The 112,500-nt window shown below is 38.3% G+C and overlaps 2 protein-coding genes across 5 annotated transcripts; one reads left to right on the forward strand and one right to left on the reverse strand.

Moving 5' to 3' along the window:
- Positions 1 to 26,134: 26,134 nt before the first annotated feature.
- On the forward strand, positions 26,135 to 63,886 carry ppp2r5cb (protein phosphatase 2, regulatory subunit B', gamma b). 4 transcript variants are annotated; one of them, XM_067418299.1, is made up of 16 exons: positions 26,135 to 26,379; positions 26,946 to 27,005; positions 28,943 to 29,105; positions 41,646 to 41,845; positions 44,989 to 45,099; positions 47,225 to 47,317; positions 48,848 to 48,978; positions 49,124 to 49,201; positions 50,646 to 50,754; positions 51,414 to 51,467; positions 51,671 to 51,841; positions 53,459 to 53,586; positions 55,871 to 55,972; positions 56,054 to 56,126; positions 59,947 to 60,063; positions 61,997 to 63,886. In XM_067418299.1, the coding sequence occupies exons 1-16, from the start codon at positions 26,344 to 26,346 to the stop codon at positions 62,129 to 62,131; spliced, it is 1,761 nt and encodes a 586-aa protein (XP_067274400.1). In that variant the 5' UTR covers positions 26,135 to 26,343; the 3' UTR covers positions 62,132 to 63,886. The 4 variants fall into 4 exon arrangements, with proteins under 4 accessions (XP_067274400.1, XP_067274402.1, XP_067274403.1 ...); XM_067418301.1 differs by having other exon boundaries at positions 26,138 to 26,379; positions 49,142 to 49,201; XM_067418302.1 differs by lacking the exons at positions 26,135 to 26,379; positions 26,946 to 27,005; positions 28,943 to 29,105 and adding an exon at positions 34,022 to 34,269.
- A 42,557-nt stretch (positions 63,887 to 106,443) lies between these two features.
- On the reverse strand, positions 106,444 to 108,814 carry dio3b (iodothyronine deiodinase 3b). The gene has a single exon (XM_067418307.1). It carries the CDS (start codon positions 108,670 to 108,672, stop codon positions 107,839 to 107,841), a length of 834 nt encoding a protein of 277 aa, XP_067274408.1. The 5' UTR covers positions 108,673 to 108,814; the 3' UTR covers positions 106,444 to 107,838.
- Positions 108,815 to 112,500: the final 3,686 nt, after the last annotated feature.

Below are 112,500 nucleotides of genomic sequence, written 5' to 3' on the forward strand. Positions count from 1 at the left end.
TGTGATGTTTGTGAGTGTTGTGATGTTTGTGAGTGTTTGTGAGTGTTGTGAGTGTTGTGATGTTTGTGAGTGTTGTGATGTTTGTGAGTGTTGTGATGTTTGTGAGTGTTGTGATGTTTGTGAGTGTTGTGATGTTTGTGAATGTTGTGATGTTTGTGAGTGTTTTGATGTTTGTGAGTGTTGTGATGTTTGTGAGTGTTGTGATGTTTGTGAATGTTGTGATGTTTGTGAGTGTTTTGATGTTTGTGAGTGTTGTGATGTTTGTGAGTGTTGTGATGTTTGTGAGTGTTGTGATGTTTGTGAGTGTTGTGAGTGTTGTGATGTTTGTGAGTGTTGTGAGTGTTGTGATGTTTGTGAGTGTTGTGATGTTTGTGAGTGTTTGTGATGTTTGTGAGTGTTGTGATGTTTGTGATGTTTGTGAGTGTTGTGATGTTTGTGAGTGTTTGTGATGTTTGTGAGTGTTGTGATGTTTGTGATGTTTGTGAGTGTTGTGATGTTTGTGAGTGTTGTGATGTTTGTGATGTTTGTGAGTGTTGTGATGTTTGTGAGTGTTGTGATGTTTGTGAGTGTTGTGATGTTTGTGATGTTTGTGAGTGTTGTGATGTTTGTGAGTGTTGTGATGTTTGTGATGTTTGTGAGTGTTGTGATGTTTGTGAGTGTTGTGATGTTTGTGATGTTTGTGAGTGTTGTGATGTTTGTGAGTGTTGTGATGTTTGTGAGTGTTGTGATGTTTGTGAGTGTTGTGATGTTTGTGAGTGTTGTGATGTTTGTGATGTTTGTGAGTGTTTGTGATGTTTGTGAGTGTTGTGATGTTTGTGATGTTTGTGAGTGTTGTGATGTTTGTGAGTGTTGTGATGTTTGTGTGTTGTGATGTTTGTGAGTGTTGTGATGTTTGTGAGTGTTTGTGATGTTTGTGAGTGTTGTGATGTTTGTGAGTGTTGTGATGTTTGTGATGTTTGTGAGTGTTGTGATGTTTGTGAGTGTTTGTGATGTTTGTGAGTGTTGTGATGTTTGTGAGTGTTGTGATGTTTGTGAGTGTTGTGATGTTTTTGAGTGTTGTGATGTTTGTGAGTGTTGTGATGTTTGTGAGTGTTGTGATGTTTGTGATGTTTGTGAGTGTTTGTGATGTTTGTGAGTGTTGTGATGTTTGTGAGTGTTTGTGATGTTTGTGATGTTTGTGAGTGTTTGTGATGTTTGTGAGTGTTGTGATGTTTGTGAGTGTTGTGATGTTTGTGAGTGTTTGTGATGTTTGTGAGTGTTTGTGATGTTTGTGATGTTTGTGAGTGTTTGTGATGTTTGTGAGTGTTGTGATGTTTGTGAGTATTGTGATGTTTGTGAGTGTTTGTGATGTTTGTGATGTTTGTGAGTGTTTGTGATGTTTGTGAGTGTTGTGATGTTTGTGAGTGTTGTGATGTTTGTGAGTGTTGTGATGTTTGTGAGTGTTGTGATGTTTGTGATGTTTGTGAGTGTTTGTGATGTTTGTGAGTGTTGTGATGTTTGTGAGTGTTGTGATGTTTGTGAGTGTTTGTGAGTGTTGTGATGTTTGTGAGTGTTGTGAGTGTTGTGATGTTTGTGAGTGTTGTGATGTTTGTGAGTGTTGTGATGTTTGTGATGTTTGTGAGTGTTGTGATGTTTGTGAGTGTTGTGATGTTTGTGAGTGTTGTGATGTTTGTGAGTGTTGTGATGTTTGTGAGTGTTGTGATGTTTGTGAGTGTTGTGATGTTTGTGATGTTTGTGAGTGTTGTGATGTTTGTGATGTTTGTGAGTGTTTGTGATGTTTGTGAGTGTTTGTGATGTTTGTGAGTGTTTGTGATGTTTGTGAGTGTTGTGAGTGTTGTGATGTTTGTGAGTGTTGTGATGTTTGTGAGTGTTGTGATGTTTGTGAGTGTTGCGATGTTTGTGAGTGTTGTGAGTGTTGTGATGTTTGTGAGTGTTGTGATGTTTGTGAGTGTTGTGATGTTTGTGAGTGTTTGTGATGTTTGTGAGTGTTTGTGATGTTTGTGAGTGTTTGTGATGTTTGTGAGTGTTGTGATGTTTGTGAGTGTTTGTGATGTTTGTGAGTGTTGTGATTAGGCATGTGCCGATATCAATTTTTCATGTTGCGATTAATTGATGAAGTTTTATCACGATATACGATATTATCACGATATTAAATAAGTTGCAAAAAAAAATGTTGCCATAGCATAACAGCTTTAAGAACTATTTTTGTAAGAACAAAAATAACTGAATGTTTCAAATATAATAATGCACCAAAAATATATACAGCTCTGGAAAAAAATTAAGAGACCCCTCATTGAGAAATCAATGTTAAGTGGTCTTTTTATATTTTTCAGAGCTGTAAAAGTACAATTTTCAAACAGATTAAAGTGCAAAAGAATTAGGCTATAAAGAACAACAGGTAGGCTTACAAATTACAATAAGGTCTCATTAGTTAATGCATTAACTAAGATTGAGCAATAGCTACATTTGGTACAGAAAGTATAATGTTTTTATTAATGTTAGTTCAGAAATACTGATCATTGTTAGTTTTATCTTTGGTCCATTAAAAGTTATTTTGATTTTGATTTTAATGTTATTAAACAGTAACTAAGAAATGAACATAGAATGATTAATTCTTTATAAGTATTTTTCATTGTCAGTTTGGTAATAATGAATAAACATGTTAACTAATGAAGTCGTATGTCTCAAAGTTTTACTGAACAATAACAAATCATTAGAACAGTTCTAATCATTAGGGCATGTTGTAGTCCAGATTAAAACATAAAAATGTTTAAGTTTGAAAATAAATAGCCTATTAAGTCTTTAAGTATTAAGTATTTGGTGCTTTGATGAACAACATTGAGATTACAAAAACGAATGGATGTTTTAAAATCTACACGCGTTTTTTGTTTGTTTGCGGGGTTACCGGGGTAACAGCCGCATTCTGCAGTTCATCAGCGCCCTCTGCTGTCACTGAACGGCACTTCAGCAGCGCGTCTGGTTCAGTCATGTGCAAACGCACGTTGGGCTTGTTTATATCTGAGCGCGTGTCCCTTTGACGCAGAACAGGTGTTGAGCATTTATACGGTTGATGGGCAAAGTATTCTTGAATGCATTATAAAAAAAATTATAAATTGTTAATAAATTATTATTTACGATATTTTAAAGTGCCCACGGTAACAATATCGTGCATATTCATTATCGTGATAAATCGCATTATCGAAAATTGGCACATGTCTAGTTGTGATGTTTGTGAGTGTTGTGATGTTTGTGAGTGTTTGTGATGTTTGTGAGTGTTGTGATGTTTGTGAGTGTTGTGATGTTTGCGAGTGTTGTGATGTTTGTGAGTGTTGTGATGTTTGTGAATGTTGTGATGTTTGTGAGTGTTTGTGATGTTTGTGAGTGTTGTGATGTTTGTGATGTTTGTGAGTGTTGTGATGTTTGTGAGTGTTTGTGATGTTTGTGATGTTTGTGAGTGTTGTGATGTTTGTGAGTGTTTGTGAGTGTTGTGATGTTTGTGAGTGTTTGTGATGTTTGTGAGTGTTGTGATGTTTGTGAGTGTTGTGATGTTTGTGAGTGTTGTGATGTTTGTGATGTTTGTGAGTGTTGTGATGTTTGTGAGTGTTGTGATGTTTGTGATGTTTGTGAGTGTTGTGATGTTTGTGAGTGTTGTGATGTTTGTGAGTGTTTGTGATGTTTGTGAGTGTTGTGATGTTTGTGAGTGTTGTGATGTTTGTGAGTGTTGTGATGTTTGTGAGTGTTGTGATGTTTGTGAGTGTTGTGAGTGTTGTGATGTTTGTGAGTGTTTGTGATGTTTGTGAGTGTTGTGATGTTTGTGAGTGTTGTGATGTTTGTGAGTGTTGTGATGTTTGTGATGTTTGTGAGTGTTGTGATGTTTGTGAGTGTTGTGATGTTTGTGAGTGTTGTGATGTTTGTGAGTGTTGTGATGTTTGTGAGTGTTGTGGTGTTTGTGAGTGTTGTGATGTTTGTGAGTGTTGTGATGTTTGTGAGTGTTTGTGATGTTTGTGAGTGTTGTGATGTTTGTGAGTGTTGTGATGTTTGTGAGTGTTTGTGATGTTTGTGAGTGTTGTGATGTTTGTGAGTGTTGTGATGTTTGTGAGTGTTGTGATGTTTGTGATGTTTGTGAGTGTTGTGATGTTTGTGAGTGTTGTGATGTTTGTGAGTGTTGTGATGTTTGTGAGTGTTGTGGTGTTTGTGAGTGTTGTGATGTTTGTGAGTGTTTGTGATGTTTGTGAGTGTTGTGATGTTTGTGAGTGTTTGTGATGTTTGTGAGTGTTGTGATGTTTGTGAGTGTTGTGATGTTTGTGATGTTTGTGAGTGTTGTGATGTTTGTGAGTGTTGTGATGTTTGTGAGTGTTGTGATGTTTGTGAGTGTTGTGATGTTTGTGATGTTTGTGAGTGTTGTGATGTTTGTGAGTGTTGTGATGTTTGTGAGTGTTGTGATGTTTGTGAGTGTTGTGATGTTTGTGAGTGTTGTGATGTTTGTGAGTGTTTGTGATGTTTGTGAGTGTTGTGATGTTTGTGAGTGTTGTGATGTTTGTGAGTGTTGTGATGTTTGTGAGTGTTTGTGATGTTTGTGAGTGTTGTGATGTTTGTGAGTGTTGTGATGTTTGTGAGTGTTTGTGATGTTTGTGAGTGTTGTGATGTTTGTGAGTGTTGTGATGTTTGTGAGTGTTGTGATGTTTGTGATGTTTGTGAGTGTTGTGATGTTTGTGAGTGTTGTGATGTTTGTGAGTGTTGTGATGTTTGTGAGTGTTGTGATGTTTGTGAGTGTTGTGGTGTTTGTGAGTGTTGTGATGTTTGTGAGTGTTGTGATGTTTGTGAGTGTTTGTGATGTTTGTGAGTGTTGTGATGTTTGTGAGTGTTGTGATGTTTGTGAGTGTTGTGATGTTTGTGAGTGTTGTGAGTGTTGTGATGTTTGTGAGTGTTGTGATGTTTGTGAGTGTTGTGATGTTTGTGAGTGTTGTGAGTGTTGTGAGTGTTGTGATGTTTGTGAGTGTTGTGATGTTTGTGAGTGTTGTGATGTTTGTGAGTGTTGTGATGTTTGTGAGTGTTGTGATGTTTGTGAGTGTTGTGATGTTTGTGAGTGTTTGTGATGTTTGTGAGTGTTGTGATGTTTGTGATGTTTGTGAGTGTTGTGATGTTTGTGAGTGTTGTGATGTTTGTGATGTTTGTGAGTGTTGTGATGTTTGTGAGTGTTGTGATGTTTGTGAGTGTTGTGATGTTTGTGAGTGTTGTGGTGTTTGTGAGTGTTGTGATGTTTGTGAGTGTTGTGATGTTTGTGAGTGTTTGTGATGTTTGTGAGTGTTGTGATGTTTGTGAGTGTTGTGATGTTTGTGAGTGTTTGTGATGTTTGTGAGTGTTGTGAGTGTTGTGATGTTTGTGAGTGTTGTGATGTTTGTGAGTGTTGTGATGTTTGTGAGTGTTGTGAGTGTTGTGAGTGTTGTGATGTTTGTGAGTGTTGTGATGTTTGTGAGTGTTGTGAGGTTTGTGAGTGTTGTGATGTTTGTGAGTGTTGTGATGTTTGTGAGTGTTGTGATGTTTGTGAGTGTTGTGATGTTTGTGAGTGTTGTGATGTTTGTGAGTGTTGTGATGTTTGTGAGTGTTTGTGATGTTTGTGAGTGTTGTGATGTTTGTGATGTTTGTGAGTGTTGTGATGTTTGTGAGTGTTGTGATGTTTGTGAGTGTTGTGATGTTTGTGAGTGTTGTGATGTTTGTGAGTGTTTGTGATGTTTGTGAGTGTTGTGATGTTTGTGATGTTTGTGAGTGTTGTGATGTTTGTGAGTGTTGTGATGTTTGTGAGTCTTGTGATGTTTGTGAGTCTTGTGATGTTTGTGAGTGTTGTGATGTTTGTGAGTCTTGTGATGTTTGTGAGTGTTGTGATGTTTGTGAGTGTTGTGATGTTTGTGAGTGTTGATAGTGTGCGGATCTCCTTTTGTTTGTTTAGTGATGTTTCTGGATCCGGGTCTCCTTCTCTCAGCTACAGGTAATGCTGCACTAACTGTATTTATTAAAATAGCTTACAATCTGAAAACAATTAAAAGTATTCAGTTCAAAAGTATGAAGATGGTTAAAATATGGCGAGCTGTGCAACAGTTAATTATGAATATAGTTTATTACTGTATACTGTATACGGCGCGCACAAATATTAAATAATATAGCCATTTTTTTTATTAAACTGCACTATTTTTAAAGCATATATTTTTTTACTTTATTTATTGGATGTTTGCCCATCATCTTGAATGAAGTTTGTCAGTGAGCTGACTGCAGTGCATTCTGGGATTGTGTGAAGGATTTCTGCCAGAAGAAGGGATCCTAAACGAGTTTTGAGGCTTCCTCTGGGCCAGATTTAGACTAATAGTTCACTTAAAAACGAAAGCAGGACACTCGAAACATCTCTGATATAATGAGACGGAAACTTCAAGAGGGTCACCAGTGTTTACCTGACCAACACGAGACCTGAGAGTGAACTCACTGAGTCCACTGATAGTCTCTCTCTCTACACACACACACACACACACACACACACACACACACACACACACACACACACACACACACACACACACACACACACACACACACACTGCCCCTGCCCCTAAACCTACCCATCACAGGAAACATTCTGCATTTTTACTTTCTCAAAAACACATCATTTAGTATGTTTTTAAGGCCATTTGAATTATGAGGACATTTGATATGTCCTCATAAACCACATAAACAGGCTCACACACACACTAAACCTACCCATCACACACACACACACTGCCCCTAAACCTACCCATCACACACACACACACACACACACACACACACACACACACACACACACACACACACACACACACACACACACACACACTCACACACACACACACACACACACACACACACACACACACTGCCCCTACACCTACCCATCACACACACACACACACACACACACACACACACACACACACACACACACACACACACACACACACACACACACACACACACACACACACACACACACACACACACACACACACACACACACACACACACACTGCCCCTGCCCCTAAACCTACCCATCACAGGAAACATTCTGCATTTTTACTTTCTCAAAAACACATCATTTAGTATGTTTTTAAGGCCATTTGAATTATGAGGACATTTGATATGTCCTCATAAACCACATAAACAGGCTCACACACACACTAAACCTACCCATCACACACACACACACTGCCCCTAAACCTACCCATCACACACACACACACACACACACACACACACACACACACACACACACACACACACACACACACACACACACACTGCCCCTAAACCTACCCATCACACACACACACACACACACACACACACACACACACACACACACACACACACACTGCCCCTACACCTACCCATCACAGGAAACATTCTGCATTTTTACTTTCTCAAAAAAACTCCTTCTGTGTGATTTATAAGATGTTTTCCTCAAATTACCTAAAAATGTCCCCACAAGGACAAGGATTTCAGATATTGCCATCTTTGTGGGGACATTTTGTCCCCATAACGTAGTGTGACAAAGTCCCGAGCCTCAATCAGCGTCGCCCTGGAAACGGACCGGATACACCTGCACCTGCTCATCACGGGCTGAGCGGTCACAGCGGCTCGTCCTCCGGCACCCGCTTCATTAGCGGCAGAGGCAAGGGGAGAGATGTCTCCAGAAGACTCGGCTAACTCCTTTCTACTGTCAGCCGCAGAGAGCAGCGTGTGACCACCAGCCCATCACCGCAAGAGGTGACCACGGACCCACACTGCCCTGCACCCGGAACACAGCACGAGGAGCGGCCAGCCGAGCACCAGCGCCGTTACCACTTTTCCACCACATCACTCAATAAAATCCAGCCTTCGGGGAACTCACCTGCACTATCGTGTCGTGTGCTTCTTCACCTCGTCACAGTAGGGATTACCAGCCCACACACACACACACGTTAGACAATGTAAATGAAACACTGGCCAATATAATGGTGGAGATTTCATATACACCAATCAGGCATAACATAATGACCACTGACAGGTGAATACCACTGATGATCTCTTCATCACCTGTTAGTGGGTGGGATATATTAGGCAGCAAGTGAACATTTAGTCCTCAGAGTTGATGTGTGTGAAGCAGGAGAAATGGGCAAGCGTAAGGATTTGAGCGAGTTTGGCCAGATTGTGACGGCTAGACCAGTGGTTCTCAAACCTGTCCTGGGGACCCCTCACCACTGCACATTTTGCATGTCTCCCTCATCAGACACACCCAATTCAAATCTTAGAGTCTCTACTAATGAGCTGATGATTCGAATCAGGTGTGTTTGATGAGGGAGACATGCAAAATGTGTACTGGTTGGGGGTCCACAGGACAGGTTTGAGAACCAGGGGCGTGGGACTGGGGGGATAAAGGGTACTGAGTAACCAGGGCCCAAGGCAGGGAAGTCCGTTTTCTATACATACACATACATGGTACGGGGGCCCAGCAAGATGGTTTGTACCCAGGGCCCAAAATTTGGTGCTACGCCCCTGTTGAGAACCACTGGGCTAGACGACTGGGTCAGAGCATCTCCAAAACTGCAGCTCTTGTTGGCTGTTCCCGGTCTGCAGTGGTCAGTATCTATCAAAAGTGCTCCAAGCTCTGGCCAGTGAAGCGCATTTCACGTTATATCTAACGGGGCTACGTTGAACCCCGTGGCAAGCGCAGCGCATTCCGCGTTCGGTGTGAAAGGCCCATAATGTCTCGTGATTTCAGCAGTTTGACACGCGATCTGAATCATGACTCAATTCGCTGATTCATAACCATTTGAATCTTTATTTGAGGATTGAACACAAACCCGGAAGAGAAGACAATGCTGAATAAAGTCGTAGTTTTTGTTATTTTTGGACCCAAATGTATTTTGGATGCTTCAAGAGACTCTAATTAACCCACTGATGTCTCATATGGACTACTGTGATGATGTTTTTATTCCCTTTCTGGACATGGACAGTATAGTGTGCATACACTTGCATACGCTCTCGGACTAAATATAAAATATCTTAAACTGTGTGTGAAGATGAACGGAGGTCTTACGGGTGTGGAGCGACATTAGGGGGAGGAGTTAAAGGGGGGGTGAAATGCTGTTTCATGCATACTGAGCTTTTTACACCTTTAAAGACTTGGATTCACATCCTAAACATAGACAAAGTTTCAAAAACTAATGTTGGACGTTTGATGGAGTATTTCTGTGTTAAAAATACTCCTTCCGGTTTCTCACAAGTTTCGGCGAGTTTTTTTCGAGTATGGGTCTACTTGACGTTAAATAGAGCGGAAGGTCCTTGTATGGGCCGTACGGGCTCTTCTCCCGGTAGGGTGCGCGCGCACGTGACTAGAGCGAGAGAGGAAATGCACGCTGTAAATATACTCTCAGCTGCAGATCCAGTCGTCCGTGAACACTTCTGTCGCGCCGCGCTCCACTTTATTCCTATGGGTGACGTCGAGCGACTTCAACGCTTCAGCACAGCATTCTGGGAAGGCAGCGCTGCATTTGAACCGATTTGAACGCAGAAATGACGAGAAGCTTCAAGGCATCGCTTCAGTCGCGTCGCAAAGTGGATCTCCACGGTCACTGCTGTCACAGGACTTCACCAAATCATACCAAAGAAGTGTGTTTTTGACGGAGCGGTCCTGCTTTGGAAGATGCCGGTGAGTAAACATCAGTAAACGACACGATCGCGTGCTTCGTCATTCAAATGCGCTAACGGTTACTCCATTGTTGTTCTGTATAACGTTACACTAGTCTGACGTGCAAAACCGTTTTGCTTGCTACCTCTAAGGTCTAGTCGCATACAATAGTCCATAAACCGAATCATGTCCTCATAAACTGCGAGTAAACACACACAAATGTTGATAGGACACTAAATACAGTCCATACCACAGAGACGGACATCCTGCTGTTGCTGTTTCTCCTGTTCAGTTTATTTCAGCCTCAGATTTGATTCTGGATCATTATCTGTATTAGCTGAGATAGCGATGGGTTCCTCCACGCTTGAGGACGTCACCGCTTTGCGCTCGTCATTCTTTAGCTCCGCCCACACGATACGCCTCCAGGCGCTCGGTTTTTTCCGGAAAGACTCGGTACAGCCCATATTTCTTTTATAAATATGATAAAACTAAAGACTTTTCGGAGATATGAAGGATGCAATACTACTCTATAGGTACTCAAGATTGACATGAGATTGACTGAAACTGAGTGTTTCACCCCCCCTTTAATGACAGACATTTCATTTTTGGGTGAACTGACCCTTTAAGGGAACCAGTTTACTTATTTTTTTGAGTTAAATCAACAATATTTTTTTACCTTGTAGTGTTCTCAAAAACATCATTCATGGAATGGCGATTGTGTTGCTTTAGCTAATTGTAAGCAATTTGAACAAGCAGTATAAATCACTTTTTCAGTCCAGTATATATTAGTGTGTTAGTTTAGTGTGGACGGTCACGTGTTTTCTGCTGTGATGCAGAGGTCACATCCATCATGGCTTATCATTCTGAGTAAACAGCGACTACAACACAGACGAGAGCCAAAGATCAGCCTCAGCGGTACTCCGTTAATGATTTGGAAATACTAGACTTGACCTGCGTGTGACTGACTCGAGTCTTTCTCCAAAAGAACGTCTTGAGCATCGCAAAAAACCTCAAGAACATCAAAACCAAACACAATCACATCCATACACTGTAAAAATTGTTGTTTTTTGTTGGTTTAACTTAAAAAAGTAAGTAACCTGGTTGCCTTAAAATTTTGAGTTTATTGAAATAAAAAATTTGAGAGAATACAATGAAGGAACTTTGCTTAATAAACAGAAACTCAAAATATTATTGTATCTGAACCACATAAACAATGTGATAAATCATGAAAATAGCACAATTTGGCTGCGTCATCAGAAATAAAACACACACAATTACCCAATATGCTTACAAAATCTTTTAATAATATTTTAATAAAGGTTGTCGAATCTCTAAAAATGTTCACTCAAAATTTTAAGGCAACCAGGTAACTTTTTTTTCTAAATATTTTTTTACAGTGTACAGTACATTGTCCGTTGTTGTTTTTTACAGAGCCTGCAACTGTTGTTAAAGCAGCCGGCCGTACACAGGAACTGGGGCAGAAAGAAGGGAGTGTGTGTGTTGGTGTGGGCTCCGCTCTATCAGCCTTTACTGTTATCATAATGTTATGCTGACTGAAGGACACATCTGACCTCAGGCCGATAGAAGGAGTCTCGCCAGCTACAAACACTTTCTCTTTTAATGTCCAATATCTCCTAACTGTATGATGTTGCGTTCACAAATGTAGTTTGTTAAAATGTCTTTTTTTTAAATCAAATGTGACCATGGACCACAAAACTAATCAGAAGTGTAATTTTTATTTATTTATTGAGAGGAAGCTGAAGGATAAGCTTTACTCAGCACCCATAATTTGTAAGAAACAACTACAATTATGATGCAGGGTGGTGGAATCAGCATTTGCATACAATAAAAAACAACGCAAATCCAAATTAAATCTCGTCATTTATCAATGTGTCTCTTGGTCTGTCTTTCTTTTTAAAGGGATACTTCACAGTGTTTCATATTAAACTATGTTATTCCCTTAAAGGAGTACTTCAGCGCTGGGCAGATGAATCTGTATTTAAACTGGGTCATTAATGCAGTAGAAATGTGAAATGATTTTTGAATTTGGTGACTTCTAGACTGTGAAAATGTATTTTTGTCTCATGGGGATGAAAGACTACAATTCCCAGAATGCTTCGCTGCCCTGTGAGGCCACTCCCAAAGCCACCGCTACTGGATTACTGTGACTGAGTTAGAGAAGACACTTCAGTTAAAAACTGAACGTGTGTGTTCAATATAATGATCGAGTCGCCGCGTGAGTCTCACAGCACTAACTCAGATTAGGAGTCAGATTACATTTAACGTCATAAATGAGCTGATGAGCTCTCGTGATGATTGAGCTGAGGAAATCGCGACTACACAGGGTTGACAACTTTTATGTTCAGTTTGGAGTGAGGTTTTTTTTTTTTTGGGGGGGGGGTTGTCTATTTCGAACTTAATTTAATATCAATTCATATGTAGTATAGCTTACTGTACATAATAAGGAAAAAAATGTTTGTCTTAGCACTATTTTAAACGTTTCTTGGGTTAAATGTTAAATTAAATGTGCTCGCATTCATTAATATTCACTTGTGTGTGCTTATAAGTATCATTATTCATTAAAAATATTAGGATACTAAGTCCTAATATGATGCATAAGTTATTAACGTTTTAAAATTTCACATTTAAAGGGGGGGTGAAACACTCAGTTTCAGTCAGTGTCATGTCAATCTTGAGTACCTATAGAGTAGCATTGCATCCTGCATATCTCCGAAAAGTCTTTATTTTTTTAATAATTATATAAGAAAGATGCGCTGTTCCGAGTCTTTCCGAAAAAAGCCGAGCGGGTGGGGGCGTATCGTGTGAGCGGAGCTAAATAATGACGTGTGCAGCAGCGCGCTGCTATTGTGTTGAGTCGAGTCCGTCATCCCTAACAGCGGGAAAAAAACTTTATTCAAAATAAAAATATGGCTTTTAATCAGATACAGCCATACATCTATGATCCGGAATCAGACCCAGAGGCTGCAGTTGAACAGGAGCAGCAGCAAAAACGACTAGAGCAGGACGTCTCTATGTGGTACAAGTTATACACTAACTATATAATATGCTTAGCGGCTTGTGTTATTTACATATTTATACTTGAATTATATCGTCGTATTTTTGTCTTTGAAGGTGTACATGTGGGAAGTGCAGTTGTGCACGTGTGTGTGTGTGTTTACGCGTGGTTTGTGTAGACAGTAAGCGGACTGGTTTTGCACGGCAGGCTAGTGTTTACATAGAAAGACACGGAATAGTAGCGCATTTGAATGAAGAAGCGCGCTTATTTAGTTCAACATATTTCCCCACTCTTTGTGTATTGTTGTTTGGAGTGCTTTTACAATACACAAACATAAAGTTACACATATAGTGGCCAGCTAAACAAATGTACACGCACTACACATCGCATGCTCCATTGATCAATTAACTATACGTGATCATGTTTGGGCTACTTGATGAGCATAGACACAGACATTTGAAGCAGTCTAACTCACCGCCTGCGGTTCTAACGTTGGGACCTTTATCGTTGGGACTGCTCCATCCTTCAGCATTAGGCGATCGGAAAATCCGGCGTCGAGCTGGGCCTTGTTTATGAAACAGTCGGCACCGAAATGCAGCGAACAGATATAAACATTCGCGCAACTCAGTTGCTGATCCGGAAAAGCAAATTACATCCACTGTTGCCTTACCGCGGGGTTTTGGGGAATCTGTGCAGGACTGTCTTGGTCTGGCAACCAAAAACGCACTTTTTGATGTCATTGTTATGTGCACATCACAGTGCAGTGCAGCCTACGAGCCAGCGCTTTGATGGGCGTAGCCTGTTGCTTTCGCTCTCTCCCTCTCTCCCTCTCTCTCTCTCCCTCTCTCCCTCTCTCTCTCTCTCTCTCACGCTCTTCCGGTAGAATTGTCCGTAAGGCCCATACAAGGAAATTCCGAAACTTTAACGTCAAGTGGACCCATGATCGAAAAAAACTTGCCGAAACTTATGACTAACCGGAAGTAGTATTTTTGACAAAGAAATACTCCCATCAAACGTCCACCTTAACTTTTGAAACTTTGTCTATGTTTAGTATGGGATTCCAAGTCTTTAACAGTGTAAAAAGATCAGTATGCATGAAACAGCATTTCACCCCCCCCTTAAAAAAATCTAGTGTTTGATCATATCTAAATATGTATTCAAATGGAACACTTTTTTTGAGCAACATTAGATACATGTATATTTATTAAAGAGCCATAAGGCACCTACTGGGTAATGGCATTACAAATTAACATTATTATTTTTTAAGCAACAAAATGACTCTAATTTACCTCTTTGAATTGGAATTCTCTATTTTAACCTTACAAATTGAAATATAAATAATAAAAATATTAGAAGAAATATATTTTAAGTGGTCATTAATTGACAATAATTATTGCACAAATAGTATTTTAGTAGCCTACCAAAAGATCTTCAAAATATCCAATAAACATTATTGAACTAAAATATGGAACACTTATTTAATTGAAAAATAGTTCTATTGATTCGATTCTTATTCCACATGTGATAAAAACCGCTTGCGTCACCGGCTGGGGGCGGCGTTACCGTGATCAACAAGATGATCAAGATAATCAAGCTAACAGCTGCATGATTGTAATCTCCGCCTATACAAATCATGGAGAGCTGGACGAATGCGTTGGATTCGCTGCGTTTTGATGCCGATGTAGGATCATAAAGCCATTGAGGGAAGGCTCGCTCCAGATGCATCAGCGCTGTGCAGACCGATCGCGTATGACATCAAAGTACAGCGAGCGCAAACGACTCCTTATGCTTTTGAATCGCTCACGCGGTATTTTGATATCATACGCGGATCGGTCTGAGCAGCACCGACGCATCTCGTATTTCCCGCTGCCTCGCTAGCATTGCTAGAACACTAGCGAGAAAGATGAGACGTATACCGTGACGTACGACCTATAGCTCTGTGGTGGCTCTCTTACATGTGGAAAGCCAAACAGGTTCTTAAAGGCTCTCAAGTCGAACCAACTTAGAACTGACACTAGCACTGGCTCTGAACTAGCACTCGGTTCATTCTGGTGGAAAAGGGGTAACAGGGGCTTAACAGGTTCTGTATATGATAACGGTGCTATATAGCACTCCAGTCATCCCAAAGAACTGGTGAAGAACCGATGAAGAACCACTGAATTACCAAGATTTGGCACTTAAAGTGGTTCCCCTTACAAGCCAAAGAACCACTTTTAGTACTATATAGCACCGTTTTTTTTAAGAGTGTACTTGATCGTTCAGCTATTGGTGTAACTGTATTTAAATAGGGAAAACGTGGAGGTGTTTGGTCGCTTGTAACTTGATCTCTGTTTGGTACCATAGTGATTGAACTTAGTGGGCTAAGCTAAATGCTATCAGATCGTCACCGCGCGTCAGAGAGTTTAAGAGCACACACTGAGACGAGAGAGGTGTGTGTCAACCATAGACTGTAAAAAAATATGGACGTAGTGTCCGTGGCATCACCCATAGGATTCAGATAAACCGTTCTGAAGCGTAGAGACAAGCTGGGCGTCACCATCTTGTGAGCGAGTCATCGCGTGTCACGCTGGATAACAGAAAATGGGCAAAAAGGTGGGATGTGGGCGGAGCTTAGGTGACGCAATGACTATAGACGGCGGATAAATGGATAATCCGTCTGTCACTCAAAGTATCCACGCCCTTAATTATGCAGAACTTTAAGGCTTTATATAATGTAAACGAATGAGTTATACAAAAATTCAGCCCCTCACAGTCGTCATGAAGGGCAAAATTAGTCGTATAGGCCAAAACCACAATTTGTCTCAGGCTGTAAACATGTTTTATTCTGCTGTAAAGTTGGCCATTTTAACATGAGGCTCAATGAGATTCTGCTCCTTCTGGAGCCGCTCTAGTGGCCAGTTGAGGAATTGCAGTTTATAGTACTTCCGTATTGGCTTCAAGAGAGATCGCGGGAGGTGACGCTTGGTATCAACTTATCTTAGTTAAGGGAATAACAGTTTAATATGAAAAAGCGGTGGAGTATCCCTTTAAGTGGTCCGTGGGGGTTTTGGGGTCCGTGACCTCTGCCCTGACCCCTGAGGCGCCTCTCTCAATCGGACCACCGGAGAAGAATGACACCCTAAACTCAACACACCAACTATATCTCCTGGTTTCCTCCTCTTTCGAGGGCCCTATGATTCTGTGATGCAGAAAACAGATAGAATCACATAATACAGTCATAAAAATGGAAGTTACTGCATAACGTGGGAAGTTTTAATAATAGAAGGGGCGAAATTTATTATTTTTCATGCATTAATCACTTTTTTTATTGCCAACGTATAAACAGCTTGTAATGAAACTTATAAAATGAGCCGTTCCCCGACTTCCTAGGTTGTCTTTAGACGCACATAGACTGATCTTTATGTGCAGTTCAGTTCATCTTCACTCAAAAAAAAATGCTGGGTTAAAAACAACCCAATCTGGGTTGGAAATGGACAAACCCAGATATTGGGTTGTTTGAATGGGTCCATTCACTGGGTTCAAACAACCCAATTTCTGGGTTTGTCCATTTTTAACCCAGCTTGGGTTGTTTTTAACCCAGCATTTTTTGGAGTGTTTATTCATTTCCTGAGGGCAGTTTGGTTGCAGCATACAAGGACAATCGCCATACAAGTCAATACCAACATATAAAACATAAGATCATCAAACAACCTTTTTCCTTACATTTAAAAATGTGACAGCTGAAGGGATAAATGAATATCTAAACCCATTTGTTTGTCTAATAGGAGTTATAAAACGAATACAGAAGGGTAGGAGGTGAAACTTATTGTTATTTTACAGGACTCATTTTTGCTGGGAAAACCAAAAGGATATGACGGTTACTCAGCTCCTCTCACATGAAACTTTGTGTTTAACATTATTGACAATGAATGCATACGGCATGCACGCATCATGCGATCTCAGAGATGCATATGTTGTCCTATAATGCATGCTTTAAAATGGCAATCTTACTTACAGTAATTTGCATTGAAAACTATGAAGACAGCTTAACCTACGGATATAATGGGAGACATGCAGCAAGACTAACAATTACATTAATCAGCTAAAATCATTGCAGCTCATCGTGTGCACCTTACAGTATATCGCCGAAAGTTTTGGGACGCCCACCTTTACACACACACGAGCTTCCCATTGTTAATCCGTCGGGTTTAATCTGGAGTCGGCCCACCCTCTCTAACAGCTCCAGCTCTTCTGGGAAGGCTTTCCTCAAGGTTTAGGAGTGTGTTTATGGGGATTTTTGCCCATTCTTCTAGAAGCTCATTTGTGAGGTCAGGCACTGATGTTGGACGAGAAGGCCTGGCTCTCAGTCTCCGCTCTAATTCATCCCAAAGCTGTTCTATCGGGTTGAGCTCAGGACTCTGTGCAGGCCAGTCCAGTTCCTCCACACCAAACTCCTCATCCATGTCTTTATGGACCGACGCTTTGTGCACTGGAGCGCAGTCATGCTGGGACAGGAAGGGGCCGTCCCCAAACTGTTCCCACAAATTTGGGAGCATGAAATTGTCCAAAATGTCTTGGTGAAGCATTAAGAGTTCCTTTCACTGGAACTAAGGGGCCAAGCCCTGAAAAACAACCCCATCCCATAATCCCCCCTCCACCAAACTTTACACTTGGCACAATGCAGTCAGGCAAGTCCCGTTCTCCTGGCGAAGGCCAAACCCAGACTCGTCAATGTGATTGTCAGACTGAAGCGTGATTGGTCGCTCAGAGAACACGTCTCACTGCTCTAGAGTCCAGTGGCGGCTGCTTTACTCCACTGCATCCCACGCTCTGCATTGCTCTTGCTGATGTAATGCTTGGATGAGCTGCTCAGCCATGGAAACCCATTCCATGAAGCTCTCTCCGCTGTTCTGGCTGAGTTGCTGTTGTTCCCAATGGCTTCCACTTTGTTATAATCCCACTAACAGTTGAGTGTGGTATATTTAGTAGTGAGGAAATGTCAGAAATGGACTTATTGCACAGCGTCTGATGCATGACACAGCATTTCTAAAAACACGGTGCTCAAGTTAAAATCAGTTTAAGGCTTTTTTTGCTTCAAGAGTTGAAAAATGTTCAACTCTGGGTAAAACCAAAGTTCCTTTAAGACAAGTTATTTCACTCGGCGGCCATATTTGAAATGCTCTCGGGTATGCAAGTACAGCTCCATTTCTTTGAATAGGCAAAACTGTTTGCTAAGCTTACAATTAAATTTCCTTTTTGAAAACCCAATAAACCCTGACAACAACTGTCATTAATTTTGTTTTTAAAGGCTCAAATCATGACAAAAACAGCATTTTTTTAGTCTGGGCTAACAGAAAAACGACCTGTTTCTGTAGGAACCGGAGCTTCTAACAGCAGCTGCAGTGGCGGTGACTTTACTAATCAACGATTGGCTCTTTAATTTAGAAGGCGGGCTTATTCGTCATATTGCATGTTGCTTTTTCTCCTATTCATAAGTAATCAGAGTGCACCTTCTTCCGATTCTTCCTTTAAAAAGGAAAAAATGGAATTTGGAAAGAATATATATTAAAATTAGATAGAAATTTGGCCCTAAAAATGCACAAGATTAATTAGACTTGCATTTTGATTACTACTATTCACTCTTAGAAGAAAAGGTTCTATCAGCGCTACGTATTTGGAACCCCTAAAAGTTTCTATATATACCCTTTTTAAGGGTTCTCTCTTGTCATTATAGAACAATAAAGCATAAAAAAGGATAGCATAAAATATAAAAGCATATCTATATAGAAACGTTTTGGGGTAGGGGTAGCGCTGATAGCACCTTTTCTTCTAAGAGTGTTTAGTTAAACATTACAATGTAATCCAGAAAAATAATTAAAAAAAGGAAATATGGATTTGGGGAAACCATATATTTTGTCATGAGATCTAAACTTCTGGTAACAAACCAAAAAAAAGTTTAGAGCTGAGTGTATTTTAAACACGTTTTTCACACTTCTATCGCTTTTAATGTGTAATATCTCATAATAAACGCATCTCTTCATCACGGGTGTTTGTATTTTGTGGCCCTCGTGTACTTGAGATTATCTGCGATCCTAGTCAAAGCTGTGCCTTTGCGTATTCTACACCGTCTCAAGGTGACGAGCAAAAGCCTCGTATCTCACGCAGAGATGCACATCGCCATCTCAGAAAACTGGGTCCTTATGCTAAGACCGATACAAAGTCAGAGATATCCATGTGAACTCCTTTCCTGATCTGAGCAGCTATCCACATTTATTTTAATGTGCTACACACTAAGGGGAGACCGGGGATGGTTGTAACACGGGTCAGGTGTATCAAGTCCAATCTGACCAATCAGAAACTAGTTAAAAATCACCTAATTCACTTCACACATGCTAATATTATCCTTATTCCACATGTGATAAAGATCCCTGTGATAGACACAGCAGATGTAAGAGTGAAAAAAACGATTTCTTGTACTTTGATTCATTTTGTTATGGGAATTTCTGCTTTGCAGTTAAACTCATTAAATGTAAATGATATTGTGTCTCTGTGTATATATTTTTCATGCAAGTTGTTAGTGCTAATGTTTAGCTGTTAGCTGTAAGGTGAGCTATAGTTTATGGCTACAAGACTTGGTTGTAACAATGAAAAATTATAAACTACCCCAAGAAAATGTTGCATTTATAAATATTTTATTTCAATTTTAGTATGCCTAGGTCTTGGGAGTTGTTATAATAGAAGTGATCAGGTGAATTTTCAATAGTATAGCACAGTGTAAAGAGGGTCTTCACTGATTTATTATCACTATGATTGAGAGTGACACACACACAGACACACACAGTTATATGGAAAAGTCAGTGTTGAATAAAATGCTTTCAAAATCTCTCTCTGTGTGTGTGTGTGTGTGTGTGTGTGTGTGTGTGTGTGTGTGTGTGTGTGTGTGTGTGTGTGTGTGTGTGTGTGTGTGTGTGTGTGTGTTCCTTGTTGCAAATTGTGAGGGCACAAATGTCCTCGTTTATATAAGTCTAGTAAAATATGAAAACAACTCACTAGTGAGGACATTTGACTGGTTAAAAGACTAGCTAAAAAGGCTTATAAATCGACCAAAACAAGTTTTTTTAATCTATTGTTTTGCACGTTTCTGGGATTGGTAGGTTTAGGGATAGGGGTTGGGCTAAGGGATTGAAAATGTAATTAACCTGATATAAAATCAATGAAAGTCTGTAATGTACTAACTAATATAGTGAAACAAACGTGTGTGTGTGTGTGTGTGTGTGTGTGTGTGTGTGTGTGTGTGTGTGTGTGTGTGTGTGTGTGTGTCATAATCCTTATTTCATAAGGTTAGCCTACATCTTACCCCAGGTTCTGTTACAACCATCCCTACTCTAAGACAACTATTGACTCAGTTTGGTCTGTTTTTAGTGCTTCTTTAAAGTATTTGACACAAAGTTGAGATGTCAATGACCAGCGTTATAAACATTTCCTCTGGTGACAGAAACGCATCTCTGATTGGAGGCCACACTGTCGGATCTGGAGTCCATCTGACAGACACATCTTTCAGGATGTTTCGGGATGACAGAATGTGTTTGTTTAGCACAGGAAAACTGTAGGATTTGGAAGAAAGTACGGACCCTATAGCGAGGGTGCAGACGGCATTTGGGGCTTTAGGTGGGGAGCGAACGACGCTTCCCAGAACCCCGCGGCTCTGCCAACACAAACCCCGGGACCGATGCCTGTCTGACCGGAGGAGGGACGCGGTGGCGCCACGCCGATCGCCAAGACAACTTATCTCCCTTTCAGTGATAATGCTGTCAAAATAACAGCCAGGATACGGCAGAGAGGAACTAGTTAGCAAACCTCATGCGTGTCCATTTTAGATGCTTACAGAGCCCCGCATATGGCATGCAGTAAAAAACTAATAGGCCTATAGGCTAATGCTGCCTTCGTGTGCTACGGAATTATCATACGAGTTTCCTAGGTAAAAATTACACATGAACGCCCTTTAGATTTTGAAACTTGAATGCAATGATTACGTAGGCTAATCATGACTTAAGAAGTCGGAATCATCAAATTTCCGATAACACGTGAAGGCAGCATAATTTTGATACCCAACTACCCGAGATGGGCGTGGCATAACCATTAAAAAATGGCGGATGGGAGACCAATATCTGCTGTGGCAGGTGTTTTATGAGTTTTTCCCCACAACAATTTAATTGTCTTGTCGTTAAAGTAGTAGGCTATATTTACATAAGTTAATAATCATTTGAAGCATATTGTGTGTTTTAAACACATCGAAAATCGCATCTTTGACTATCATTCCAGAATAGTGAGCAAGCTGACTATCTAAGTTAGATATAGTGTGGTGAAAGTAGCTATACAATAGGATCATGTATGGCTGAAAACTATTGCAATTTTAGTCTTTAAGTAGTCTTATCTTGTCTACATTAGCCTTTGTTGTGAATGTGATTATAAACAAAATGCTTTCGTGTTGTGCTGATATGTTTGCCAGTGATTGATTTTCTAGGATTTCGTTCCCTCGATTTGCTTAAAAATGCACACGATTTATAAATCAATGGGAACAAATTAGTAAATTGCGCGCATGATTTAGCCTATAGGCCTACTAGTTTTTATTTTATTTTTACTGCATATGTATGTGCGGGGCTCCGTAGATGCTCTCTGAGGGACAATATTTTCCCCATTCAACTAAAAATTCGTTTCTTTTTCTAATTTCTGGGACATTCTACTAATTATAAGTCACTATGTCAACTAATTTTCAGAGTATTAGCTGTGTTAGGGTTAGTGGAATATGTTGACACGAACTTGGAGACACTAATAGGCCTACTAATTAACGGTTGTTACTCAAAATGTAGGCCCCTATCTGTCTGATCTAATGAAGCAAAACAAGACAGTAATTTGATTTATTTCCATCTAAAATAATTTCACTGGCATATACACTCGCATAGCCTATAGGCTAAGTAAAAACAAGTAGGCCTAAAATAAAATAAATAACATGCCACTGGTGAAAATAATTTTTTACAATATATTATTCGCCATTAAAACTACTTTATTGTACCAATAATAGTACAATAGATCGCAAAACGATTGTATTGTGCTTTACACACTCTTGAACACTGGAAAACTTGCCTTTTCAAGGTAAGTGTGAGACAAGCGCACCCGATGCATTAACGCACAGCGACATCTACAGGAACGGAAGGGCATTACACACACACTTCTACAGGTTTATCTACACTGTAAAAAATGTAGGTTATTTTTTGTTGGTTTAACTTAAAAAAGTAAGTAACCTGGTTGCCTTAAAATTTTGAGTTTATTGAAATTAAAAATTTGAGTTGATGCAATGAAGGACATTTGTTTAATAAATAGAAACTCAAAATATTTTTGAATCTGAACCACATAAAAAATGTGATAAATCATGAAAATAGCACAATTTGGCATGTTTCACTGCATCATCAGAAATAAAACACACACAATTACCCAATATGCTTACAAAAACCTTTTAATAATATTTTAATAAAGGTTGTCGAATCTCGAAAAATGTTCATTGTATTAACTCAAAATTTCCATTTCAATGAACTCAAAATTTCACTTTCAGTGAACTCACAATTTTAAGGCAACCAGGTAACTTTTTTTCTAAATAATTTTTTACAGTCTATCTATCTATCTATCTATCTATCTATCTATCTATCTATCTATCTATCTATCTATCTATCTATCTATCTATCTATCTATCTATCTATCTATCTATCTATCTAAATAAAGTATGACTATTCCTCTTACTGTTTTACAGTGTGTCAAACTGATTTTCCATATTTCTGTATCTATAGCATTGGGGAGCAGAATAAAACCGTAACCGAGGGTAACGCAGATATGATGTCATCGACAGGCCACGCCCTCACACGTCCCGGTTCATTGGAATAAATTACAATTTCTCACGCTTTACAAATAGTTGGAAACATTTGGGATATTGTAAGAACTCCACTGAATAAAGTAGCCTATAACACAGGGCTAGAGGTTTTTGGATATTTTACTGAATATGTGTTATACATAAACATGAAAATGTTAAAAATGTACAAACCTATTTTGAAATATTGCCAACAAATATGTAAAAACAAAAACATGCATTTCTAAATTTCCGAATATTTCCAAATATTTTGCAGATTTTTTAATATATTTTTTTATTACAAATTTTTTTTTTAAATGTTTTAAAACGTACAACCTTAATGCAAATAGAAAATAAAAGTTTTAAATTATTAGAAATTTTTCAAACATACTGTAAATTGTTAGGCATACAAGAATGTTTTTAAAAAAAGTTTACATTAAAAACATGCAAATGTGAAACATGTAAAATATTACGAACAAAAATATAAAACAAAAATGCAAAAACCTTTTGAAAATATTTGAAAAGCTAAAAAAAATGCATTTACACATTTCCAAATCATTTTGTAGTTTAAAAAAGTAAAAAAAAAAAAAAAAAAAAATGTTTAAAAATGTATTGTAAATAGAAAAAAAGTCTTACATTAAAAAAAACAAAAGTACAAATACAAATAAATAAAAATATTTAAAACCAAATGCGTTTAAAAGTTTCCAAACATATTGCAAACTGGCATTAAAAACTACATAAAACAAAAGCATGTTTAAAAAATGTTTGAGTAATAAAAAAATAAAGAAATGTTACCAAAAAAAAAACTATGCAAAAACAAAAAAATGTCAAAACTTAAAAGATTTCAAAACAAAAATGTGTTTAAACATATCAATTAATCACAATTAATTTAAACCAAAAAGTTTCTAAATGTATAAATATTCTAATTATATTATAAATATTAATATAGGCGTATATTTATATATGTGTTGAATTTGTATGTGATGCTTTGTGATATTTTTGACAGACAAAACCATATTTTATAAAACAAAAACATAAACATTTAAAAACAAAATGTTTAAAAGTTTCCAAACGTACTGCATGGTGTTATAAAACAAAAGCAGGTTTTAAAAAAATGAAAATGCATTTTTAAAATGTCACCACAAAGGATAATGCAAAAACAAAAATGTTTAAATAAACAAAAAGATATATATATATATATATATATATATATATATATATATATATATATATATATACATTTTTGTTTTTGTGTTATGCTTTATGCGCGTGCACACGCACGCACGCACGCACGCACGCACACACACACACACACACACACACACACACACACACACACACACACACACACACACACACACGCACATGTCGTGTTTCCATGTTTTATGGGGACTTTCCATAGGCGTAATGGATTTCATACTGTACAAACTGTACATCCTATCCCCTTACACTGCCCCTAAACCTACCCATCACACACACACACACACACACACACACACACACACACACACACACACACACACACACACACACACACACACACACACACACACACACACACACACACACACACACACACACACACACACACACACACACACACACACACACACACTGCCCCTAAACCTACCCATCACAGGAAACATTCTGCATTTTTACTTTCTCAAAAAAACTCCTTCTGTGTGATTTATAGGATGTTTTCCTCATGGGGACCTAAAAATGTCCCCACAAGGACAAGGATTTCGGATATTGCCATCTTTGTGGGGACATTTTGTCCCCATAACGTAGGGATTACCAGGCCGCACACACGCGCACACACACATACACGGTTAATATGATCAAATATGGCTTAAAAAAATAATCTGCATTGTTTATCCTTTTGATCTTTAATTTAAAAAAATCACAAAAATCTAACCTTTCATTAAAAGTAAAATAATTGACAATGGAGGGTAAATCACATTATGAAATAAATGCTTTTCTCTAAAACATGTTGGACACAATTGAATTTTAAATGATTAAAATATCTCTGAAGTATATTTACATTAATATTTACATTTTTTAGCGCACCAAGGTGACAAGGAACATGAAATTGTCCAGCTATGATGTCTTGTTTCACAGGAGTATAAATATAAGGAGGGATAAAAGCCTAATTCCCTTAATCAGTTATCACAATGAGAGAAACCACAGAATATAGTTCTGATGTGCAGCAAAAGATTGTTGAGATTCACAAAATATAAAGAGGCTGTGGGAAAATAGCTAAAGCATTGAAAATCCCCATTTCCACCATCAGGACAATAATTAAGAAGCTCCATTTAACTAAAGATGTTACGAATCTGCCTGAAAGAGGACGTGTGTGTGTATATCGTCCTAATGCACGGCGAGGAGGAACGTCTGAGTGACCAAAGACTCTTCAGGGATCACAGATGGAGATCGCAGAGATTAGCTGAGTCTTGGGGTCAGAAAGCCTAAAAAAAAAAAAAAAAATCAAACAGCCCCTACATCACCACATGTTGTTTGTGAGGGCTTCAAGAAAAATCCTCCTCGCTCATGCTGAAACAAACTCTCCAGCACATTCAGTGGTCAGACACGACTGGGAAGTCAAAAGGGACCTGGTTCTGTGGTCAGATGAAACTATAAAATAGCTTTTTGGCAGCAAATCTACCAGATGGGTTTGGTGCAAACAGGGATAAAAAGGCCTATTTAATGTTGTGGGCCTATTTTTTTTGCTGGAGGTCCTGGACATCTTGTTTAGATACAGTGTATCATGGATTCTAGCAAATACCAAAAGATAAAAAAATCAAAACCTGATGGATTTTGCTAGAAAAACTATAATGGGCCGTGGTTGGATCTCCCATCAGGACAACAATCCAAAACAAACATCAAAATCAACACACACATGTGTTACTGAGAACAAAATGAAGCTTCTGCCATGACCATCCCAGTTTCCTGACCTGAACCCTATAGAAGATGAGTGGCTGAACGGAAGAGAAGAAGCACCAGCATGGATCTGGGAATCTGAAGGATCTGGAGGAACGGTCTCTGATCTCTGGTCAGGTGTTCTCCAAACTCATCAGACATTACAGAAGAAGACTCAGAGCTGTTATCTTGGGAAAAGGAGGTTGCAAAAAGCATTTAATAAAAGGGTACCAACAATTGTGATCAACGTGTTTTGGAGAAAAGCATTTATTTCATAATGTGATTTACCCCTCATTTTCAATTATTTTACTTTAATGAAAGGTTAGATTTTTGTGATTTTTTTTAAATAAAAGATCAAAAGGATAAACAATGCAGATTTATTTTTACAGCCATATTTGATCATATTTACCAGGGGTACCAACAATTTTGACCACGACTGTATATATATATATATTCCATATAGCCTAATATAACATAAAAGATTCTAAATACATAAATATTATAATCATATATTAATGTGTAGTACTGCGAGTGTCCGCCAGAGCGCAATAACTTTACAGCAGCGGCAACATTTCAAACGCTCGGCTCGACACACACACACACACACACACAAGCCCATAAACCAGCGAGAAAACATTAATAATACTGTGTTCATAAAGCACGTTATTTAATGCCAACACTGAATATCCAACGAGTTCATGATCTGTTCAGTTCTAGTTTAGCTCAGTTTGGTGAGGAAACCAAAGGAGTTTGAGTGTTTGATTCTAATTCTCTCTCTTACACACACACACACACACACACACTGTCCCTCTCTCTCTCAGTGACTGGAAACACACGCTCATGAGTGCAATGCCGAATAAAACCAAGAAAGACAAGGTGAGAGACAAATTCCCGGCTTCTCAATAGGAGGAAAAGCTGAGTAAACGGGAGAAAAATACGGATTTGTGGAGCAGTGTCAGATTAGTTTCCCTCAGCTCGAGACATTAGCATTTGTGCTAACTCCAGTTTCGCTCTTCATAAACTAGGTTTAATACGAGGGAGATAAAAAAACATCCTATATATTTACTTCCCCAAATGCCAAAGCACTTTAGATGTCTGTTTATGTGCAGTTTAGCTTTAATACACGCTCAGTTTGCGCAGCGAAGCTACTTTAGCATGCTAGCAGGATAATGGTGATGGTTTCTCGTTTGTATAAATATTGTTTTCATCAAATGCGTGATTAAATGTACAAAATGCGTGTCTATAAAAGATAAAGTCCGTGTATTTGTGATGTATTTGCTGAAGCTGTGGTTTGAACAAGGTTTGAACATGGATTGCTAATGTTAGCTGTCTGTCAGGAGCTGCTCGCTTTAAATCAATGCTATTAATTTCAAAATTTTCGAAAATTACTTCTTTCTTTTTTTTCTTTACGAACATTTCCATAATCTTTATTTTCTTTATAGGATTCAACAAAATCGGCAAAAGTGAGTAAAACAGGAGGACAGGAGAACTCAGAACATGAGGTAAATCTGACTAGTTTTGCGTGTATAGTAGGCTATATATATATATATATATATTGAAAAGAAAAATAAATATATATTATTTTATGTTTTTATTTTCATTTTAAAGTGTTAGTTTTAAAGTGTTCGTTTTATACATTTTAAAAATATTTATACATATATATTGTATACATTTTATATTATAATATTTATTAAAATGTTTATATATGTTTTAGAAATGTTTTTTTTTTTAATAATATTATTTATTTAATATAAATAATAATAATGACAAAGCAACGTGACGTCCAACAAAATTAGTAAAACTTGAAAATGAAAATATAAATATATACATTTCTGTAATAATAATAATTTTTAATAATTTTTATTTTATTAAATGTTTTTAATATTGTTTTAAATATATATATATATATATATATATATATATATATATATATATATATATATATATATAATGTTATATTTTATTTAAATTTATATATTTTTAAGATTCATATAATATTATTTATTTAATATAAATAAAAATGACTGAACAAAATGACAAGTGACAACACAACAAAATTACAAAAACTTATATACAAATTTTTAAAATTAAAATACATACAAATATTCAGTTTTTATTTAAAATATTTTTTTCTGTTTTTATTTAAATTTAATCATATTTAAATTTTAAAGTTTTGTAATTTTGTTGTTGTTTTTAATTGTATTAATATTTTCAAATATTAAAAAATATATTCTTATTTATAAAAAAAATGTTTTATCATTTTTAATTTAATGTATTTAAATGTATATTTTGAGTTATTTTTATTTATTTTGTTTTTAATTTTAGTTAATCATTTAGCACATTAAATTAAACTAAATGAGTGAGTGTTTTTTCTGCATGTTTTTAGCGTTAGTGAAGGATTATTGAGAACTGAACTGGATGATTTGATGATCTCGGCTCTTTATGGATACGCTCGGGTCAGATCTGGCCTCAGATGAAAGGTTTCCGCGCTGAAGTGCGTCATTATGCGAGCATTGATGTTTTATATTGAATTTATGAAAGAAAAGGGTGCCTGCGAAAAGTCGCCGTTGCATGACCTGAACACACTTTTTTATATATTCATGCACACATTGATTCAATGCCTTTATGAACTCTATTGATCTGTAATCAATCTGTCAGTATTTAGCCGCGTTTCCACCGCACCAAACTTTTGGCTGGTTCTCGGTGTGTTTCGACCGCAGGGTCTAAATGAAGTTCTGGGTAAATATTTCCCCCTCCAAACGGCCCTGCTCGTGAGGTCGCACCTTTTCAAAGTTCAGGAACTTTCGAGGGCGGGGCTTGGGCGCTGAACATGCTGATTGGTTAAAGGGTTAGTTTACCCAAAAATGAAAATTATGTCATTAATTACTCTCCCTCATGTCGTTGAACACCCGTCAGACCTTGAAGATATTTTAGTGTAAAGCTGAGAAAGGCTTCAGATAGGCCTCCATTGGCATTCAGTCCATTCCCACTCACAAGACCCATAAAGGCCCTAAACACATCGACACACAGCCCATCTCACTACAGCGGCTGGACAATAATGTTACAATGCCACGAGAATAGTTATTGTGCGCACAAAAATCAAAATAAAGACTTTATCCACCGAGTTATTGTCTTCCGTGTCGGTCTGCTCCTCCTCTTCTGGGTCATGGACGGCGGATCTGCGTCATATTCTCACACATGAGTCGAGTTCACGGCAATAACTTAGTGGATAAAGTCGTTATTTCGACTATTCTCGACGCATTGTCATCGAGAATGACTTCTCGAGTCATTTAGTCATTTAGTCAAGGAATGAACTATTCACTTTCTGTTGGTAAATAGTTTAGAAATTAAAAACTGCTATACTGTGAGCAATTAATGAAATAATTTTTGGGTGAACTAACCCTTTCATGTCGAGCCCTGATGATGATGTGTTCCTCAGGGGTCGAATAAGAAGGGTGGGAACAGCGTCCCTCCGACCACACAGCTGTTAAAAGGGAAGCAATCGGGATCCCAGGCGCCGCTGAAGAAAGAGAAACGGCCGAGCTCGTCCAGATTCAGCCTGAGCAACAACCGAGAGCTCCAGAAACTGCCTGCGTTCAAAGGTGAGACGCCGGTTATGCCTCATCGCATTTGTAGCGATTTGATTGGAGCATAAAAAGTGTCCGGCGATATTATTGGTGCATATCTTTAGCCCTGCCCACACAGCCTTGGTTACATCAGCAGTAAAGGAAAGTCGTTTCAGAGGTGGAGGAAAAAATGACGTTATTTTAGGTTTCAGTGATTTTGTGCTATTTTAGTATCATTGAGACGCCATTGTTTTTTATGGATATTGAAAAATATATATTGTTAATTATAATTAATTAAGTTTTATACATTTTGTTGTGTTTGCTATAGTTAATTGTATAGATTTAGTATAGAAGACAAATTTATATATATATATATATATATCTTTTTTATATATAGTTAATACTTTTTAGATTATATATATAATGTTTTATTAATATTTTACATTTTAAATGCATTTTTTAATTTTAAATTAAATTTTTTTTATTTCTTTATTTGTCTATTTTAGTTTTTTTTTTTAGCTCATAAAATTAAATTAAAGGAAAATGATAACGGTTTTATAAAACACGTTTACGCTTTTTAATATTTTTCCCCCCCAAAAAATAAAAAAATACATTTGTTTATATATTTGCATACAACCCTCTACAATTAGAGTAAAACATCACTCTGGGTGACTAAATAATATCGATCATTAGCCATTGGCTAATAAATGCTTAGATTTTACTCGCCAGTGTGTGTGTGTGTGTTAGAGGCTAGGAATAAGTTTAGCATAGATCTATTTTCACTAGCTGAACACTGAGAGAGGGAGAGAGAGAGAGAGAGAGAGAGAGAGAGAGAGAGAGAGAGAGAGAGAGAGAGAGAGAGAGAGAGAGAGAGAGAGGGAGGCTTAAATACCATGCAGAATCGACGCGCTACATGTTAACAATATTGTTTGTTGTATTTTCCTACCAGAATTCTTCAGCTTTTAAGATTAAGCAGAAGGTATGCCATTTTTCTGGTAGTTTCTGGTAGTGGGCGGGACTAATGCACAAATGGCAATCTGATTGGCTGGCGCTCATCTTTTCCTGTCCTTGTTTTGATTTCAGCCAATCAGTTCGAGCGAATGCTGTCAACGTGATTAATATTCATGAACTCATCAGCTCATCAATCCGTAGTGCATTGTATATTGTTATTATTATTAGTAGAATTAGTATTATCTTATTATTATATTACTATTGTCTATTTTTTACAGAAACACCAACAATATCTTAAGCACCACCAGTCCAAAGTTCAGTTAAATGACAAATATGCATTCAAACAACAATTTAATAGTGCTTGATTATCATAATATCATAACATAGTCTAACGCTTGATTGACTGATGGTAAGAGTGTACATTCAGATATTTAAAAAGCTGTGGCATTTTACAAAGATATTGCTCAATTGGGTATTTTAAAGCTCCACTGTGTGATATTTTCCCCCATCTAGCGGTGTAAAGGTATATGACCATCCAGTGAATATTAGCTTATTATTAGAATATTATTACCATCCTCTTCTGTTCCTCCATTCTGATTTCGTTTTAACTCCTACGGTGGCCGATTTAGTCCAAGATTAACATGGCTTCCAGTTCGACCTCGTCCATGAGTGCCATCGAGTGTTAAAACGCGAAAGGCAAAGCTTGAATTTACGGGTATGTCCCTCTTTGGCTGCTGTACTTTCAAGATGGAGGGGCAACATGGCGACCGGCATTCGAACCCCTCACCCGTATGTGTTTTCAACGGCATATTATAAACTTACCAGAATACTTTATTACTCGAAAGAAGTAAATATACATTAATGAGCACATATATTTTTGAAAGAACTAAGTGTTTTTAGCTAAGAATAAACTAAAAAAGTTACACAGTGTAGCTTTAATATAATTAAGATGCTATTATAGTTATTAATAGTAATTTTGTTGTGTGTTTTTGACATTTTTATATATATTTTTCAATGTCTTTATAATTATATAAAAATAAAGTATACAAATTGAAAGTATAAACACACAACAGAAAAAGAATCGACACACTGAATGAACAGAATTTCTGTCAAAATTATCCCTAAAAACATGAAATTTACTAATAAAATGAAACACGTCTTCCCCTTCAGATATTACATACTGTTACCCAGAACAGCCGAGATTCATGCTGAGATCATGTATAAAACATGTAAAACGACATGCAAATCAGTTCACAGGTTCAGTTTTATGGCAGACTCCTCCTTAAAATAAGTGGCTGAGATATGCGCATGATGGCGGCCAAGGCTCATTGATGCACGTGGGGAGCGAAGGCTGGCCCGTGGGGTCCGATCAAACAGACGAGCTACTGGAGCTCAAACTGCTCCAGAAGTTAATGCTGGTTCTGATAGAAAGCTGTCAGAATACACAGAGCAGCTCAGTTTGTTGCGTATGGACCAGTCAGGGTGACCTCTGACCCCTGACCCCGCCAAAAGCACCAACAGTGGCACGTGAGCATCAGAACTGGACCATGGAGCAATGGAAGAAGGTGGCTTCCTCCACACCAAACTCCTCATCCATGTCTTTATGGACCGGCGCTTTGTGCACTGGAGCGCAGTCATGCTGGGACAGGAAGGGGCCGTCCACAAACTGATCCCACAAAGTTGGAAGTATGAAATTGTCCAACATGTCTTGGTGAAGCATTAAGAGTTTTTTTCACTGGAACTAAGGGACCAAGCCCTGAAAAACAACCCTACCCCATAATCCCCCCCTCCACCAAACTTTACACTTGGCACAATGCAGTCAGGCAAGTCCCGTTCTCCTGGCGACCTCCAAACCCAGACTCGTCCATGGGATTGTCAGACTGAAGCGTGATTGGTCGCTCAGAGAACACGTCTCACTGCTCTAGAGTCCAGTGGCGGCTGCTTTACTCCACTGCATCCCACGCTTTGCATTGCTCTTGGTGATGTAAGGCTTGGATGAGCTGCTCGGCCATGGAAACCCATTCTATGAAGCTCTCTCCGCTGTTCTTGAGCTCATTTGAAGGCCACAGAAGTCTGGAGGTCTGGAGCTGTTGACTCTGCAGAAAGTTGGAGACTTCTGCACACTGTGACCCTCAGCATGCGCTGACCCCGCACTGGGATTTTACGTGGCCTTACACTTCGTGGCTGAGTTGCTGTTGTTCCCTATCGCTTCCACTTTATAATCACACTAACATACTCTACGTATGTTTTATATAGATTTTAATATATTGATTTAGTAGCATAATTATATCTGAAAAGTTCCTAAAGTGTCAGAATATAGTGTAAAATATAGACGGATGCTGATTTGCGTGTGTTTGTTCGTTTTCAGTGTAGCGTTCCCACAGATCAAGGCTTTATTCCTCTGAGCGTCGAGGCTCTTTAGCAGCTGCAGGTGTTGAAATGTGGTTTCCTGTCAGCGATTCGCTGCGGTCCGGCTTTATCCTGCATCTGAGAAGGGCTGTTGTCACAAACTGTTATGTCATCGCTTTTTCTTTATTTACCATCAGCAGGACGAGGCTTTTATTTCCGGCTCAAACCCTGCTCAGGTACAAAAGACTCAAAGCTTCTCGCAAAAGGATGTGTTTTAAGGAAGCGCCAGACTCACTGTAGTGACTGTAAAGGAGGCACATCTGAGCTTTGAGCTTCATGATGTCAGAGCGAGGTTAGGCAAAGGCTTTTAAACGTTTGTAAAAGATTAGTTAAAGTGTTACCCATTTTGATTATAAATAGGCATTAAATCTTACAAATCAGAATCCAGAAAATATTAAATTCTGTAAAAATAAAATGTATTTCATGCATTTATTTATGTTCATAATCCAGAACATAATTTCTGAAAAGGTCAGGGCACAAATATTGTTAAAATTGAACTAATAATTTGTTATAGTTTTATGAACTCCATTGATTAGACATAATTTTTGATTAGTACATTTTTTTTAAACTATTAAAATGGAATCCAGAAAAAATGACATTTTGATTTAATTTATTAATTAAAAAATGTATTATTGTTGTTAAATTTTAATGATGATAAATGATTAAATAGTTGTTTTGTATTATTAAAATTAAATTCAACCTTTAAAAATGGAATACAGAACATTTCTAAAAAACATAAAAACTATTTGTTGTTTTAAACGTCATGAGAAATTATTAAACTGTTATTTTTAAGAATTTAATTTGAGGTTATTACAATGTAATTAAATCATTAAAAACATAATACTGAAAAGTCAAACACATTTCATAGGGCACCAATGTTAAATTATTAAAGTTTTATGAACTTAATTGATTAAATCATTAAAAATGGAATCCAAAGAAAATTAACCAGAATATTTATGACAAAAATAAAACCCATTTCTTAGGCCTCCATTGTTGTTCAGATTGAATAATAAATAATTCGATTGTAAAAGTTTTATGCATTCATTTGATTAACACCTATTTTGATTATTAATGTGCATTAAATCATACAAAATAGAATCCAGAAAATATATAACGGACATAAAATAATAATAAAACATTTCATAGAAAACTAATTTTATTGTTTATTTAATTAAACCATTAAAAGTATAATCCAGAATTTTTTTAACAGAAAACAAGGAATTTTACTTTAAATAATTAATAAATTAAAGCAGTAAAAAATAAAACCCATTTCATAGGCCACTATTGTTGTTAAAATATAATAGTACATTCTTTTTTTAAAAATTATTATTATTTAAAAAAAAATTTAAAATAAGGAATTAAAATCTGAAAATCCCTTTTCCCAGAGTACCCGAGCCGTTATTGATCGGCTAAAGCAGAGGTGATGCAGATCTTCACCAGCTCTCTGCAAGGCTGGTTCCCAGTGTGAAACATCCCATAATCTCCATGTGGCCAATCAAATCCACATGTCCCGCCCTCTCCGGCTCCCTCCAGCCAATCAGCAGCCTCCTCAGAGGGCCCTCTGCTGGTTAAGATCACATGATCTCCTCCAGCCAATCGACGGCCTCCCTTTGACGGGTGACATCACTAACTAGCTGCTTCCCTCCAGCAGCGGAGCTTCATTTTCTGCTGAGAGTGTTTGTGCTAAAATGGAGGCTAACAGCTCAACTTAGCCGGCAGCCGCCTCGCGCCCGTTCGGACTGATAGATGTTGACATGCTCTAAAGACGAGGCCAGGATGGTTCTGGATGCTCCGAGTGCCAACGGGCCCTTTCAGCCGGTGGCCCTCATGCACTTTAGAGGTGAGACGCTTGTCTTATTGTGTCTGTGTAGGCAGAGAGCGACCAGGAGGGTTGCTATGCAATGATTTGTGGATTTTCAAAACGTCTCTCCTACACCATTTTGGTGTAAAATCCCAAATGTGTTCATGTGATTTATGGCGTCCCATCTTCTTTCGCAGCATTTTTGTGCATGCATTCGTGAGCCTTTTGATTCCTGAACAGCATTTTTGGGCAGGTTTTGACGGCACACAAAAAGGAAAACTCTGTTTACAATGCAATGCCGCTGGTTGAGGAGGAGGAGGGAGGAGGAGGGAGGAGGAGGAGGGGGGGCTGTTTAACTAGTCCCATCCCCCCCTCACCCAGACCACTGATGTCAGAGGAAGTGAGGTCACAGCTCAGGAAGAGTGCATGCATGCCTGTGTGCCGAAGCCACAGCGTTTGCGCTTGCAGTTCTTCATGCCGGGCGTTTAGCATGAACCGTGCATGTTTATTGCAGTGTGTTAAACACGCACCACTCCTGCAGAATATAGCATGCATACTTTGAGCGTTATGCACAGAATCATTGCTTAGTGCATTGTGGGATGCAGTGTTCAATGCATGCAGAACATTAAAGGGTCAGTTCACCCAAAAATGAAATGTCTGTCATTAACTCCTCTCCCTAATGTCGCTCCACACCCGTAAGACCTCCGTTCATCTTCACACACAGTTTAAGATATTTTATATTTAGTCCGAGAGCGTATGCAAGTGTATGCACACTATACTGTCCATGTCCAGAAAGGGAATAAAAACATCATCACAGTAGTCCATATGAGACATCAGTGGGTTAATTAGAGTCTCTTGAAGCATCCAAAATACATTTGGGTCCAAAAATAACAAAAACTACGACTTTATTCAGCATTGGCTTCTCTTCCGGGTCTGTTTTCAATCCTCAAATAAAGATTCAAACGGTCATGATTCAAAATTTGGATCGCGTATCAAACTGGCAAACTGCTGAAATCACGAGACATTGCCGATACGAATCAATTCGCTGATTCATAACCGTTTGAATCTTTATTTGAGGATTGAAAACAGACCCGGAAGAGAAGCCAATGCTGAATAAAGTCGTAGTTTTTGTTATTTTTGGACCCAAATGTATTTTGGATGCTTCAAGAGACTCTAATTAACCCACTGATGTCTCATATGGACTACTGTGATGATGTTTTTATTCCCTTTCTGGACATGGACAGTATAGTGTGCATACACTTGCATACGCTCTCAGACTAAATATAAAATATCTTAAACTGTGTGTGAAGATGAACGGAGGTCTTACGGGTGTGGAGCGACATTAGGGAGAGGAGTTAATGACAGACATTTCATTTTTGGGTGAACTAACCCTTTAAAGGATAAATGAAAACCTCTATCTCATCCAAGATGTTCAAGTCTTTCTTTTTTTTGTCAGGAAGTTTCACTGCATTCCAATTCGCCTACTTCGTCATCTTTAACAGACTTTATGCTATTCCTCATTTAAATGCAAAACCCGGCACCATGGGCGCGTGCATGTGTGGGCGGGTCCTGTAGCGAAAGCGGTGGTCGCCATGGTAGCGAGAGAGAGTGACAGTGCCCAAGCCAATCATTTGTTTCGTCCCGAATGAAAATAATGAGCGGTGTTTATTGCAGATTAAAAAGTCTAGTCACTCGATTTTTATACTCTCTTTTTCAGAGAACTTACATTTTAATTATGTATTGACATATAAAGAAAGTTTAAACAAATTTGGAAAAAAGTGTTATAGATCAGTCCGTCCTACCCTACCTTTAAATGACAGCGCTCAAAATATTAGCCTAAACTCATTGCTATTCATGTTTAGATATAATAATAATAATCAACACTCAAATAACTAATTGTGTGCAACTATGTGAACACATAAGGCAGTTTATGCATTCAATTCTAAATCTAATTATAAAAGGATGTTTTTAATAAAAAAAGATTTATTTAAACCCATTAATAATCCAGACATCTGTAACAGGTTCAGTAGAATATAATGAATATATAGGCTAATATAATGAATATATAGGCAAATATAGTGAATATATAGACTAATATAATGAATATATAGGCAAATATAGTGAATATATAGACTAATATAATGAATATATAGGCAAATATAGTGAATATATAGACTAATATAATGAATATATAGACTAATATAATGAATATGTAGGCAAATATAGTGAATATATAGACTAATATAATGAATATATAGACTAATATAATGAATATATAGACTAATATAATGAATATATAGGCAAATATAGTGAATATATAGACTAATATAATGAATATATAGACTAATATAGTGAATATATAGGCAAATATAGTGAATATATAGACTAATATAATGAATATATAGACTAATATAATGAATATATAGACTAATATAATGAATATATAGGCAAATATAGTGAATATATAGGCTAATAAATCAACTCTGTAACGAGTGGTTATTTCAGTCAAAGTTGCTCTTCTATCAGCTTGAATCAGTCGGCCCATTCTCCTCTGACCTCGAGCATCAACAAGGCATTTTCTCCCACAGGACTGCTGCATACTGGATGCTCTTCCCTTTTCACACCATTCTTTGTAAACCCTAGAAATGGTTGTGTGTGTAAATCCCAGTAACTGAGCAGATTGTGAAATACTCAGACCGGCCCGTCTGGCACCAACAACCATGCCACGCTCAAACGGCTTAAATCACCTTTCTTTCCCATTCTGACATTCAGTTTGGAGTTCAGGAGATTGTCTTGACCAGGACCACACCCCTAAATGCACTGAAGAACTGCCATGTGATTGGCTGATTAGATTGAAATTGAGAGAAATTGAACAGGTGTTCCTAATAATCCTTTAGGTGAGTGCATATTCAATTTATTAGCTTATATATTCACTATATTAGCCTCTATATTCACTTTATTTGCCTATAAAGTTACTATATTAGCCTATATAATCACTATATTAGCCTATAGGCTAATATAGTGAATATATAGGTTAATATAGGTCATATATTCAGTGAAAGAGTTGATTTCTGTAGTGAACTCACAGCTGTGGACACCAGGGATGGAAATGAACTTTTTTGTCCACCAACCCACTGAGGCTGGATTCAAAATCTACCAGCCACTTAATGTTTTTACCAGCCACTTTCTTGTTTTTTTAACCGACAATGTGTAACTGCATGTAAAAAATTAATACTACAAGCTCTACAATACTTAAGGAGTTTATTAAATCTCAAGTCTCAATGAAATACTAACATGTTCTCTTTCTCTCTCTATACACAAACAAACCATGAACTGATATACATTTCATTAAAGGAGTAGCGCTCTGTGCTCTGTGTGCTCTTTTCCTGCATGTGGCATTTGGATGATTCGTGATCTTTTATGGTTTCCGGTTTTAGGTTTTTAGTGCCAACAATGAAACAATTAGTTTTGGCATCTGAAGCGTGTTGACGACACACCGAGCAGAACATTGTCACTAGGGATGCACCAAAATAAAAATTCTTGGCCGAAACCAAAAAAGAGGAAACCAAGGCAGAAAACTGAAACACCGAAAGAAATTATGACAATTATTAGTACCATTGCATTTACGGCTATGACTGTGTAACTTTACAAAAAATCAAGGCATTACAATTGCATAAATTAATATTTATGTTTCTAATAATAAATCAATTACAAATTATGCAAATATTTATTTAGCACATATACAATGCACAGGATAAAATAAAATTCAAACTAAAATGTTTAATTTGTGTGCATTAAATAATAATGCACAGGCATACTGGCCTGCAGAAAGGTACAGAAATTGAATAGAGTAGTCAAATGTAAAATAACTGCATTTTTAACTGTTTAAATGAAAGATTAATCATTATTAAACTTACAAAAACTATTAAATCAAGCGCAGTGAGTGATGTCCTTTTGTTTGACATTAAACAGAGTAAAGGCTACTGCCCCTTTAAGACCTAAGGCAGGGATATGCTCGTCTTTCTCGACTCTATACGGTTCTCTTAAGGCATATTCAGACTATGTCTGCTTGGATACTCATCAAGATGGACATGCTGACATACTTCTTGTGTGAGTTGGTCCGTTTAAGCGCAAGATTTGAAAGATAACTCAATATTTGTGAGCGGTTTCGGATAAGTGCACAGAGACAGATCTTCTCATTCGCATCTTCTGGCTCTACATTGACGGCGAAAATAACTGGTCTTATTCGAACACACGGCAACACTCGCATGAATTGATCAAAGTTTACGAAGAGGTGAAACAGTGTGCTATTTTTATTTACCCGCCACGGTGGATAACACAAAATCACCCACATCTGGCTGGTGGCCGTGCTAATTTCCATCCCTGGTGCACACTAAAGGACTTCTGGGGTAAATGTGATGCTACAGGACATTGCTCTCAAGCTGTTTTATTGACGTCTGTCCTCCATTGAGACACTGAGCATCAGACGCGTGTTAACACGGCTCAAATGTCAGGGTCGTCGCAGGGCTGTTCTCACATGTAAACCACAGCCGCCACTCCCATGTGCATAAAGGGAACCGTGAGCTGAGCTTCTCACAGGCATGACCTTTACAGATCACAACCAAAAATAATGTCTGCATATTATTTTAGACCTGTTTACACTTGGTATCAAGATCTAATATATCATTAAACAGGGAATTTGGTGAATCTCTGTGCAAAAATAAAACTATACTTGAACTAACCTGGTTGCCTTAAAATGTTGAGTTTAATGAAACTAAAAATTTGAGTTGATACAATGAAGGGAATTTGTTTAATAAATAGAAACTCAAACTATTATTGTATCTGAAACACATAAAAAATTTGATAAATCTTGAAAATAGCACAATTCGGCTCCGTCATCACAAATAAAACACACACAATTACCCAATATGCTTACAAAATCTTTTAATAATATTTTAATTGTCAAATCTCAAAAAATGTTCATTGTATGAACTCAAAATTTTAAGGCAACCAGGTAACTTTTTTTCTAAATAATATTTTACAGTGTACTTGAAAAAATACATAAAGTAAATAATTTATTATTATATATATATAATATAATATTAAGTAATATTAATTAACTATATGTACTTAGGGTTAGGGGGTCGGATTCTTTGCATGTAATTATGCATAATTTACTGTTATTACTATGGTAAGTACATGTGACATGTAACAAGACTGTAAAATAAATAATTTTTTGCAATGATCACTCAAATAGTCTTCACTGTATAAATATAGATCAGCCCTTATTAAAGTTATTTAGTCAAGGGCAGTGAGGGATGTTTTCCTGTCTTTTGTTATCTCGTCTTTTATGAGAAAACGCTTCCCTGTAATTAAAGAGATTTACACGAGATATGTTAACTAGGTGTCATGAACTGGCTTTTATATTTTTTTATACTGTTGTCTGAGGTCAACTAATGATGTTCGCGTGGTTTTTACATTCAGAAACATCATAACTAATAAGTAATAGGCTATTTTCTACACTGGTTTTGAGGCTCTCTCCAAAAGCTGGGTTTTGATGGGCTTGTGAATCTAAATCGAATTGAATTGAGAGCTTGTGAATCTAAATCGAATTGAATTGAGAGCTTGTGAATTGAAATTGAATCGAATTGAGAGCTTGTGAATCGAAATTGAATCGAATTGAGAGCTTGTGAATCAAAATTGAATCGTATTGAGAGCTTGTGAATCGAAATTGAATCGAATTGAGAGCTTGTGAATTGAAATTGAATCGTATTAAGAGCTTGTGTATCGAAATTGAATCGTATTGAGAGCTTGTGAATCGAAATTGAATCGTATTGAGAGCTTGTGAATCGAAATTGAATCGTATTGAGAGCTTGTGAATCGAAATTGAATCGTATTGAGAGCTTGTGAATCGAAATTGAATCGTATTGAGAGCTTGTGAATCGAAATGGAATCGTATTGAGAGCTTGTGAATCAAAATTGAATCGAATTGAGAGCTTGTGAATCGAAATTAAATCGTATTGAGAGTTGTGAATCAAAATTGAATTGTATTGAGAGCTTGTGAATCGAAATTAAATTGTATTGAGAGCTTGTGAATCGAAATTGAATCGAATTGAGAGCTTGTGAATCGAAATTGAATCATATTGAGAGTTTGTGAATCGAAATTGAACCGAATTGAGAGCTTGGGAAACGAAATTGAATCGAATTGAGAGCTTGTGAATTGAAATTGAATCGTATTGAGAGCTTGTGAATATTATTGAGAGCTTGTGAATCGAAATTGAATCGTATTGAGAGAGCTTGTGAATCGAAATTGAATCGTATTGAGAGCTTGTGAATCAAAATTGAATCGAATTAATTGAGAGCTTGTGAATCGAAATTAAATCGTATTGAGAGTTGTGAATCAAAATTAAATCGTATTGAGAGCTTGTGAATCGAAATTGAATCATATTGAGAGCTTGTGAATCGAAATTGAATCGTATTGAGAGCTTGTGAATCAAAATGTAATCAAATTGAGAGCTTGTGAATCGAAATTGAATCGAATTGAGAGCTTGTGAATCGAAATTGAATCGTATTGAGAGCTTGTGAATCAAAATTGAATCGAATTAATTGAGAGCTTGTGAATCGAAATTAAATCGTATTGAGAGTTGTGAATCAAAATTAAATCGTATTGAGAGCTTGTGAATCGAAATTGAATCAAATTGAGAGCTTGTGAATCGAAATTGAATCGTATTGAGAGCTTGTGAATCAAAATGTAATCAAATTGAGAGCTTGTGAATCGAAATTGAATCGAATTGAGAGCTTGTGAATCGAAATTGAATCGTATTGAGAGCTTGTGAATCGAAATTGAATCGAATTGAGAGCTTGTGAATCGAAATTGAATCGTATTGAGAGTTGTGAATCAAAATTGAATCGTATAGAGAGCTTGTGAATCGAAATTGAATCGTATAGAGAGCTTGTGAATCGAAATTGAATCGTATTGAGAGTTGTGAATCGAAATTTAATCGAATTGAGAGCTTGTGAATCGAAATTGAATCATATTGAGAGTTTGTGAATCGAAATTGAACCGAATTAAGAGCTTGCGAATCGAAATTGAATCGAATTGGGAGCTTGTGAATCGAAATGTAATCGCATTGAGAGCTTGTGAATCGAAATGTAATCGAATTGGAACATCTGAATCGATACCCAGGCCCAGCTGAGACGCTCCAGATGCCCAGATGATGGTTTTGAAATGCTTGAAATATGATTGGAATCATTTTTTGGATTTAGCTAAAATAACTTCTGAGAGAGGACCCACCCACTTTTTATTTGCTTTTGACACCCATGGTTTTATCTGTGAGAGTTTTGTTCGTTCATGTATCAGTTGTTTTCTCGATGGTCAAGTGCTTCATGCTCCTCTCTCGTCTCCATTGCTGCAGATGTTCCTCCAGCCGAGCAGGAGAAGTTGTTCGTGCAGAAGCTGCGTCAGTGCTGCGTTCTCTTCGACTTCGTGTCCGACCCGCTGAGCGACCTGAAATGGAAGGAGGTGAAGCGAGCGGCGCTCAGCGAGATGGTGGAGTACATCACACACAACAGGAACGTCATTACCGAGCCCATCTATCCGGAGGTGGTTCACATGGTGAGTACACGCACACACACACACACACACACACACTGCCCCTAAACCTACCCTTCACAGGAAACATTCTGCATATTTACTTTCTCATAAAAACTCCTCCTGTGTGATTTATAAGCCTTTTGAAAAGTGGGGACATGGGTAATGTCCTCATAGTTCACCCTCTCCTGTAATACCTGTGTCATACCCATGGCATTATACACATTTGTGTCTTGATATTTCACAAAGGCACACGCACACACACACTTTCAGCTCTTGCATCTGGCGTGTAGCACTGAAGTCTCCAAAACCTTGAGACAAAGAACCCGAGCGTCCAGAGAGCGCTTATGAAACGTGTCTTATGCAACCAGAAGAAAACATCAACTGCTTAAAGTCGGCTTGCAAGGGAAGTTGCTCTGGTCTTTTATTCCCTATTGTGCCGTATATCCGAGTGAATCGCTTCTGAAATAAGAACAAATGTAGGGCGGGGCTTGATTTTGTCCATCTGGAACAAGTGGCATCCTCATTTCTCTTGAAGCCAATACTGAAGTGACGTAAACTGCAATTCCTCGACTGGCCACTAGGGACAGAATCTCATTGAGCCTCATGTTAAAATGCCCAAATTTAAAGCAGAATAAAACATGTTTACAGCCTGGTAAAAATCGTGGTTTTGTTCTATACGGCTAATTTTGCCCTTCATGACGACTGTGAGGGGGTGAATTTTTTAATAACTCATTCGTTTACGTTATATAACGCCTTAAAGTTCTGCATTATTAATGGCGTGGCCACTTTGATTGACAGATTGATAGCCATTTGTCCGCCGTATATAGTCATTGGTCACCTAAGCTCCGCCCTTGTCCCGCCTCTTTGCCCATTTTCTGTTATCCGGGCGTGACTCGCGATGACAAGCTGCCAAGATGGCGACCGTCAGCTCGTCTTTACTTTACACTTCAGAACGACTCTTCAGAATCCTATGGGTAACCTCACGGACACTACGGCCATATTTTTTTACAGTCTATGGTCTGGAAGTAAAAACTCAATTTGTTTTCTCCATTGGGAATTTTTTAAATGATAAAAACCTTTTAAAGATGGTAAAGCTACGATTGTTATTCAATGGTATTTGCTTCTTTTGAACCGGTCAGCCCACATTATGTCAGCTTAATTCCTGGTGAAAAACTACATTACCCATGATGCTGTGCAGAAAATTCCACCAATCAGAAATCGCTCTTTAGAGAGTTCGTCTCTCTGCATTCTCAAAATACTGTTTATAAACACTGATGATCTCATCACCCGTTAGTGGGTGGGATATATTAGGCAGCAAGTGAACATTTTGTCCTCAAAGTTGATGTGTTAGAAGCAGGAGAAATGGCCGTGCGCTCTCAGATACATGCTGCTCTTGTAAGAATTTTCTTTGGGCTCGCTCGCTGCACTTAAAACGTGTCCAGTGCAATCGCGAGGCCCCACCTCGCAACTTACAGGACTTTAAGGATCTGTTGCTAACATCTTGGTTCCAGATACCACAGCACACCTTCAGGAGTCCGTAACTTGACGGGTCAGGGGGACCAACACAATTTTAGGCCTGATCGGTGTATATTCATTTTCAATCAATTTGATTAATTTTTCACTTTTGAAATTAATCTTTAAATGGATCTCCCAAGGGGATGACAAGAACTAACAGCCTTTGGTCAGTCGTCATTTTCCGTTATGGAATGGTTTACCAACAGAAATGAAAATATTATGCAGTGAATGCACTGCAAAAATCTTCTTTCCGGTGAACATGCACTGCAAAAAATGCTTTTCTTACTTAATATTTTTGTCTTGTTTCTAGTCAAAATATCTACAAATTCTTACATTAAGAAACATTTAATAGACAAGCAAAAGTAATTGTCTTGTTTTGGGAAAAATAACTCAAAATTAAGCGAGTTCTGTCTTAAAACAAGAGAAATTATCTGCCATTGGGGTAAGAAAAATAATCTAGTTTTCTGTTTGAATTAAGATTATTTTACTCACCCCATTGGCAGATTATTTAACTTATTTTAAGCAACAACATTAATTTTTTGTTATTTTTTCCCAAAGCAAGACAATTACTTTTGCTTGTCTAGTAAATACTTCTTGTTTTAAAGCTACACTGTGTAACTTTTTTAGTTTATTCTTAGCTAAAATCACTTAGTTCTTTCACAAATGTATGTGCTCATTAATGTATATTTACTTCTTTCAAGTAATAAAGTATTCTGGTAAGTTTATAATATGCCGTTGAAAACACATACGGGTGAGGGGTTCGAGTGCCGGTCGCCATGTTGCCCCTCCATCTTGAAAGTACAGTAGCCAGAGAGGGACATACCCGTAAATTCAAGCTTCGCCTTTCGCGTTTTAACACTCGATGGCGGTCGAACTGGAAGCCTTGTTAATCTTGGACTAAATCGGCCACCGTAGGAGTTAAAACGAAATCGGAATTGAGAGGAACAGAAGCTAATATTAACTGGATGGTCATAAACCTTTACACCGCTAGATGGGGGAAATATCACACAGTGGAGCTTTAAGAATTTTTAGATGTTTGGACTAGAAACAAGACAAAAATCCTAAGTAAGAAAAGCATTTTTTGAAGTGTGAACAATATATGAACCGCTGACAGCACGTCTCTCACCCATACAAGGTGGTGTTGAGCATTTGGGCAAATCTGTTGGCTCCTCCGTATCAGATCTGTCATTTGGCCATCCTTTTAAGGGGCCGAGAGCTTAGCGTTCGTGAGTCGATTGACCCTCCGTTGGCCTCGCTGCTCCTGCCAGCTGCAGTTATTCCAGCCCTGAATTATTGTCTCTTTGATATTTATTAGAGCCTGCAGCTGATGTGAAGCCGCGGCCTATCCAAGTGCAAATGGACTTGCAAAATAAGCATGATAATATGTTCACAAGCACATTTCCCCTTAAACACACACACACACACACACACACAAACACACACACACACACACACACACTTTGATGATTAAAGCCGAGAACTTCAAAGTGCCGCGATCAGGAGGATTAAAACAGTTGCTTATGATTCATTTGTGCCACGTTTAATTAATCAAACAAGCGCTGGTTCATTGATAAAGACCGCCAGAAAGTTTGTACAGAAGTGAAATGGTCTGTTCTGAGTAATCATGAAATGCATTTTGTCCATTTCAGTTTGCAATCAACATGTTTCGGACGTTACCGCCATCATCCAACCCGACCGGCGCAGAGTTTGACCCGGAAGAGGATGAACCCACATTAGAGGCGGCCTGGCCTCATCTGCAGGTGAAGCACATTTATACTGTTACTCCGCTTTAAACTGATCAGGAGTGACAGGAACGACGTTTATAATGTTTCTGTTTCACATAAACGCTGTTCTTTTGAACCTCCGATTCATCAGAGAATCCTGAGAAATGAAATGCATCACGTGTTTTTAACACTAATTGTTGCTCATCAGATCCTCATATGAGAGTGATTAGTGAAGGATCATGAAGTAGGGCTGTCCCCAACTAAAGATTTAAACATTCGAATCAGAATTGTCGAATCTTTCTATGGTCGACCGATAATCGAATCATCTGTGTGTGTGAATGGGTTGGGAGGGGCACGACACTACAGGGAGTGCAGAATTATTAGGCAAATGAGTATTTTGACCACATCATCCTCGTTATGCATGTTGTCTTACTCCAAGCTGTATAGGCTGGAAAGCCTACTACCAATTAAGCATATTAGGTGATGTGCATCTCTGTAATGAGAAGGGGTGTGGTCTAATGACATCAACACCCTATATCAGGTGTGCATAATTATTAGGCAACTTCCTTTCCTTTGGCAAAATAGGTCAAAAGAAGGACTTGACAGGCTCAGAAAAGTCAAAAATAGTGAGATATATTGCAGAGGGATGCAGCAGTCTTAAAATAGCCAAGCTTCTGAAGCGTGATCATCGAACAATCAAGCGTTTCATTCAAAATAGTCAACAGGGTCGCAAGAAGCGTGTGGAAAAACCAAGGCGCAAAATAACTGCCCGTGAACTGAGAAAAGTCAAGCGTGCAGCTGCCAAGATGCCACTTGCCACCAGTTTGGCCATATTTCAGAGCTGCAACATCACTGGAGTGCCCAGAAGCACATGGTGTGCAATACTCAGAGACATGGCCAAGGTAAGAAAGGCAGAAAGTCGACCACCACTGAACAAGACACACAAGCTGAAACGTCAAGACTGGGCCAAGAAATATCTCAAGACTGATTTTTCTAAGGTTTTATGGACTGATGAAATGAGAGTGAGTCTTGATGGGCCAGATGGATGGGCCCGTGGCTGGATTGGTAAAGGGCAGAGAGCTCCAGTCCGACTCCGATGCCAGCAAGGTGGAGGTGGAGTACTGGTTTGGGCTGGCATCATCAAAGATGAGCTTGTGGGGCCTTTTCGGGTTGAGGATGGAGTCAAGCTCAACTCCCAGTCCTACTGCCAGTTTCTGGAAGACACCTTCTTCAAGCAGTGGTACAGGAAGAAGTCTGCATCCTTCAAGAAAAACATGATTTTCATGCAGGACAATGCTCCATCACACGCGTCCAAGTACTCCACAGCGTGGCTGGCCAGAAAGGGTATAAAGAAGAAAATCTAATGATATGGCCTCCTTGTTCACCTGATCTGAACCCCATTGAGAACCTGTGGTCCATCATCAAATGTGCGATTTACAAGGAGGGAAACAGTACACCTCTCTGAACAGTGTCTGGGAGGCTGTGGTTGCTGCTGCACGCAATGTTGATGGTGAACAGATCAAAACACTGACAGAATCCATGGATGGCAGGCTTTTGAGTGTCCTTGCAAAGAAAGGTGGCTATATTGGTCACTGATTTGTTTTTGTTTGGTTTTTGAATGTCAGAAATGTATATTTGTGAATGTTGAGATGTTATATTGGTTTCACTGGTAAAAATAAATCATTGAAATGGGTATAAATTTGTTTTTTGTTAAGTTGCCTAATAATTATGCACAGTAATAGTCACCTGCACACACAGATATCCCCCTAAAATAGCTAAAACTAAAAACTAAAACTTCCAAAAATATTCAGCTTTGATATTAATGAGTTTTTTGTGTTCATTGAGAACATGTTTGTTGTTCAATAATAAAATTAATCCTCAAAAATACAACTTGCCTAATAATTCTGCACTCCCTGTAGTCAGCAGGAGGGTAAAACTATCTTTATTTTCCTTTACTGTAATACAGAAATAAAATTCTATCATTTAGAATAATGTGTAATTGTGGATGCATTCGTTTTTTCTTTAATACAATTATTTGGGTGTAAAATATGCTTAATTGTAATGAAATATAATAAAAATATTTCCCCACTAATAACGGTACTATAAAACTTTTTCGGATAAAAGTGGCCACTGAATGAAATGCTTGTTTTTCTCTCCACAGCTCGTCTATGAGTTTTTCCTGCGGTTTTTAGAGTCCCCAGACTTTCAGCCAAACATAGCCAAGAAATACATCGACCAGAAGTTTGTGTTGCAGGTATGTTGAAATGAGCTCTTTCGCTTGCGTTCAGGTTTCGTTTGTGTATAATCGTCTGGCATTGAATAATCAAGTAATATACATATAAAATGTAAGAATGTCTATTTCACTGCATTAAAATATTGTCAGTTTGTTGTATTTAATACATTTGTCTGTTATCCTCAATAATAATGTTAGTTTTAAAGGGCCATGAAACCCTGCTTTAGTTTCAAGTTTTTTGAAAAATGCTCCACATGCAACAAAATCATCACATATTATACATGGTTCTGTAAGCTCTCTGCAAATTACACAAATTTCTTACTTAAACGGGAGATCACGATTCTCCCCACGAGTCTGAACAGGCAACAAAAAAAGAAAAAAGGTTTGAGTGAATGATTCAATGACTCACTCATAAAGACTTCACTTGTTTCATTATTGGATGAATCAGTGTTTTTGAACAATTCTCTTGAGTGAATGATTCAATGACTCATCACTCATAAAGACTTCACTTGTTTCATTATTGGATGAATCAGTGTTTTTGAACAATTCTCTTGAGTGAATGATTCAATGACTCACTCATAAAGACTTCACTTGTTTCATTATTGGATGAATCAGTGTTTTTGAACAATTCTCTTGAGTGAATGATTCAATGACTCTCTCATGAAGACTTCACTTGTTTCATTATTGGATGAATCAGTGTTTTTGAACAAATCTCTTGAGTGAATGATTCAATGACTCTCTCATGAAGACTTCACTTGTTTCATTAGTGGATGAATCAGTGTTTTTGAACAAATCTCTTGAGTGAATGATTCAATGACTCTCTCATGAAGTCTTCACTTGTTTCATTACTGGATGAATCAGTGTTTTTGAACAAATCTCTTGAGTGAATGATTCAATGACTCTCTCATGAAGACTTCACTTGTTTCGTTAGTGGATGAATCAGTGTTTTTGAACAAATCTCTTGAGTGAATGATTCAATGACTCACTCATGAAGACTTCACTTGTTTCACTAGTGGATGAATCAGTGTTTTTGAACAAATCTCTTGAGTGAATGATTCAATGACTCACTCATGAAGACTTCACTTGTTTCACTAGTGGATGAATCAGTGTTTTTGAACAAATCTCTTGAGTGAATGATTCAATGACTCACTCATGAAGACTTCACTTGTTTCATTACTGGATGAATCAGTGTTTTTGAACAAATCTCTTGAGTGAATGATTCAATGACTCACTCATGAAGACTTCACTTGTTTCATTACTGGATGAATCAGTGTTTTTGAACAAATCTCTTGAGTGAATGATTCAATGACTCACTCATAAAGACTTCACTTGTTTCATTACTGGATGAATCAGTGTTTTTGAACAAATCTCTTGAGTGAATGATTCAATGACTCACACATGTTCCTCATCTCCACCTACTGGTGTAATGATGTAAATTATACAATCTTTATTTGAAGCTACCGTAGACATCAGTGTTTATATCTGAAATATAACCTTTTATCCAGTTATTCTGTGTAATGGATTGGTGTTTGTTGTGTGATTTGATTGCAGCTCCTGGAGCTGTTCGATAGTGAAGACCCTCGAGAGCGTGACTTTCTGAAGACGACTCTCCACCGCATCTACGGAAAGTTCCTGGGTCTTCGAGCTTACATCAGAAAGCAGATTAATAACATTTTTTATAGGTGAGACTCGTGTGATCTTAAACTATATAACATCCAGATCATTAAATTATTGATTCATATTGATTTGACTGTCCACATGGCCTTGATTACATCAGGAGAAATGTTTCAGAGGCAGATTTACGTTTTAAATATTTTTTTATCTTAGATTTCTATCTCCATGCAGGTTCATCTATGAAACGGAGCATCATAACGGAATAGCTGAACTACTGGAAATATTGGGAAGGTATAAATCACTTTTTTATTAATAAAATCTTATGTTCTCAAATCTGATGCTGTTACTGTTAAACACACACACACGACCAAGAGTTAATTTGATGTAAAGAGATGTAAAATCGGGAGATGTTAAGTCGGGATTGCGAGAGGTAAAGTCGAGATTGCGAGATATAAATAAAATTATGTAAAGTCGGAATCGGGAGATGTTAAATCGGGATAGCGAGAGGTAAAGTCGGGATTGTGAGATGTTAAGTCGAGATTGCGAGATATAAATAAAATTATTACGTAAAGTCGGAATCGGGAGATGTTAAATCGGGATTGTGAGAGGTAAAGTCGGGATTGTGAGATGTTAAGTCGAGATTGCGAGAGGTAAAATCGGGATTGCGACAAATAAAATTATGTAAAATTGGAATCGGGGGATGTTAAATCGGGATTGTGAGAGGTAAATTAAATTGTGAGATGTAAAGTCGGAATCGGGAGATGTTAAATCGGGATTGCGAGATATAAATTAAATTGTGAGATGTAAAGTCGGAATCGGGAGATGTTAAATCGGGATTGTGAGAGGTAAATTAAATTGTGAGATGTAAAGTCGGAATCGGGAGATGTTAAATCGGGATTGCGAGATATAAATTAAATTGTGAGATGTAAAGTCGGAATCGGGAGATGTTAAATCGGGATTGTGAGAGGTAAATTAAATTGTGAGATGTAAAGTCGGTATCGGGGGATGTTAAATCGGGATTGTGAGAGGTAAATTAAATTGTGAGATGTAAAGTCGGAATCGGGGGATGTTAAATCGGGATTGTGAGAGGTAAATTAAATTGTGAGATGTAAAGTCGGAATCGGGAGATGTTAAAATCGGGATTGCGAGATATAAATTAAATTGTGAGATGTAAAGTCGGAATCGGGAGATGTTAAATCGGGATTGTGAGAGGTAAAGTCGGAATCGGGAGATGTTAAATCGGGATTGCGAGATGTGAAGTCGGGATTGCGAGATATAAATTAAATTGTGAGATGTAAAGTCGAAATCAGGAGATGTAAAGTCAGGATCGAGAGATGTAAAGTTAGGATTGTGAGAAATAATCAGAATTGGAAGATATAAAGTCACTATTATCTTTATTTTTTTATTCCGTGACGGAAACAAGCTTCCATATAAATCGCTGTTCCTTGGCGAAATGGCGACTGATAAGGCCAAACCTCAGGTTAATGAACTACTTGCTGGAAGTGATGTATTATAATGAGATTATTGAAGAGCAGTAACTCTTGAGGCTGTGTATTAGTGGTTTTAAACACACTTGCTTACAGTGAAAGTGCATGTTAGTCACAAGTTCCCTCTTCTGTCGACCTCATATTACCATTTATGATTCATGATGGTTTTAACGTGTCTTAAGTCACAAAGCTTGAATGATTTGCTGTTTCAGAATGATCCATGACTCTTTCTTTCTCTCTTCCTCCAGCATAATCAACGGCTTTGCCTTACCGCTGAAAGAAGAGCACAAAATCTTCCTGTTAAAAGTTTTGTTACCTTTGCATAAAGTGAAGTCCCTCAGTGTTTATCACCCACAGGTACGGTCACGGTGTGTCTGGGGTTCATTTTGAATCAGATTTATGTTTTGCCCTTTTTTATTGGTATTTTTTTCTTTTAAATTGTATTTTTTTTTTTGTAATTTAAGACACATTTAGAGATAATGCAGAATAACTGTTTGTTTCTTACTAAATGAGCACTTTTTATATATTTTAATATAATTTTAATATATGTAATATTTTTTGTACTGTTTAATTTTTTATTTATAAAATAATTTTGCTATATATATATATATATATATATATATATATATATATATATATATATATATATATATATATATATATATATATACTATGTTAATGTATTAAATCTTATTTAAAAATGTAAAAATATATTTTTTTTTATCTTGTACTTTAATTAAGCATAAATTACATTAGATTCTCATTAAAAAAGATGTGCATTCAGACAAATGTGAATTACAAACGAACTCAAAAGCAAATGTCAGTATGTATAACAGTAATGAGAATTTTGTGGGAAAATGTGCTAAATTATCATTAAAATTGTCATAATATAAAAACTAAAAAAACTAAATGATTCTTAAAACTCCTTCATTTTCTTTACCCAGAATATAATTTCTTACTCCTTGTTTTTGTGTTGCGATATGAAGAGGATGTTAACCTATGTTGTGATGTTTCAGCTGGCTTACTGTGTGGTGCAGTTTCTGGAGAAGGACAGCACACTTACTGAGCCGGTGGGTTTCAGCGCCATCTTGTGTTCACATTCTGCATTCTCTCATCTCTTGAACTGCTTTATGTACACGTGTTTATGTTGTTATTCTTGTATTTTCAGCAGGTTTCTTACATTATGACATTCAGACATTTTTCCAGCACCAAACCAACACTAGTTTTAACCAGCTTCGTATTTTGTGTGTTTTGTTCTGTGCTTGTTTATCAGGTGGTGATGGCTCTTCTAAAGTACTGGCCAAAGACGCACAGTCCAAAGGAAGTGATGTTTCTGAACGAGCTTGAAGAAATTTTGGACGTTATCGAGCCCTCAGAGTTTGTCAAAGTGATGGAGCCGCTCTTCAGACAGCTGGCCAAATGTGTCTCCAGCCCACATTTCCAGGTCTGCCCACCCTGACAGAAAGCAGTAAACAATAATAAGGCAGTAATTAAAGCTTGTTAAAGAGTCTCGATGGACTAGAGCAGGTTTTCCTGCTTAAATGTTGATTATTTCCTCATACCTTCCTTACCATAACCACCAGTTTCAACACACTACTAACTCAACCAGGCTCCGCCCCTTACCATAACCACCAGTTTCAACACACTACTAACTCAACCAGGCTCCGCCCCTTACCATAACCACCAGTTTCAACACACTACTAACTCAACCAGGCTCCGCCCCTTACCATAACCACCAGTTTCAACACACTACTAACTCAACCAGGCTCCGCCCCTTACCATAACCACCAGTTTCAACACACTACTAACTCAACCAGTCCCCGCCCCTTACCATAACCGCCAGTTTCAACACACTACTAACTCAACCAGTCCCCGCCCCTTACCATAACCGCCAGTTTCAACACACTACTAACTCAACCAGTCCCCGCCCCTTACCATAACCGCCAGTTTCAACACACTACTAACTCAACCAGTCCCCGCCCCTTACCATAACCGCCAGTTTCAACACACTACTAACTCAACCAGGCTCCGCCCCTTACCATAACCGCCAGTTTCAACACACTACTAACTCAACCAGGCCCACCCCTTACCATAACCACCAGTTTCAACACACTACTAACTCAACCAGGCTCCGCCCCTTACCATAACCGCCAGTTTCAACACACTACTAACTCAACCAGGCTCCGCCCCTTACCATAACCACCAGTTTCAACACACTTCTAACTCAACCAGGCCCGCCCCTTTCCATAACCGCCAGTTTCAACACACTACTAACTAACTCAACCAGGCCTCGCCCCTTTCCATAACCGCCAGTTTCAACACACTACTAACTAACTCAACCAGGCCCCGCCCCTTACCATAACCGCCAGTTTCAACACACTACTAACTAACTCAACCAGGGCCCGCCCCTTACCATAACCACCAGTTTCAACACACTACTAACTAACTCAACCAGGCCCCGCCCCTTACCATAACCGCCAGTTTCAACACACTACTAACTCAACCAGGCCCCGCCCCTTACCATAACCACCAGTTTCAACACACTACTAACTCAACCAGGCTCCGCCCCTTACCATAACCACCAGTTTCAACACACTACTAACTCAACCAGGCCCCGCCCCTTACCATAACCGCCAGTTTCAACACACTACTAACTAACTCAACCAGGCCCCGTCCCTTACCATAACCACCAGTTTCAACACACTACTAACTAACTCAACCAGGCCCCGTCCCTTACCATAACCACCAGTTTCAACACACTACTAACTAACTCAAACAGGCTCCGCCCCTTTATTCTTATTTAAATTAGGAATATTATGATGTGTTCTTTCGGAGCTTTGCAGAGCTTTTTCTTGCTCAAACAGCAACATTACACACTAAAGATAGATAGACATGGGGAAAAGCATTATAGATCCTCTTTTTCTGAAAGTAAAAACATCCCTGTGTGTGTGTGTGTGTGTGTGTGTGTGTGTGTGTGTGTGTGTGTGTGTGTGTGTGTGTGTGTGTGTGTGTGTGTGTGTGTGTGTGTGTGTGTGTGTGTGTGTGTGTGTGTGATCCTCAGGTTGCAGAGCGAGCGCTCTACTACTGGAACAATGAGTATATAATGAGCTTAATCAGTGACAACGCTGCGAGAATCCTGCCCATCATGTTCCCCTCGCTGTACCGAAACTCCAAAACCCACTGGAACAAGTGAGTCACGATGTTCACAACATCAGCTGCAGCTCATTCTGTGAAACTAGAACTCCACTTTTTACCATATTAGTCAATATCCTCAATAACCGGTGAGTAACTCAAAACGGAACCCATTTTTCTTTTTACATGCAAAGAGGCTAGCCAATTATAAGAGAGCTCATTTACATATATAAGCCCTATTGCAGTACTGAAGCAAAAACAGCCTGTTTAACTGTAAAGGTCAGGGAGGGTGGAAAAATAGAAACATGCATATAAAAACAATACATTTTGACTTTTTTTTTTGAGTATATACACCGATCAGGCATACAATTATGAAGTGAATACCACTGATGATCTCTTCATCTCCTGTTAGTGGGTGGGATATATTAGGCAGCAAGTGAACATTTTGTCCTCAGAGTTGATGTGTGTGAAGCAGGAGAAATGGGCAAGCGTAAGGATTTGAGTGAGTTTGGCCAGATTGTGACGGCTAGACGACTGGGTCAGAGCGTCTCCAAAACTGCAGCTCTTGTGGGCTGTTCCCGGTCTGCAGTGGTCAGTATCTATCAAGAGTGCTCCAAGGAAGGACCAGTGGAGAACCGGCCACAGGGTCATGGGCGGCCAAGGCTCATTGATGACCGTGGGGAGCGAAGGCTGGCCTGTGGGGTCCGATCAAACAGACGAGCTACTGGAGCTCAAACTGCTCCAGAAGTTAATGCTGGTTCTGATAGAAAGCTGTCAGAATACACAGAGCAGCTCAGTTTGAGGCGTATGGGGCGGCATAGCCGCTGACCAGTCAGGGTGACCTCTGACCTCTGACCCCGCCTAAAGCACCAACAGTGGCACGTGAGCATCAGAACTGGACCACGAAGCAATGGAAGAAGGTGGCCTGGTCTGAGGAATCACGTGTTCTTTTACATCACGTGGATGGCCGGGTGTGTGTGTGTGTGTGTGGCTTACCTGGGGAACACATGGCCCCAGGATGCACTATGGGAAGAAGGCGAGCCGGCGGAGGCAGTGTGATGCTTTGGCCAATGTTCTGCTGGGAAACCTTGGGTCCTCCATCCATGTGGATGTTACTTTGACACGCTCCACCTACCTAAGCATTGCTGAGACCATGTTCAGCCTTTGATGGAAACGGTATTCTGGTGGCTGTGGCTCTTCCAGCAGGATAATGCTCCTGACACAAAGCACAAATGCTTCAGGAATGGTTTGAGGAGCACAACAACCAGTTTGAGGCGTCGACTCGGCCTCCAGATTCCCCAGATCTCAATCCAATCGAGCATCTGTGGGATGAGCTGAACAAACAAGTCCGATCCATGGAGGCTCCACCTCACAACTTACAGGACTTAAATGATCTGCTGCTAACATCTTAGAGCCAGATACAACAGCACACCTTCATGGGTCCCGTGGAGTCCATGCCTTGACGGGTCAACGCAAGATTAGGTCATAATGTGATGCCTGATTGGTGTAAATGCATAATTTAGTGTATTAGTCAGTTTTGCTTTAAATGAACACTCCAGTGTTTTTAGAAATAGGGCTTATTCAACTTCCTTCCTACATTTAGATATGTGGGTGAATGCATTATGGTCTCAGTGCATGCATTGTTTTAGTTTAGCAGGGTCGCCGCTAGCTTAGCTTAGCATAAGGAATATAATACTATGTTGCCAGCTAGCATGTCGCGAGTAAAAGAGATCCCCCCCACCTAATTAGTTCTTGTGGTCTGCGTATTCACAACGAGTACAAATAGCGATGCAGATTAAGACTAGGCGATTTCCTAGCAGATATTGACATGGGACTATATTATGGGGAAGCACAGAGATATCAGGGCTCTCATCCTCACGTCCTCCAGCTGTTGAGCGATCGCAGTGTGTTGCGTGATTTCTCTGCTTCGCCTCTGCTTCCCCATAATATAGTCCCAAGTTAATATCTGCTAGGAAATCGCCTAGTCTTAATCTGCATCGCTATTTGTACTCGTTGTGAATACGCAGGCCACAAGAAGTAATTAGGTCGGGGGGGATCTCTTTTACTCGCGACATGCTAGCTGGCAGCATAGGATTCCATTCATTATGCTAAGCTAAGCTAGCGGCAACCCTGCCAAACTAAAACAATGCATGCACTGAGACCATAATGCATTTGCCCACATATCTAAATGTAGGAAGGAAGTTAAATAAGCCCTATTTCTAAAAACACTGGAGTGTTCCTTTAATAGAGATGGAGTCCATCTGATCTCAGCTTGTTTGATGAAGAGATTGTGATGTTGTCAGATGATGAATAAACAGCGGTTCCTCTTCCTGTTGTTCAGGACGATCCACGGGCTGATCTATAACGCTCTGAAGCTGTTTATGGAGATGAATCAGAAGCTTTTCGACGACTGCACGCAACAGTTCAGGGCAGAGAAGAACAAGTAGGAAGCACTTTCACAGATTACTCAGACTTTCAGTCTGTTCTGCTGATACTAAATCTTTCCTTTCTCTCTGGAAATTAGAGAAAAGGCGAAGTGGAAAGAGCGCGAGGAGGCGTGGATAAAGATCGAGAATCTCGCCAAATCAAACCCACAGGTAAACGGCTCTGATATACCGCGGGTTTACAGCACAGATATCAGTCAAGCCTTTATAACAGACATTTAAATAGCATTTCAGTCATTTCATAAATGTTACATGAATATATCTCAGGTTCATTATCTGTGACATACAGTTACAACTGAAAATCAGTCATCAGTTTATGAATGGTGCTCATAATGTGCATTGTAAGTGCATTTTTGTGGTATTTGGCAACATATTACACGTGTAAACTGGGACTTATCAGCTACTGGCCACATTATTTAAAGCTGCAGTCCGTAACTTTTTGCACTCTAGTGGTTAATAAACAGAACTGCATGCGTCTTGCGGAAGAACATTGCAGCCGGAGCTACTTCTCTCTGTTTATGTCTATGGCGGATCACGCAGGGACTGTGCTCCTCCACAGTGGTTCCTACCAGTCGGGCCTGAAATGGTCCCAATATAAACACTTATTGTAAATGTACCATAATCATTCAGGCAACATCATAAGACAAAGAGATGGTTTGGAAAATGGATTCATGTTGTACATTCTCATTATATAATTTTTGTAAATCTTGAACACAAAAAAAGTTACGGACAGCAGCTTTAACATAACATAACGCTTTATGGTTTCTCATAAAATTTCTTTATCTTGCTAGCGTTTATTGCTGTAAATTGTGCTACTTTCTACCAGGTGTCTGTTCGATCACAACACTGGACTAGTTATTGTATTGTTCTTCACACACAGTGACTGAAATGTTAAACTGTTAAAATAAACGTAGGATAAGAATACTGCATAGATGCACTACGTGTCGATATCTTGTTTTGAACTCCTCAATCCGGATGGAGCGCTGTGAGCATGTGACTCCGTGTTGCTTCAAGCGCATCATCCTGCGCTCTGGATGTGCATATGCGCTTTGAGCCACTCTTATAATACTTTTTCGCTATGAAAGCCTTATTAACTCAGCGTTTAAAAAAAAAGAAAGTTGCCAGCCATTGCCAGGGTTTTTCACAATTTTCACAAAAATGTATTAGCCCATGGAATATTTTGTTTAATGAATATCTGAGCATGCTATATATTAAAATAAAGAGCTGACCCTCTTCTTTTCAACAAAAAAAGTTTTATCAACACTTAAATATGGGTAGGTTTCATAAAAAAAAGCTAAATTTTGAACAAAAAGCTGAGAAAATCACGTATTTGCGAAAGACTGACTCCAGATCAGATTCAGAGATGATCAAACACAGATGAGGAGATCGAGTCCATCAACACTCCTAATGCTTCACAGTCCTAAAGCTCGTCCTGGGTCCACATTTCAGGCAGTTTTGATTCATATGCTGTTTATTGACGATGATCACGTTATTTTTCATATGCATATGGTTACATGCGATCACTCCTCTCACTGCATCTTACACTGTAAAAAATTATTTTCTCACTTAGTATTTTTGTCTTGTTTCTAGTCCAAACATCTAAAAATTCTTAAAACAAGAAGTATTTACTAGACAAGCAAAAGTAATTGTCTTGTTTAGGGGAAAATAACTCAAAATTAAGAGTTTTTGCTTAAAATAAGCTAAATAATCTGCCAGTGGGGTGAGAAAAATAATGTTGTTTTAAGATTATTCATTTTACCTCATTGGCAGATTTTGATTTATTTTTTCCCAAAACAAGACAATAATTTTTACTTGTCTAGTAAATGCTTCTTAATGTAAGAATATTTTGATATTTTGATTAGAAACAAGAAAAAAATACTAAGTAAGAAATGCATTTTTTGCAGTGTACTCGCGTGTGTTTTGATCAGGAGATTCAGTACTCTCATTCAGAAGATGTGCAATAGCGCCTTCTAGCGTCCGACAGTGAAAACACGGAAAATTCCGTTATTGGCCTGGAAGCGTTTTCTCACAAATAACGGAAATTTCTGTGTTTGGCGGGGAAAGAGTTAATAGCCTTTCTTGTTCTGCCCTATCTATAATATGTTTTCTGCCTCATTAAAAAGATGCACTATACATTTAAAATAAATGTAATTTCTTAGTATATAGGCCCTATTTCTATAAATATATTTACTGGTTTTTCATGAATATATTTTGTAACATTTGACCAGATTTACAGCTACACTTAATCACTTTTGTGGTTTCCTTTATTTTCCCCCACTAAATGTTCAATTATTGTGCACTTGTGATTTTGTAACTTTAGCTGCTGAATTATAATCTAATCTAATAATATTATAAAATCTGAATTATTAATATCGGATCGGTTTAGTATCGGTATTGACCAATACTCTGAATTTTTAATATCAGATCGGTTTAGTATCGGTATTGACCAATACTCTGAATTTTTAATATCGGATCGGTTTAGTATCGGTATTGACCAATACTCTGAATTTTTAATATCAGATCGGTTTAGTATCGGTATTGACCGATACTCTGAATTATTAATATCGGATCGGTTTAGTATCGGTATTGACTGATACTCTGAATTATTAATATCGGATCGGTTTAGTATCGGTATTGACCGATAATCTGAATTATTAATTTCGGATCGGTTTAGTATCGGTATTGACCGATACTCTGAATTTTTAATATCAGATCGGTTTAGTATCGGTATTGATACTCTGAATTATTAATATCGGATCGGTTTAGTATCGGTATTGACCGATAATCTGAATTATTAATATCGGATCGGTTTAGTATCGGTATTGATACTCTGAATTATTAATATCAGATCGGTTTAGTATCGGTATTGATACTCTGAATTATTAATATCGGATCGGTTTAGTATCGGTATTGACCGATAATCTGAATTATTAATATCGGATCGGTTTAGTATCGGTATTGATACTCTGAATTATTAATATCGGATCGGTTTAGTATCGGTATTGATACTCTGAATTATTAATATCGGATCGGTTTAGTATCGGTATTGACTGATACTCTAAATTTTTTATATCAGATCGGTTTAGTATCGGTATTGACTGATACTCTGAATTATTAATATCGGATCGGTTTAGTATCGGTATTGACCGATACTCTGAATTTTTAATATCGGATCGGTTTAGTATCGGTATTGACCGATACTCTGAATTATTAATATCGGATCGGTTTAGTATCGGTATTGACCGATACTCTGAATTATTAATATCGGATCGGTTTAGTATCGGTATTGACCGATACTCTAAATTTTTAATATCAGATCGGTTTAGTATCGGTATTGACCGATACTCTAAATTATTAATATCGGATCGGTTTAGTATCGGTATTGACCGATACTCTAAATTTTTAATATCAGATCGGTTTAGTATCGGTATTGACCGATATTCTAAATTATTAATATCGGATCGGTTTAGTATCGGTATTGACCGATACTCTAAATTTTTAATATCAGATCGGTTTAGTATCGGTATTGACCGATACTCTAAATTTTTAATATCAGATCGGTTTAGTATCGGTATTGATACTCTGAATTATTCATATCGGATCAGTTTAGTATCGGTATTGGCCGATACTCTGAATTATTCATATCGGATCGGTTTAGTATCGGTATTGGCCGATACTCTGAATTATTAATATCGGATCGGTTTAGTATCTGTATTGACCGATACTCTGAATTATTAATATCGGATCGGTTTAGTATCGGTATTGGCCGATACTCTGAATTATTAATATCGGAATGGTTTAGTATCGGTATTGGCCGATACTCTGAATTTTTAATATCGGAATCGGTTCTGAAAAGATGGTTTCGGTGCATCCCTAGAACTAACCCTTTAACTAATGTTAACTAATACAACCTTATTGTAAAGTGTTACCAAAATGCTTGTTATTTATGGCATAATGTCTGTTTGTGCTTTAGTTCCTCATGTACATCGACTCGTCCAGCCTCAGCAGTCCGGTGGATATGGAGACAGACGGCCCGATGATTGAGGATGTCATGATGCTAAAGAAGACTGTAGAAGAAGAAGCCACTCCGGTAAAAGGCTTTCACAGAAGTCAACAAAGCTGCGTTTATTTGATCAAAAATACAGTACAATTCTGAAATATTATTCCAGTTCAACTGAACTGTTTTCCAAATTAGTATATAGTAAAAGTGTAATTCATTCTTGAATTTATCATCATTACTCCAGTCTTCAGTGTCACATGATCCTTCACAAATCATTCTCATATGAGGAGCTGATGATCAACACACATTTATAATTATTAGTGTTAAAACTGTGATGCATTTTATTTCTCATGATTCTTTGATGAACAGAAAGTGCAAAAGAACAGCGTTTATGTGAAATAGAATATTTTGGAACATTATGAATGTCTTTACTGTCACTTTTGATCGGTTTATGTAAGTATTACTATATTTTTAGGGTGCGTTCACACTCGTCATGTTTGGTTCGACTAAAACGAACCCTGGTGAGATTGCTCTGTTAGTGCGGTTCATTTGAACATATGTGAACGCTGCCATCCGAACCCTGATGCGCACCAAACAAGCGGACCGAGAGCGCTAAAAAGATGGGTCTCGATCCGCTTCCAAACGAACTCTGGTGCGGTTCGACTGATATATGAACGCAACACTTATTTATTAATTGATAATCAGATAATTTCATTATCAAAGGCCGCGATATGAGCGAGCGCGCACACACATCACTGTAAGATCATTCAGTTTCTGCATTTTAATGAAGATGAGTGTGTGTTGAGCTCTACGACTTTACTATCGCTTTAATTTGCGTTAGTTTTTGCGTTGGCTTAAGGAAGAGATACTCGTCTGTGGCGATGTGCTGTCATATCGGGCAATAATGTCATATAGCCTATAACACGCGCTCAAACGTTTATTTATTTAGCATTGTTGGGATGAGTAAAATGTACGTATGTGGTTTTAACAACCACTATACTGTCCATGTCCAGAAAGGGAATAAAAACATCATCACAGTAGTCCATATGAGACATCAGTGGGTTAATTAGAGTCTCTTGAAGCATCCAAAATACATTTGGGTCCAAAAATAACAAAAACTACGACTTTATTCAGCATCGGCTTCTCTTCCGCGTTTGTGTTCAATCCTCAAATAAAGATTCAAACGGTTATGAATCAGCGTTATGATTCATGATTAAACCTTGACGAGCTACAGGACTGAAGCATTAGAGGTGTTGATGGACTCGATCTCCTCATCTGTGTTTGATCATCTCTGAATCTGATCTGGAGTCAGTGAATTTCTCAGCTTTTTGGTCCAGATGTTATTTTTTAATGAAATTTACCCATATTCAATTGTTGATAAAAGACATGCATGAAGCTACAATAAAACGTTTCTAAAAGAAGAGGGTCAGCTCTTTCTTTTGATATATTGCATACTCAGATATTCATAAAACTAAATATTCTATGGGCTATTAAATATTTCTGAAAATGGTCGTAAACGTTGACGGTTTCAACTTTTTTTTTTTAAACGCTGGCGGGGAAAGAGAGATAGTTCTCCCAAAAATGACAATTCTGTCATCATTTACTCGCCCTCATGTTGTTCCAAACCTGTATGAGTTTCTTTCTTCTGCTGAACACAAGAAGATATTTGGGGGGGAAATTGTAACCGAGCAGAGTTACAACCATTGACTATCTCAGTATTTCCCCCCCTACTATGGTAGTGAATGGTTGCTCTCTCTGCTTGGTTACAAACATTCTTCCAAATATCTTCTTTTGTGTTCAGCAGAAGAAACTCACACAGGTTTGGAACAACATGAGGCCGAGTAAATGACTTCATTTTTGGGTGAACCATCCCTTTAACAAAACAAAGCAAAACAATAGTAATTTTATCATTAAATGAACCAAATCCGGTGCCACTGCCCTCAAATGTTAGCCTGTAGCCCTTAAGTTTAGCTGACTAAATCTTGCACGTGATTTGACGGTGTATTTTATTCTGTGCGCTTAGCTCCACAGAGACCAGCGCAAGGAACGGCCCCTGATGCGGCGCAAGTCTGAGCTGCCTCAGGACTCGTCCATGATGAAGGCCTTGGAGACGCACCGGCGCGCGGAGGACATGATCGGAGCCCAGGACGGCCATTAGAGGACCACAGACAACCAGAACCAAACCCAGCCCAGTCTCGCCCCGAGGGCAGCGGCGCAGGACGGCCTCAGTGTGACATATACACACACACACACACACATACACATACCGTCCAGTCTCGCCCCGAGGACAGCGGCGCAGGACGGCCCCAGTGTGACACACACACACACACACACACACACACACACACACACACACACACACACACACACACACACACGCGCACACCGTCCAGTCTTGCCCTGAGGGCAGCAGCGCAGGACAGCCCCGGTGTGATGCACACACACACACACACACACACACACACACACACACACACACACACACACACCGCCGGTTCTGCGCACCGGAGTCGTCCTCCATCCTAGTCTCGGGTCTTTCCTCTTCTGCTTTCGTCCGTTGGTTTCTTCTGTTGCTGTTTGTGCCTCTGGGCCGACCCGGAAGAACTCGGCGCGACTGCGTTTCGGAGCGAGCAAACGATTCTCAGGTTGTTCGGAGGCGCTGCTTTTGGGCCCCTGTCTCGCTTTCTTTCGCTGTCTTCTAAGTGTGACGGTTCTTTGGCAAATTGTCAAAAGAGAACTCGCCCTTTCTGTTTTTGCCCAGAAACTTGGCAATAAGTTCGTCCAGGGAGAATTTGGTTGTTCAAACAACGGTGGTTCATTTCGTTCCCCTGACCAATAGAAGCTTTGGCAATATTAAGCGTTTTCTTTACCCGGTTACGCGTGCGTTTTACGACCAAGCCTTCATTTGTGCCTTTTTAGGTAAAGGAAACCTTTTATTTTTGGCCTGAAATCTACTTTGGCTTCACACACACACGTGCACACGCACATACACACACACTCGCTCATGCGCACGCACACACCCACACACATACACCCTTTCTCTCTATCACACACACACACACACTCTCTCTCTCCCCCTCTTTCGTGCTCTCTCTCACTCTCTCACACACACACACACACACACATACACATTTTGCCCAACATGTCAGAAAATGTCTCCTGATAAACTTGAAACTCGTTTGGCGTACGAACCGTTGTTTGAACTTCCATTGGCTTTGTCCTGGTCGGAGCTACGGTGCAGTTCTCTCTCTGCGCTTCCCGTATGTCCCGTATGTCGCTCGCAGGTTTTTATTCTCGGCCCTTGTAAGCTTGTTCAATGTTCGATCTGAATGTGCAAATTTACCTAGACATAGATAAATGCATTCTTTTCCTCTCTCCCGACCTGTTCTGTTCTTAAGTTAAGCTCCTTCCTCTTATCTTTTGGCTGTAGTGCTAAAAAACTAAAAACATGATTTCTCCTCCGGTGTCGATAACCTTTTACTGTGGTGACTTTCACTTTCCGTTTCATTTCATGAGAGAAAATACAACTGCAAAGTGTCCTTTAGTATGCATCCCTCTACTAAATGGCTTCATCTGATATTGTACATATTATGTACTGTTATGATCCATCTATTATTGAATGGTAGATCTCTTATTTTGTACAAATTTTCTTGTGTACAGATGAAAACCGTTATTAGCCACTTGCAGACAGTTGGTATTCGACAGACTTCTGTGACTGCGTTAGAAATGTTTAGAGTTTAATTTCTAATGTTTTGTTTTTTTACTATTTGTAATTGAGAACTTTTCTGTCTGCATTCAGCTGTCTGATGAGATCCATCATAAAATAGCCTTCATATGTGCTTTTCTCCAAATCTCAAGTGGTATATGTCTATATACAGGAAATAAAGAAAACGTGTTTTATATTTTCATCTTAGATGAACGTTGTTCCTTGTATTCTGTTGAGTGGATGCGTGTGCGCGCGCGTGTGTGTGTGTGTGCGTGTGCGCGTGTATGTGTGTATGTGTGTGTGTGTGCGTGTGCGCGTGCGCGTGTGTGTGTGTTTGCGTGTGTGTGTGTGCGTACGTTTGTATTATTTTAACACCGAAGAAGCCATTTTCCAAGACTTTGTTTAAATTGCATCAATGGCTAATCATAATTGGGACTGAAAATAAAAGTAAATTAATTTAAATTTAATTTTTGAACATTTCAGGGGTGATTCTAATGGGAATTTAAATGTGCTTTGTAAAAAATATATTATGCAAAAACATCAAAATAGGGTTTCATTGATCATTATGAAATGTATTATTTTTAATTTTAGGTTGGAGTATTTTCTGTGATCCACCTTTTAAAGTAGTACCAAAAAAAAAACTTTAGTGTTATCAAGCAATAAAAAACAGGGTTATTATATTAAACACTAAAACCATAAATGTTTTTATTACTTAAAATTAAAATAAATGTTAACTAAATTGTAACTTTATGTACTAAAAATAACCAAAACTGAAATTTACAACATACAAATGAATGTACAAATGAAAGTTATGGCCAGGTTTGGTGAATCGCTAGCCTAGAAATCTAGACGCACCCTAGCGGCAGCAAATCTAATCTGCCCGCAAGTGTCGTCTAGGAACTCTCAATACACTTCTGAGCTGTATTCCTCAAAATCTGGACGGCCCAATCACATCGTGTATAGAGTCGGTGGGCGGGGCCATAATGATGACGGCCGAGTTGCGCTTGCGTGCTTCTAGTAAACACAGAAACTGGCGAACGGCGGCGGTCTTTCGAATCAGCTTTGACCGCGACTCTGGAAGACTTGAGTTAAGCTTTTCTCTGAGAAAAGAACAAAGAACGGCACTGAAGTCATTTTTAAAAAGGGCAGATGTGTTCTGAGTTTAGCCGACCGGATACGGTGAATGTTTAATCTATCAACGAGCTCCGCTTCACCTTCGTTGCTCTGGTTGGTTGTAGCGCTATCCTATCGCGTGCAGAGGGAGTTTGACAGACAGCCGTTTATCCGCCGCTCAGATTGAGCCGTCAATGGTGAGTTTCCAGACCAAACATCTTGATGTGGGTCCGCTTGTCAGGCTAGTGAATCGCCATATTTTAATATTTTTTTTAGGTAAACTGTTCCTTTAAATGACGCAATCAACCTCTTTATTAAATGCAACAATAAATTCTTTTTTTTCTTCTTACTTTTTTTAAAAATGTGTTGACGTATTTATGTAATTTTTCTTTACGTTATTGATATTTTCATGTGACGTTCAACCTTGAATGAGATTGTCGTCAGATGCGCTCGACCAATCATCACGCACGCGCGCGCTTACAGCAACACTGACTGGAATGGCGCGCTTTCTGAGGTAAGGCAATTTTAATTCACGGACGATTATAATCAATAACTTTATTTACATAATCGAGCTAAGTTACATCTCTATCTCCCTGTCCTAATCTAACTTACATGAAACAGCGTCACCGAATAATTTAAGGATTGAATCTGTTTTAAATGGCCTCTTTTCGACACAGGCCAAGTCACCATAGAATCAAAATAAACAATTATTAATAATAACAATAAAAAAAAGTTATTGTTAAATATATAACCTACTTGAAGTTGGGGTTAATGGTAACTTAAGCATACAATTTCATCTTGTTTTGTTTCAAAATTACTCTAATTGATTGGCATTTCTGTGAGATATTCCACTTCGAAAGTCCAAAGAGATGTTCAATTCTCAAACATTGGGTCACTCAGGTGTTTTGCAGGTTTTTTTCATTGGCATATTTAACTAACTTAACGTTACTGTGCTAATGTAAAGTACTCAAAAAACTGACAAGTGTGTCCATATGACCTGCAAGTTTTCTGTAAACATATGCATCTGATCTATTTAAGTCCTTTTTTGTTTTTATTTATATTTTTTTTTTGTATTTTCATATATTTGGCTTATATATATATATATATATATATATATATATATATATATATATATATATATATATATATATATATATATATATTCTTTAAATTGAACAATTTATTAAAAGTTTAAAGTATACGTAAATAAAAATAGATGCAACACACTATTTACTTAAATTCACAATAAACGGTAAGCCCCCTAAACCAACTACACTAATACTACACTAAAACAGCACTAATACTAGTGATATTACAGTACTAATAACAGCAAAGTAGTCTGTAGTCTTAGTCTGCTACAAACCAGCTTCAGTACATCATTATTTTGCTGAAATATGACCATATTCTCTCTGGCTAAATATTTTAGAAAGCATCACCTTATTGTTGCCATGGCGACGCCTCGTGCTTCTCAGGACACAGCTCTGCTGTATCATTTTTTAAAATATTTTATTTTAATCAAAAGATTCACAAACTTGTTACCTATGTCATGAGCTATCTGATATTCAGATTTTTTAATATGTGTAAGTGAATCTGTTTTGTCATAATGATCATGTAAGTTCATCTGTAATGCGCAATGGGCGCCGCCATGTTAGTTTGCGCCTCAGCGAATCAGATCTGTTGGATTTACATCACCTAAATTCGTCTTCGTCTCATGAAATACATGAAAGTAAGTGACCGGTAAACTCTGGGAAGAATAGAGTAAACTGTATAGTAACTTATATAATGTTTGTCTGATATGAATAAAACAGTCAACTTACTGTCAGAAAGGAGTTATTGCCACTTCCACAGACATCAGTGAGTTTTTGCTGCTGCTTATGTGCTTTTAAATGTCTGAAACCTAAAATAAACATGATGTGTTGAAAACACTGAATCGTTGTGATATGTGACGAGCACTAAGTGTGTCTGTCTCTGGTTCAGAGCCAGCCAAAGCGCGAAAGCAAGTTTGATGGCACCGAAATGAGGAACCGATTCTGCGTTCTGATTCGGTCTGGGACATACCGGTTATATAGGTACCGGTGCTATATTGGCTCCGGGTTTCGGTACCCAACCCTAATTATGTGGTTCGGAGCCGGAGTTATCAAGGTCCCGCCCACACTCCCACTCCCACAAACATATTCGCAGGCACAGCTGTCAATCATGGCTCTACACCCCATTTTTAACTAAAATCAAACTTTGGAAAAATGTTTTTTTTTTAAGAGGCGCTTTGGCTCCACTTTTCAGGACTTGTGTGGCACACTTCCATTTGATATTTCTCTAAATTAAATTTTCCGATTACTATCTTCTTATAGGATAAAGACGCGCAATCTCATGTATAATTATGAGACAGCTGTAATAGTAACATTGTCTTCCATGTGATTCAACACACATGTTGAAATCTCAGTAAATTTGGTTTAGGGTTTCATGACCCTTTAAAATGTGAAATGATGAAACAACAAATTATTTTATTTTATTACAAGTTAAACAAATATTACACAAGATCCTCTTAGATGTTCTGCATTTAATGGCAAACAATTTCAGTCACTTCTTTGGCATTGAAACTATTCTTATTTTTGTTGGTAAAATGCATTGTTTCATGCAAAGTTTTACACATACATGGCAATCAAGCTTGGTCAACGTGAAACATTTGTATTTGTGCTATTAAGTTTGCACGTTAAATATATATATTTTTTTTGTAATGTACAATTTTTGTGTTTTTCAAACTGTTGAAAGAAGGTTGTCTTCAGCAGGAGATCTCTTAGGAATGCATGGAGGGAAAAGGTTTTTGCTCTCCACTGGGGAAAACACAACCAAAAGAAGCTCGGAAGAATCCCTGGAAAAAAGGACAAAAGTCTTCGACTGGAAGATCCATCTTCAAGGAAGCAAATCCCACCGAAGAACCCCAGAGGAAGGACACGAGTCCAAGATCGAGACATCCGTCTTCAGAGACACAAGTAATGCATCCCTTCACTAGTGTAGACTTCCTTCAGGAATAGATTTACTGTCTCCGCTCGGATAACAGATGATTACAGTACAAAGATCAAACATACGTCTCGTCTACTGTGCGCTGTTCTGACAGCGGGCAATTAATCAAAAGTAAATCTGAGGCATTCAATCGATTCTTATAGGCTAAATGAAAGTGGCTCTTGTTAAACGTGAGGATAAAAGGTTTGATTATGGATAAAACGTAATGTGGGTTTGATAATTAATCTACACAAACACTGACATATATAGCTTCAAAGATTACATCCTCAAGTCGATATGTGGTTCAGTTTAGATGTGTGATTTTATTCCTTGTTTTATCACAATCCAATATTTAAAGATACAAAAAATTGGCGTAAAAACTATTCTCACAAAGAAAAGGTCAAATGCAAAATTAGAAAAATGTAATTAGTATTTTCTTGCACAATTTAATCCTATAATCTTTGGTTTATTTGGATCTTTTGAGACTTGGACCCCACGGGCCAGCCTTCGCTCCCCACGTGCATCAATGAGCCTTGGCCGCCCATGACCCTGTGGCCGGTTCTCCACTGGTCCTTCCTTGGAGCACTTTTGATAGATACTGACCACTGCAGACCGGGAACAGCCCACAAGAGCTGCAGTTTTGGAGATGCTCTGACCCAGTCGTCTAGCCGTCACAATCTGGCCAAACTCGCTCAAATCCTCACGCTTGCCCATTTCTCCTGCTTCACACACATCAACTCTGGGGACTAAATGTTCACTTGCTACCTAATATATCCCACACACTAACAGGTGATGAAGAGATCATCAGTGTTATTCACTTCACCTGTCATAATGTTGTGCCTAATCGGTTAATTGAAAATAGTAATACACTCAAAATGTAAAAAATATACAATCTACCCAACTTTGATAAGTGAATGATGTGAATTTTTTTGAGGATATGAAAAGTGCAGGGTTACTGCCCCTTAAAGATTGAGATAGCCAGCGAAACCAACTTGCGTTTTTTTCTTATCCGTGCAAAAAATACTTGAATGATTTTGGTCATACAGGCATCAACAAGTGAAGAGTTTCGTTGCAAAACGAGATATATCCATTTTGAGAAATGTTGGTTATTTGACATTATTTAAGACATAAACAGTCAAGTTCATTCATAATTTTTTGTACATTAAACTATTACTTGAGCTCAGTGTAGGCCAAGGACACAATATCCTTCAAATCCAGGATATTTTTTATTTAATTTTATGTCCATAAATATTTCATAAATAAGTCAAAAACCATGCCAAACTGCAACATATTTATCTTAACATTGTCAAACATCTTAAATTGGTTAAAAAAACAATACATCATAAATATATGGAATAGTATATACAAAGATTGATTAATAATAATACGATTCCGAGTTAGTTTTGGCCAGAACATACATAACATAACAATTTATTTTTATTTTTTTTGCAAAACGCTATATATCCACCATAAGGCTATATTATTATACTGTGATACCATTAAGAAAAGCTAGTGAGTGTGCGTGTGTGTGCGCGCGCGCATGACACAGACCGACGTTACTCACAGTCGCACGATGACCAAAATAAATCTTTGGATGTTTTCGCTCCCCTGAATGCCTTGCCCGTTTGGTCTTCTCCCTTTGATGATTTTCTTTAGATGCCTTCCTGACCGGCTCCAATCCGTCATCGAAATCCATAACGTTAAGCTTTGATTCTCTGACTGACAGACAGCTGTTGATCAGTGACGTAGCCTACGTGACTGACAGCTCGCCTACAGTATAAACAATTAAATGGTAAACCTTTTTTAGTTAGCCTATTGAATCCTCTTTTTAAAAATATTTTTTGTTTTGCTATTATCGTTAAATTACTGAGCAAACTCGGAGCACTTCACCGGCGGTGACTCTCTCCTCGCGTGACATCCTGAGCTCGCGCAGCATCCTGAACGTTCTTTATCGCACTTTGTAAAGAAACTGGGCTGGCGGATGTCGCGTTTTGTGAAAAAATACATTTTGTAGGAGGCTTAAAATGAACATTTTTAAATCTTATTAATGGCAGCAATTAACACATAGATTAAGGTACATCTAAACAGTGATTTCCAATAATAAAATACAAATGTCAAAAAATGGCGTTTATCGCGTTTTGCAACCGAACTCTTCAAGTGTTATCCGAATTATGAATCAATACGCGGATTCATAACGCTCTGAAGCTTTGTTTTGAAATCGGCCCATCTCTATATAAGCACAAAAAGATTAAATGAATGAGAGAGGAAATGACATTGGTGTGAATGAAGGCCTTTCTGAGCCATCGGATTTCAACACTAATATCTTCATCTGTGTGTGAAGATGAGCGGAGGTCTGACGGCTGGCCAACCACAGGAGGAATTAATGACAGAGTTTACATTTTTCAGTGAACTAACCCTTTAAGACACAAAACTATCGGTTTGTGTGAGATTTTGTGTGCATTATATGACTGACAACGCAACGGTTGGAGTTAAAAATCTTCATTTGTGTTCTACTGAAGAAACAAACATACCTACACTGGATACACTGGTTGTGAGCAGATAAACATCACATTTTCATTTTTGGGTGAACTATCCCTTTAATAGGATTCACAGATGACCAGCCGTGGGGAATAAACTGGCAGCTGGAATCTGAGTTTCCCCATTACAGGGGACATCAGTCCACTTGACAATACAGAACGGAAACGTTTGAAGAATATATTTTGCACACACATGCCTCCGATATACACACTAATGAATCTTTCGGCAATTTTGTGTGCTTTAGTGTGCCACAAGATGGAGCCAAAACCCTCAAGACTTCAAGAACCATTCTCAACGGGCAGTCGAAAAAAAGGTTCAGTAGACCACACTAAGATCTCAAAACAAGGCATCCTTTTGAAAAGAGGTTATTTTGTTGTGCTTATATAATGCGGAGTTACGTTGCAAAAGAACACTGAGTTTATCTAGTCTTAACTATTTTAGGGGACAGGTTTGAACAGAAGGAAAAGCAGGTAATGTGTGAGCCGGATCTATAAAGAGGCCGGAGGGCAACAGGAACCTCTCCAGATAAGCGCTTGTTCATTTACGACACAAAGCACTTGTTTTGTGTGGAAGCAAAAGACTTGAGTTTCAACGTGAGCCGCTCGGATTCCTTTACCAGTCAACAGACCTGATGTCTGACTTCTTCCATTCACACAACTAGCATAATTCCCTCTGATTTATTCTTGTTTCATAACCATTGTCCTTTAATTTAAATCTTGCATAAAGCTATTAAAATAACGGTTGAATTGCCTAGACCTTTTTTCAAAGAAATGTCTTGTCTACATTTTCATAAATATCTAGTATTTAATTTAATTTCTTCTTTTCTTTTCTTATTTGAATGGTTATGAATCAGCGAATCGATTCATGTTTCGGATCGTGAGTCAAACTGCTGAAGTCACGTGACTCTGGCGATCCGAATCATGAATCGATTCACTGACTCATAACGGTTTGAATCTTTGTTCTGAAATCGGCCATCACTATATAAGTCGTTATTTAGTGTTTTTTGCGCACTAACTCTATTCTGGCCTCTTCATCAATGATTGTAGAGCCGCTGTAGTGAGATGGGCTTTGTAACGACGTCTTTAGTGCCTTTATGGGTCTTGAGAGAGGAAATGACATTGGTGTCAATGAAGGCCTTTCTGAGCCATCGGATTTCAACACTAATATCTTCATCTGTGTGTGAAGATGAGCGAAGGTCTGACGGCTGGCCAACCACAGGAGGAATTAATCACACAATTTACATTTTTGGGTGAACTAACCCCTTTAAGTAACACTAGAGCGAATGATGACACAATTTTCATTTCTTGGGTGAAAAATCATCACAATGGGATGGCAACAAGCGTCAGGATCCTATTTGGCCAATCAGATTCAGGTAAGATCTGCCAACATATTCCTGATGTTGAGTATCTGGGAAAAGGCTGAAAGTAATGACTGCTTTTTTCTCTCTCCTTTTTTCACGTCTGAGAGCATTTCGCTCCCGTCTCTTTGACACGCCACGTTGGGATGAAAGATGGTAAAGAGGCAGCATCCCACAGGGAGAGACACGGAGACAAAGCCAAAGAGTCTCTGTAAGGTTCAGTTTAGGTTACACACCAACGTGCCTCGGCCTCGAGTCTCTGTGACCCAGACCTGCTCAATCCCAAAGCGCCGGCCCAGCGGTGAGCCCTGTATCTCAGTCAGACGAGGTTATCTTGACCTACTTTCGGCTTGTTGCTTATGCGATGGCTTTTAAACGTGGTTATTTGGACCTTGACACTAACACCGGGTCTTTTTAGGTGAATTCAGAGCGGCAGGGTGGGGAGAGAAACGTGACCGCGAGAGATACAGCGAGTGGAAAAACCGGCATGCTCTCGATGACTCATAAAGTGTTGCCGAAAAAAGGATGCACAATTAGGTGATGGCATCGCTCAACACACATTAGCGTCAATTTGCTTGGCATAAAATGCAGAAGAATCCAGTATAGGCGACGTTTCATTTTTGCACCTTGGGTTATAACTTAATAATAATAATAAAGTAATTTAATAATTAAAGGATTAAAAGGGATTTAAAGGGTCAGTTCACCCAAAAATGAAAATTATTTCATTAATTACTCACTCTCATGTCGTTGGACACCCGTAAGACCTTCGTTCATCCAGTTCATTTCCACTCTCAAGACCAATAAAGGCACTAAACACATCAATACAAAGCCCATCTCACTACAGCGGCTGGACAATAATTTTACAACGCGATGAGAATAGTTTTTGTGCGCAAAAAAATTAAAATAATGACTTTATCCGCCAAGTTATTGTCTTCCGTGTCGGTCGCGCTCCTCCTCTTCTGGGTCATGAACGGCGGATCTGCGTTATATTAGTTCACGTCAATAACTTTCTCAGCTTTCAACTAAAATATCTTCATTTGTGTTCTGAAGATGAACGAAGGTTTTACAGGTGTCCGACAACATGAGGGAGAGGAATTAATGAAATAATTTTCATTTTTGGGTGAACTAACCCTTCAACTCCTCCCCCTAATGTCGCTCCACACCCGTAAGACCTCCGTTCATCTTCACACACAGTTTAAGATATTTTATATTTAGTCCGAGAGCGTATGCAAGTGTATGCACACTATACTGTCCATGTCCAGAAAGGGAATAAAAACATCATCACAGTAGTCCATATGAGACATCAGTGGGTTAATTAGAGTCTCTTGAAGCATCCAAAATACATTTGGGTCCAAAAATAACAAAAACTACGACTTTATTCAGCATTGTCTTCTCTTCTTGTGTTCAATCCTCAAATAAAGATTCAAACGGTTATGAATCAGCGAATCGATTCATGATTCAGATCGCGTGTCAAACTGCTGAAATCACGAGACATTGGCGATCCAAATCATAAATCAATACGCTGATTCATAACCGTTTGAATCTTTGTTACGGGTGTGGAACGACATTAGGGTGAGTCAATAATGACATAAATTTCCTATTTGGGTGAACTAACCCTTTAAGGGAATAAATAATTAAGAATGGTAAAATAAGTTGTATGTATATATAAGGCTAACTAAACCATAAAACGTATTTTTTATTTAATTATCTGCAAGACTGGGTGCTGTTCATTGATTCGAGTAATTGTTTTGACATTTGGGTATTAAGTCTTTTAATTCTACAATATACAGTGGTGGTTAAAATTGTTGGCACCCCGGGTAAATATGATCAAATATGGCTGTAAAAAATTAATCTGCATTGTTTATCCTTTTGATCTTTTATTTAAAAAATTCCCCAAATATCTAACCTTTCATTGAAGTAAAAGAATTGAAAGTGAGGGAAAGTAGATCACATTATGAAATAAATGCTTTTCTCCAAATCACGCGCCAGTTGTGCCAATTTTGACCAGCACTGTATGGTGTAAAAGCTGAGTGCAGTAGGTTTTACAGTCTGGCATTATATAGTTATTACTTGTTACATGATTATATGTAATTTGGGTACACTTTATTTGAAGGTGTCTTTGTGTCTTGTAATTTATACATTTGAGAACTGAGTAATATTAAGTGACTACATGTAGTTACTATAGGGTTAAGGTTAGGGTTTAGTTTGGTTCACGGTTATTTGTATGTAATTATGCATAAAGTATTGTTATAACTAGTATCTACATAGTTACATAGTTACTTGTTAAATTAAAGCTGTTAATAATGTTACTTTCTTTGACAATTTTACTTTCAAGATGTAACATTTAATTAATTGTGTTACCTGCTGCTGCTTCTTCGTAATTGTTTTTTACTAGCCATTTCTTCACCAATTTTGTTTTTATTGAATGCCAACTATTGACATGATCGATTTTTTTTTCTCCTTATAAGTTTTAACAGACTTCCTAAAAGTCCTAAAGGAGCAATAATCCTCCATTGATCTCCACATTAGCAATCTATAGTTACAAAAGTGAAAAATATGCTTTACATAATGTCCAATTAGACTCGCAGAGCTTTATGAATTCACTAATTTAGCTTTCTTTCAGGCCTGTCCTCTTAAATAGCTTGTCATTTTCAAATTATTTCCATTTCACCGCCTCATTTCTTGCACCATAGCATAGTTCAGTAAATAAAGTTACATGCCCTGTATTTTAATTTTCTGGATGCCTAGTTCAAGGCAGACAAAATATCTAGTAGGCCTTGAAAGCTTCTGACAAGGATTTGCACAGTTGCTATGAAGTGAACGGCCTTTGAAGAGACTTTCAAAACAACTGAGAATGATCAGACACATCAGAAAGACACATTTTGAAGGTTTCCACTAGGAGGCGCTGCGTTAGCAACTTTAGCTCTATGTGTCCACCTGCTGCATTTGAGTTTTCTTGTTAAATCTCCTACAGATTTTCATTGTTTTCCAGAGCTGCCAATACCTAAGAAACTGTGAGAAAAGTCAGTCATGTTCCCAGAATGCCGCAACTTCCCAGTTTGCAGTGTACTTGTGATGTCCATTCCCAGAATATACAACTTCCCAGAAGTTTTGGGAAGGCTTCGTGTGAGGTAGGTGACGTAACAAGGCTGGGAATGTGGCAGCTGTGAGTCAATTGTAAATTGCTTTAATGTACTTCAACTCTGAAACCCCCAATGGATAGTGGAGGTCATGACATGTTATACGCCAGATAAAGAAATGAAGTGAGGGTGTACTCTTAAATATAAAGCTCTTAAATGGGTTTAACAGACCTAAGAACCTCAACTGTTTATAAAGCTCATAGACCAACCAAGAGAGCTTCGGTTTCCTTTCTAGGAAACTTTGAAGCTTTGTAAGACTAGTTAACACTGCCCAACACAACATGTTAGACGAGTCCTTGCCTTATTCTAGGCAGATGAATATTAAATGACACCACAATAATAAACCAATGTGAGGGGAAACCTAATTTAACACTTGTGTATTGTTCAAATTCACTAGCCTTTCGTTATGTCTGGGATGAAAACATCCACTAAATTGCTAAATAGGCCTGTCGCGATAGTCAATAAATCAATTAATTGCACGAATAAAAAAAATGAGCGCGATCATTTTTCCGGCTGCGATAATTTCCATTTGCATGCTTGTTTGTTTTCCTCGTCTCTCCCGTTGACTGCGCGCACGCCGCGTTTGGGAAGATGTTTATACTCGACGCGCAGACCGAGTGCCGGTGTTATGAGACGTCGTGCTCGGCCAGCTTCTCCTGGAGCTCGTGCTTCTTCGGTTGCGGAGCTGCATGCAAAGTCACAAAATTTGACGTGCACATCGGCAAGCGAAATGGCATCTCGCGCACTCTGCGTTGACGTTATTTTTGCCGCGCGCACCCTCGCGCTCGTGCGGACGCGCAGAATATAAACAAGGCTTAAAGATACACTGAAGTTGGCAGTTTGATAAATGCATGTTAATTCTACAGTTCAATCTTTGTGTGCTAAAAAAGGCACATGAGTTCCTTTAGAGATAGCAATACACATTCTCCTTTTTTGCCAAATAAATTAAAAGCATGTCATCAATGTCTTCTCTCGCTGTACCAAAATCTCACCTAGCTTTCCTCAGAGATGATCAAGTCAAGTTGTTTGAGCATGATTACAAGATATAACTTTTTTTTTTAATGCTGTATCCTAAACTGTTAATAATTGTTATATATCATATGCTAAAGTGAAATTCCTGGAGTGTTAACGATTAAAACAAAAAAACAAAAACAAAAGGTTTTGTGAACAATGCCACCCCTAATATGCACCTCATCTGTTGCAGTTTTCATTCATTTTATTTATTGTTTTTGGTCTTTTAGTCATTTATTGTAGCCTAATGATTTATTGATTAATGATTTATTGATTAATGATTTATTTATTGATATTTTAAATGTTTTCCGTTTTCAGTGTTAGTCTTTAGAAATAAAAGTTTATTGATCTTTGAAAAAATGTACCTGCATTATTATGCCATTATCATTATTTTAGATGAAAATGGTCTCAGAACGACAATATTATTGTTTATCGCAATAATTTCTTGGCCAAGTTATCGTCCAGCAAAATTTGTGCGCAACGAAATTCAACCTCTAACGCGCGTCAAATCCAGTAGCCCCGCCCACCAACTCATCTAATCCAGTAGCCCCGCCCACCAACTCATCTAATCCAGCAGCCCCGCCCACCAACTCATCTAATCCAGTAGCCCCGCCCACCAACTAATCTAATCCAGCAGCCCCGCCCACCAACTCATCTAATCCAGCAGCCCCGCCCACCGACTCATCTAATCCAGCAGCCCCGCCCACCAACTCATCTAATCCAGCAGCCCCGCCCACCGACTCATCTAATCCAGTAGCCCCGCCCACCGACTCATCTAATCCAGTAGCCCCGCCCACCAACTCATCTAATCCAGTAGCCCCGCCCACCGACTCATCTAATCCAGTAGCCCCGCCCACCGACTCATCTAATCCAGTAGCCCCGCCCACCGACTCGTGGAGCTGATCGGCTCGGGCTAGCAGCTGGTTAACAACAATAAACATGCAGAGGAAGATTAAGATATTGAGTTGTGGAATTTCGTTATTGATATTGGTTGTGGAAGAACACAGTCGCTGCATAAGCTTCCTTCTGATCCTAATATTAGGAATGAGTGGTTGAACTTTATTTTTAATGAAGTTCCAGCTCGCGTGGGGAAGACATGTTCACTTCAGATCACTGCGGGATTGTTTGTAAACCAATCTCCGGTCGATGCTGGATTTGGATCTGACAGGAATGGTGCAACACACCATGTGAGTAAAACGTGTTTTGATATGTGATAGTATTGCATTGTTATAGATCGTTTTGCTTATGTGTATGTGTCTAACAGAGCATACCTTTAGCACGCTGGACTCAGACACGTATGGGCCATCGCTCGCAAAGCCCGGCGGGCTGATTAATCTCTTAGTATTCCGTTATTCTGCTATTCTCTCTCTCGTTGACATCTGAAGGGCGGCGCGTGCCGGACGTATATGTGTGTGCGCGCGGTTCGCGCTTATATCGTCCAATCTTGCGGGCTATGAATGTGTAATATAAAAATAATATTCCAATCAATCGTGGGTCGATGAGAAATAAAACATTGTGTTTATTTGATAAAGACGTTTTTCGAGCCCTGTGATCGAGATAATCATTCTGGTTGCTTCTCCCTCATTCTCTCCTCTCTCATGTCACTGAACTGACAGGAGCTGAAGCTCATTAAATATGCAAATCTTATCCAATCATAGCCGTGGGCGTTTACTTCCAAGTCTCCAGTGACACGCCCATCAAAACCCAGCATTCAGGAGAGAGCCTCAAAACCAGTGTAGAAAATAGCCTATTACCTATTAGTTATGATGTTTTTGAATGTAAAAACCACACAAACGTCATTAGTTGACCTCAGACAACAGTATAAAAAAAAATAAAAAAGCCAGTTCATGACACCTTTAATAGATGTATGCAAAAAAAGAAAATAATCTTTATCTGTTACTATTTTACTGCAGTTTAATTTAGTGAATGTCCTCATCCTGAACATAACGAAAGGCTAGTGAATTTGCACACAGTGTAACGTTTTTTCCTAAAATATGTGTAAAAATCATTCCATTTCCTGAAACACGAAGAAAGTTGTGGCCACATTAAGACTCACAAGCACCACATGGACCAAAACATCCCAGACAACACATAGGGGTTAAGTCATTGTAAGTTTTGGTTTGCAAAAATGATTATAATTGGATGTGTGTGTAAACCGTTTGTCATCAAACCATGTTGGCATCACTGCAAAAAAAGCTTTTCTCACATTGTATGTTTGTCTTGTTTTCGTGTAAAATTACAATATATTTTTTTCTTGTTTTCCAGTTGAAGAAAATCAAAAGTGTTTTTGCAAAACAAGCATAATTATCTGGCAATGGGGTAAGAAAAATAATCTTGTTTCCGTTTGGAACAGAAACAAGATTTTAATAAAAACTTTCTATCTTATCTTTTTTTGTGTGTGTGTGTCCTTCCCAGTAAAAATTGTGAAACATTCATAAATCAAGATACATTTACTTATCAATACAACTTAATATCTTCAGTTTTCATCCCATGAGTTAAAGTTATATTTATTTCCCCTGTAATCAGATTGTTTTCTTGTTTTAAGCATGAACTCAATTTTGATATCTTTATATTTTCCCATTTTAATTAAGTTTATATAATTCTTATATACAGAAGGATAGATATGTGTCCTTGTTTAAGGCATAAACTGTAAAAGTGATCAAAATGAACTGAGTTTATGCTTTAAACAAGATCAAAATGATCTGTTCATGGGGTAAGAAATATAAACTTAATTCAAAGGGAAAATGTTAGTTTATTGTTCTTACCACACTTCTTTTTTTAATCTTGTGTCAAGCATAAGCTCAGATAATTTTGATCAGTTTTACAAGCATAAACTTGCATAATTATTATTGGAAAACAAGACTTAAGATTAAGTAATTTTGCTTGTCAAATAAATGTATCTTGACTTAAGAATGTACTGGAAAAGACAAATAAAATCATGTTGGTGCTACAGAGAAGAGGGTAGATGTCCATAAAACAAGCACAGCGATGGAGGAATCTGTTGATGAATACGTGAGGGGTGGAGGTCAGGGAAAGGTGAGGCATTTGGTTTACTGAGGTTAAGTTGGGTCAGGACTAGGTGAGCTAAGGAATGAGAAAAGCACTAAAGCTTCTGCCGTCTCTTCTTCACTAATCCAATCATTAAGGGAGGTCAGAACAGCTGTCTTAAAGAGCCAAAAGAAGGAGGAGGGGAAAGACCAGGAACTCTGTGTTTATCAGAGCTGGACAGTAACTAAACACATTTACTTGAGTACTGTACTTAAGTACACTTTTTGAGTATCTGTACTTTACTTGAGTATCATCTTTTCTGTAAAATTATGACTTTAACTTCACTACATCTGAAAGACAAATATCGTCCTTTTTACTCCACTACATTTCTATCAAGGTCCTCGAAGTGGAAAGTCGTTTCTGTCGCAGCTTTGAAAGTCAGTGGATGATTTTTTTCTTCTTTAAAAGGTGTTTGGGTTTTTGCAGAAAGCCTTTCAGGAATCACTCTTGTAGAGTCTCGGGAAGTTCAATGATTTCACAGCATTTATTAAACTCTCATTTAAATACTTGTAGAAAAGTTATAAAGCTGCTGTCACTTTAAGGCCGAATGCACGGATCCAATACACTGATACACATCTGATATTCTCACGCTGTTCACCTTCACTGAAGACATAAACAAAGTTGATTCTGTCTTCAGTGAAGGTGAACAGTGTGAGAATATCAGATGTGTATCAGTGTATTGGATTCGTGCATTCGGCCTTAAAGTGACAGCAGCTTTGTAACTTTTCTACAAGTATTTAAATGAGTTTAAGTTAGTCGTCTGCTAGTGTGTCAGATGGAGCGTCACTGACTGGCTTAAACCATGATGGCATAATGTGCATTTATACAACTATAATACAATAATACGGCGACATAAAAAAGGAAATTTACAGAGTAAATTTATATTATAATAAATTTATATATTATATATAATAACAGAGTAATATTTGACAAGTAGTACTTTTACTTTACTTACTTTTACGTATTACTCAAGTAATGAAGTTGTGCACTTTGGTGTTTATTCACCTCCACTTGATAAGACGGGAATCTGCAATCTGTTGAGGTTTGTCTAGCACAATCCCAAGCCAGAAGTCAGCTCTCATTTTTCTTAAGCAAGTGTACTTCATAAATCTAAGATGAGGTACATAAACAAGGACAGCGGCAATTGTTTTGTCAATGCAACTAACTGCATAAGTGTTCACCCCCCTGAACTAGTACACAGAAGCATGTTCTCATCCTCATATTTTGATGGTTTATTCAACCTTTTAGGGGTCTGTGAAACCAAAAATACCGAAGTGATGCATTTCAGAGCAAACAAGAAAACTTGGAATAAGTAACTGCATAAGTGTTCACCCCCCTGAACTAGTACTCATAACAGGGATGGAAATTAGCACCCGCCACCAGCCAAATGCGGGTGATTTTGCGTTGTGGCGGGTAAACTAGCTTCACCTACCGGCCACCGTGGCGGGTAAATAAAAATAGCATACTGTTTACCCTCTTTATAAACTGTGTTCAGTGAATGCGAGTGCGGCCGTATGTCCGAATATGACCAGTCGTTTTCGCCGTCATTACCCGGATGTAGTGCCAGAAGACGCGAATAATAACCATAATAACTCGCGCGCACTGAGAGAAGATCCGTCACTGTCATCAGGAAGCGCGCACCCGTCTCACAGCGCGCAAATATTGAGTTCTCTTTCAAGTCTTGTGCTTAAATGGACAAACTCACACAAAAAGTATGCCAACATGTTCATCTTGATGAGAATTCTAGCAGACATAGTCTGAATATGCCTTAAGTGAACTTTATACAGTCGTGAAAGATGACGCATATCCCTCTATTAGGTCTTAAATGGGCAGTAGCTTTTACTGCTATGTTTAATGTCAAACAAACGATAAGGACATCACTCACTGCTCACTCTTGATTGAATAGCTTTTGTAAGTTTAATAAGGAATAATCTTTCATTTAAACAGTTAAATATGCAGTTATTTTACATTTGATTACTTTATTACATTTCTGTAGGCTAGTAGACCTGTACATTAGCTATTATTATATGCACACATGAGTGAGATCAAGTTAAACATTTTACTTTGAATTTTATTTTATACTGTTTGATGTTGCAATGTGCTAAATAAATATTAGCATAATTTGTAATTGATTTATTATTTGAAACTTTAATATTATTTAATGCAATTGCAATGCCTTGATTTTTAGTAAAGTTACACAGTCATAGCATTAGCCATAAATGCAATGGATAATTGGCATAATTTCTTTTAGTGCTTCGGTTTCAGCCAATAATTTTTATTTCGACGCATCCCTACTGACAATGTTCTGCTCGGTATGTCGTCAACACGCTTCAGAAGATGCCAAAACTAGTAGTTTCATTGTTGGTACTAAAAACCTAAAACTGGAAGCCATAAAAGAATCATCCAAATGCCACATCCAGGTAAAAAAAAAAAAGAGAGAGAACATAGAGCCCTACTCATTTAATGAAATGTATATCAGTTCATGGTTTGTGTGTGTATAAGAGTGAAAAAATGTCAGTATTTCATTGAGATTTGAGATTAAATAAACAGCTTAAGTATTGTAGAGCTTGTAGTATTAATTTTCACGTGCAGTTACACATTGTCGGTTAAAAACAAGAAAGTGGCTGGTAAAAACATGGAGTGGCTGGTAGATTATGAAATCCACCAGCCACAGTGGCCGGTGGACAAAAAAGTTAATTTCCATCCCTGACTCATAAGCATGTTCTCATCCTCATATTTTGATGGTTTTTGATACTTTTTAAGGAACTCTAAAGCCCAAAATGAAAAATGCTGTCATTGATTTACACACTGTGTCATTTCAAACCCATATATTGTATTTTTTTACTGTTTTTGGAGATTTTCCAAGTGAACACAGCAGAACCAATGGTGTTTGCCATCAATCAACCCTTCACCAAATGGAAAATGAAACAAGGATAGATCACAGCAGAACTTTTGCATCTTTTGTGCAAAAAATGACAACCTATGCAATGGTTGCATAGTTTGATATTTAGTGTAATTATGCAGTGCCAATGAAAACCAAAGTGTTGCATTTCAGAGCAAAAAAATAAGGAACTGCATAAAGGCGGGCGTACACTGCGAATTCGGACACTCGGGAGGTCGTGAGATATTGCAGACGCTACGAGTCATTTAATTTGATCATCGCATCAAATCAGCTGGTACACGGCACGGCTGTGCACCACGAGCCGGCCATGATCACACAAGCTTTCGTGTTAAACACAGATACCGGAGCTTTCGATGTTGATGCAATAACTTGAGATACAAAAAATAAAGAAAAAATGTGTGCAAATGATTTGTTGAAAAGCAGAGAACAGTAGCCATTCCTTTCAACCGAAACAACCAGAGGGAGAGAGAGAGAGAGTGTGTGTGTGTGTGTGTGTGTGTGTGTGTGCGAACGCTGTATGTTTGCAGCCACTGAGCTAATAATACTCATAGATTGAGCCTATGTGACGTGCTTCTGCATGATTTGGCAATAGGGGACAGCCATATGCTGGTAAAAATCGGGCCGACTCCCCGAACTTTATGTTTAAAAATTATCATAAGGTCGGGAGGTGCTCTTAACGTGCTCGGCTCGTCTCGTATTTCCTCTCACACACTGCGAGCCGTGACCATACGAGCATCCACTGTTAGGGGTTAACAGCTTATGACCCAGGACCAGTAGTGAAGAAATGAAGACAGAGTCAGGACTGTAATTAAATAAAAGAAAAATTTACTTAAGAATAGTTTGCAGTTTCAAAAGCAGAAGCCAGCTTCAAGTCTCACAAGGAGTTCGTAGGCCGCGCTCCCTCTCTCACCGTCCCGTTGCCTCGCCCTCTCGTACATACAATTGTCCCAACAGTTATACCATTTTCAAGGTCTTATCCACGTCATTACTGCGATGTGGATGGTTCTGATTGGCACAGTCATGGTAAATTTCCAATCAAGTCAGTTAATCTGATGCACGTTTCCACTGACGTGTCAATTGTTGACGCTTTCACCGCAGAATTAGGTCTGTAGTGACCTTCCAGATCTGGAGCAGGCACCAGCTTACCCAGAACAACAAGTCCACCCATCTCTTAGGGTGCCCATTGTACACCATTCTGATCTGTAGCATAGAATATTGCGCACATACACAGATACACAGTCTCTCCAAGGTTGGAGCTGATTAAGCTCCAGTTCTAACTAGTTCTTACCAAAACATACTGATAACATGTGCTTTCTTTCAGTGAGGGACACACAATAGTACAGGCAATATTCATCTTGAGTCTTTAGTGTTTCAGTAAAAGAAAATATAAAAGGAATAAATTAAATGAAAGACAAATCCATATTTCATCTCTGGAAGCCGGGCTAAGTGAGTAAACGCTGTTACTGCACTCCTGACATGTTAGGGGTGTGTGATACCTCAAATCCAAACACACGACCTTGTTGCCAGTGTTTAGTGACACATCACACATCTCTAGGCCAGACCCTCAGTCACTCCTCATAGACCAAATACACACTTTAGAAAACAAGAAACTAAAACAAAATCATAACTGGATAGAATCATTATAATAATATAGGATAAATATTGATTAAAGTTTTGATTATGAAGTTAATTAGGATATAAATATATACAGGTATATTGAAGCAGCAGTGGATTTCAGAATCCCCCCCTTCACCACGATGTCCACGCAATTTCTCCCGAGAAAAAAAAATCGTCTGCGAGTTCGTACAACAGCAAAAATCGCAAAGTGCACGCCCGCCTTAAGTGTTCACCCCCTCAACTTGTACTCATAAGCATGTTCTCATATATTTTGATGATTTAATCGAACTTGTAGGGTCATCGAAAACAAGTAACACTTTTATGGCACATTCACACCAGACTTGAATGAAGCAATAAACGTGAGTGATTTACATGTTAACTCAATGCAAAGATGCGATTAAACATTCTGCGGTGTGAATAAAGCTTTTCAGGTGTTTAATGAGCATAATGTGTTCTTCGCATGTGTGTAAAAATCTGAAATTTGGCTGATATTCACGCCATGTTAACTAATCAGGAGCTTGCTCTAGTAGTGACAACAATGAGGACAAAGTCACATGTGGAGACCCGGAGCTGTAGGTACATCTTCCTACTTTATAGAAACAGGAATAAAAGGATCTTGCTTGGAGGAAAGTGAGCGAGGAGGTTGGGATATCTGGTAAGTTGTAACAAACGTTCTTTACTCAATTTGAGCGATACATAGAGACTACAAGTTGGCTATAACCGGCAAATTGAGCTTTTTGTGAGCTTTTTTTTATGGAGCTTGGAGTGATTTTGGAGTCAGACCTGAGTTTCAGTAGTCATGTCAAAGCAATATCTAAATCAGATTTCTATCATCTGAAAAATATTGCAAGAATTGGATGTTTTGTCTCCAGGCAAGACTTAGAGAAACTCGTTCATGCTTTCATCACCAGTAGGGTGGACTATTGTAACGGCCTTCTCACCGGCCTTCCCAAAAAGACCATTAGACAGCTTCAGCTCATACAGAACGCTGCGGCCAGGATTGTGAGCAGAACCAGAAAATATGACCATATCACACCAGTCCTCAGGTCTTTACACTGGCTTCCAGTTACATTTAGGATCGATCAATAGTATAAAGTACTATTACTCGTTTATAAATCACTCAATGAGCTAGGACCTCAATACATTACAGATATGCTGATTAAATACAAACCCAACAGATCACTTAGATCAGCAGGATCAAGTCAGTTAGAAATACCAAGAGTTCACTCAAAGCAAGGAGAGTCTGCCTTTAGCTGTTATGCCAGCCGCAGCTGAACCAGCTTCCTGAACAGATCAGATGTGCTCCAACAGTAGCCACATTCAAATCCAGACTCAAAACACATCTGTTCAGCTGTGCGTTTACTGAATGAGCTCTGAGCACTGTACGGCCGACTGATCGCACCCTATCTTATCTCTTTATTCTTTTTATAACTGTTTTAGTTTCCCTTTGTTCTTATCTCTGGTTATTGTTTATTTTATATGTTCTTTTGAGTTAAATATGATAAGTGATAACTGGGTTTGATGGAAATAGTAAGTCTGACAATGTGTAAATCTGTGGAGGGTATGATGAGTGAGAATGGGTTTAACAAGAAGGTTTCTGAGTAAAAATCAGGGAAGAGTGATTAAAATGGATGTTATGAACGTGTTTGAGAAAGAAATGAAGGAGAGGTGTTCTAATTAAGATGGTACATGTATGTAGGCAGTAAACTGAAGAATGTTTTATTTGTATATCAGACATTATTGTGCATCTGACCATTTTATTTTATCATATTTTTTTTATTATTATTATCTTTACAACTGTTTTAACTATGCTTGTTTTTAACTTTTTATTTGTCCATATGGTATTCTTTTTTCTCATGCATTTGTTACCACTGTTTTAATTAATTTCTATGTAAAGCACTTTGAATTGCCATTGGGTATGAAATGTGCTATACAAATAAACTTGCCTTGCCTTTTCCACCGTATTTAAAAACAATCCATGTCAGCCATTTTGCGACGAGACGCATTGCAGAAGCCGCTCCCATGATGCGAATTCGAGTCTGTTGTGAATTTCAAGTGAGTAAATTATTATATGTCAATGGTTTACACACCGTGTCATTTCATACCCATGTATTGGATATTTTTACTGCCTTTTCAGAGATTCTCCAAGCGGAACCAGAAAAACAATGACATTTGCCGTCAATCAGCCCTTCGCCAAATGGAAAATAAAACAAGGATTTAGTAACAATAAGTAACACCATAAATGTTCACCCCCTTAAACTAATACTCATAAGTTCTCATCCCCATATTCTGATGGTTTAATCGAACTTGTAGGGTCATCAAAAACAAATATCACTTCTGGCTACCACTGTATCTTGACTTTTGAAAATACTGTTGGAATGTAAAAAAAGATTATGAACTCTAAAGCCCAAAATTCTGTAGTTGATTTACACACTGTGTCATTTCAAACCCATAAACTGTATATTTGTACTGTCTTTTCAGATATTTTCCAAGCGGACACAGAAGAACCAATGGTGTTTGCCATCAATCAACCCTTCGCCAAATGGAAGATGAATACATTTCAGTCTGTTCCTCACACAAAGTTATCATGTGGCTTTTAAAAGACTTGGAATATAGTGCATGAATATGTTATTTTAAGGTGATGTTCTTGTGTTTTCTGCAGCTTGATGTACTTGGTCTCCATAAAGTGCCCTTAAATGGAAAAGACTACGTACTGTAATAAAATACATACGAGTCTGAAGCAACACGAAGGTGAGTAAATGATCACTGCTTTTTCAGTTCCTTTATTTCCTTTATTTAGGGTCAAATCCCTCAGTGTTTGCACCCTGGAAAAATATCACTCGAGCTGTTATTCATTTTCATGAGTGCTTTTCTTTCTGCTTAGAAGATATAAAGTGACCTCAAAAATTATTTGGACACATGAAATGTCTGGGAAAAAAAGATAAATATAAAACTAAGCAAGAACTTTCTAAAATACTCAGACCAGCAACAATATTCAATGCAGTGTTAATGTCAACAAACCTTATTTCAGTGACGAAAATAAGACTATAATATTATGCTTTGAAATGCAGTGATGTAAAAGTTTTCCAAAGAAAAACACTGATAAAGTATATAATAAAAAAATGTACTTGAGTAGAAAGTAAAAATTCTCCACTACTGTCCGCCTCTGTTAACAATAATAATTTTATTGAATGCTGAATTCGAAAATTATCACTTTGGTTAAGGCAATAATATAAAATAATAATTATTAATAAAAAAAAATTTTATTGGCTGGCAGCAGGCCGAATTCGCCAGGCCACCGGGAATTTTCTGTTCCGGGCTTGGGCAGGTTGGATATTTTATTATGAGGTGCACCTAATAAAGTGTCTGGTGAGAAGTCAGTGCAACTTGCTTTGAAATCGTTACATAATGCAAACGTCAGCACTGTAAAATCAATCAAGCCGTAACACAATGAAATCAAGCCACAACAGAAAAGCCAAAACGAAATCAAGCCATAACACAACGGAATCAAGCCACAACATAATGAAATCAAGCCACAACACAACAGAATCAAGCCACAACACAACAGAAAAGCCACAACGAAATCAAGCCATAACACAACGAAATCAAGCCATAACACAACGAAATCAAGCCACAACACAACAGAAAAGCCACAACGAAATCAAGCCATAACACAATGAAATCAAGCCATAACACAACGAAATCAAGCCATAACACAACGAAATCAAGCCACAACACAACGAAATCAAGCCACAACACAACAGAAAAGCCACAACGAAATCAAGCCATAACACAATGAAATCAAGCCATAACACAACGAAATCAAGCCATAACACAAAGAAATCAAGCCATAACACAACGAAATCAAGCCACAACACAACAGAAAAGCCACAACGAAATCAAGCCATAACACAACAGAATCAAGCCACAACATAATGAAATCAAGCCACAACACAACAGAATCAAGCCACAACACAACAGAAAAGCCACAACGAAATCAAGCCATAACACAACGAAATCAAGCCATAACACAACGAAATCAAGCCACAACACAACAGAAAAGCCACAACGAAATCAAGCCATAACACAATGAAATCAAGCCATAACAAAACGAAATCAAGCCACAACACAACAGAAAAGCCACAACGAAATCAAGCCATAACACAACGGAATCAAGCCACAACACAACAGAATCAAGCCACAACACAACTAAATCGAGCCATAACACAACAAAATCGAGCCACAACACAACAGAATCAAGCCACAACAAAATGAAATCAAGCCAAAACACAACGAAATCAAGCCAAAACACAACAGAATCAAGCCACAACACAACAGAATCAAGCCATAACACAACAGAATCAAGCCACAACAAAACGAAATCAAGCCACAACACAACGAAATCAAGCCACAACACAACAGAATCAAGCCACAACACAACAAAATCAAGCCACAACACAACAGAATCAAGCCACAACACAACAGAATCAAGCCACAACACAACAGAATTGAGCTACAACACAACAGAATCAAGCCACAACACAATGAAATCAAGCCACAACACAACGGAATCAAGCCACAACACAATGAAATCAAGCCACAACACAACAGAATCAAGCCACAACACAACAGAATCAAGCCACAACACAATAGAAAAGCCACAACGAAATCAAGCCACAATGAAATCAAGCCACAACACAACGGAATCAAGCCACAACACAATAGAAAAGCCACAACGGAATCAAGCCACAACACAACAGAATCAAGCCACAACACAACAGAATCAAGCCATAACACAACAAAATCAAGCCACAACACAATGAAATCAAGCCACAACACAACGGAATCAAGCCACAAAACAATAGAAAAGCCACAACGGAATCAAGCCACAACACAACAGAATCAAGCCATAACACAACAAAATCAAGCCACAACACAGCAGAATCAAGCCACAACACAACGAAATCAAGCCACAACACAATGAAATCAAGCCACAACACAATAGAAAAGCCACAACGAAATCAAGCCACAACACAATGAAATCAAGCCACAACACAACGAAATCAAGCCACAACACAACAGAAAAGCCACAACGAAATCAAGCCATAACACAACGAAATCAAGCCATAACACAACAGAATCAAGCCACAACATAATGAAATCAAGCCACAACACAACAGAATCAAGCCACAACACAACAGAAAAGCCACAACGAAATCAAGCCATAACACAACGAAATCAAGCCACAACACAACAGAAAAGCCACAACGAAATCAAGCCATAACACAATGAAATCAAGCCATAACAAAACGAAATCAAGCCACAACACAACAGAAAAGCCACAACGAAATCAAGCCATAACACAACGGAATCAAGCCACAACACAACAGAATCAAGCCACAACACAACTAAATCGAGCCATAACACAACAAAATCGAGCCACAACACAACAGAATCAAGCCACAACAAAATGAAATCAAGCCAAAACACAACGAAATCAAGCCAAAACACAACAGAATCAAGCCACAACACAACAGAATCAAGCCATAACACAACAGAATCAAGCCACAACAAAACGAAATCAAGCCACAACACAACGAAATCAAGCCACAACACAACAGAATCAAGCCACAACACAACAAAATCAAGCCACAACACAACAGAATCAAGCCACAACACAACAGAATCAAGCCACAACACAACAGAATCAAGCCACAACACAACAGAATTGAGCTACAACACAACAGAATCAAGCCACAACACAATGAAATCAAGCCACAACACAACGGAATCAAGCCACAACACAATGAAATCAAGCCACAACACAACAGAATCAAGCCACAACACAACAGAATCAAGCCACAACACAATAGAAAAGCCACAACGAAATCAAGCCACAATGAAATCAAGCCACAACACAACGGAATCAAGCCACAACACAATAGAAAAGCCACAACGGAATCAAGCCACAACACAACAGAATCAAGCCACAACACAACAGAATCAAGCCATAACACAACAAAATCAAGCCACAACACAATGAAATCAAGCCACAACACAACGGAATCAAGCCACAAAACAATAGAAAAGCCACAACGGAATCAAGCCACAACACAACAGAATCAAGCCATAACACAACAAAATCAAGCCACAACACAGCAGAATCAAGCCACAACACAACGAAATCAAGCCACAACACAATGAAATCAAGCCACAACACAATAGAAAAGCCACAACGAAATCAAGCCACAACACAATGAAATCAAGCCACCACACAACAGAATCAAGCCACAACACAACGAAATCAAGCCACAACACAACATAATCAAGCTACAACACAACAGAATCAAGCCACAACACAACGAAATCAAGCCATAACACAATGAAATCAAGCCATAACACAACGAAATCAAGCCATAACACAATGAAATCAAGCCACAACACAATAGAAAAGCCACAACGAAATCAAGCCACAACACAATGAAATCAAGCCATAACACAACGAAATCAAGCCATAACACAATGAAATCAAGCCACAACACAATAGAAAAGCCACAACGAAATCAAGCCACAACACAATGAAATCAAGCCATAACACAACAGAATCAAGCCACAACACAACGAAATCAAGCCACAACACAATGAAATCAAGCCATAACACAATAAAATCAAGCCATAACACAACGAAATCAAGCCACAACACAATGAAATCAAGCCATAACACAACGAAATCAAGCCACAACACAATGAAATCAAGCCATAACACAACGAAATCAAGCCATAACACAATGAAATCAAGCCACAACACAATAGAAAAACCACAACAGAATCAAGCCATAACACAACGGAATCAAGCCATAACACAATGAAATCAAGCCATAACACAATGAAATCAAGCCACAACACAATAGAAAAACCACAACAGAATCAAGCCACAACACCACAAAATCAAGCCATAACACAATGAAATCAAGCCACAACACAATAGAAAAACCACAACAGAATCAAGCCACAACACCATAAAAATCAAGCCATAACACAACGGAATCAAGCCATAACACAACAAAATCATTGCTTTGAAATCGTTACATAAATGCAAACGTCAGCACTGTAGGAATGACAAAAGCAAAACGCCGCAGTTTATCACATCAGTTCAACGCTTTCCCATGGAGTGTGTGTGTGACATATGAGTGTGTGGAAGTCATTTGAGGTTGCAGCCTCCGAGGCCTGCGGTATTACAGGGTGACGTCCAGGTTAGTGAGAGTACCGGATCAAGCGTTATTCCCGCGCTCACAGCTGGATTACGCCGTAAAACCACCGACTGATCCTCAAGGCCAGAAATAAGTTTGATTTGAAGTGGATGAAGAACTAATCGCGATCTGCGCTGTTCCCCTTATCTGCTGGATTACTGGATATTATTGGCATGACAGAAGTTAACCTCAGAAAACCTTCATTTCCCTCACAATGTGCCTGAGCTTAAAACTGAACCGGATTTCCGCTGTGTCTTGTTAATTTTATTCCCAGGAATCTCACATGGCAAAAATATATACAGTCAAACAAACCCTGCAACATATTCTCACGGTTTATTCACTACAGTTTAGAATATGCCATACATATGGCAATATAACTTTGATAGAAACGGATGTAATGGATTACAATCAACCAATCAGATTTATTAGATAATACCAATTTGGGTCAAGCAATTCTTCATGAAGTTCAGTCAAAGGTCGCATTAGCAATTTAAGAACAAACACTGACGCAGAACATGATCAGCTCAAAGTGTCTGAATCATTCTGGTCCCACATTACCAATTTTAATGGTAAATTAATATTCTTTGGGTATAATTGTCACAGTTTACAGTATTTTGCGATCCTCACCTCATAAATGAACTATATTGTCCTGCACACACTAGAGAAACATTATATCTGCTGTCTGAATCATATTTAGTTTGTCTGTGTGTGTGTGTGTGTGTGTGTGTATGTATATATATATATATATATATATATATATATATATATATATATATATATATATATATATATATATATATATATATATATATATATATATATAATGTTTTTTCTTTAATTTATTTTAAAATCTACAATAAAATAGCTAAGAAAATATTTGGAATTATGACATATTGCTAAATCTATTTATATAAATGTTTGTTTTTTAAATACATTTTTTATTTTTTTTATTTTTATCTTTTAACACACAAAATGACTATGACAAACATTCAGCCATGACAACTATAAGTAAAAATGTAAATAACATAAACTAGAATAAAAAAGTATAGATATAGTAAATAAAATATGTATAAAAATAATAATACAAAATAATTTCGTGTGAATAAAAAGTGTAATCGACAGATACATAAAACAAATATTAGAGACATATATTTCGCCAAAGTCTCGTGATTTCAGCAGTTTGACTCACGATCCGAATCATGAATTGATTCACTGACTCATAACGGTTCAAAGTTTTGTTCTGAAATCGGCCATCACTATATAAGTCGTTATTTAGTGTTTTTTGCGCACTAACTCTATTCTGGCCTCTTCATCAATGATTGTTGAGCCGCTGTAGTGAGATGGGCTTTGTAACGACGTCTTTAGTGCCTTTATGGGTCTTGAGAGAGGAAATGACATTGGTGTCAATGAAGGCCTTTCTGAGCCATCGGATTTCAACACTAATATCTTCATCTGTGTGTGAAGATGAGCGGAGGTCTGACGGCTGGCCAACCACATTAGGGTAAGTAGTTAATGACTGAATTGTTTTTTATTTTTTGGTGAACTAACTCTTAAAGGGAAAAGATGTTTCTCTAAAGATGTGTATTACACATGTGGCATGTTGTAGCTGTAGTTTCTAACTTTTGCTGTTTTTCATAACAAATGCTATTGATTAAAAAAGTTAACATTGACCTGTGTGGTAGGCTGATAATGAAGAGCCGTCAATGGTCTTGCTTTGTAAATAAAACCTTGGATTATTGTAACAAATGCTATAGTTAAACAATTACAATAACTATATGTTAGTTTTACGGCTTAGTAACATTAGACAATAGACAATAAGGTTTGAGTATGTGTAAATCTGTGGAGGGTATGATGAGTGAGTAAGGGTTTTAACAAGAAGGTTTCTGAGTAAAAATCAGGGAATAGTGATTAAAATGGATGTTATGAACGTGTTTGAGAAAGAAATGAATGAGAGGTGTTCTAATTAAGATGGTACATGTATGTAAGCAGTAAACTGAAGAATGTTTATTTTTATATCAGACCATTATTGTGGATCTGACCATTTTATTTTATTTTATATTATTTTTTTTATTTTTATTTTTTTTATTTTTTTTATTTTTTTATTTATTTATTTATTTATTTTTTTTAATTTTTATTTTTTTTATTATTATTATTATTATTTTTTAATTACTATATCTTTACGACTGTTTTAACTATGCTTGTTTTTAATTCTTTATTCGTCCATGTGGTATTCTTTTTTTCTCATGCATTTGTTACCACTGTTTTAATTAATTTCTATGTAAAGCACTTTGAATTGCCATTGGGTATGAAATGTGCTATACAAATAAACTTGCCTTGCCTTGCCTTGCCTTGCCTTGCCTTGCCTTGCCTTGCCTTGCCTTGCCTAGTACAAGTTAGAAAGAGCTTTTACATATATTGACCTTCATGAGTTATTGACTAAACATAAACAATCCCCATAATCAGTCACAAAGAGTACCGTCACTTTTCCACTTCAAGCACTGTATATAACTCTTGCTTTTCACTACTGTTCTGGCAGTATGCTATATTCACATTTACTCGTTTATTAGTTTGGCAGACACTTAGCTGGGAATCTGATTAATAACCTTGGCGTTGTAATCATAATATGAGTGATTAGTGAAGGATCATGTGACGCTGAAGACTGGAGTAATGATGATAAACTCAGCTTTGATCACAGGAATAAATCACACTTTACTATATATTCACACAGAGAACAGATGATCTACACTGGAGGAATATTTCATAATTTTTACTGTATTTATGATCAAATAAACACAACCTTGGAGAGCAGAAGACACTCAAAAACATTAAAACAAATCTGATTTATTTCAAACTTTTGACAGGCAGTTTATTTTATTATATTGAAATATTTTGATAATAAATAACTTGCCAATTGAATAAAAAACAAATTTTTTGACAAAGGATACAAAAATATCTTTAAACAGAAGGCTTCAAATACAGTTTGGTAAGAAACAAATACGTGCATTTTTGGTCAGAAACGGTGATGCCATTTTAAACCGCCTCTTTTTCTGCGCCACTGTATAGAAAAGCTGATTTACACTCACTGTAAAAAATATTGATGGTTTAACTTTAAAAAGTAAGCAACCTGGTTGCCTTAAAATTTTGTGTTTATTGAAATTGAAAATTTGAGTTGATACAATGAAGGAAATTGGTTTAATAAATAGAAACTCAAAATAATATTGTGTCTGAATCACATAAAAAATGTGATAAATCATGAAAATAGCACAATTTGGCTGCGTCATCACAAATAAAACACACAATTACCCAATATGCTTACATAATAATATTTGAATAAAGGTTGATTCTAAAAAATGTTAATTGTAACAAAAACATTTTTTCATGTCAATAAACTCAACATTTTAAGACAACCAGGTAACTTATTTTTTTAATATTTTTTTACTTAGATCAAATAAACACAGCCTTAGAGAGCAGAAGAGACTCAAAAAAGGAATTATTCCAAACTTTTGACTAGCAGTGCATGTTATTATATTGAAATATGTTGATGATAAATGACTTGCCAGTTAAATAAAAAAACAAATGTTTTGTTAAAATATATATATTTCCTTTCCTACAAATACAGATTGGTAAGAAACAAATACATGCATTTTCTGTCAGAAAATGCGATGCAATTTTAAATTTTAAACTTCTTTTTGTGCGCTGCTGTATAATGCATCAGTGAAGATGCTGGGAGTCTGTATTTGGGAGTCATGTCAGGACAGGATTTTGTCAGCTGTGCCAAGTAAAAGCCCTGGGTGTGCTTAGCGTGCAACCTTGACACGCCTGACTCCAGGTCAGGTTGCTCACGGCTTCATTCTGGCCGGCCGTATGGCGGAAGTTTTTTAACGCCGTTAATCCTCGTGGCTCGGCTACAGATGGATGCAGAGGCGCAGGGGTCACGGCGGGGTCGCGTAGAAAATAAGCAGATTTCCTTTAGGCATTAAAGCCGCTAGATAGCACAGCGTTCGTCCACAAAATGTTGCCGCACAAATTCTCCCAGGATTTTCCACCTCTGCAGGATCCCCGGCCGGATGCCGCAGGAAATGCGTCACAGATATGCAAAGTAACCTCTGGGCGTGTGGGAGGAGAGCAAAAGGCACGGAGATGGCAAGAGCTGCCAACTTTGCGTCTCGATTGTGGGCATCATGCCGGTTCCATTAGACGAGCTACTTTATTCCTTATGGAAGGCTGTTTCTTTGAATAGATGCTAAAGAGCTCCCCGAGGGAAGCCCAGTAACATCTGACGGTGCAAATCTAGGACTTTACATAACTGAGAATATCTAATCTTTAAAGAGCTCGCTTGCATTCGCCGGAGCTGGAAACTTGTGGATGTCTGCGGGATATTGCACCAGAAAAGCAGAAATTCTTAGAGAGATGCAGAAAACTTGCAGCCACTACATAAGACGCACTTCTGGGATCCATTCCAAAATGACTTGTTGAATTTACTTAAAAAGATGCGTCAAGTGCACTATAATGAGCCATTTTTACAAATAACAATTTAGTTATACAAACAGGAGAAATTTAAGTAAAGCTGACCAAATTCTTTTTGAGTAAATACAAACCATTTGATTTAGCCACTGTTACATAATATTAATACATTACATTTTTTGGGGGTATTTGTTGGTTGAACTTTAAAAAGTAAGTAACCTGGTTGTCTTCAAATTTTGGGTTTATTGAACTTAAAAATTTGAGTTGATACAAAGAAGGAAATTTGTTTAATGAATAGAAACTCAAAATATTATTGTATCTTAACCACATAAAAAATTTGATAAATCATGAAAATTTGGCTGTCATCACAAATAAAACACACAATTACCCAATATACTTACAAAATCTTTTAATAATATTTTAATAAAGGTTGTCGAATCTCAAAAAAATGTTCATTGTATTAACTGAAATTTTTAATTTCAATGAACTCAAAATTTTAAGGCAACCAGGTAACTTTTTTTCTAAATATTTTTTTACAGTGTATGAACAGTTTACTCAAAAACATTATGTTAAATTTATAAAAGTTTATTATGTTAGGTGAACACATTTTTCCGATTTCTAATTTACCTTTAAAACGTTTAAATAACAACATGCATATTATTAGAAATAAAATGCAAAAAAAACTGCATGGACAAACACAAATTTAATTGAGAGCAGGAATTCATCCGATGAATTTGTGTATAAGTGCTCTAAACACAGCCGCTCTTCTGCATAATGCTAACCACAAAATTACAGAAACTCTTCAATGTCCAACATAACTGAACATTAAACATTAACATAAACTAACATCTTTCCCTTTACTGGAAACACATAAAATAACACTTTAATCCTTACATTTTCTCTCCTAAAGCAGTCCCTTGCAAAGCATGCTGGGAGCTTCAGATCCACTGCCCAGTTATGCCAGCACAAATATTTCATGTAGTTTTAACAAATGAATTAAGTAAACTTGAGTTTTAAATATATTGTGCTATTTTTATGATTTATCATTTTTTAATGTTGTTCAGATACAATATTTTGAGTTTCTACTTATTAAACCAATTTCCTTCATTGTATCAACTCCAATTTTTTATTTCAATAAACTCAATTTTAAGGCAACCAGGTTACTTAAGTTTTTAAGTTAAGCCAACACATTTTTTTTTACAGTGTATGTTGGGAGCAGCTTTGCATTGACTTTTCAAGACCTGGCAATCACAATATATTGTCAAATGCATGCATTCGGTGTACTAAAGTACCTGCAAATCAGCAATAGAAATGACCTGTTACAAACAGTGCGGTCTGTTGGATTGGATTGTCACGGCCTTCTGTGTCCATTGGATAAGAGTGAGGTGTGGCATTGCTTTCACACACACACACACACACACACACACACACACACACACACACACGCGTTTGTTTGTGTGACATATGGGGACTCTCCATAGGCGTAATGGTTTTTATACTGTACAAACTGTATTTTCTATCCCCTTACACTGCCCCTGCCCTAAACCTACCCATCACACACACACACACACACACACACACACACACACACACACACACACACACACACACACACACACACACACTGCCCCTAAACCTACCCATCACAGGAAACATTCTGCATTTTTACTTTCTCATAAAAACTCCTCCTGTGTGATTTATAAGCCTTTTGTAAAGTGGGGCCATGGGTAATGTCCTCATATTTCACCCTCTCCTGTAATACCTGTGTCATACCCATGGCATTATACACATTTGTGTCCTCATATGTCACAAAAACATGCCCACACACACACACACACACACACACACTCCTTTTTAACAAAGACACTCCGTGCCTTCTATGATGGCACAAATAGATTGATCTCATAGCAACATGGTTACCATGGCAACGTGAGATGCAGATGTCAGACCAAAGTGGTCCGAGTGGGATTATGTGTCTGTTGGGCAGTCTCTGTCTCTCACCCAAACAGGAAGCGGATTTCATTCTCTTTCCTCTGGCTTTCAGCTCTCAGCACCACAGGCAATAGGACACTGTTTCTGTATTTTTTTTTTAGTGTGAGACACAGAGTTTTGAAACCCTAGGGAGGAAATGTGCTTGGCCGCGAAATCTTAACCCTCCTATTGCATTCGGGTCCGTTTTGACCCGGAAGTGGAACATGCAGTTTTATTTTAAAATCCATAGTTTCTAGTATAAAGAGGACATTTTGTAAGTGTGTTAAGACTGTCACAATACACAACCATTCATTTTTCCCCCAAAATTTTTTTAACAAAAAATGTAAGAGATATAACTTTTATTATATCTTTTGCAACTAGACATTTTTTACACTTTAAAGGGTTAGTTCACCCAAAAATGAAGATTATTTCATTAATTCCTCTCCCTCATGTCGTTGGACACCCGTCAGACCTTCGTTCATCTTCAGAACACAAATGAAGATATTGTAGTGTAAAGCTGAGAAAGGCTTCAGATAGGCCTCCATTGACATTCAGTCCATTCCCACTCACAAGACCCATAAAGGCCCTAAACACATCGACACACAGCCCATCTCACTACAGCGGCTGGACAATCATTTGGCAAAGCATCGAGAAAAGTTTTTGTGCGCAAAAAAATCTAAACACAAAACACCTACAAAACATCCACTGGCTCTGCACCAATATACCTAAACTCACTTGTTCAGACTTACACACCCTCCAGAAGCTTGCGTTCTGCGAGTGAGCGGCGCCTCGTGGTTCCATCCCAAAGAGGCATGAAATCGCTCTCACGGACATTTTCCTGGACCGCTCCCATCTGGTGGAATGACCTGCCGATCTCAATTCGTGCTGCCGAGTCTGTAGCCATTTTTAAAAAACAAGTATTGAGGAAGTAAAAAGAATATATGTTGTCGAGTCAGAGTCCATGTCGATTCTGAGTCTTTAAAGGGATCCCCTGGTGTTGAGACTTGTATGGCTTAATATAACATAAATGATGTCTCTTACTGAAATATGTAGTAGAAATCCCATGAAAGATCTTCGTTATTTAAAAAAATATTTTATTTTTGGCGCCATTTTGTTTGCATTCTAGTTTGATGACGTAGAATGGTTGCACTACTCAATCAGCTGGCGCTACTCGTAGCTATTTTTACCACAACGCAACTGGTAAATTGTTTCAGAGTTAAACAAAACCAATGAATTGCTTTGTAATTGTACTTGTAAAACACACTCAAACATAAGTCATCTTAGACAGCTTGCAAGTATTGAATTGATGCTATAAACAGGCAAGACTTACATGCGAATGATTGACTTTTGGGACAATGTCGTACTGACCCGAGCGTATTTCACTGAATCCCTGGCCTCGGTTGAACTCTGGAGCATTCTTCGAGTCAAGACCCAGGCTGTTTTTTTGCATTTTTTAGGTAGTATAGCAGGTAAATGGTGGCTTAACAAATGGCATATGTAGGTCAAATAGGATAATGATGAGAGAATATAAAATAACATCCACGTGTCCACACCTGCCCAAACCGTTGTCTGTGTTTGTGTTTGCCCCTGATGAATGCCAATCTAATTACTATATTGACCCTGATTTGTGTCTTTAACCATACAGACACAGAGATCTTTGACCTCTGACCTTATTCCGGTTGGGCAACAGAACCCCAAACAGAGAGGCAAAAGGTTACTGATAATGATGGTTCTCACAACAGCACGATACGCTGAAAAACTGGTTTGCCCGTGTAAAATATCTTCATATATTTTTGAGAATATATCTTGTACTGAGTTGGTTAACTGTTTTAAGAATACATTTCTTAAAAATAAAGTGCATTTCATGCTGCAAATAAATAAATATAAACTGATTAATGAAATATCTTTTAATATATTCTCTGGAATACTTGATTGTCTTTGATTGGAAATATTAATTTCTGTTTTACTCTCGATAGATTTAAAATGATTACCATTTTATGTATGTTTTTATTTGTTTATTTTTATTTGACAGAGTTTTTGTATTTTAGTTAAGTTTTATAGGATAAAATGTGTCCTTTTTATTTATTTTTTATTTAATTTATTTATTAATTCATATATGGTTTCCTATTTATTTTCATTTATTGCAATTAACAAAAAACTTTTTTTTTTACACTTAGTTCTGTTTTATTTAACGATAACTAATGTAATGCACTAGCTAAGATTAATGAAACATCTTTTATTATATTCTACTTACTGAAAATATAAATTTCTGTTTTACTCTTGATAGTTTTGAAAAAAAATACCATTTTATTTATTTATTTATTAATAGTTTTCCTATTATTTTCACATTTATTTCAGTTAACAATTTCAGTTTTTATTTCAGGTTTTATATAATAGCTAAACTGGCTCAAACGCTCAATGTTCAAAGTTGCTGCAAAATATGTAACAAAAACAAAAAAAACCCTCTCTATGTGTGTCCGTTTCTCATCAGGCCATCACTATCTGTCATTTTCCCTCTGGTGTCATGAGCTCATCCGGCAGCCGATCGCAGGCCAAATGAGGAATTTCACCTTTGACTTGGTAAAAGCCACCGTGCAAAGATTTCCAATGCTTTCAGACATAATGAAATCTTAGACTCTTTGATTGCTTTTAGTCATTTGGCCTCCCGATGGAAGCGTTACATAATACCATCTGGTGACAAGGAACCGACTCCGGCTGGAAAACCACATAAACACATGGAAGCGGAGGTGTCGTACTAAACACTAGCACATCATGTCGTTTAATAATACATCACCAGTTTTGAAGCCAGTTTGCAGACGATTACAACCGTGATTCGGCTGCGGACCGAACCGTACAGGCATGTGCAGGAATGCTATAAGCTGATTTCCCCCAGAAGCTGCTCATTATATCTGCTCAGGAATGTGTTGTTTACATCATTAGATCACAGATGTAACATTCAAAATTAGATCAACGCCTGACAAAAGACTTGAAACTATAGTATACTGAATAAAAAAAGAAATGGCAAGTAACACATTTTTAAATACTTAAAGTGTTGTCTTGTCAAATGCTGCACAATTTTTTTTTTAACAGTGCATAAAGTGACAAGATAAAAAATACCTTACAAGTTATTCTATTATTAGTAGTCGATCAAGTCATATAGATTAATCACATCCAAAATAAAAGTTTGTGTTTACATAATCTCGCAGTGTCCACTCTAATTCATCCCAAATGTGTTCTATCGGGTTTCTCATCCATGTCTTTATGGACCGACGCCCCATAATCCCCCATCCACCAAACTTTACACTTGGCACAATGCAGTGTGGCAAGTCCCATTCTCCTAGCAGCCGCCAAACCCAGACTCGTCCATGGGATTGTCAGACTGAAGCGTGATTGGTCGCTCAGAGAACACGTCTCACTGCTCTAGAGTCCAGTGGCGGCTGCTTTACTCCACTGCATCCCACGCTTTGCATTGCTCTTGGTGATGTAAGGCTTGGATGAGCTGCTCGGCCATGGAAACCCATTCCATGAAGCTCTCTCCGCTGTTCTTGAGCTCATCTGAAGGACACAGAAGTAAATGACCCCGCTCTGGGATTTTTTGTGGCCTATCACTTCATGGTTTTGTTGCGTTACCCCATATACACATGAGAGGAAGGAAACGGAAGGGCTCATAAAAGCTCTGCAAAATCAAGGCGTCATCAAGCTACGCCTTTGTTTTGCAATGAGCGACCTCTAGCGAAAAAAAATTACATATTGTGGCTTTAATAAATTAATGATTATTGCAGTGCGTTTTACATGAAAATATTACTATTTCAGTTTTTCTACTGCAAAATTGCAAGATAAACACTCTATTACGGGACGATACCCGTGACTCAAGGTCATCACATTGCCAGAACCTTCAGTAACACAATCCCGGAGCACAAACCATCATCTTCATCATCATCATCATCCGGCCCGTTTGTTTAGCTAATTTCAGCCAGTCTGGAGTCATCGGGATCCTGTGCTTTTATCAGGACTTGCCCTAGTTTTAAATGGGAGCCGAGCGCACAGAGAGGGCTTTTTTTCCTTCAGCGTTTGGGTCAAGCCTCAGATGTTTTGATGACCTGAGCGCGGGCGAATCTGGACACGTGTTTGATTGATTATGTTGTGTGTGTCTGTGTGTGTGTGTGTGTGTGTGTGTGTGTGTGTGTGTGTGTGTGTGTGTGTGTGTGTGTGTGTGTAATAGTATAATTTATCTGGGGGTTTTATATTGGAAGAATGAGAAATATTAATGTTCATAGTTCATCTTTGATATCTTGGAAACCTGACCTCAGTTTGAGAAAACAGCTCATCAGTGGAATTTGCCACTGCAAAACACACTCACTCAGTCTCACACACAAACTTACACACTCCCTCTCTCTCACATACACACTCTCACACACACACACTTACACACAATCAGTCAAATGGCAAAACCCGACAGAATTTAAGAGTGAGCTTAAAGTTTTGCCGGCTCCTGAAGCGCTGACATTTTGTTTTAATCTGGTGACCTTTTATCATAATAATTCATATTGTGTCTCTTCTCAGAGAGAGAGAGAGATTGTTTATGAAGCTCCTGTCAGCTCTTTTCTATCAGACTTTATGAACTTTCTAATGCACATTTATCATTCACAGGGTCAAAACCTAGATATAGCAAAACTAAGATAGCAATGATCAGATATTAACAGCCTGTTGGTGCAGTTAAAGTTTCTCTATGTTCAGATCCATAACTGGAAGTAAAAATCCCATTTGTTTTCTCCATAGAAATACAGTCTTCACCTTAAACTATTTTATTATTCCAGAATATTTTGCAGTAAACTTAAAATATATTGCTTTGATGCTTTCATACTTAGAATACATTTTTAGTCATTGATTATGAGAATAATCACACCGATCCAGCTTAACATTACGTGACGGCTAGACGACTGGGTCAGAGCATCTCCAAAACTGCAGCTCTTGTGGGCTGTTCCCGGTCTGCAGTGGTCAGTATCTATCAAAAGTGCTCCAAGGAAGGACCAGTGGAGAACCGGCCACAGGGTCATGGGCGGCCAAGGCTCATTGATGCACGTGGGGAGCGAAGGCTGGCCCGTGGGGTCCGATCAAACAGACGAGCTACTGGAGCTCAAACTGCTCCAGAAGTTAATGCTGCTTCTGATAGAAAGCTGTCAGAATACACAGAGCAGCTCAGTTTGAGGCGTATGGACCAGTCAGGGTGACCTCTGACCTCTGACCCCGCCGAAAGCACCAACAGTGGCACGTGAGCATCAGAACTGGACCACGGAGCAATGGAAGAAGGAGGCCTGGTCTGAGGAGTCACGTGTTCTTTTACATCACGTGGATGGCCGGGTGTGTGTGTGTGGCTTACCTGGGGAACACATCACCCAGAGCAAGAGCGTGTCCATCAATGAGCTTCGTTTGGGTTACGGGAGTTGTGGCGGCGCTGGCGTTGTCTTTTAAGACACGAGATCAACAATGTCACTAAACACTGTAAAAAAAAAAAAAGGCACATTTTGAACTTTTGCAGTACAATCGACTTGGATGTTTAAGTAATTTTTAAACTTACAATCAGTGAGTGTGTGTGTGTACGTGCGTGTCTCTAGCTCCGCCAACTGTAGGCCTCCATGAGTTCAGAATTAACACGAGACTGGCAGAAACTGTGTGTTATGGATCCTTCAAACAACTCACCTTTTACTGTTTATGTCCGTTATTGGTGTGTGGTGAAGGCGAGAAATGAAAAGTCTGCTTGTTTTTGTGAAGGGAGAGTGTCAGACAGGTGAACAGTGTCTCCGAGAGGAACACGCGGCGCAGATTAAAGCGCTCCTCCACCGCTGATAAAGAAGAGGACTGAATACATTAAATCAAGCAGCGAGGATGGCCGCCACGTGGGCTGTAATCACATTGCCTGCTGCTCTGCACTCAGAGAGACTGCTCATTCAAAAGCCATCATGAAGCACTCAAGCCTCACGTATTTCCATCCATCCCCCCGAAACCAGCCTCGCTTCGGCCCAAACAATCTCTCGCTCTTTGTTCAAACAGACTAAACAATCAGCGGAGTGTGGGCCGCAGGAACGGGATCGTCGCTCAAACAAACTCCTGTCAGATCGCAGATGAGTGCTTGATAAGGACGAGAACATCATGGAAAATCTGACAAGACATCGCTCCTCTGTTCAAACACTAATGTAGACCTTCTCCTGTCAAACACACTGAGGCAGCATCTTAAGCTCGGAGAAGACTGAAATCATTTAATAGAAGTCTCTTCTGAGTAATGATGATAAATGATCACAGGAATAAATTACACTTATATATTCACATAGAGATTTACACTGGAGGAATATTTCATCATGTTTACTGTATTCTTGATCAAATAGATGCAGCCCTGCTGAGCAGAAGAAACATTAAAAAGTGTTTGTAACTTTTGCACTTTTAGAAAATTCCAATTTTTATTTAAAATAAATGCTATCCTGAGCTGATATGCAATGTGAAACGGTAGAAGAATGAGTTTGGTCAAAAGCATATTCAAACTCGGGTCGGTCTTGTCTTAATCTAACACCTTATCTATTACAGAGCCCCAAGGAACATTTGCAAAAAAATGAAATATACAGACTTTTGCATGCTCACGAGAAATGATTGCATGCTCAGGAAATTATTGTATGCTCAGGAAATTATTGCATGCTCAGGAAATTATTGTATGCTCAGGAAATTATTGCATGCTCAGGAAATTATTGTATGCTCAGGAAATTATTGTATGCTCAGGAAATTATTGCATGCTCAGGAAATTATTGTATGCTCAGGAAATTATTGTATGCTCAGGAAATTATTGCATGCTCAGGAAATTATTGTATGCTCAGGAAATTATTGCATGCTCAGGAAATTATTGCATGCTCAGGAAATTATTGTATGCTCAGGAAATTATTGCATGCTCAGGAAATTATTGCATGCTCAGGAAATTATTGTATGCTCAGGAAATTATTGTATGCTCACAGGAAATTATTGCATGCTCACAGGAAATTATTGCATGCTCAGGAAATTATTGTATGCTCAGGAAATTATTGCATGCTCAGGAAATTATTGTATGCTCAGGAAATTATTGTATGCTCAGGAAATTATTGCATGCTCACAGGAAATTATTGTATGCTCAGGAAATTATTGTATGCTCAGGAAATTATTGTATGCTCAGGAAATTATTGTATGCTCAGGAAATTATTGTATGCTCAGGAAAGGAAATTATTGTATGCTCAGGAAATTATTGCATGCTCACGAGCAATTATTGCATGCTCATGAGAAAAGCCAAGCCAAATTTTTAGCAAATAGATCCTTTTTAATTCATGCACATCCGTACTCTCGTTTTCTTCATGGAGAGATGCACAAATAGGTTATAGTATAGGCCTACACAAACCAGAAATTATAACGCAGGCATGCAAATAATTCCTGTCAGCACGTGAAAAGATTCTCGAGCTCACAAAAGTCTGTAAATTTGTTTTATTTTTGGTCCATAACAAGCCACTAATTAAGATGTCAGTGGGGTTTGTTTTGTCTGGCCCAATCAGATAATAGTGGGCGGAGTTTACGTAAATAGCCTCTGCCCCAAATGCGTGCTATTTTGCATTTGGTGTAAATAGACACTCCGAATTCAAAAAGTAATCTAGAAGCAACTTTACGGAAAATCATACTGTATCTTATACACGCCAGTTTGTATATAATATTCTTATCCTTATTTTGCCTAATATTTTGCACACATGCAATCACAATGACATCTAAAAAGAAATGAGATATTCCACACAGCTATTCAATATGAATGCAATGATTGGCAACTGATTAATTAACCATCTTATACTGCATTACTCAAAGTGAATTTTACTGTATTTTATGTATTTGACTTCACAGCGTGTCGTTGATCACGTGACACATCACTAACACATGGGCTCGAGTGTGGATATGAAGGACATGTGAGTGTTTTCTTTATTAAAGCGCACATGAGCAATATTAAGAGTGATGCTTGGTTTATCAAATACCACTAAACATGAAGAGTTTGAGTTTGGTAACACGTCCACTTTAGACAAACGTTTCAAATGTCAACTTATTCTACTAAGTAAGTTGACATGTAGTTGCAAAGTTAGTCTATGAATCAAACATTTTTAAACAATGCCTAATTATGCTAAATTTGAAATGTTTGCTTTTACACCCCTATAAACCTGCAATATCCTCCTGGGACCCATAACAAAAAAAAAATTGTAGAATGTAGTATTTTGTCATGTTAGTACATTGTTTAGAGGATAAGAAACAAATGGGGGAAAAACAAAAACATTTTTGCAAAATGACATTGTGTTCCTCTGGCTAGTGTGCTTCCCATAATGCTTACATGTTAGTCAGCAGGCGGAGAGTAGTTGGTCTTTTAGTAGCTGTTCGTGTGTATTTCCACATGAGCGTCTACACTACGACTGTGTGTTTTCGACTACCTCTGGAAGTGGTCAAAAGTGGACAATCTAAAAATGTTTTAGACCCCATTTACACCTGTATTTAGTGTCGTCCACTTGTGATCCGAGTGACCAAAACGCATCTTAATACGAGCTGTAAACAGGGCCTTTGGGTGTAGCTACACCACATTCACATGCTTTCTAGAAGTTTTCCAGTGAGACAGTATATAGTAATATATAGACTTCATAATAGTCAACCTATTTTACATATTACTGTTTATTTTGTAGCCTACATTTCAGGTCTGACTTTATGTTCACTCTGATTAATTTTAAATGCGAGAAAGCCCAACGCCAATATGGGGTATAAGCCCCGCCTTCTAAATTAAAGAGCCAATCGTTGATTAGTAAAGTCATCTACTGGCTGCAGTTAGAAGCTCCGGTTGCTATAGAAACAGGCAGCAGTTCTGAAACGTGATTGGTGCATGTGTAGCAGCTTTTTGTCACAATTCGAAGGATTAGAAACAAAATTTATGAGACAAATGTTGTCAGATTTCATTGGTTATTTCAAATATGAAATTTAATTGTAAACTTGGCAAACATTTGTAGAAAATCTGATGGTTCCCCATTCAAAGAGATAGGAGCTGCACTAGAATAAGGGATACAGCTACGGCAAAATCTCATGATAAAATAATACATTAAATTGGCTACTTATCAGATTGTGTTTTATTAAAGTCTACACCTACCCCAACCATACAAACATGCAAATACAGTAATAAAAAACGCCATATTGTTGTGCGCATGCCCAGTGGCTGTACTCGTATCCATTCTAACCTTATACGCCCGAGAGGCGTTTCTAAGATGGCCGCCGAGCGACAAGACTCGCCTTAAAGGGACTTGCTCCTAGAAATCATGGATAAACGCAAATTAGAGGGTGCTCTACCGTTTATTTTAAAAAAGTGTTCAATAAAATATACACCATTTACAAAACAACATTTGGCAATACGTCTGGAGGCCATTTCTCTGTCCTGTACTCTAGTGTCAAATTACATCAGTATCGGTTTTCTGGTTAAAATCCTTTTAAAAACCGATCTTCACAATAACTCCAGAGTACAATGAAACGGCCTCCTGGCCGCACACTCACGCACACATGCACTCACAAGGGAAAGATGCCATACAAAAATAAAATAGGATATGTTATAGATAGATATATAGATAGATATAGCGTTTTCGCAATATTTCAAATAAAATGCCAGGTTGGATTGACATAAAACAAGACAAAAGCACAACAGCTATCATGCGGTCGCATGGCCACTGACAACATAAACATCTGTCTAGATAACTGTATGCATGAAACTAAAACCCAACATTTGCAGTATTGTGGTTGAGCGTCTGTATAGCAGCTGAAGACACTGATCTGACGGCTGAATGTGTTCAAAACCCAGAGAGATGCGCATTTTCACATGCATGACCCCACCGGAGAACCGTATAAAAAGCTTGACAACACTTTAGAACACAAGCTAAAATGCTGAATACAATTCTAAACAGATCATGTTTATTCAAACAGTTAGAAAAAACAAGGCCGTAACCATGTCGTGAACATTGGTGGGACCAACGTTTTCGTTTTCGAGGGAGAGAAATTACATATTTAAAGGATTAAAATGGACTTAAGGGAATACAGAAGACTAATATCTGATATAAATATCTAATTACAGCCTCTTTAGTTGTGAAGTAATCCATTTAAACCCGTTGCAAAGAATATTGTATGTAAAAATATGCACGCATTCACAATTTGGCCATTTGAAAAATTGCCCCCTCAATGGTGGTTACAGCCCTGATAAAAAAGGCTCTTCCCTGGTCCTGTATTGAAACATCAAGCATTTAATGTCTAAAAAGCATCTCCAGAACTCATGCAAAATGCTCGCCGACGGGTTTTGAACACAGAATGACTTCATTATAAAGAAAAACATCCATTCATCTTATTACGTGAACCACGAAATGTTTTATAGGCTATATCTCCTCCCCAGGGGTCCGCGCTGTAAACAAAGTGAAATGTGCAACTGTTAAGAATCTGTTTTTTGTTTGTTTGTTTTTTTACTGCTAAATGCTGTAACCTAGTGTCATTTTCATTGTTAGGTTACCTGAGGAAACGCTTTTTACAGTGCGCGGACCCCTGGTTTGAAAAAGCGTGGATGGACAACATTTCCAAACGAAAGTGTAGAAGCTAAACTTTTTGATCCCCAGCGCAGACAGTCACTATGTTTTTGAAACACAGCCAATTACTTTTATGATAAGGACAGGAGGGGGGACATCCATCCGTGCTTACACGTGCACCACCACCGCCGCGTTAGAAGCTTCCAGATCGTTCCGGTAACGCTCCAGCCAGTCTCTGAGCTCCGAAATCCGGTAGCCTTCCGGACCCCTGCCGCCTTGATACACGACCTTCTCGTCCTTCAGTATGTAGAGGCGCTCGAAATAGGCGCCGTACGCCGAGTTGGACGAGTTCTCCATGGTGTCCACGACCACGGCGCTCCCTGGCACTTTCTGGTTCATGAGCTCCGCGGCGCGGAGCCGGTCCTCCAGGCAGCGATGCCGGGGGATCTGGTAGGGCGCGTCGGAGCTCACCCAGCCGTCCGACGGATGCGCTTCCTCGATGTACACCAGCAGCGAGTCCGCGATGTCCGCGTATTGCCGTGCGACGCGTTGGAACGCCGACAGGCGCGTCATGAACGGCGGTCAGGAGCAGCTCCCGAAGTTGAGGATGAGAGGTCTCCTCCCGCGGGCGTAGTCCAGAATACGCTGCGTGCCTCTCCGGTGCTCGCTATCCAACGGGACCACCTCGGTGTTAGGCGCAACGTCGCCCAAATGCGCAGTTTTAAAGAAGTCCAGCTTCTGTCCGTACCACACGGCGCGCAGCGACTCGAGCGTGAACATCCTGTTGGAGTCCGACACGCACATCGGAGGGTCGTCGGGGCTGCCGACGTCGCTCTCCCGCATCTTCATGAGCACCTTCCTCCGGATGCACAGGAAATCCAGGAGCCACAGCATCACGGCCGCGAGCAGGAAGCGGGGCAGCAGCATCAGGCACACGGCGGCGTTTTTCAGCGCCTTCGCCGTTTGGACACCTGCGGATCCATGCAGCATCTCCATCCCCATCCGGACAGGTACAGATACAGCCGTGTCGTTTAGCGCGCACTCTCTCTCTCCCTCTCTCTCTCTCTCTCTCCCTCTCTCGCTCTCTCTCTATCACACACACACACACTCTCTCTCTCTATCACACACACATACACACACACACACACTCTCTCTCTCTCTCTTTCGAGCACAGAGTCCCCTTTTTATAGGACTAGTAAGGATTTGAATGAAAAACAACACGCCTCCACACCCGTGCCGCCTCCTCACATGGAGGGGATTACCTCCCGTCAACTCTCCTGTCTGGAGGAGAGAGAGAGAGAGAGAGAGAGAGAGAGAGAGAGAGAGAGAGAGAGAGAGAGAGAGAGAGAGAGAGAGAGAGAGAGAGAGAGAGAGAGAGAGAGAGAGAGAGAGACGGGCTCGATGCGATCAAATGCTGCTCGGTATATTATTTGACAGCTCCTCTTCGACTCATTGCATCAAAAATGCATCTGACAGACAGACGTGTAAGATTGCCATGACGAGCTGGTGCTGTTTCCATATCATGTAAATCGCATGTTCAGGCAATTTGTGTTAGATTGTTTGATTTGACACACATGCTTCTTAATGTAAGACTTGCTTCTTATTAAACTTGTTAAGAGAGATGCATGTGACAGATGCACTTTTGATGCATTTGTTGGCTTTAATGCATTGGCTCAAAAATGCGAAGTGGAGTCGAATGAGATGATGAGACAAATGGTATTTTTAATGCATTGGTTATGGAAAATAACCTTCTTTATGAACTTGTGGTTAAGTCAGGGAAAAGATGCTGAAATGTTAGATGATTTGACGTAACAATTGCGATTTTTTATGCATTAAATGTCATATTTATCACAATGGTGATTTCATGAGAAATAGCCTAACAAATGATTATTTGATGAGATTATTTGACATGGAGTGCATTGCATCAGAAGTGCTCCTCCGTGCCGACAGACGTGTGTTAGACTGTTTGACACGACGAGCTGGTTAACACGTTTCTTATGTGAATTGCATGTGCATGTTCATGCAATTTATGTTAGAATTGAATTTCTGTGAATTAAATTGCATCAATTCACTAAATTTTAATTCAGCCAACTGAAAAATTTAGATGTGATTAATCGCTTGAAAATTTTCAATTGGAGACATTTTTTTACAGTGTATGACAAACATGCTTCTTATACTTGCTTATTAAACTTGTTAAGAGAGATGCATATGATGTACTTTTAATGCTTTGGGTCAAAAAATGCTTCAGATGCTGAGATTGTTTGACAAAGGCCATTTTTGAATGCATTGGTAATGCAAAATGAGCATCTTTATGAAACTTTATAAAACTTAGTTGGCTAAGTTATAAAAGCACATTGGTGTTGCAGTGAAGTCAAGAGAGATGACATGATTATTTGATTAGATTTGTTCCTCTTCAGAAGGCATTGCATCAAAATTGCATTGTTTGACCTGACAAACTGGTGGGTTGCATTCCCTTTTTCAAGACGTATTTCCTATTTAAATGGCAATGGTTAAATGGAGAGAGAGAGAGAGAGAGAGAGAGAGAGAGAGAGAGAGAGAGAGAGAGAGAGAGAGAGAGAGAGAGAGAGAGAGAGAGAGAGATAGATGTTAGATTGTTTGACTAAAACGTATTAGAGCAAAGAAACATCAGATTATTTGATTCTTGAATGCGGATGTAAAAATGCACCTGTGAAGTTGGAGAGGATGGTGCACATGCTATTGAATGCAATGGAGGCGTGTGTTAAAAAAGTCCATAAAGATTTATGACAAATGTTAGTTGTACGGTTTTATTGGTTTTAATGTATGTCACATGTTATGATGCAGTCCAGAATGACTTAATGAGCATGCATTGATGCGCACAGAGGAGTCTTTAAAGCAAAAGACGTAAGCACAAATCAAGGCACGCACTAAATACCCCACCACCGCCATCAATATTCGTCTTTATTTTTCAATGCAGTTTTGTTGTCTTCAGAAGAAATATATATATATATATATATATATATATATATATATATATATATATATATATATATATATATATATATATATATATATATATATAAGGGGTGGTTGATTATGATTTGACTTTTTTAATTTAAGTGTGTAGTGTTGCTGTTTGATATGGTGGCCTAGTAATGCACATCACAACAAAAATTTAAAAAGCATACATAAGGGCACATCACAAGAAAATCAAGCCTTGTGGCTTGATTTCGTTGTGTTGTGGCTTGATTTTGTTGTGTTGTGGCTCGATTTAGTTGTGTTATGGCTTGATTCTGTTGTGTTGTGGCTTGATTTCGTTGTGTTATGGCTTGATTTCGTTGTGTTGTGGCTCGATTTCGTTGTGTTATGGCTTGATTCCGTTGTGTTGTGGCTTGATTTCGTTGTGTTATGGCTTGATTTTGTTGTGTTATGGCTTGATTTCGTTGTGTTATGGCTCGATTTCGTTGTGTTATGGCTTGATTTTGTTGTGTTGTGGCTTGATTTCGTTGTGTTATGGCTCGATTTCGTTGTGTTATGGCTCAATTTTGTTGTGTTGTGGCTTGATTTTGTTGTGTTGTGGCTTGATTTCACTGTGTTGTGGCTTAATTTTGATGTTTTGTGGCTTTTCTGTTGTGCTTTGGCTTGATTTCGTTGTGTTGTGGCTTGATTTCGTTGTGTTGTGGCTTGATTTCGTTGTGCTTTGGCTTGATTTTGTTGTGTTGTGGCTTGAGTTCATTGTGTTGTGGCTTGATTTCGTTGTGTTATGGCTCGATTTTGTTGTGTTGTGGCTTGATTCCGTTGTGTTGTGGCTTGATTTTGTTGTGTTGTGGCTTGATTTTGTTGTGTTGTGGCTTGATTCCGTTGTGTTGTGGCTTGATTTCGTTGTGTTGTGGCTTGATTTTGTTGTGTTGTGGCTTGATTTTGTTGTGTTGTGGCTCGATTTTGTTGCATTATGGCTTGATTTCGTTGTGTTTTGGCTTGATTTTGTTGTGTTGTGGCTTGATTTTGTTGTGTTATGGCTCGGTTTTGTTGCATTATGGCTTGATTTCGTTGTGTTTTGGCTTGATTTCATTCTGTTGTGGTTTGGCTTGATTCCGTTGTGTTGTGGCTTAATTTCGATGTTTTGTGGCTTTTCTGTTGTGCTTTGGCTTGTTTTTATTGTGTTGTGGCTTGATTTCGTTGTGTTGTGGCTTGATTTCGTTGTGTTGTGGCTTGATTTCGTTGTGCTTTGGCTTGATTTCGTTGTGTTGTGGCTTGATTTCGTTGTGTTGTGGCTTGATTCCATTGTGCTATGGCTTGATTTCATTGTGTTGTGGCTTGATTTCGTTGTGTTGTGGCTTGATTTCGTTGTGTTGTGGCTTGATTTCGTTGTGCTTTGGCTTGATTTCGTTGTGTTGTGGCTTGATTTCGTTGTGTTGTGGCTTGATTCCATTGTGCTATGGCTTGATTTCATTGTGTTGTGGCTTGATTCTGTTGTGGTTTGGCTTGATTCCGTTGTGTTGTGGTTTGATTTCACTGTGTTGTGGCTTAATTTCGATGTTTTGTGGCTTTTCTGTTGTGCTTTGACTTGATTTCATTGTGTTGTGGCTTGATTTTGTTGTGTTGTGGCTTGATTTTGTTGTGTTGTGGCTTAATTTCGATGTTTTGTGGCTTGTCTGTTGTGCTTTGGCTTGATTTTGTTGTGCTTTGGCTTGATTTTATTGTGTTGTGGCTTGATTATGTTGTGTTGTGGCTTGATTTTGTTGTGTTGTGGCTTAATTTCGATGTTTTGTGGCTTTTCTGTTATGCTTTGGCTTGATTTTGTTGTGTTGTGGCTTGATTTCGTTGTGTTGTGGCTTGATTTCGTTGTGC

Source organism: Pseudorasbora parva, chromosome 15 (assembly GCF_024679245.1).
Source record: "Pseudorasbora parva isolate DD20220531a chromosome 15, ASM2467924v1, whole genome shotgun sequence".
Taxonomy (NCBI): Eukaryota; Metazoa; Chordata; class Actinopteri; order Cypriniformes; family Gobionidae; genus Pseudorasbora; species Pseudorasbora parva.

Coding starts and splice junctions, on each gene's coding strand:
- ppp2r5cb (XM_067418299.1), top strand. CDS start 26,344: ATGAGTGCAATGCCGAATAAAACCAAGAAAGACAAG. Junction 49,202..50,645: donor CTACTGGAAATATTGGGAAG/GTATAAATCACT, acceptor CTCTTCCTCCAG/CATAATCAACGGCTTTGCCT. Junction 51,468..51,670: donor ACAGCACACTTACTGAGCCG/GTGGGTTTCAGC, acceptor CTTGTTTATCAG/GTGGTGATGGCTCTTCTAAA.